General features: G+C 45.1%; 1 protein-coding gene across 2 annotated transcripts; it reads right to left on the bottom strand.

The window, feature by feature from the left end:
* Positions 1-51,327: 51,327 nt before the first annotated feature.
* On the bottom strand, positions 51,328-140,664 carry MRPL1 (mitochondrial ribosomal protein L1). 2 transcript variants are annotated; one of them, XM_073542096.1, is made up of 9 exons: positions 140,519-140,664; positions 125,032-125,152; positions 123,433-123,712; positions 118,749-118,832; positions 104,118-104,189; positions 92,782-92,893; positions 77,744-77,844; positions 57,119-57,200; positions 51,328-52,374 (listed from the first exon to the last, which is right to left on the bottom strand). In XM_073542096.1, the coding sequence occupies exons 1-9, from the start codon at positions 140,547-140,549 to the stop codon at positions 52,268-52,270; spliced, it is 990 nt and encodes a 329-aa protein (XP_073398197.1). In that variant the 5' UTR covers positions 140,550-140,664; the 3' UTR covers positions 51,328-52,267. The 2 variants fall into 2 exon arrangements, with proteins under 2 accessions (XP_073398197.1, XP_073398202.1); XM_073542101.1 differs by lacking the exon at positions 140,519-140,664 and adding an exon at positions 140,394-140,518.
* Between the last annotated feature and the right edge of the window lie 3,515 nt (positions 140,665-144,179).

Below are 144,179 nucleotides of genomic sequence, written 5' to 3'. Positions count from 1 at the left end.
CCAATCTCCCAAACAGGCTGAGAACATGCTAAACGATTGGAAGATTTCCTTTGCTCCCCGCCAGAACCCAATGGGAAAGAAGATTGTTCAGGACTGGATTCAAACTTGAAGAGGAGGATGAGATGCTGTCCGGATGCAGGACTCTGCTGTGAGGGTGCTATGGATTTTGTAACCAATTTCCCTTTTTACATCTTTTTACTTTTTGCTTCAGCACCCTGTCAATATAACTCTCGGTTATTTTCCATTTTTTTGGGAGTGAACCTTGGAACTTTCCCGAGCTGGCATTTACCTGCGGTCTAGGACTGACCACTCAGGCGTTTCACTGCCTCACTAGCCTGGCCTTTGGCCTAGTGGCTGCATGACTTTGTGTTTAGAATTTTTTTCAGTGTTCTCTGTGTTGTGTTTCCCTTGTCTCCTGTTTTTTTGGTATACCTTCGAGATGGGTCTTTTTAAAGTGGTTACTGTGGTTCTCTATGTTGCCAACACACGAGCCCTGATGCAGGTGATATGGGTTCATGAAGATGCTTGTGTGATAGCAAGTTTTATAATGTATAATTATGAATGTTACCATTATGTCTCTAAATGTTAAGGGGTTGAAATCCCCCTGTAAGAGGTCCATCCTATGGAAGGAGGTGAAAAAATCAGGTGCAGAGATTATCTGCCTGCAGGAGACGCATCTGATAGATGCTGATAATTTTAGGCTGCGTCACCACAATTCTCTAATATTTACTTCGCTAATAATAACACTAAAAAAGCTTTGGTGTGCATCATTTTTAAAAATACATTAGCCTTCAAATGTATCTGGAGGGGAGCGGATCCTGCGGGCAGATTTCTGATCCTCATTGTCATGATCACGTGTGTCTGGTCGCAGATGATGCCGCAAGGCGAACCTATAACACACGTGACCCTGGATACACCGCCTCCAGTGGGGTGAATTTAAATAATAGAACGTGCAGGTGGATACGCCGCCTCCACCTGGCGAATTTAGGTATTACACGTTATGCATATATATATCTGGAAACAACGCCTCCAGTAAGGCGCATTTAAATAATAAGGGGGGAACCTGGGAAACTTTAACAATGGTGGGCCCTGCGATAGGGAATGGGGACATGGAGACCTCCTAAGTTCCCCTGAGCCAGTGTCCCTGCACTCCTAACATTCCCTATACAGGCTCCGCACCTGTCGCCGCACGCGAACCTTAACCCCTTGCTCGCCCTGACCCTAAACCCTCACTAGGGAATGGGTCGGTGCGGAGACTAATCCCACCACTGCACTAACAACACACATGAGGAAAGAGACAATACAGGGGAAACACCACTTATCTTTGCTCTGTTGCGTACGCTCCTAGCAACAGAGCCCACCACCTGTGTGCATCTTCTCCTCCACCCTGATCCATCACCATAACTGGATCCATCACCATCGTGCAGCCTGGGAGCAGAGTCCATCACCTCTTGCAGCAGTCCAGTACACAGAGTCCCAAGATGAGTCCAGCCTCTGCCAAGAATCCAAGCATGCTCGAGTCCAGTTCTCAGCTACCAAGTCGAGCAAGCTGAGTGCAACTCTCTTCCTAGTCGCCACTCCTCTAAGCCATGCCCGCACTTCCCGCCGACACCATAAACTGCGACTCCACCAGGCCATGCCAGTCCTTCCTGCAGACACCATTAGCTGGCACTCGTTCTCTCTGGCTGACTGCGCAGGACTCCTATCCAGCTCCATCCTTCCACCAGGCTCTCCAACAACTCAGCAAGAAATATCACCAGCAGTGAGTGAACACCCTGAGACCCAATTATAGAACCCCACACCTGAACCATAATTAAGTGCAACCTAACCTAAGGTGCAATACCACTAACCACCACCGGGGACAGTCAAAACACCTTTGAACTTAACCAAAGTAAAAAAAGTTCACTTTGTGCTTTTAATACCGCCAGATCCAACACTGGATCATGACAGTACCCCCTCCTTAATGAGGGGCCTCCGGACCCTCAAGACCACCCCTCATTAGGGAAACACCTACAGCGGGGACGCCCAGACCCTGGGTTCACCCTACCACTACCTGACACTTCAGGTTTATGACAAACACCGCTGATATTGGCAATAAAGTTCCTTTTGGAGGCACCACTCATCTCCAGAGCGCCGACCTGGGGAACGAGTTAATGTATGTGTATGTTTGCTCAGAGCTGATCAGACTCCACAACACATTTCCACAAGATGTTTTTTGGTGGGACCCATACATGCTCGTTCACACACAGGTCCGGACCTGAAAGTTTATTGCACACATACATTTGTCATTTTTTGGTGAACTCACTCTGGACTTGACAACAGAGGCGTCCCCCTGTGTCACCACACTCACACCCCCGCTATTCACCAAGGGACACCACCCTCCAACCCTTTCACCATGAGGACTGCCTCTCCTAGGGTTGGTTAATGGCGAGGGTAGAGATTTGTCCCTACTCCCCCACAGCACACCTGCTGCACACACCAGGAGGAGAAGGGGACCGGGAAATGGAGGAAATATACTCTCGCTGGTAGCCTCCACACGACCAGGAGGGTGGCTTCTTCGATGGTATGAAGATTTGTCGTAAAACCCCGCGGACTATCACACCAGTCAGCTCACCACAGGGGCGTACCCCTTCACCTCGGGGAATACCAGGCAGCTCCGTGGGGCACCATTCCTCCCACCTGCCTGGGTGCGCCCGCCTGCATGAACCAGTCCTGCTCCCCAGCAGCGACTCTAGGGGGTTTTTAGTACCATAGCCGCAGAAATATGGAGGAAAATATATATACTCGCTGGTCGCCTCCACACGACCAGGAGGGGCGGCATCGAAGATTTGGCATGAGCCCCGCGGACTATTCACCAATCTGCTCACTACAGGGACATACCCCTTCACCTCGGGGAATACCAGGCAGCTCCGTGGGGCACCATTCCTCCCACCTGCCTGGGTGCGTCCCCTGTAAGAGCAAGTCCCGCTCCCCAGCAGCGACTCTAGGGGCTTTTGCCAGACCGCAGCCGCCATTTTTGTTTCTCTGGTTATCTGAGCAGAGGCCCCAGACCCTGATAACTGCTGCTGCAGTGGCTTAAACACACCTTGCCGCTCCCCACTGCACCTCAGTGAGGCCCAGCAGCAATTATCACAGGTCTCCACATGGCCAAAGCTCACCAGAAAAAAAAAGTAAGGGCTGGTGATAATGTCATGGTCACGTGTGTCTGGTCGCAGATGATGTCGCAAGGCGAACCCATAACACACGTGACCCTGGATACACCGCCTCCAGTGGGGCGAATTTAAATAATAGAACGTGCAGGTGGATACGCCGCCACCACCTGGCGAATTTAGGAATTACACGTTAACATATACATTTCTGGAAACACCGCCTCCAGTACGGCGAATTTAAATAATAAGGGGGAACCTGGGAAACTTTAACAATGGTGGGCCCTGCGATAGGGAATGGGGACATGGAGACCTCCTAAGCTCCCCTGAGCCAGTGTCCCTGCACTCCTAGCATTCCCTATACAGGCTCCGCACCTGTCGCCGCACGCGAACCTTAACCCCTTGCTCGCCCTGACCCTAAACCCTCACTAGGGAATGGGTCGGTGCAGAGACTAATCCCACCACTGCACTAAAAACACACATGAGGAAAGAGACAATACAGGGGAAACACCACTTAGCTTTGCTCTGTTGCGTGCGCTCCTAGCAACAGAGCCCACCACCTGCGTGCATCTTCCCCTCCACCTGGATCCATCACCATAACTGGATCCGTCACCATCGTGCAGCCTGGGAGCAGAGTCCATCACCACTTGCAGCAGTCCAGTACACAGAGTCCCAAGATGAGTCCAGCCTCTGCCAAGAATCCAAGCATGCTCGAGTCCAGTTCTCAGCTACCAAGTCGAGCAAGCTGAGTGCAACTCTCTTCCTAGTCGCCACTCCTCTAAGCCATGCCCGCACTTCCCGCCGACACCATAAACTGCGACTCCACCAGGCCATGCCAGTCCTTCCTGCAGACACCATTAGCTGGCACTCGTTCTCTCTGGCTGACTGCGCAGGACTCCTATCCAGCTCCATCCTTCCACCAGGCTCTCCACTCACTGCTGGTGATATTTCTTGCTGAGTTGTTGAACACCCTGAGACCCAATTATAGAGCCCCACACCTGAACCATAATTAAGTGCAACCTAACCTAAGGTGCAATACCACTAACCACCACCGGGGACAGTCAAAACACCTTTGAACTTAACCAAAGTAAAAAAAGTTCACTTTGTGCTTTTAATACCGCCAGATCCAACACTGGATCATGACACTCATATGCACATTGAATGGCGAGTTCCACACTATCACAGGCCTCTACGCCCCCGATCATTCGCAACAGACATTTATCCGCAAAGTACTACATAAAGTGGATGGTCTGGCACAGGGTGAAAAGATATACTCTGGAAACTTTAATCTCTCCATGGACAGGGATCTAGACTGCTCAACGAGGTGGCATTCGGCCTAGGGGGGAGATGAAAGGCATAGCCAAAGAATATCACCTACACGATTTCTGGAGGTACTCCCACGCGAGTGAAAAAGATTATACCTTCTATTCCTTCCGACACCGTAGATACACTCGGATAGACCATATTCTGGTGGATACTACGGTTCTTCCTAGATGCGTCTGACTAATTACCTGGTCTGACCATGCACCCATTGTGTTACACTTAGCGTTAAAACATCATGCGAACCCTGCCTTTCGGTGGCGTCTGAACCCTTCTCTTTTACTAAATGAGAAGGTGATGTGTGGTATCTCTACTGAGTTGACTCACTACTTCCATGTTAACGATAATGGGGAAGTTTCAGATGAAACGCTATGGGCTGCGCATAAAGTGGTTATACGGGGATATCTCATACAACAAGCCTCCATACTGAAGCGCAATAGAGGGTGTGAGAATCATGTGGGAATAGTGGATGAGGGCAGGTATATCTCACCCAGATTCCTTTCCTATGTGGCCTAGTCTGGTCAGTATCGCACCTGCTTACTAATGGATAATGGGAGGTGGATATAAAAGGATGCACGGTGGTTGTGTGAGTGTCTCAGCCTGGGAACACAGAGAGCCTGTCTGTGTGAGAGACACACGTGAGTGGAAGCAGTGCCCACTGCAACTGTGGTTTGGCTGGACGGGAGATGCCCGCCAGTTGGTAGTTAGGTTGTCCATTGTTTAGTTAGTGTCGGACAGGCAAGGATTTGTTTTATGTTTTATTTCCTTTTGCATTGCTTTCACCGTTAATAAACCTGACCCAGGGTCAGTTACACCCGAATCCCAGCTCTGCGCCTGAGTTTCATGCTGAATGCACGTGACCTTTGACCCCAGCAAAGGCGATCCCGGAGTGTTTTATCACATTGTGGTGGAGAACGTGGGCATCACATTGCAAACATGAGCATGGAGGACGTGGTGAAAGCGCTGGTACAGTCCCCCGCCGTCCAGCAAGAAGCTAATCGGGTGATGATGGCCCAGCTGAAGGAGTTGGTGGACATGACAGTTGCCGATCGTTCGCTTCTCCAGCAGGTGGTGCAGCGCTTGGCAAGCTTACCTGAGCTTAACCTGGAAGCCGAGTCGAGAGTGATTCACGTGAGTCGGTACTGGCAGAAAATGACGACCGAAGATGACGTCGAGGCATACCTGACCACGTTTGAACGGACGGCCGTGCGAGAAAAATGGCCGAAGGCACGATGGGCCGGCCTGATTGCCCCGTTTCTTTCCGGTGAGGCCCAAAAGGCTTATTATGACTTAGAGCCTGAAGCCGCGCAGGACTTTGACAAATTGAAAGCCGAGATCTTGGCCCGGCTGGGAGTGACGACCGCTGTCCGTGCACAGAGAGTGCATCAATGGACTTATCAGCCGGATAAACCACCGCGGTCCCAGATGTTCGACCTGATCCACGTGACGAAGAAGTGGCTACAACCCGAGGTGTTGACAGCGCCAGAGATAATCCAGAGAGTCGTCATGGACAAGTACCTGAGAGCTCTACCGCCAGCCCTGAGGAAGTGGGTAAGCCATGGAAATCCTACGACGGCAGATCAACTGGTGGATCTGGTTGAACGTTACTCCGTGGCGGAAGGACTCCGAGACGACGCTACCCCACCTCGTTCTTCATCATCTCCACGTGGAACCGGTAAGACTGTTCCAGGGAGTAGGGGAGACGGAAAAATCCCTAAGACAGTGGGGGAGGAAAACGGGACTGCCCGCACTGCGAGGCCGAGAGTAACGAACTATGGTCTAAGCAAGGGGCCCGTTAGGTGCTTCCGCTGCCAAGAGATGGGACATATTGCTGCGAACTGTCCGGTCACTACTGACCCCATGCAGTGCTACGTCACAGACTCTAAAAACCGCATGTCTATGGTTGCACGGGTAGTGAGTGTGAATGCCGGTCAAAAGGATGTGGAAAAACACTTGTGTGATTTAACTGTTGATGGCAAAAATGTGGTGGCATTGTTAGACTCGGGAAGTGTGGTGACTCTGGTGAAGGCCAGTCTGGTGTCAGCCCCGACTGGACCATCAGACAAATTTTCTGTAACGTGTGTGCATGGAGACACCTGTTCGTACCTCACCACGGTCATATGCATTACAACTTCCTATGGGTCTGTGCAACATAAAGTGGGACTCGTCCCAGCGTTATTGCATGATATTATCCTGGGCCTGGATTTTCCCCACTTCTGGCAATTGTGGGAGAATCAGTTGATACCCCAGGGTAATAGTGTACATGATTCTTCTCCCAGGGCGCGTGTGGGTCCCGAACCCCTGGAAGAGGTCTCCCCGGAAGACTCTGGGGAGGAGTCTGCGGGAGGTGGCCTGCAGTTCCCGTTTTCAGTCATGGCGGGTGATACGGAGGAGACCGGGGAAGAGGAGGAGGCCGACAGCCGTCCACCCCCCGTTTGCCGGATTTAGAAGTTCAGAAAGATGACTTCCAAAGTGAGCAAATAAAGGATCCTACCCTTTCTCAGGCTAGGACAAATGTAAAAGTGATAAATGGGGTACCCGTAGAACCTGGCTCTAGGCTGGCATATCCTTACATGGTTCTGGAGAATGATTTACTCAGATAGAGAAAAAGGGGGAAGATACGGTGCAACTATTAGTCGTGCCAAAACCCTACCGGCGGCAGGTGCTGGACCTGGCCCACAGACATGTGATGGGAGGTCACCTGGGAGTCCAGAAAACCACCGAAAGGATATTACACTGTTTTGTTTGGCCAGGCATGCATCACGATATTCGTGTATATTGTGAGTCTTGTCCTGACTGCCAAACCTCTGCACCTAAGCCCCGTTTCTGTAGCCCTTTGGTACCCCTACCTATTATTGAAGTCCCGTTTGAGAGGATTGGGATGGATTTAGTTGGGCCCCTTCCACGGTCTGCACGTGGATACCAACATATCCTGGTCATCTTGGATTATGCCACTCGTTACCCGGAGGCCATCCCTTTGCGTAACACGGCCACCTAGACGATTGCCAAGGAAACTGGTGCATGTGTTTAGTCGGGTCGGTATACCAAAACAGATACTCACCGACCAGGGGACCCCCCTTTATGTCCAGGATAATGAAGGAGCTCTGCCGATTGTTACAAATCGAACCGTTACGCACATCCGTGTATCACCCTCAAACAGACGGGTTGGTTGAACGGTTCAATAAAACTCTGAAGCAGATGCTGAGAAAGGTGATAGACAAGGATGGGAAGAACTGGGACTATTTACTTCCGTATTTGCTTTTTGCCATCAGGGAAGTACCCCAGTCTTCCACGGGATTCTCGCCTTTCGAGTTGTTGTACGCCCGACGTCCAAGCGGACTGTTAGACGTTGCAAAAGAAACCTGGGAGGGTCAGGTCACTCCATTTAAAACAGTGATAGATCACATCACACAAATGCAGGACCGTATTGCGGCTGTTATGCCTATCGTCAAAGAACACATGATACAGGCTCAAGGAGCCCAAAAAAGAATCTATGATAGGGGCGCCAAGATCCGTACGTTTGCACCCGGAGATAGGGTGTTGATCCTGGTCCCCACGGTGGACAGTAAGTTCCTGGCAAAGTGGCAGGGCCCCTTTGAGATCAAGGAAAGAGTTGGTGAAGTAAACTACAAAGTATACCAGGCAGGTAAACGGAAACCTGAACAGATTTATCATGTAAATCTGATAAAGCCCTGGAAGGATCGGTCTGCCTTGTCAGCGGAGCTGGCCCGTCCTGTCTGCTCGCATACCGTACCGGAGGTACGGGTTGCAGAGACTCTCTCGGAGCGGCAAAAGACTGAGGTCAGGCAGTTTTTACTTCACAACCAAAAGTTTTTCTCAGAAAAACCCAGGCAGACTATGCTAATGAAACATGACATCGTAACGGAACTTGGTGTCACAGTTCACGTAAAGCCCTACCGAATCCCGGAAGCGCGCCGTGAAGCCGTTTCCCGAGAAGTGAAGGCAATGTTAGAGTTAGGAGTCATTGAGGAATCGCACAGTGCGTGGTCCAGCCCGATTGTGCTAATTCCTAAACCGGACGGCACCATCCGGTTCTGCAATGACTTCAGGAAACTGAATGCGGTCTCAAAATTTGATGCCTATCCTATGCCCCGGGTCGACGAGTTAATAGATCGGTTAGGAAAAGCCCGGTATATTACGACCCTAGATCTAACAAAGGGGTATTGACAGATCCCTCTGGCTGAGGCTGCCAGAGAAAAGACGGCATTTGCTACGCCGGAAGGTTTATTTCAGTATGTGTATATGCCGTTTGGACTGCACGGGGCACCGGCGACCTTCCAGAGACTGATGGATCGAGTCTTGAGGCCACATAGGCGGTACGCTTCGGCCTATTTGGATGACATTGTCATTTACAGCTTGGACTGGGAGACTCATCTCCAGAAAGTACAAGCTGTGATTGACGACCTGTGGGAGGCAGGTCTAACCGCGAACCCCAAGAAATGTCACATCGGGCTAGAAGAAGCCCGGTATTTAATTGGGAGGGGTGTTGTTAAACCCCAGGTTGATAAGATTCAGGCGGTTCAGGACTGACCACAACCTGTCAACAAGAAGCAGGTGCAAGCCTTCCTGGGGATCGCCGGTTATTATCGCCGGTTCATACCCAATTTTGCAGCCATCGCTACCCCCCTGACGGATCTTACAAAAGGGAAAGACTCCGTCATGATTAAATGGAGTTTAGCGGCTGAAGAAGCCTTCCATAGCCTAAAACGGGCACTTTGCTCTCAGCCCGTACTGCTGACTCCGGACTTCCGCAGTGAGTTTGTGGTACAAACGGATGCCTCTGATACCGGTATCGGGGCCGTACTCTCACAAGTGAGGGACGGAGTGGAACACCCAGTCCTCTATCTCAGCAGGAAGCTGAATAAACACGAGCAAAGGTATGCAGTCGTAGAAAAAGAGTGCCTCGCCATTAAGTGGGCTCTAGAGGCCCTCAAATATTACCTGGTGGGCCGAAAGTTCAGGCTGATCACTGACCATGCCCCTCTCAAGTGGATGCACTTGAACAAGGAACGGAATAGCCGGGTGACCCGGTGGTTCCTTGCCCTGCAGGCCTACACTTTTACGGTGGAGCACCGCCCAGGGGTACAGATGGGGAATGCAGATGCCCTGTCCCGAGTGCACTGTTTGGCGGGTGTCATTGCTCGACCAGAGTGGTCTGAGCAGAGGGGGGGATATGTGAGAATCATGTGGGAATAGTGGATGAGGGCAGGTATATCTCGCCCAGATTCCTTTCCTATGTGGCCTAGTCTGGTCAGTATCGCACCTGCTTACTAATGGATAATGGGAGGTGGATATAAAAGGATGCAAGGTGGTTGTGTGAGTGTCTCAGCCTGGGAACACAGAGAGCATGTCTGTGTGAGAGACACACGTGAGTGGAAGCAGTGCCCACTGCAACTGTGGTTTGGCTGGACGGGAGAAGCCCGCCAGTTGGTAGTTAGGTTGTCCATTGTTTAGTTAGTGCCGGACAGGCAAGGATTTGTTTTATGTTTTATTTCCTTTTGCATTGCTTTCACCGTTAATAAACCTGACCCAGGGTCAGTTACACCCGAATCCCAGCTCTGCGCCTGAGTTTCATGCTGAATGCACGTGACCTTTGACCCCAGCAAAGGCGATCCCAGAGTGTTTTATCACAAGGGATACGGGATGACCTCTTAGCTAGACTTGACCAGTTGGAATCACTGAATAAAACCTCACCCTCTCAGGCGGTGTCGGATGAGATATACGGGGTTCGCTTTCAGTTGCGGGAGATTTTGCTTTCTGCTTATGCCCGTAATTTACGTAAGCTTAAAACTCACTTTTACGCCACTGTAGATAGGGCGGGAGCAATACTGGCCCGTAGGGTATGTAAACGAGAGGATAAATCCAGAATAGATGGTTTACAAGATCAGAATGGGTGTCTGGTTAGGAATCCGATTGACATCGCGGAGACATTTGCAAAGTACTACTCCCATTTATATAACTTACATTCTGACCCTCAGACTCATCAACCCACTCAGGTAGCAATCGATTCATATCTGCAATCAGATTTACCGTGTGTATCCCAAGAACAATTATTATTGTTAAATGCCCCATTTACAGAGGAGGAGATCAAAAAAACTATTAAAAGCAGTATGCTACACACCGCGCCTAGTCCGGATGGACTATCAAATGAATATTATCGCACTTTTCAGGAACTTCTGGCCCCATATTTATTGAGGTCTTTTTCAAGTTGGCGGGATTCAGGCAAAGTTGCTGCCCCTAATTTGGAAGCTACTAATACCACTCTCCCTAAGCCAGGTAAGACCCCTGATAGTCCTGGGAATTTTAGACCCATTGCTTTATTGTATTGTGATTTAAAGATATATACCAAATTGCTAGCCTCCCGCCTTCATGTGATAATCCCCTCTTGTCTCTCTTGACCAGGTCGGTTTTGTGGCCGGCCGTGAAACCAAGGATGGAACCCACCGAATGTTGAATCTTATTAGGGAAGTGTTCTTCGGAAGATTGGTTTGGAGGGCCCCATCCTTTCGGCGATTTTAGCCATATATTCCAACCCATCTGCCAGAGTCCTAGCCTCTGGGTTTGTATATTCCCCCTTTTTGATCGCCAACGGGACGCGGCAGGGATTCCCACTATCCCCTATTATATTTGCATTATGCATGGAGCCCCTGGCGGAGAAAATCCATCTTAACGCTGATATCTCAGGTCTGATGGTGGGTCCGGCTGCTCACAAGATAGGCCTTTACGCGGATGACGTTATCATAGCCTGTGTGGACCTGGAGCGGTCGTTCGCTGCCGTCATGGCTGAACTAGAGGAGTTTGCGTCAGTATCCTATTACAAACTGAATGCATCCAAATCATTGGTATTCCCTGTCGCAGTCCCTTTGGTCACCAAAGCTGAATTGGAGAATAAGTTTCCCTTTCGTTGGACTGATCAAGGTATCCCTTACCTTGGTATAAAGCTCACACACTCTCACCATACTATAGAGGCGAACTATACTGCTCTATTCAGACAGATAAAGACTGAGCTGGACACCTTACATCAGTTTATGACCTCCTGGGTGGCTAGAATTAATATTTTCAAGATGAAAATTCTCCCCAAGATATTATATTATTTTAGATGTCTCCCTTTGAGGGTCCCAAGCAAAATCATAACAAACATTCAGCGCTTAACAAACAAATACATATGGGCCCACAAAACTCCTTGAGTGGCCAAGTCCCTTTTGTATTACCCTTATGATCTGGGGGGAATGGGATTGCCAAATTTGATGCCGTACTATAAGGCCTCAGTGGTAGCGGGGCTGCGGGATTGGTGGCAGCTGGACAAGGATCATAGATGGTTGCAAATCGAAAATTTCTATGCGACTAGAGGCTCCACCCGATTCATGATAGAGGTTGAAGCCTTTGGGCCGCGGCATTGTAACCTCCCTCTACCGACCATGTCTACTGCACTTCATTTTTGGAGACAGACGGTCCCAACCCTTATTAAAATTCCGCAAACTGAAGTGTCACTGAAGGCGCTAGAATTACATATCCCGTATTTAGATTTACAGCCATGGGTACTGGCTGGTGTAAAATCACTTCATCAGCTGTTTGACGGCACAGCGATTAAGCCGTTTGACTGCCTAGTTGCAAATCACCCAGATATTCGACATAGATTTTATCAGTTTTTTCAACTAAGACATGTTATGATTGGGTCACCGAGAAGGAAAACAAAACCAAGCTAAGTCACAGAAGACCAGAGAGGTTGGTAACTATGCAGATTGCAGACCCCGATCCTAACCACACAACTAACAGCAGCCGTGGAGCGTACCTACGATGATTCTAGATGCCTCATCACAGCCGGAGGACTAAATAAGCCTAAAGCAAGAAAAGGGGAAATCTAAACTGCCCCAGAGCAGACCCCAAAGGAATAGACATGTATTGATGGTGAAACAAGATGAAAGCACAAACACAGGTAGGAAAATAGGCTGAGTAAACGATGGGGCCCACAATAACTAGAAAGGTCAGGAAAGGAAAGATACTGTCTGCAATCATGCCAAAAAACCCTGCAAAAATGTCCAACACTTCTGATAGCAAAAAACCCTGAAGTCACTAGACTTCACCCACTATATCAGCACACTGGCATATTCTGAGAACAGAGCAAAAAGAGGCCAATCTAATAAGGGACAAAAAGCAAACTGGCACATACAGTAACATAAGAGTGGAAATTCAGCACAGCCCCAGCCGGGGCTGGCTGACCACACAAAAAACTGAATAGACCAAATCAAATCAAATGTGAACATTAGCAGAGACAACTTAGCTTGAGATGGCAGGAACTGAGCTGGAAGCTATGACCTCAGGAGGCAGGAAAAATTCACCAGCATGGGAATAGGGAGTTGGCTGTTTTAAATCCAGTCTGAGACTGCAGATGTCCAATCCTCATCCTCATTATTAGGTGGCAGGTCTCTGTTAATTAGATCAGTTTCATTACCTCCTGCCACCACCAGAGGGAGCCCGGAAAGAGAACTCACAACTCCTCTGTCAGCACAAACAGTTCCCTCACCAGAAACCAGAGGCAGACCAGAAAATGAGTTCACAACAGTACCCCCCCTTGAGGAGGGGTCACCGAACCCTCATCCATGCCACCAGGCCGATCAGGATGGGCCCGGTGAAAAGCACTAACCAATCTATTGGCATGAATGTCAGAGGCAGAGACCCCAGAATTATCCTCCTGGCCATAACCCTTCCATTTGACCAAATACTGGAGTCTACGTCTAGCCAAACGAGAATCCAATATTTTCTCTACTTCATATTCCACATTGCCTTTAACCAATACAGGGTCAGGAGGTGCCGCCATAGGAACTACTGGCTCAACAAACCTCTTCAACAGCAATTTATGAAATACGTTATGGATCTTAAACATAACTGGAAGAGCCAATCGAAAAGAAACAGGATTAAGAATCTCCAAAAGCTTATAAGGTCCAATAAATCTTGGCTTGAACTTTGGAGACGCAACCTTCATAGAGATATTCTTGGACGACAACCAAACCATATCACCCACTTTAAACCGGGGACCAATGGTCCTATGCCGGTTGGAAAACTGCTGGGCCTTTTCCTGAGAGAGTGACAACTTATCCACCACTTGGTCCCAAATCTGCTACATTCTCTCTACCACAGTGTCCACACCTGGGCAGGCTGAAGATTCCACCTGCCCTGAAGAAAATCGAGGATGAAACCCAAAGTTACAGAAAAAGGGCGACATCAAAGTGGCAGAACTAGCTCTATTGTTTAGCGCGAATTTGGCCAAGGGCAAAAATGAGACCCAGTCATCCTGATCAGCAAATATAAAACATCTTAAATAGGACTCCAAAGTCTGGTTTGTTTTCTCAGTCTGCCCATTGGTCTGAGGATGAAACGCAGAGGAGAAAGATAACTGAATTCCCAGATTGGAACAAAAGGCTTTCCAAAATCTGGAAGCAAACTGGACTCCTCTGTCCGACACAATTTTCTCAGGAATCCCATGCAACCGAACCACTTGTTGTAAAAACAAGGGCACCAACTCTGAGGAAGATGGCAACTTTGGGAGTGGTACAAGATGGACCATCTTACAAAATCTATTGCAAATCACCCAGATAACAGTCATTCTCTGAGAGACAGGAAGATCAGAAATAAAATCCATTGAGATATGGGTCCATGGCCTCTTGGGCACCGGTTGGGGCATCAACAACCCACTAGAACGAGAAGAGGGTTTAGACCGAGAACAAGTCCCACAGGACTGCACAAAATTCCTGACATCACGAGATAAGGCAGGCCAACAAAAAGACTGACACACCAAATCTCTAGTACCAAAAATACCTGGATGCCCAGCCAATGCAGAGCAATGAACTTCAGACATCACTCTCTTCCTCCACTGGTCAGGAACATACAATTTTCCCATAGGACAATGCTCTGGTTTATCCTCCTGAAATTCTTTCAGGACGTGTCTCAAATCGGGCGAAATGGCAGAAAGAACTACCCCCTCACCTAGGAAGGTAGTAGGCTCGGTCACAATAAGAGAATCAGCAAAGAAACTCCTAGAAAGGGCATCTGCGTTAACATTCTTAGTGCCCGGAAGAAAAGAGACCACAAAATTAAAACACGTGAAAAACAAGGCCCACCTAGCCTGTCTAGAATTCAAGCGTTTGGCCGAATCCAGATAAATCAAATCAAATTCTTGCGGTCGGTGAGGACCACAACTTGATGTCTAGCTCCCTCTAACCAATGTCTCCACTCTTCATATTCCCATTTCATGGCCAACAATTCCCGATTCCCCACGTCATAGTTGCTTTCAGATGGGGAGAACTTTCGAGAAAAGAAGGCACAGAGATTCATTTTAGAAGTCACAGGATCTTTATGGGACAAAACAGCTCCTGCGCCAATTTCAGAAGCATCTACCTCCACCTGAAATGGAAGTGAGACATCAGGTTGCCGTAAACCGGAGCAGAAGTGAATCTCCGCTTAAGCTCCTGAAATGCTGAGACAGCCTCTGGAGACCAATTCAGCACATCAGTGCCCTTCTTGGTCAGATCAGTCAGTGGTTTGACAATACCAGAAAAATTACCTAAAAATTTACTATAGAAATGAGCAAAACCCCAAAACTTCTGGAGAGCCTTCAAAGAAGTGGGCTGAACCCAATCATAAATGGCCTGTACCTTGGCCGGGTCCATTTCAATAGTCGACGGAGACAAAATAAATCCTAAAAATGAAATCCTCTGTGTCATGATCCAGGACGGGGTTTCGCTTTGGCCCGTCCTGGTCAGACAGGGGGTTAATTGTTTCTGCATCTCTCTGGCAGAGGGCGGCTATTTAATGCTCACTGGACCTGGGTCCGGTGTCAGTTATACTCCTGCCCTCGGCTGAGTTAAGTGACCTCTTGTATACGTGTGCCTTGTGCCTGATAACTTGCTTGCTTGTTTGGTTGTGATCCGATTCTGTCCCTGTTACGAGTTCTGCCTGACCCTCTTGTACTGCGCTACCTCTCGTGTATGACCCTCTGCTCGTGACTTGACTGCTCTCTGCTCGTCCCTTTGGTACCGCACCGCCCTCTTGTGTATGACCTTTGGCTTCGTCTGACCTCCCATCTGCTTGGCCCTCCTGTACCTCGTTCGCCCGTATTATGTATGATCTCTGGTTTGCCCGACTCTGAGTGTTCTTCCATCTGAGCAAGCAGGACGCTAAGCCCCGCCTCCTTATGATCACATGACCATAGGTCCCATGACTGCTTGCTAATACTTCAGCATACAGGTCCTGTGAGTCTGTACTTTCCAGCTGTTACTGTCCCCGGGACCCCTACAGCACTGGTGAGTCCCTGCTCAGCGGAGGCTGCATGCCGGCGCTGTCAGGATCCTGACATTCTGTACACCAAAGAGGCATTTCGATCCCTTAACAAACAGGGAATTCTCCCTCAAAATCCGGAACACAGTCCGGACATGTTCCACATGAAAATCCCAATCACTGGAAAAGATCAAAATATCATCCAGATAGATGATCAAAAACTTATCCACAAAGTCCTGGAAAATATCATTCATAAAGGATTGGAAGACAGAAGGGGCATTAGTGAGCCCAAAAGGCATCACCAGGTACTCAAAATGTCCCTCCGGAGTATTAATCGCCGTCTTCCATTCATCCCGGTGCTTGATGCGAATAAGATCATACGCCCCCCCTGAGGTCAAGCTTAGTAAACCAGCAGGCACTTTTAACTCTGGAGAATAAATCAGACATCAGGGGTAACGGGTACTGATATTTAACCATCATCTTGTTAAGGGAACGATAATCAATACAAGGTCTTAATGAACCATCTTTCTTGGCCACAAAAAAAAACAGCACCTAAGGGTGAAGAGGATGATCTAATATGACCCTTCTCCAACGACTCCTTAATATAGGATCGCATAGCATCATGTTAGGGTACTGATAAGTTGAAAAGCCGACCCTTGGGAAATTTACACCCAGGCATCAACTCAATTGCACAGTCATAACTCCTATGAGGAGGAAAAGAGGCAGACTTACTCTCACTAAATACATCAGAAAAATCGGCCAAATAATCAGGAATATCATGAGACTGAGGAGAGGTGGAGAAAACAGGAGTGTCCCTAAGAACACACTGACAACCCCAACTCACCACAGACACAGATTTCCAATTCAAAACTGGATTATGAGTTTGCAACCAGGGAAAACCCAGAACAATAGTATCATGCAAATTGTGCAGCACCAAAAATTTACATTTTTCTTAGTGGTCTGGGGCAACTCGCATTATCACCTGGGTCCAAAACTGAGGTTTATTCTCCGCCAAAGGAGTAGCATCAATATCCCTCAAAGGAATAGGCGTCCGCAGAGGTATCATGGGAAAATCACATTTAGCAAAGTCCAAATCCATCAGATTCAAAGCTGCTCCTGAATCTACAAAAGCCTTAGCAGAAAATGTGGATAAGGAGCAAATCAGAGTAATTGCCAAAAGAAACTTAGGTTGTACACTGCCCACAGCAAATGTGTGTGCAAAACATTTCTCTCGTTTAGGGCAGACAGAAATAGTATGAGAGGCATCTCCACAGAAAAAACACAGCTTATTACGCCTTCTAAACTCCTGACTTTGCGCCCTAGACAAAACCCTATCACATTGCATAGGTTCAGACGTTTGTTCAAAAGGTGGCAACGCCTCTCGTGTAGTTTTACATTCACGTAAACGCCGATCAACTTGAATGGCTAATAACATAGAATCATCAAGACCAGAGGGAACAGGAAATCCTACCATAGCATCTTTTACGGTCTCTGATAAACCCTTCCGAAAGAGAGCTGCCAATGCACCATCATTCCATGTAGTAAGGACCGCCCAGTTTCGGAATTTTTGACAGTATAACTCTGCAGAATCCTGACCCTGGTTCAATCCCAACAGGGTTTTCTCAGCTTGATCAACAGCATTCGGTTCATCATACAACAACCCCAAGGCTTGAAAAAAATGCATCCACATTAGTCAGAATAGGATTTTCAGGTGTCAGAGAAAAAGCCCAATCCCGGGGATCGCTGCACAGCAAGGAGATGACAATTTTAACCTGCTGCACAGAGCTCCCCGATGAGTTAGGCTTTTTAAGGCAAGAAATAATTTACAATTATTCTTAAAATTCAAAAATTTAGACCGATCCCCAGAAAACACATCAGGAGTAGGGATCTTTGGTTCAGCAGCATGTGACTGAGTGAGATAGGCGGAAATTTCCCACACTTCAGCAGCGAGCTGCTCCACACGATTAGACAATTGCTTAATCTCCATTAGAGAAAAATCCTCTTACGACCCCAGAGAAAAAGAGGAAAAAATACATATAAAAAAAAATTCTGACACTTTTTTTTTTAACAATTCTTTCCTGCTTTTGAGTACCCTAGAATCTGCGGTAAGGCTGGTGATTCTGTTATGATTGGGTCACCGAGGAGGAAAACAAAACCAAGCTAAGTCACAGATGGTGAAACAAGATGAAAGCACAAAAACAGGTAGGAAAATAGGCTGAGCAAGCGATGGGCCCACACTAACTAGAAAGGACAGGAAATGAAAGATACTGTCTGCAATCACGCCAAAAAACCCTGCAAAAATGTCCAACACTTCTGATAGCAAAAAACCCTGAAGTCACTAGGCTTCACCCACTATATCAGCACACTGGCATATTCTGAGAACAGAGCAAAAAGAGGCCAAACTAATAAGGGACAAAAAGCAAACTGGTACATACAGTAACATAAGAGTGGAAATTCAGCACAGCCCCAGCCGGGGCTGGCTGACCACACAAAAAACTGAATAGACTATACCAAATCAAATGTGAACATTAGCAGAGGCAACTTAGCTTGAGATGGCAGGAACTGAGCTGGAAACTAAGACCTCAGGAGGCAGGAAAAAATCACCAGCATGGGAATAGGGAGTCGGCTGTCTTAAATCCAGTCTGAGACTCCAGATGTCCAATCCTCATTATCAGGTGGCAGGTCTCTGTTAATTAGATCAGCTTCATTACTTCCTGCCACCACCAGAGGGAGCCCAGAAAGAGGACTCACAACTCCTCTGTCAGCACAAACAGTTCCCTCACCAGAAACCAGAGGCAGACCAGAAAATGAGTTCACAGCAAGACATCTTATACATACTACACAACCATCATACTTCTTTAATACCTACCTAGACCGTACAGTAAATGGCCTCTTCCTGGTGCCCGGATCTAGTACTCACAATGTATCTATTTTGTATAGAGCATTGAATGATCCTGACCCAGAGGTTAAACTGCAATTCATGAGACAATGGGAGGATGACCTGCAGGTCACCCTAGCACCTGATGGGTGGCGGGAGGCGGTGTTAGAGTTTCGGAGAGTTTCCTCATGTTTAAACCATCTGGAACAATTGAAAAAAGTCCACTTGCGCTGTTATTATTACCCAGTTAAAGTTGCTCACTTTGGCCCTCAGTGCTCTCCATTGTGCTGGAGAGGCTGCGGTATGTTGGGCACACTTAGCCACATGTGGTGGTTGTGCCCAAAATTACTACATTTTTGGGCTAGCCTAGAGGACGTGATAGCTGAGGTAACTGGGATTCGGATGGCCCTACAACCCAGTATGGTTCTATTGCATATCGGTTTAGATGTGATCCCGCATGTGTTGAGAGGAGTGTTCTCACATTTGTTTATAGCCGCCAGACTGGCAGTGGCATCCAAATGGAGAGTGACCAGTGCACCGACCATAGAATTTGTGACTGACAGGATGAACCTTCATTGCCAATACGAAAGAGCTCTGGTATTATCTGCGTCATCTAAAAAGAAAAAGTCCCAGATTTGGGAACCATGGCTTGGTAGCCGGCTCTCCTTCAACCCACTGTGAGGAGGCTTGTGCTACTTCAACTCAGGGCCTGATATTCCCTGCCCGTGATGAACCCTGCTATGTGTCTATCTTATTTGCCACTTTGATATTCAGGAACCTGCACTATAGCAGGTCATTTTCTGTTAAGACCTTTGATCTAAGTAATTTACAGTTGTATACCTAGGTGTACCTATTCCCCCCCTCATTATTTTTTCCGGTTGATAGCTACCGCGCTTGTTGATGTAGGAGCATGGTAGCCCTTCCCTTCCCCCCCCCTATTAATCTACTCTGCACTGTTTGCGGAATTGATTTGTTTACCTGTTTAACCATGTAAAATTTTAATAAATATGATTTTGGAAAATTGAATTATAAGTCAGAACACTTAGGGTATGTGCACAAGTTGCATTTTTGTCTCATTGTTTTACCTTGCAGATTTGTCACAAAAAAAGCAGAAGAATTTCTTAATCCCAGCAAAGAAATAAGATTCCTGAATTCTCATGCACATGTTGCTTAATTTTTCCTTGCAGGTTTGCAACAGATTTAAGTCTGCAGCATGTCAATTATTGCATCGTTTTTGCAGCATATTTTACAACGCATCAGTCAGGGTTTCATCCATAAACATACACATTATCGTCAAAAGTAGCAACCAAAAGTTTTGCTTTTTTTTTAAAGTGTGATTACTTCTGTCTGGTTGTTGTGATGCCATATCCCTGGTCATTTTAGTTAACCGGAAGCATATGGTTCTTAGCTAAAAAGATAAAAATTGTGTTTGACATTGTTTTCTCCATTTATGTGATAGTTTTCAACATTTTCTGGGCCCAACGTTTTGCATATTTTGTCATTGGTAGTCAAATTTTGCCTAATTTTTTTTTGTTTGTGTGTTTTTTGGGGAAAACATGGAAAAGACAAAGACAAATTTATCACCACATGTCAGTAAGCTTATTATTCTGAGAGTGAAATCAAGCAAAAGCCAAAAAGAGGTAGCTATGGAATTCAACTGTTCTCAGTCAAGTGTCACGTATAATAAAGAAAGAAAAAAAAGGTTATGGAAGCGCTCACAAACCTAGAAATGGACGACCATCGAAAACATCTTCCAAAGTTGATCATATTATTAAGAAAAAGTCAACATTGAACGAAGAATATGGGGTCAAAGTGAGTTGCCAAACTGTGGTACGATGGCTAAGAGCAGTAGGGTTGAATGCACGAGTTCCAGTCAAGAAGCCTTTCATTTCAGCAAAGAACTGGAAGGCCTGGCTTGAGTTTGACAAAGAACACAACCAATGGAAAGAGACAGATTGGTCCTAAGATGTTGTGGTCGGATGAATCCACGTTCAGGCTGTTTGGTAGTGATGGCAAGCACTATATATACCTCCCAATTGAAAAACATGATGATGTATGGTATCAAACACGTACAGTGAAACATGGTGGGGGCAATGTCATGATTTAGAGCTGCTTTTCTGCATCTGCCATTGGCCTCTGCATAGAATTGCTGGAAATATGAACGCTACCATGTACAAGGATATACTGGAGAAAGTAATGCTGCTACATGGTAAAACCAAAGTAGACAGGCACTGGAAATTCCAGCAAGACAATGATCTTAGGCACACATCCAATTTAGTAAAAAATTGGTTAGCAAAGAAAAATGTTAGCCTGTTGCAATGGCCAAGCCAATCACCCGATTTAAACCTTATAGAGCACCTTTGGGATGACTTAGGGCGATGAGTTGGGTTGGAGCCCATATCCATAGCAATAAACATGAATTGTTTGCAGATTTGCAAATGGAATGGAGCAAGATCTCTCAGGATGTCTTGAATACCCAAGTGGCTTCAATGCCCCATCAATGCGGTGCAGTAATTAAAGCAAGAGGTTATGCTACAAAATACTAAGTTATGTCATTGTACACAATGAATTATTTTCAATGTTGTGATCAATAAATAGTATATGGAAAAAATTTGGCCGTCAGTTTTCTTTAATTAAATGCCATACCTATATTATAAAGCATTTTGGTTAAAATTAACGCCTCTTATGATGACAACTTCATGCACATCCAATTCCTCACCAGGAAAATGGCATCACACCAACCAGACAGAAGTAATCACACTTTTAAAAAGAATGTTAAACTTTTGGTCGCCACTGCATAGTGTTGTTCATATGTCAATCTTTTGGTTTTTTTACCACATGTCCAGAAAAAAAATAATAATGATGTCCTTTTTTATCATGAATCATATATATAAAAATCAGTCATACAAATCTATGGGTCTGTGAATAACTTGGACGGCACACAGATGCCATCTGTATGCAATCCATTTGTCAAGTTATTAACATTGCAATTGATAGAAGTGATTTTTTTTTTTGCATACAAGAAAATCACTGATTAAAACTGATGGTAAAAACTGACTCAGTGACCAAACATTGATCAAAATCTGTTTTGAATGAAGCCTTAAGCGTCATGTATATGGTACATAGCAAACCAATGTGATCAGCGCCGTAGAGTTATGGCGCCTCTATCACAAGTCTTTGAGCCCTTCATGTCATATTCATGAATATTTTTCTGCCCTTGAGTACAATTCGCGGGATATTTATTTGTGTGTCTGGAACCTGATTTATAGGGCTTGAAGATGAGTAAGATATACAAGCACATAAATATTGTGGAAATCAATGAAGAACATTAATACACCATAAACAAGACATCTATCTTCATATCCTTTGATGTTTGGTTCATCTATGTCCACAGTAGGACAGTCCATGTGGCAGATGTGCTCATTTGTCTATGTAGATAATTTTCTAGAAATGCCACTACTTACAGAAAACTCAAGCTTACTATGATAAACTAAGTGACCCCAAGGTTCAGATAAAAATATGATTTAGTATACGGTACATGGCATTACAGCTTGTTTGAGCTTTGGCTGTATTCACGCTGGAGTTATGATTTCCTTTAATTGTAGGCACAATAAACCTAAAAGTTAATTATAAAAGTGAGCACGTGCCACCCCTACTTGTTAGCATATACCATTTTCTGGTTGAAATCCTTCAGACAATGCACTAATGCTGAGCGAGATGTCAGTCACCGCACTCTATACATTGAACGATGAAACCCTGCGGCGCCACCCCTGTGACTGACATAGCAAAGATGCTGAGGGGAATAAAGATGGTTTCTTCCCGGCAGTGGGCACTCAGTGCAATGCAGTATCAGAACGCTATTAACCTGTAGATGAATCCCATATCTGCAGGTTAATAGCATTATTTTACATAATAGTTTCCCTTAAAGGCTCCTACAGACCATAAACTAATGTCCCCTGTACCCACCCATATGGGCAGGATTGGCCAACAGCCTAATATGTATGGGGCCTCCAAACTCTCCCCCGACAGAAGATCTATGGGGAGATAGAGGAAGAGCAGTTTGAGTTTTCTCAGCTAAGGCCGGAGTCACACTAAGGCCATGTGCACACATTGAGTATTTGGTGAATTTTTTACCCCAGTATTTGTAAGCCAAAACCAGGAGTGGAACGGTCAGAGGAAAAGCATAATAGAAACATTTGCCCCACTTCTGTATTTTTCACCCACTCCTGGTTTTGGCTTACAAATACTGGGGTAAAAAACTCACCAAATACTCAATGTGTGCATAAACCCTAAACGTATGAAAAATTGTTACAATTTCACTGCTGAGTGTCGCACTAGTGTAAGGCGGGTGTCATGCGAGTACAATCCGATTTTTCATAACTAGCATCCGATTTACATCCATATGCAGTGCGATTTCTATCCGATTGCAATGCAATTTTTAACATGAGCTTTTACATAGAGCAATTCTCTATGTTGTTTACACATCGTTTTCAAAGAAATTATTCTTCACAACACACACATGTATATATATATTAGATACATAGCAAGATAGAATAAAAGCCGATAGATAGATAGATAGATAGATATACAGTGGGTATGGAAAGTATTCAGACCCCTTTAAATTTTTTACTGTGTTTCATTGCAGCCATTTGGTCAATTCAAAAAAATTAATTTTTTTCTCATTAATGTACACTCCACCCCATCTTGACTGAAAAAAACAGAAATGTAGAAATGTTTGCAAACTTTTTAAAAAAGAAAAACTGAAATATCACATGGTCATAAGTATTCAGACCCTTTGCTCAGTATTGAGTAAGATGCACCCTTTTGAGCTAGTACAGCCATGAGTCTTCTTTGGAAAGATGCGACAAGTTTTTCACCTGGATTTGGGGATCATCTGCCATTCTTCCTTGCAAATCCTCTCCATTTCCATCAGGTTGGATGGTGAACGTTGGTGGACAGCCATTTTCAGGTCTCTCCAGAGATGCTCAGTTGGGTTTAGGTCAGGGCTCTGGCTGGGCCATTAACCGGAACAGTCAAGGACATAGCACCTGTGTCAAATGCTGGCGTACATTCCACGCATGTCCGCAGTGAGAATATGCATCCCACTAGCAAAAAGCGTCACCGCGCCTGCGCAATAGGTTATCATGCATTCCATACAGGCCGGCTGTGGGTGTATGCGTTCCACCGCCCGGAAGTTATCACTGCATCTGTGAAATATGCAAGCCTGCATTCCACACCTGCCTGAGATGGATAAATGTGTTCTACATCTCAAAATAATCGGTACGCTCTAATGCAACAGAAACTATCAATAAGAGAGCAAATTGTACACAGTGACAAGAGAAATTATATGTCAATGCATGACAAATGAGACATAAGTATATTGTGAGGGAAAAGAGAAGATTGTTAATGATAAATATCCATATTGCAGACCAAATATACAAATTTAGGATAATATGGCAAAGATCATTAAATATATCAGAATACTCATATAAAATAAAAATATGATACACTATGCCCCCAAAAATTGAAAAATTCTCATATTGGTGCAAACTGGTAATGTATAAAAATAACCAGCCCGTGGACTGGAAAAACTGCAAAATCCCATAAATAGTGGTCCTGATTGAGGAAATGCGGCATCCATGACAGACGCAAGCAAAACCCCAATCAGGTTTCCAAATATGTCATGCAAAATATTAAGAAATCGTTAATTTTTTGTTGTTGGCAAAAACATTATGTCATAAGGAACCCTGTGAACAATAATTCTTCGTTCAGGCCCCCCAGGGTCACCGAGTTGAGCTTGTAAATCCATCTGGATTCCCACCTCAATAGTTCACCCTGGCGGTCAGAAGTGGAATGCAGGCTTGCATATTGCGCAGTTGTGATGACGACTTCCGGGCGGTGGAATGCATACGCCCACTGTTGGCCTGTATGGAACGCATGATAACCTATTACGCAGGCACGGTGACGGTTTCCGGCTGGTGGGACGCATAAATTCATTTCCGACATGCGTGGAACGTACATCAGCATTTGACACAGGTGCTTTGTCCTTGACTGTTCTGGTTAATGTTCTGTGAGCGCTGCCGACATGTGTTGGCGATCATGAGAGCATTAGTAAGTGCACTTACTGGTATATAAACTTGACATGACGAACCATATCTTGATTTCCCCTGACGAAACTACATGGGTTAGCGATACGTGTTGGGTTCAGCAGGCTTGCTTTAAACTCCACGTTGTGGCAAGTATGTGTGATGGATAGGTTGTTACTTAATTGTCTTCCCCTCTATACTTCTTTGAATATGGGCAACTATATGAGAATTGATTGCACTTTGCACCTTAGGCTGCTTTTACGCATACCGTGATTTTGCTGGCCGTTTTTGCGGCCCCAATAGATTTCTATGGGGCCGCAAAATTGGCCAGCAAAAATTCCACGGTGTGCCGTATGGCCGTGAGGGCCGTATTAGCGGACGTGAAAAAAGATCGAGCCTGCTCGATCTTTTTCACGGTGTACGAACACAGCCCCCATTGAAAATCAAAGGGGGTGCAAAAACAAACGGAAGTTTGTTTTTGCGGTGCACCGTCACATCGGGTTTGAAGAACGCCGTTTTTTTTTCCAATACTTCTCCCATAGTATTGGAAAACTGAAAAACAGCAAACCACAGGTTTTTTGTGGTGCGTTATTGCGGCAGATCGCTTTTTTTGCGGCGATACGGCCTGCAAAAAAGGCCCGCAATAAAGGGCCGCAAAAAACTCGGTAAGTTTAAAAGTAGCCTAAGGCTAGTTTCACACTAGCGTTTTGGTGCGCCGACGCAACCAAACTGCAGCAGGTTGCGTTTGGCGCAGGTCGGCGCACCGTCAAAAGGACGCATGCGCCGCCAAACGCATACTGCGCACGGCCTGCGCCCCCTGTGATAAAGATAGGGGACGCAGGGCGCATGCAGCGTCATGCGCCGGTGGGCGGAGCTACCGGTGGGGCGCGGCAGGGGCGGGGCTTAGCGGCGGCCGTGCGCAGGCCGTCGCTGCGCTCCAAAACGCTAGTGTGAAACTAGCCTTATTCTGTATTTGCTATAGTTAATGTTTTATTATACTGCCTATGTTGTACATATCATTCCAACACAACATACCGTATGTTTTTCTGATCTTACCCCTTGATCCATGAAACCTGGTTGATAAACATCTTATTAATGTGTATACATGTTTATATTTGGGGGTTGCTGATATCACATTGAAACTCTTCATATGATACTTAATATTTATATTGATTTGGAGTTGTATTTGGTCATCCAGGGGTTATTGGCCCCTTTTAGCCTGTCTGCATGTGCTCACATCATGAATGCTCTCATGTTTATAGGTTTTAAATGTTTTTAATGTTTTTTTTGCACTCTTTGTTCTCAATAAAGCTTTTTTGTTTACTTGTTATCCTATGGTGTGCGCACTGTTTACTTGTGCTGCTTTCTTTCCTTGGCTTGCATTCTCTTGAGTGCATTTGGTTACACCCCTGTCTATTCACCTTTTAGGCTGGGTTCACACGTAGCTTTTTTTTTGCATTTTCGCGGCAATTTTAAACGCGCGATTTTCCCGCGGAAACGCAAAAAAACAGCATCCCATGCAATCCTATGGGATTCCGCAATGGTGTGCTAATGCTGCGGATTTTCCTGCGGCGGAATCGCACCGCGGGAAAATACGCAGCATGTTCATTAATTTTGCGGAATTGCAGTGATTCCGCCCACATAGGAATGCACTGTTCTACTTACTTTCCACATGTGGCTGTACCCACGGTCCGGAGGAGAGGAGACTGTCCTCTGGGCTGTGGGTACCATATCCCTGTAAAAAATAGAATTAAAATAAAAAATATTGTTATTCTCACCTTCCGACGGCTGGCGATCTTCTTCCCGCCTCTCTCCACGCTCCCGGCATCTTCCGGTCCCAGTAACCCTTTGCGAGAATGACCGCGATGACGTTGTGGTCTCGCGGGAGCGCAATGTCTCGCAGTTATTCACGATGGCGTCGTGGGAGCGCGACGTCTCGCGGTCATTCGAGCAAAGATTACTGGGACCGGAAGATGCCGGGAGCGTGGAGAGAGGCGGGAAGGCTGCACGGGACACTGGAAGGTGAGAATAACAATATTTTTTATTTTTTTTATTTTTTACATCCTATCTTTTACTACTGATGCTGCATAGGCAGCATCAGTAGTAAAAAGTTGGTCACACTTGTCAAACACTATGTTTGACAAGTGTGACCCACCTGTCAATCAGTTCTCCAAGCGATGTTCCAGATCGCTTGGAAAACCCTAGCATTGTGCAAGCTAATTTACGCTTGAAAATCGCTAGCTTCTCCACGGGAAAATCGCGGGAATTTAAAATGCGATTTTCCTGTGAAATGGAATTCCGGAATTCTCGCGGTAACTTCCGTGGGAATTCCACTACGTGTGAACTTAGCCTTACCTTGAGTGGTGCCCGCTTATTTTCTAAATTCAACACGAAGATCTGCACGCGGTGCACACCTTTGCGCTGGGAGCTTTTCTCGGCGCTCCACAGCCGTCTAACCTGCCCTCTGGGCTTCTGGTCAGGTCACGGCACGTATACGGTGATGTCATCGCATATGCAATGTCTTATATGAGGACACCAGAAGCAGAGCTGCGCCTGCAGGCGATCATCAGCAAGGTAAGTATGAAAACTTTTTTTTTCTTTTCTTTATAAAATTAATTAAATGGGTGAGGAAGGAGATGGAGGGAGACTGCAAGTGATGGACGGGTCTGCAAATAATAAAGCGAGGGAGGGGACAGGGGACTGCAAATGATGAAGTTGGAGAGAGGGACTGCACATGAAAAAGTTGGGGGGGATTTGGACTGCACATGATGAAGTTGTGGGGAGGGGGATTGGAAATGATGAAGTGGGATGGAGGGGGATGCAAATGATGAAGTGAGTGGGGGAGGGGGACTGCACATAATGACATGAGTGGGGAGGAAGGGGGCTGCAAATGATGAAGTGAGGTAGGAGGGGGACTGCAATTGAAGTGAGGGAGGGGAGGAGCACTGCACATGATGAAGTGAGTGGGGGGAGGGGGACTGCACTTGATGACATGAGTGGAGGAGGGGGACTGCACATGATGTTGTGGGGAGGGGAACTGCAAATGATGAAGTGAGTGGGGGGACTGCAAATGAAGTGAGTGGGGAATAAGGGGCCTGCAAATGATGAAGTGAGGGGGGAGGGAACTTCAAATGATGAAGTGAGGGAGGGGGACTGCACATGATGACGTAAATGGGAAGAGGGTTACTGCACATGATGACGTGAGTGGGAGAGAGGGACTGCACATGTTATGGGGAGGGGGACTGAAAATGAACTGAGGGAGGAAGGGGAGTGCAAATGATGAAGAAAGTGGGTGTTCTGCCTTCAGGCACGCTGACACGTTGTGCAGTCCAGCATACAGCATAAACCACAGCTCTGTCTTCCAAAATAAGCTGACTGATCTCTGTAGTCTAACTTGTTTATTTGGTGAAGAGTATAGAACATGCGGTAAAACTGTAAAGAATACAAATGACATGCATAAGTATTGGGCAGATGATTACAGCTAACACAAATACAGAAGCATTCAGTGTGATGCAACCTACATAGAAAACACACCGGTGTCTAATTACATCTCTGATAAACTCTCTGCACACACTGTACTGTAAGAAAGATTAAGCTTACCAAATATGCTTTACCCGGATAACGAACTCGAGTTGAGAGTTAACATGGAGGACAGGTAAACGCATGCATCCTATGATATACACAGAAGCAAAATGGCCCTTCTTTGTCCCAGAATACATTGCTTCCTTCCCACAAAGCATTGCTTCAATCCCATAGTGCATTGCTTCTGTTAAAGTTACAGACTGAAAATGTTATCAAAGACACTGCTATAAATTCAGCCACCACTAGATGGTGCAATAACTAACCCAGCACATAATACAAACATTCTTTGCCCTATTCAGAGGGCAGAACAGTGGGGGAGGGGACTGCAAATGATGAAGCTAGGGGGAAGGGGACTGCACATGATGAAGTGAGCGGAGAAGGGGACTGCACATGATTAAGTGAGAGGTAGCACTGCAAATGATGAAGTGAGGGGAGGAGATGGGGCAACCTTCACTGCAATGGAGGAGCCGATGTAGCATGATTAGTACACAAGCATCGACCCTACTAATGAATAAAGGCCCCGTTACATTTAGCGATGCACCAGAGATCCCGACCACGATACGACCTGGTCAGGATCAACTGTCACACCGCGCTCACCTGGGGGCGGGATCTCGGTCCCGACATCATCTCTTCCAGAGCCGCGGTCACAACGGGGGTCCCGCCGGGTATGCACGCGCACCTCTCGTACCTAGGTCCCTGTCTCCTCCATGTTATGTCTGCGCTTGCGTGCTTTTCTCGGTTCGGTCTCCAGGTCAGTCCTCTCTATGGTACTGGAGGACTTGACCCAGGAAGCTCTCGTGATCATGTGCTATATCAGGCTACCTCTTCCTAGGGGAGGTGCCTGATTATTGTTGTGCTTCCTGGCTTGGTCTGCCGTGTCCCTGCCTGGCTGTGCGCTGTATTCAAGTCCCCTGCCTTGTACTCTGTTTTGCTTCTCGGCACACGCTCTGCACCTGCACTCTGCCTGGTTCTTGGTTGTGCCTCTCGGCACACGCTCTGAACCTGCACTCTGCCTTGTACTTGGTTGTGCCTCCTGGCACACGCTCTGACCCTGTACTCTGTCTCATACTCAGTTGTGCCTCCTAGCACATGCTCTGACCCATACTCAGTTGGGCCTCCTGGCACACACTCTGATTCCGTGCTCTGTCTTATACTCAGTTGTGCCTCCTGGCACACACTCTGATTCCGTGCTCTGTCTTATACTCAGTTGTGCCTCCTGGCACACACTCGGACCCTGTGCTTTGTCTCATACTCAGTTGTGCCTCCTGGCACATGCTCTGATCCTGTACTCAGTCTCTTACTCTGTTGTGCCTCCTGGCACACGTACCAATCCTGCGCTCTGTCTTATGCTCAGTTGTGCCCTCTGGCACACACCCTGCTCCTGTACTCTGTTACACCTCCTGGCACACCTGCTGCCTGACTCAGTGCTCCGACGTGCTCCTTGCACGCATCCTGCTTCACTCACACCCGGACGAACGAAGCCTCTGTATACCACGTGTTCCCGTGCCCACGCTTTACATGTTCCTGCAGACACACTCACCCACTCGTGTCTCCTGTGAGCCGGCCGCCTGGTGCCAGCAGTCGTGGTGCCTCACCCCCTGGGGCTTGCCCCTGACACTCCCTGTATAGGGGGTGGTCTTCACTAGGTCAGCTCGCCCTGGGAGGGTTGGTGTCACGACCCAGAGGGTCCACTCCAGGAGTCGTCACAGTATAATCATGCCATGGACCCCGCTGGTACTACCACCTCCATCCAAAAGGAACTGGTGTCCCTACGGGAGAGTCAGACCAGGATTATGGCCTTTTTGAAGTCCCGTTTGTCGGCCATGCAGTCCTCTGACCCTGGGAATACTTCCCAGCTGGCCAGCCTCCAGCAAGAACTCACACAGCAACGCGACACCCAGGCCCATATCCTCAACTATATGGCGTCGGTAGACAGTCAGCTTCTTTCCATACAATCCGTTTCTGCCCAGTCCTCGGCCCCGCACCCAATGCTACGCCTCGGCAAGCCACCCCGAAATAGCGGGGACCCTAAGTTTTGTCGAGGATTTCTGAACCAATGCCGGTTACATTTTGAGATTTTGCCGCAGCACTATCCCACTGAGCGCGCCCAAATTGCCTTTATTGTTTCACACTTAGAGGGGGAGGCGTTAGCATGGGTGAACCCCCTCTGGGAGCGCAATGACCCACTCGTCTCTCAGCTTTCCACCTTTTTGGACACCTTCCGCAAGGTGTTCGACGAGCCGGGTCGGCTGGCCTCTATCACCGAGTCCCTCTTTAACCTCCATCAGGGTACGCTACCGGTGGGACAGTATGCCATCCGTTTTTGTACCTTGTCCTCCGAACTCGGTTGGAACAACGAGGCTCTCGTAGGGATCTTTTGGCATGGCCTGTCCGGTCGGATCAAAGACAAACTGGCAGGTCGGGATACTCCCATGTTATGAATGAGTCACCGAAGGAGGAAAAAACAAAAATACAAGCTAAGTCCAGAAAACCGGCGAGGTTGGTAGCTATCGGATTGCAGACCCCTGATCCTATCCACAACAACTAACAGTAGCCGTGGGGGGTTCCTACGATGCTCTAGACCCCTCGATCATAGCCAGAGAACTAAATAGGCCTAAAGAAAGAAAGGGGAAATCTAAACTGCCCCAGAGCAGACCCCAAAGCAATAGGCAGCCCCCAACATATAATGACGGTGAAGCAAGATGAAAACACAAACACAGATAGAAAGATAGGTTGAGCAAACGATGGGGCCCAAGCTAACTAAAAAGGACAGGATAGAAAAGCTGCTGTCTGCAATCCGTAAAAAACCCTACCAAAAAATGTCCCAACCGTCTGGTAGGAAAAACAGGCCCTGAAGTCGCCAGGACTTCAAAAAGACTATATCAGCACTCAGGTAAATTCTGAAGACAGAGCAAAGAGACAAACTGATCAGAGACAAAAATGGAACTCGGCACACCCCCGATCGGGGATGGCTGAACTCCAAAAAAAAGGTAAACAAAACAAAACTAATAAGTTCAATAGCAGAGCAAAAACTTATCTTTGGGAAGCAGGAATCAGACTGGTCTCCAAGAATCCAGCAGAGAAATCACCAGCGACTCAGAAGGGCGTCGGCTGCCTTATATCCAGTCAGAATTTCCTGTTACCCAGTCATCATCTACCAGATCAGGTGTTTGGTAATCAGCCTCACTACCTTCCTTCACCAGAAGAGGGAGTTCATCAGACATCGACGGTGAAGGGGAAAATGAACTCACAACACTCCCACCTCTTTAGAGGATCTGATCTCACTGGCGACACGCATTGACCTGCGGTTTCAGGAACGTGCCCGTGAATTAGCGAGAGAGAAGAGCTCCTCTCACCTCCTCCGTTCCTGCTCCAAGAAGCCGGGAAACTTCTCCGCCTAGGGTTGATAGGAGAGGCCTCCCTAGGTGTACGTGATTCCTCTCCTCCCCTGCTCGTGTCCGTATTATTGAATCTTGGTGCCAAGCGTTATTCTGAGGAGGCTTTTCTGGATTCTGGCGTGGAGAGGAATTTTATCACACTCGAGGCGGTTAAAAAATACCGGATTCCTGTCAGATCCCTGGAGACTCCTCGGTCGATTGTTTCGGTCAATGGTACGTCCGTGCAGGAGACCGTTACCCAGGCCACCGAAGAGATCGAGCTGCAGATCGGAGCCCTGCACCTGGAGAAGATCTCCTTCCTCGTCTTGTCTAACATGTCTTACACACTTCTTCTAGGCCTCCCTTGGCTACGGACTCATGAGCCAACCCTGGACTGGCGGTCGGGTGAGATACTCCGGTGGGGACCATTCTGTCAGGAGAAGTGCCTGTTGCCCGTCCGTCCAATGAACTCTGCCGGTCCATCCCCGGCACCTACAGGTCTGCCGTCGGCTTACTGGTCCTTTGCAGATGTCTTCGACAAGAAGGAGGCCGAGACTCTGCCCCTCCATCGGCCATATGACTGTCCGATTGACCTCATTCCTGGTTCTATGCCACCCAGGGGTAGGATATACCCGCTATCCCCTGCTGAGACCCAAGCTATGACTGAGTATATCCAGGAGAACCTTGCGAGAGGTTTTATCCGTAAGTCCTCCTCGCCCGCGGGAGCAGGATTTTTCTTTGTAAAAAGAAGGACGGCTCCCTCCGTCCTTGCATAGACTACCGAGGCCTGAACAATATCACGGTCAAGAACAAGTACCCATTGCCATTGATCCCGGAGCTCTTTGACCGACTTAGAGGAGCTCGAATTTTCACCAAACTGGATCTTCGTGGGGCCTACGACTTGATCCGCATTCGTTCCGGAGATGAGTGGAAGACCGCCTTTAACACCAGAGAAGGTCACTACGAGTACTTGGTCATGCCCTTCGGCCTCTGCAATGCCCCAGCGGTGTTCCAGGAGTTCGTGAATGACGTCTTCCGGGATATGCTGTACTCCTGCGTGGTAGTCTATCTGGATGACATCTTCATTTTTTCTCCAGACCTCTCCGCCCACAGAAAGAACGTGCGTCAAGTCCTCCAGCGCCTGAGGGAGAACCGCCTTTATGCCAAGCTCGAGAAATGTGCCTTCGAGCAAACGTCCCTGCCATTCTTGGGGTACATTATCTCAGAATCAGGTCTACGCATGGATCCGGCAAAGGTGTCCGCCGTCCTCGATTGGCCACAGCCCCATGGGGTGAAGGCAATCCAACGCTTCCTTGGTTTTGCGAACTACTACCGACAGTTCGTTCCTCATTTCTCCTCGTTGGTTCGCCCCATCTCGTCCCTTATCTGCAAGGGAGCTAACCCAAAGGCTTGGCCCTCTGAGGCTGAAGAGGCCTTAAGTCGTTGAATCAAGCCTTCGCCGCTGCTCCGGCGCTTCACCGACCTGAGGTTAGTAGACCTTTCACTCTCGAGGTGGACGCATCCTCTACCGGGGCTGGCGCAGTCCTTCTGCAGAAATCCTCTTCTGGACGTTTTGTCACCTGTGGCTTCTTTTCTAAAGTATTTTCCTCCACTGAACAGAACTACTCCATTGGCTATTGGCCATTAAATTGGCCTTGGAGGAGTGGAGGTACTTACTGGAAGGTGCCATACATCCATTCAAGATCTTCACGGACCATAAGAACCTGGCGTACATCCAGTCCGCACAGAGGCTCAATCCTCGGCAAGCCAGGTGGTCCCTATTCTTCGCCCGCTTTGACTTTGAGCTACATTTTCGGCCCGGTGATAAAAACGTTAGAGCGGATGCATTGTCAAGATCATTCCTGTCGTCTGATGCAGAGGAAGAACCCTCTCATATCATTGATATATCCAAAGTAATTACTGTGGCTCCTGTCAAGTTAACCACGTTACCTCCGGGAAGAACCTTTGTGGCTGAGAATAACCAAAAACGAGTGCTAAATTGGGGACATTCGTCCAAGATTGCCGGCCACGTTGGTGTCAAAAAGACTTTGGACTTAATCTCCCGCCATTATTGGTGGCCTTCACTCTCCCAGGATGTTAAAGACTTTGTAGCATCTTGCCCGTCCTGTGCCCAGAACAAGATACCCAGACAACCACCCTCCGGTCTTCTGTTCCCGCTTCCCGTTCCGTCGGCTCTTCGGCAGCACATAGCCATGGATTTCATTACTGATCTGCCTTGTTCTTCCGGTTGTACTGTGGTCTTGGTGGTTGTAGACCGATTTTCAAAGATGGCCCACTTCATTCCTCTTCCCGGACTACCCTCTGCTCCTGACTTGGCAAAGATCTTCATTTCCCATATCTTCAGGATTCACTGCTTCCCCCAGCACATCGTGTCAGACAGAGGGGTCCAATTCACCTCCCGGTTCTGGAGAGCTCTATGCGGACTCATGAAAGTGTCATTGGATTTCTCTTCCGCCTATCACCCCTAAACCAATGGGCAGGTGGAACGTACCAACCAGATCCTTACATCCTACCTCTGGCATTTTTCTAATGCTCATCAGAATGACTGGGTCGGTCTACTTCCTTGGGCTGAGTTCGCCTACAATAATCACTCCAGTGAATCGTCTACCAAGTCTCCTTTCTTCATTGTCTTTGGACAGCATCCCAATGTGCCTCTACCGGTACTTCCTGTCTCGGGGGTACCTGCTGCCGATTCTCTGTCTGTGGAGTTCTCCAGGGTATGGCAGGAGACCAAAACCGCTCTCGAGAAAGCACGGGACAGAATGAAATTACATGCTGACAAGAGGCGCCTGGACGTTCCTACATTTCTCCCTGGTGACAAGGTGTGGCTCTCCACCAAATACGTCCGCCTTAATGTACCATCTTACAAACTGGGTCCCCGTTACATTGGTCCTTTTGAGGTCCTCAGGCGGATTAATGATGTTGCTTACAAATTGAAGCTGCCTCCTTCACTCCGTATTCCCAATTCCTTCCATGTGTCTCTCCTTAAACCTCTGGTTCTTAACCGATTTCATCCTTCTCCAGGCCACACACCCCAACCTGTTGGCTTGGGGGATGAGTTTGAGGTGAATGACATTTTGGCCATGAGGAAGGTAAGAGGGAGAACCATGTTCTTGGTCGATTGGAAGGGTTTTGGCCCTGAGGAGAGGTCATGGGAACCCAGGGAGAATATCCACGCACCCCAGATTTTGTCTAAGTTCCTCTCCAGTTTTAGAAAGAGGGGACGTAAAGGGGGGGTACTGTCACGCCGCGCTCACCTGGGGCGGGACCTCGGTCCCAACGTCATCTCTTCCGGAGCCGCGGTCACTCCAGGGGTCCCGCCGGGTGTGCACACGCACCTCTCGTACCTAGGTCCCTGTCTCCTCCATGTTATGTCTGCGCTTGCGCGCTTTTCTCAGTTCGGTCTCCAGGTCAGTCCTCTCTATGGTACTGGAGGACTTGACCCAGGAAGCTCTCGTGATCATGTGCTATATCAGGCTACCTCTTCCTAGGGGAGGTGCCTGATTATTGTTGTGCTTCCTGGCTTGGTCTGCCGTGTCCCTGCCTGGCTGTGCGCTGTATTCAAGTCCCCTGCCTTGTACTCTGTTTTGCTTCTCGGCACACGCTCTGCACCTGCACTCTGCCTGGTTCTTGGTTGTGCCTCTTGGCACACGCTCTGACCCTGTACTCTGTCTCATACTCGGTTGTGCCTCCTGGCACATGCTCTGATCCTGTACTCTGTCACATATTCAGTTGGGCCTCCTGGCACACACTCTGATTCCGTGCTCTGTCTTATACTCAGTTGTGCCTCCTGGCACATACTCGGACCCTGTGCTTTGCCTCATACTCAGTTGTGCCTCCTGGCACATGCTCTGATCCTGTACTCAGTCTCTTACTCTGTTGTGCCTCCTGGCACACGTACCAATCCTGCGCTCTGTCTTATGCTCAGTTGTGCCCTCTGGCTCACACCCTGCTCCTGTACTCTGTTACACCTCCTGGCACACCTGCTGCCTGACTCAGTGCTCTGACGTGCTCCTTGCACGCATCCTGCTTCACTCACACCCGGACGATCGAAGCCTCTGTATATCACCTGTTCCCGTGTCCACGCTTTACACGTTCCTGCAGACACACTCACCCACTCGTGTCTCCTGTGAGCCGGCCGCCTGGTGCCAGCAGTCATGGTGCCTCACCCCCTGGGGCTTGCCCCTGACACTCCCTGTATAGGGGGTGGTCTTCACTAGGTCAGCTCGCCCTGGGAGGGTTGGTGTCACGACCCAGAGGGTCCACTCCAGGAGTCGTCACATCAACGATAGCCAGCAGGGGGGCCGGTCGGAGGTGAGTGTCACATGTAGCGAGATCGCTAGCGATATCGCTGCTGCATCACAAAATCGGTGACGCTTTAGCAATATCACTATGTGTAACAGGCCCTTAAGGGTCATGGATATCAGTGTCTCTTGCTGCATAATGCATCTAGACAAAGGAAAACTGTCTCTTTTGACACCCCTGTACTCTCGAAATATTGGCTTGACCGAGCATTCTTGCAAATGATGAATTGAGGGCGAGGGACTGCAAATGATGAATTGAGGGTGGAGGAAGGTGGACTGCAAATGATGAATTGAGGGTGAGGGACGGGGACTGCAAATGATGAATTGAGGGTGGGGGATGGGGAGAGCAAGTGATGAATTCTAGTTGGGGGGTGGAGAGAGCAAATGATGACTTGAGGGAGAGCAAATAATGATGAATTTTGAGGGTGTGGGGCATAAATGATGATGTATTGAGACTGGTGGATTGGGACAGTAAATGATGAATTGAGGATGGAGGACAACAAATGATGATGAATTGAGGTGGGTCAACAAATAATAATAAATTGAGGGTGGGAAAGAGTAATTTAGGTATTGAATGTGGGGGAGACAAGATGATAATGAATTAGAAGGTGGGTGTCAGTGTGAGACAAGACATGACAACGAATTGGGGCAGAAGGGGCATGTAAATATAGTGAATCGTGGAGCGTGGCTATTTATAGTTGGTGGGTGCACAGTGGTGGAATATAATTTATATTTGGAATGGTGGGTTGCATAATAACTAATTTTGTATTAACTGTGGTGTGTACATCTGTATTCAGCTGTGTAGTGTAGAAGTAAGTAAAAAAGTGAGGAATGTGCTCTGGAAGTGGTGCTCTAGATCAGGGTTCCCCAACTCCAGTCCTCAAGGCCCACCAACAGATCATGTTTTCAGGATTTCCTTAGTATTGCTTAGGTGATAATTGCTTCACCTGTGCAATACAAAGGAAAGCCCAAAAACATGATCTGTTGGTGGGCCTTGAGAACTGGAGTTGGGGAACCCTGCTCTAGATAACTGTTATTTTATGCAGAGACGAGTCCTGGCTGAAAGAAGTGATGGCTGTCTGCGCTGGATTAAAAAGAAACGCAAAGATGGACTTCTGCTAGAGACATCACTGGTGAGTCAGTGTGTTACCTGTACACTGACACTATAGACTGTATACTGATGTCATGTGTATAATGTCACTGGTGATCACTTTACTACTTGTACACTATACACTATATGCAGAGCTCCTGTGTATAATGTCATCGGTGATCACAGCCCAACACCGTGCGACCCTCCAAAGAAATGCCACCCCACACCATTACTGACACACTGCCAAACCAGTCATGCTGAAGGATGTTGCAGGCAGCAGATCACTCTCCACGGCTTCTCCAGACTCTGTCACATGTGCTCAGTGTGAACCTGCTATCATCTGTGAAGAGCACAAGGCGCCAGTGGCGAATTTGCCAATCCTGGTGTTCTGTGGCAAATGCCAAGCGTCCTGCATGGTGTTGGGCTGTGAGCACAACCCCCATCTGTGAACGCCGGGCACTCAGACCATCCTCATGGAGTCGGTTTCCAATTGTTTGTGCAGACAAATGCACATTTGTGGCCTGCTGGAGGTAATTTTGCAGGGCTCTGGCAGTGCTCCTCCTGTTCCTCCTTGCACAAAGCGGAGGTAGCGGTCCTGCTGCTGGGTTGTTGCCCTCCTATGGCCCCCACCACATCTCCTAGTGAACTGGCCTGTCCCCTGGTAGCGCCTCAAGCCTCTGGACACTACGCTGACAGACACAGCAAACCTTCTTGCCACAGCTCGCATTTAGGGATGAGCGAGTAGTGAAGTATTCAGACTCGCTGTACTCATTACGAGTACCTCCTAATACTCGGGTACTCGTAACGAGTAGCGAGTCCAATGTAAGTCTATGGGAAATGCGATTAATGGGCTGTGTGTGTGCTGGGCTGGGCGGGAACTGTGCGAACACTATGCCGGGCTGCAAAATAGAAAAAACACGGCACTCAGTGTGGAGAGAGGTGCACAAGTCAGGTATCCAGCCAACTAACAATGTAGTACAAAAACTTGGCACTCAAAAGAAAAATTGATTTGACAGTTCCTTTATTGTAAAAGGCATCCAGTTAAATATACTTCTTTTACTTCTTTAAACGTTTTCGGTCATACAATTGACCTTCATCAGAAACAGAATTTTTTCACAGTTGGTTTTAACTGGGTATATTCATTAATAATGTAGAGAAACAGACGTCTGGGAAGCAGCAGCTACTGAGGATGAAAGGACACCATTCATGTAGGAAATCACCAGACCCACGGGTTTGACACCTTGGGTTATACAGGGACCGGTAGATCCAATAATTGGTGTGGGTGTCCAGAAATTTGTACTGTAATATATTCAGGAAACTATCCTGTATTGTTTGTGACAGGCATGAATGTCCACAACTGGGTGCTGTGATTTTCCAAATGGTCTGTCCTGCCCAGGGAGACGCGTCTCTCATACCAGCAGCACATGCGTCCAGCCACAGACTAGCATTTTCTCATTTTTTGCAGCGCTATCCCTCTGCACCCTCAGTGCTTCTCCTGAACAGCGCGTTCACTCTCCCTGTGACACACTTGCCTCCCTGGGCAGGACAGACCATTTGAAAAATCACAGCACCCAGTTGTGGACATTCATGCCTGTCACAAACAATACAGGATAGTTCCCTGAATATATTACAGTACAAATTTCTGGATACCCACACCAATTATTGGATCTACCGGTCCCTGTATAACCCAAGGTGTCAAACCCGCGGGTCTGGTGATTTCCTACATGAATGGTGTCCTTTCATCCTCAGTAGCTGCTGCTTCCCAGACGTCTGTTTCTCTACATTATTAATGAATATACCCAGTTAAAACCAACTGTGAAAAAATTCTGTTTCTGATGAAGGTCAATTGTATGACCGAAAACGTTTAAAGAAGTAAAAGAAGTATATTTAACTGGATGCCTTTTACAATAAAGGAAATGTCAAATCAATTTTTCTTTTGAGTGCCAAGTTTTTGTACTACATACTATGCCGGGCTGTGCGGAACTGTGCCGGGCTGTGCTGGCCTGTGCGAAGACTGTGCCAGGCTGTGCGGGACTGTGCTGGGCTTTGCAGCGACTATGCCAGGCTGTGTAGGACTGTGCTGGCCTGTGCAGGGTTGTACAGGACTGTGCTGGGCTTTGTAGGTACTGTGCGGCACTGTGCTGGGCTTTGCAGGTACTGTGCAGGGATTATGCTGGGCTGTGTGGGACTGTGCTGCCCTGTGCGGGACTGTGCTGGGCAGGTACTGTGCGGGGACTATGCCGGGCTGTGTGGGACTGTGCTGGGCTTTGCAGGTGCTGTGCGGGGACTATGCTGGGCTGTGTGGGACTGTGCTGGGCTGTGCAGGTACTGTTCGGGACTGTGCTGGGCTTTGCAGGTACTTTGCGGGGACTATGCCAGGCTGTGTGGGACTGTGCTGGGCTTTGCAGGTACTGTGCGGGGACTATGCCGGGCTGTGTGGGACTGTGACGGGCTTTGCAGGTACTGTGAGGGGACTATGCTGGGCTGTGTGGGACTGTGCTGGGCTGTGCAGGTACTGTGCGGGGACTGTGCCGGGGTGTGCGGGACTGTGCTGGGCTGTGCAGGTACTGTGCGGGGACTTTGCCTGGCTGTGCGGGACTGTGCTGGGACTGTGCAGGCTGTGCCGAAAATTGCGAGGCAAGTAGTGAAATACTCGCCAGGATTCGAGTACCGTGAATACCGCATTACTCGCCGAGTACTGAATCCTAACGAGTATACTCACTCATCCCTACTCGCATTGATGCACCATCCTGGATGAGCTACACTACCTGAGCCACTTGTGTGGGTTGTAGAGTCTGTCTCATGCTACCAAGAGTGTGAAAGCACAACCAACATTCAAAAGTGACCAAAACATCAGCCAGAAAGCACTAGTACTGAGATGTGGTCTGTGGTCCCCACCTGCAGAACCACTCCTTTATTGAGGGTGTCTTGATACTTGCCAATAATTTCCATCTGTTGTCTATTCCACTTGCACAACAGCATGTGAAATTGATTGTCAGTCAGTGTTGCTTCCTAAGTGGACAGTTTGATTTCACAGAAGTTTGATTTACTTGGAGTTATATTCTGTTGTTTAAGTGTTCCCTATATTTTTTGAGCGTTTGTGTATATATACATACTGCAATGTTTTATAACATTACACAGTATATAGATTTTTCTGGTTTTATTATCATAATTTGATTTTGACATAGCACTGCAGATGGGACAATATATTGATATAATGTATTTTTCTTATTTATATTCGTTGGCCTTGCACTTATGAGGCTAAAAATCTATAGCCCAAGCCACTGAGCAATTAGTAAAGCAAAGAACTAATATGAAGGATATTCTAAAACTCTGTCTATATTAAAACAAGCTGAAAGGTTTTCTGTAAAGCCTGCTGTAAACACTTGAGCTTACACTTCAGATGAAAAGCCGCATGCATATTTTATGCATATTTTTGGTAGCAATTTGTTTAGGAAATGAATGCAAGGTATTGACAATAACAAGGAGAATAATAAGACTCTTGAGAGCACAGGCGGATGGAAAATTTTAATAGTGAAAATGCAAATCAGCATAGAGTAGAATGATCTTCCTGCAATGAAACAGAACATAGAGTCACCAACAACCACGCCATAAGCTATATATAACTTTGTGCCCTATTATTACAAATGTTTCTCTGGCTATTAAAAGGGATGCTCCTAAAGTTCACCGTTTATGAAAAGTGTTGAATTAATGCACCCTATTATTAAAGGAGGACTGATATTATTTTCACATATTTACCCTAATTGAATTCAATGTGAGTGACTTCAAAATATTTTCTCAAGTCAGCATAATTGTGACACAGTGGACCAGCACAGGACTAAAGGGTCTTTCACACATAGCGAGATCACTAGCGATAACATTAAAGCGTCACCGATTTTGTAACGCAACAGCGATATCGCTAGCGATCTCGCTTTGTGTGACACGTACCTGCGACTGGCCCCCCCGCTGGATATCGCTGATCATGCTCGAATGTCCTGGGCCATTTGTTCATCATTGGCGTCCCGCTGGCACCGACTAACAACGCATGGACGCAAGCGCAAGACGTCATCATCACTGCAGTGTGAAAAGTAACAGCGACCGCCGACGGATCGCATATCACTGCTGCGTCGCTGGTGAGATCTGCCTGTTTGGCAGCTCACTGGCGACCATTTAGCGATGCACCAGCGATCCTGACTAGGTGATATCGTTGTTGGGATCGCTGGTGCATCGCTAAATGTAACGGGACCCTAAGTCGACTCAAAACATACCACGCCTAGTTTTTACACTTGAAGGGGTTGTCCACTAGTAGGACAACCCCTGCTCAGTCACGATATTCCCCGACGGAAAATAAAAACAGACGATACTCACCAACGTCAGCACCAGTTCAACGACGTCGGGTCTTTCAGGGCTTGCGTGACGTTATGTCACGTTAGCCCTGCAGTCAATCAGCAGCCGCTAATAGGCTGCTTTACTCTCACATTGTTTGGACAAAACTGACATCTGGAGGAAGTCAGAAAGCAGCGGTAGTTCTCACTTCCTGGAATGTCCATTTTGTCCAAAGGAAGTGAGAATGAAGTGTCCCATTAGTGTCTACTGATTAGCTAGAGGGCTCAAGTGACATAATAGGAGACTCAGCCCCAATGTTGCTGGAACTGCGCCAGCAATAGAGATGAGTACAAGCTGTTATTTTACATGGGGGATATAGTGATGGAGAAGTGATTGTCCGAATAATGGACAACTCCTTTAAAAGGTTTCCATACAAATCCCTATCATGATAAATTTAAATAAGCAACATTGGAATGGGCTCAGGTATGGGCTTTAATGTCTGAGGGTACTTTTCCACGGTCAGTAATTGGCAGCGCTCTGAATGCAGCACATGTCCGTTCCTTCCAAAGAGCTGCCGACTTTTGAACCCAGGTGATTCTGCATGTGTTCATTGAACCGGGCGGAATCACCACGTCTAATACATTGTATGGGCGAAATTCAAAATTGACATGCTGCAGTCTGGAAAGACGGGCCGCATGTCCGTCTCCGTGGTTGAGCCATGGGCTTCGATGCCCGCATAGTGGACATGGGATTTCTTGAAATCCCATCCACTATGCTGTAACATCTGGCCGCTGCAGATGTATGCAGCGTCCAACCCGCAGCGTTTACTGACCGTGGGAACGTACTCTTAAAGACGCAGCCAATTTTCATTTTTTGTTTTTCATTGTTACAATCTACAACAAGGAGAACACCTATTGTATATATTTTTTATTCAATACTTTATATCTTTCTTTCAAGTTTTGACATTAAGTTAAAAAAATGAAACCTATTATATATGCACCTCGAACAGGCATTTATAACCGAGTCTTTCAAGAACATTCTAAACTACGTAGCAGTGCTCTGTGAGTACTGTGAGGGGTCTCAATATTTATTGTAAATTAGAAAAAGAGAAGTTCTACTGGACCATGGATTGTTGGTGAATTGTGAGCTGTTACACTCACCTGTTTGGGTTGTGCAAGCCAGGCACAACGCCGATGATTGCGTGGAGTCTCTGTTAGGATTGATCGAATAGCTTTGGATAAGAGGTTATCCGAATAGCTATAGCACTTACCGAATAGCTGCCTTGGTAACCTGGATCACTCCTGATAATCAGCTGTTCATCCCTGCAGCTCCATGTGTCGCGGCTGTGTGACAGTCACAACAAACAGGCTCTCCATGCATATGTTGTGAGCATCACACAGCCCTGACACCTGCAGCTGAGGCGCCGAACAGCTGATTATCGGGAGCGATCCAGGTTCCCGAGGCAGCTATTCGGTAAGCGCTATAGCTATTCGATCAACCCTAGTCTCTGAATGTCAGCTGCAGCTGCATCAGCTGATTGCCAGTTAGGGCCTATGAGCACTGCCAGGGAGACAAGGATCCAAGGGGGTGAGCCGATCAAGCTGATTCATCAGGCGTATGATATTAAGGGGCCTGAAACACGTATTGCGTTAAATAAATCATTAAACTCACCCCTTGGATCCTCGGCTCCCTGGCAGTGCTCACCAGCCTGCGGTATTTTTGATTGACATCTTCAATATTTATTGAACTTTCATTTTTTTCTTCTAGTATATGTGTATTACCTTGTTTTTATGCATGGATGTACTGAAGAAGGAGTAGGTGTGACCCTAAAATGCGTTGACAATATACCTACATTTCACTTTTATTATTGGATTGTCATGACTCCAGAAAGCGCAATTATTTCCAGTTTCCCGGCTATTCGTTTTTTTCAAAGGGTCGTAATTTTTCTCCAACATATCCATATGAGAGCTTGTTTTATTTTTGCAAAACACCATACATTTTACCATATAGTAAATGGGGAAAAAATACCAAGTGCAAAAAAAGCAATTCCTCCATTTTTTTTTTGTTTAATATCTACAGCTTTAATTGTGCAGTAAAAAAGACCCGGCAATATCATTTTTCACGTATTACCAAACATCCATAGATATATATATATATTAATTGCTTAAAAATTTTCTGAACTAACCAATCAAATGTATATTTTTATAGCAATTTTCTCATATCGAACTCGAACATACTTTATTTTTCCATCAATGAGCTTGTTTTTTTGCATGGTGAGCTGACATTTTTATTGATATCATTGTGGAGTACTTAGTATGACTTTATTGCATTTTTTGTGGAAGATTAAAAAAAAAAGTGAATTTCGGCATTTCATTTTTTTACAACATTTACCATACAGGTTAAACAATTTTAAACTTCGAAAGAGCAAAATTTTACAGACACAATATATCTACAGTATATACACTGCTCAAAAGAATAAAGAGAACACTTAAACCATACAATGTCACTTCAAGTCAATCACACTTCTGTTAAATCAACGTGTTCAGTTATGCCGCAACACTGATTGTGAATCAATTTCTCCTGCTGTTGTACAAATGGACCAGAGAACAATTAGAAATTGCAGGCAATTAGCAAGACAACCCCTATAAAGGAGTAGTTCTGCAGGCAGTGACCACAGATCATTTCCCTGTTCTCATCCTTTTTGGCTGCTGTTTTGGTCATAGAATCATAGAGTTGGAAGGGACCTCCTGAGTCATCTAGTCCATCCCCCTGCTCAAAGCAGGATTCGCTAAATCATCCTAGACAGATGTCTGACCAGCCGGTTTGAAGACTTCTATTGAAGGAGAACTCACCACCTCTCGTGGAAGCCTGTTCCACTCATTGATCACGCTGTCAAAAAGTTTTTTTTTAATTTCTAATCTGTGTCTCCTCCCATTCAGTTTCATCCCATTGCTTGCAGTCTTTCTTTGTGCAAATGAGAATAAAGATGATCCTTCTATAATGTGACAGCCCTTGAGATATTTGTAGACAGCTATTAAGTCTCCTCTCAGTCTTCTCTTTGCAAGCTAAACATTCCCAAATCCTGGAACCTTTCCTCATAAGACAGGGTTTGCAGACCGATCACCATTCTGGTCGCTTTTCAGAAATTGCTCCAGTTTGTTGATGTCTTTTTTAAAATGTGGCGCCCAAAACTGGACACAGTATTCCAGATGAGGTCTGACCAAAGAGGAGTAGAGGGCGATAATGACTTCACGTAATCTAGACTGTATGCTTCTGTTAATACATCCTAGAATTGCATTTGCCTTTTTTGCTGCTGCATCACACTGTTGACTCATATTCAGTCTGTGATCTATTAGTATACCCAATTCTTTTTCACAGGAGCTGCTGCTTAGCCCTATTCCTATTTTATTGCCCAGATGTAGTAATTTGCATTTTTCCCTGTTAAAAACCATTCTGTTAGTTGCTGCCCACTGCTCCAGTTTATTTATCTTTTTGAATCCTCTCTCTTCTCTAGTATTAGCGATCCCTCCTAGCTTTATGTCATCAGCAAATTTAATCAGTTTGCCCTCAATTCCTTCATGTAAATTGTTGATAAAAATGTTGAACAATACAGGGCCCAGGACAGAGCCCTGTGGTACCCCACTTGAGACATTCTTCCAACTGGATGTGCAGCCATTTATGACCACTCTTTGGGTCCGATCACTAAGCCAGTTATGAATCCACCTAACAGTTGTCTTGTCCATTCCATACTTAGTCTTTTTTTCAATAAGGATTGTGTTAGATACTTTGTCAAATGCTTTGCTGAAGTCAATATATACTATATCTACAGCATTTCCCTGATCCACCCAGTGATTCTGTCATAGAAGGAAATTAAATTAGTCTGACATGACTTATTAGTTACAAACCCATGCTGTTTAATCACTTCATTCTTATCTAGGTACTTACATACATGTTGTTTAATAATTTGTTCAAAGATCTTTCCTGGTATAGAAGTTAGACTCACCGGCCTATAGTTGCCTGGGTCCACATTCTTCCCCTTTTTGAAGATAGGAACAACATTTGCTCTTCTCCAGTCTTCTGGGACTTCTCCTGTTCTCCAAGAATTTTCAAAGATTATTGAGAGGGGTTCAAAAATTTCTTCTGCTATCTCCTTCAGTACTCTGGGCTGTAATTCATCTGGACCTGAAGACTTGAATTTATTTAGCTTGCCTAAGTGTTTCCTCACTATCATTCTGTGTATAGATATCCTGGATTCTTCTATTCCCTTAATAGAATAGGTCACTTTTGAATTTTGTCATTGCTCTCAACCCTAGAGGTACAGAAGTTGCTCAGGTAGTGCAGCTCATTTAGGATGGCACATCAAAGCGAGCTGTGGCAAGAAAGGTAGCTGTGTCTGTCAGCACAGTGCCCAGAGCATGGAGCAGGATACCAGGATACAGGCTAGTACACCAGAAGATATACACTCACTGGCCACTTTATTAGGTACACCATGCTAGTAACGGGTTGGACCCCCTTTTGCCTTCAGAACTGCCTCAATTCTTCGTGGCAGAGATTCAACAAGGTGCTGGAAGAATTCCTCAGAGATTTTGGACCATATTGACATGATGGCATCACACAGTTGGCGCAGATTTGTCGGCTGCACATCCCTGATGCGAATCTCCCGTTCCACCACATCCCAAAGATGCTCTATTGGATTGAGATCTGGTGACTGAGGAGGCCATTTGAGTACAGTGAACTCATTGTCATGTTCAAGAAACCAATCTGAGATGATTCGAGCTTTATGACATGGCGCATTATCCTGCTGAAAGTAGCCATCAGATGCCTGTTCTTAGCTGAGAGGAGTGGTACCCAGTGTGGTCTTCTGCTGCTGTAGCCCATCTGCCTCAAAGTTCGACGCACTGTGCGTTCAGAGATGCTCTTCTGCCTACCTTGGTTGTAACGGGTGGCAATTTGAGTCACTGTTGCCTTTCTATCAGCTCGAACCAGTATGCCCATTCTCCTCTGACCTCTGGCATCAACAAGGCATTTCCGGCCACAGAACTGCCGCTCACTGGTTTTTTTTTCTTTTTCGGACCATTCTCTGTAAACCCTAGAGATGGTTGTGCGTGAAAATCCCAGTAGATCAGCAGTTTCTGAAATACTCAGACCAGCCCTTCTGGCACCAACAATCTTGCCACGTTCAAAGGCACTCAAATCACCTTTCTTCCCCATACTGATGCTCGGTTTGAACTGCAGGAGATTGTCTTGACCATGTCTACATGCCTAAATGCACTGAGTTGCCGCCATGTGATTGGCTGATTAGAAATTAAGTCTTAACACACAGTTGGACAGGTGTACCTAATAAAGTGGCCAGTGAGTGTAGATGGTTCCTTAGGAGGGCAACAACCCAGCAGCACGACCACTACCACCTCCTTTGTGCGAGCAGTGCCAGAGCCCTGCAAAATGACCTCCAGCAGGCCATTAACCTCTATGTGTCTGCTCAAACTGTCAGAAACAGACTCCATGAGGGTGGCCTGATGGCCCAACGTCCACAAGTGGGTGTTATACTTACACCCCAACATCATGGAGGGCGATTGGCATTTGCCAGAGAACACCAAGACTGACAGATTCAACAATGGCTCCCTGTGCTCATCATAGATGACAGCAGGTTCACACTGAGCACGCGAGTCTGAACACACGGCGGAGAACGTTCTGTTGCCTGGAACATCCTTAAGTATGACCAGTGAGTCAGTAATGGTGTGGAGGCATTTATTTAGAGAGCCACGCAACCCTGAAAGGGGGAACAGAGGTACCTTGACAGCCATTAGTACCAGGATGAGATCCTCAGACCCATTGTGAGACCATATGCAGGAGCAATCGGCCCTGGGTTCCTTCTGATGCATGACACTGCTAGGCTGAAACGTGTCAGCATTTCCTGCATGATGAAGACATTGATGCTATGGACTGTCCTGCCCATTCCCCATACTTGAATCCTATCGAGCACATCTGGGACATCATGTCTCGTTCCATCCACCAATGCCACGTTGCTCCACACTGTCCAGGAGTTGATGTATGCTTTAATCCAGGTATGGGAGATCCCTCAGAACATCCGCCACCACATCAGGATCATGCCCAGGCATTGTAGGGAGGTCATACAGGCATGTGGAGGCCACACACACTACTGAGCATCATTTCCTTGTCTTGAGACATTTCTACTGAATTTGGATCAGCCTGTAAATTGGTTTTCCACTTCGATTTTGAGTATCATTCCTAAACCAGACCTGCATGGGATATTCATTTTGATTTACAATGATTATTTTTATGTTTTATTGTTGTCAACGCACTCCACTATATAATGAATAAATATTTGCAGTTGGAATATTTCATTCAGTGGTATCTAGAATGTGGTATTTTAGTGTTCCCTTTATTTTTTTGAGCAGTGTATTTTTAGCTGGGGAAAAGAAGCACCCTTGATTCAAATTTTATATTATTTTAATAACTTATAAAATAAATAAAAGTGTCAATGACTTCCTCCTTACAATAAAATATGTTATCTCAGAAACAGAGAGCACTATAGAAACATACTTCAAAATTAACAGATTCTGCCTCCTCTAATGCATTTGCCTATGAGGGGAAGAGTCACACAGCTGTATAACTCATATTACAACACCACATTGTTCATAGGGGTTAAGCATGTACAGACTCGAGTTATGCAGGGAAAATACGCTGTAGAAAAGGATTAAAGTACATGAAGGGGAGGAAATAAGTGCAGGATAGAAATTGTGCTGCTACATAAGATAATGAAGAAAGCAGCAATCTGGACATTCCCAAATCTCACATATAGTCTATACTAGCTGAAGAGCCCGGCGTTGCCTGGGCATAATAACCAACTGTGGTTAGTTATAAAAAAATTATAATGATTATATTGCACATAAAAACGGTGCATCTAATCCTATCCTGTGTGATACTGACTGCTGAGCCGTGTATCTAATCCTATTCTGTGTGATACTGTCTGCTGAGCCGTGTATCTAATACTATTCTGTGTGATACTGTGTGCTGAGCTGCGTATCTAATCCTATCCTGTGTGATACTGTCTGCTGAGCCGTGTATCTAATCCTATCCTGTGTGAAACTGACTGCTGAGCCGTGTATCTAATCCTATCCTGTGCGATACTGTCTGCTGAGCTGTGTATCTAATACTATCCTGTGTGATACTGACTGCTGAGCCGTGTATCTAATCCTATCCTGTGTGACACTGTGTGCTGAGCTGCTTATCTAATCCTATCCTGTGTGATACTGACTGCTGAACTGTGTATCTATTCCTATCCCGTGTGATACTGACTGCTGAGCTGTGTATCTAATCCTATCCTGTGTGATACTGGGCTCCCCCTGCAGTCTGTGTCAGAGGGTGGTCTGTGTTAGCACGGTAATAAATTGTGTTATTTCCAGCTTTACAGAAGGACGATAACACCATAGAAATGATAAGAATAATAGGCCTCAGTTACAACTGTCTACATAGAAAACTGTTGCTGATAGCAACCAATCACAGCTCATTTTTCATCTTTTAAACAGCTCTGGGACAGCGTGGCGAGTTTTGAGTGGCAACTTTTGTGTTTTGGCTTTTATGTGGCGAGGTTGGTGTATGTGTGGTGAAATGTGTGCTGAGGGTGGTATATGTGCTGAAGCACGTGGTAGTGTGTGGTGCATTTTGTGTGTGTGTTCCTATCCCCGTGTGTGGTGAGTATCCCATGTCAGGGCCCCACCTTAGCAACTGTACGGTATATACTCTTTGACGCCATCGCTCTCAGTCTTTAAGTCCCCTTGTTCACATCTGGCAGCTGTCAATTTGCCTCCAACACTTTTCCTTTCACTTTTTCCCCATTATGTAGATAGGGGCAAAATTGTTTGAATTGGAACACGCAGGGTTAAAATTTCACCTCATAACATAGCCTATGACGCTCTCGGGGTCCAGACGTGTGACTGTGCCAAATTTTGTGGCTGGTGCTGCAACGGTGCAAATGCCAATCCCGGACATACATACACACATTGAGCTTTATATATTAGATTACTGGGAGAAAGTTAAAAATATGAAGCCTGGTTCATGCGATCTGAAAATAAATGCAGGAATGAATATTGACTGAAAATTAATGCAATTCTGTTAACTAGAGGTACCCATTAACTTGTGTAAAAATAATTTTTGTCCATGTCAAAGATGTCCACAATCTTTAAGGATGCAGTGATTTTTTTTTTTCTCCATAATCTCAATTCAAAAGCCAAAATACAAAGAAGTCAATATGCAGAGGTTGCCGTTTTTCCTTATGTGCAAATCAATAAAGCAGCAATTGCTCACATTGGAGGTGACTTAGACTTCTTTGCACTTGGGTTCTTGGGAGGATTAAGGTAGAGCCCACAGCAAAAGACTGCACACGATCTTTGTACCTCGTTCACACCAAACCCACTTTGATACATTTTAAGCCTCACATAACATTTTTATTTTTTGCTGTTGACAGACATAGGCACTTTTTTTTTTTTACACCTACTAAACTTATCACGTTTTGTTGGTGGACTGGACTACTAGAAGGTGGGCCAAGTGCAGTCAATGGCTGTAGTGGGTAACCGCTGCGACTAGTAGCAGTCACGTATCCATGTCATCACTAGAGCATCCGCATTGAGGAACTGGGAAGAGTCAGAAGAGGAGCCATCAAGGATTGGTTACTTGATTTTGGCTTCTTTTGTTATTTTATACTTTTCTAAGCAGTTTCCCAAATCATTTTACCGGGCTGGACTGGACAACCCCTTTATAAGAGGAAAAAAAAAACCTGCTTATTTGCACAGTTTGATTGACAGCAAGGCTAAGTATATTTGTCCTTACAAATTCAGATGCTCTTGAAAGAATGGCATGAGGTCACTAGGGGAAGAAAACAAGCTGGTGAAAAGTATTCCTATTTCCATGGTAAGAAGAGCACTCATGTCAGAATAGAGGAGCGTCCCTACAGACTTAACTGGCTGCCACGCTGCTCAACAATGGTTCTACTGTACGGACACAAAGTAACATTTATTAGGTCAAACCTTAATAGGCTAAAACCAGGTAATTTAACAGAATGGAAACCAAATCACGGAGGCAATCACCTTAGCTAACTCTTTCAGTGTCTGACTTTCTACTCTTCAAAATAAGCCATTGCTTCAGTCAGGTTTTTGAGCTACATGCAGTTTTTACAAATTTTTGACAATTTGTTTTTCATATCACGATCTTTATCAGAAGATGAAATTATTACGCTGGCCAAGTGGGCTTTTTTTTTTTTTTAGACTCATACTTGCAGTTTGGAGAAATTCGCACGAACATTAGCAGAAATGAACAGACGCTGACCCTACCTTTTGTATCGAAGCACCGGATGAGCGTGCAAAAGTCACTGTAACATCACCTACTGTGAACAGTGAATTCTGTGTTATCAGCGGGGTACAGAAGGGCTATCTCTTATTGTAATCCTGTCGTCACGCCAACAGAGAGAATGCCCAGCGTGTGACGCAACATGAGAGGAACATGAGGGAAGATGTTCTAGGAAGGCCCCGGCGAGAGATAAGAGGGGTCACCATAGAACATACACCTGAGTCAGATCCCTGCACCCCCTATCGTTCCTAGATGAGCTCAATCAAATGCCTTGACTAATGAATAGGTCAGCGAGACACTAGTCCCACTATTACAATACAACAATAAGACAAACAGGTGGGAAAAGACAACAAATAACACTCCTGAGCTTCTCTAATGGGAAACTTTGCTGCGGCAGTCGCCATGTACAACCTATCTGGCAGAGTATTGTGGCTACCACTACAAACAGAAGTCACAATGCAAGTTTTTGTAGAAAACTGAAATCAAGAAAAAATAAACAAAACAATACATATTATAGTGATGTACATAAAAGTGGAGACGTTTCTGAAAATCTGTATTTACTCCAGCTGTCAAGTGATGTATCTGTAGAGCAAGTAGCGGGGAAAGTTGTTAAAGATTTTATACGATTAGACAATGAATATAAGTAAGTTTACCTAACGTCATTTTGAGAGCTAGAGATCACCCACAAAAGGCATAAATTTAAGATCGAACAAGGTCACTAACTGCAGCCTCCACTAGAGGGAGAAAGGGAGCTAATGTTATCAATTGCAGACAAAGCACAGTGTGCAGAAAGATTCCCTGCTCCCTCTAGTGGTAGCTGAAGGAAAACCACTGAGGGACTGACTGTAAAAACAACAAAAATGTTTTGTGGATATTCAGGCTACACCCGAATCATCTTCATATCCAATTGTGGTGGAAACTGCCATCGCAACTATTCAATTCTGGCTCAAAGCATTATGTTGGAAGGGCTCCAAAAGTGACAACATCTGAAACATCTCATTGATTATGCAGTGTAAATATGTGTGGGTGAACGGATACTTTTATTCTAGGCAACGTGTGTTGGCATGTAGAAAATACAGTTAAAATAATTTACACCTATGAATCATTTAGTGCAGTGTGAAAATTTAGGTCATCAGCCAAACAGGTTTGGCTAGTGGTATAATTGACGGTCTATAATTAGGTTGTTTTGTATGATGCTCATTAGCATCATTACAATTAGGAGAGGTGTCATATGTTGTTTTATACAGCAGGCATCTTAAAAAGTTAATTAGGAAATAGGTTTATTAAAAAAAAAAAAAGGTTCCTCTCCCATCTCCACACAGACGATGTTTCCTTGTATTTTCAAGCCTCTTGTTGTGAGAGCTCATTTAGGTCCAGGTGTGGTCGTTGCACAGAAATGCCACCGGCTTCTACACGCTCCACGTGAGTCCACCGTCCGGGTCAGTGCCGGACAAGTCATCCCATTAATTTCTGTCTTTATTCCTCATCCATATTTTCTATCTCTTTTGGGAAGAATTTGTGGCAATCGATAAAAAGGGCTTCACTTGTAGCACTGGTGATAATGGACCTTTCCACAAAGGGACCTAAGAAAACAAAACAATTTTAGCAATGAGAATCAGTAGGTCCATCATTGGAGACGTTTATACTAAAGATCATTATATCTGGTACTTGCAGAATATGGAACATCCTAGTTTTAATAAGGGCCTCCTAAAACTACATATAAATGAGTGAAAACTGGCATACTGTATGAGTAATATACTGCATGGAAAAAAAGTGACCACCGTGCCGCAATCTTCTGGTGGGACTGATACCATGCAGGTAGGTACCATCATTCAGAATCTGAGCTCCACATGTCCTAGCAGCGCAGTTTGGGAGCAGGCTGTAGTGTGCTGTGTGTACAGAATATCTGGATTATCTGCTCGCTGAGTAGTTGCGCTCAGAAGATCACACAGATTTGCAGATAGCATAGCAAGGTCCCCCACAAACAGACTTAAGTTTGCTCAACCTACTGATATCCATAGGTTCATATGACAGTCTAATGTTTATGGGGGTGATGGCTGACTGATGGTCGGAGTGTTGTCAGTCATGCATGTCCAATTTCTGACTGTCAGTCGGTAGCCTTCTCATAGAGACCACGAATCAGAACGCCTGTATTTGCAAGTGTCAGCTGTGATGGCTGTCAGCCATGTGATCGGTCAATGGCCATCTAGGGTGCAAGCCAGCTTAAATTTGTATTGATACTGCTCTTCAAGGACCTGTGTCCAGAAACGTTTTTGGGAACTATAGACTGTATACTCACATGAATATTACCCATAGGATATGTACAGTAACTTGCGTTTTCAGATTTTTACACTTTCTTATCATGGATGTGTTTTATGATCCAGGGGGATAAGTCAATAGTTCAGAAATGATGGCCAATTGATGGCCAAACTGTTGTAGCTCGTCTAACATGAGTGCACTAAGAAAGTCTCTGAACATTAGTTGTCTTAGCCTTTACAGTATGAATACTTCATAGTGGGGAAGGGGAAAGTGGTGACTAACTTTAGGGTATGATAGATCAACCTGGTGATGTGGTCACCTAGTGTGCTGGAGGGATATGGATTAGAATGAATAAGTGGATCATGAAAGACATGCTGCCCCAGCACTTACTGAGGAGTTTTAACCAGGTTGCACTACAACGGAATCCAATAAAACATTGGTTCAGGAGTCACTAATCATTCCATTAAAATGTAGCAGACTACGTTTATGTGCCTGTCTGAAGTGACAGATACACTTATAAAAAAAAAAGCAAATATGGCTCCGTCAGGGATTCATCTGAAGAATACCCTAAATCAGGGGTGGGCAATTAATTTTCCAAATGGGCCACATGAGAAACTGGCACTGCTGTGGAGGGCCAAACCAATCGGCTGAACTTAAAAGGGGCGGTCTGAAACCAAAGGTGAATTTCATATTATACGTATATCTATTCAGTGTAATCTAATCTTGTTTTCTAATATACTTCAATGAAAAATTCCCTAACGTACATTCTGACTTCCTGTCTTTTTTTTTTTTTTTTAAACGTCCCATGACATTTTGTTTCGAGATTCACCAGTGCATGTTGGGATACTCGAATGAGCTGTCATCTGGGGGCAGACGCTACGGACACTGCCACAGCCTCTGCGCCCTCCCTGAAATTAGGCGCCATCAGTGATGTCTGTTTTGGAGGCTTGGCTAGTCCTGCTCACCTGATAATACATTGGTTGTAAATTTTGATGCATACTCAGTATGAGCTCCCCTGTGCTATATTCCTTTGAATGCACAGTGACAGTGCACTCCCTTGCTGGCTCTACGGAGAAGTGATGACCCGGCAGGGACCAGTCCAGTCTCTGAAACAGATGATGCTTTATTTCATGGTAGGGAAAGCAGCTGTGGCAGTGACCGCATCCTCTGCCCCCTGATGATGTCCCGTGTGAGTACCCCAAAATGCACTGGGATTCTCAAACAAATGTCATTGGAAGTAAAAAACAAAAACAAAACAAGCAGACAGGAAGTTAGAGTAGAGAGGGAAACGTAGAAGTTTTTTAATAGAAATATATCAGAAAAGTGATTAGATTATTGAATTAAATTTAGTATGAAAGTCACCTTTGGTTTCGGACCCTTTAATTCTGCATATTAATTTTGTCACTTTATTAAAAGCAGTTGCTTATGTGATGGTTAACATGAGCGTATAAAAAAAATTATTATTTTCATCCAGAAAAAGACGATTTTCCATCTGTATTGTCATCCGTATGGCATCCATTTTTATACATTGTAAGTGAATAAAATTTAAAAGAAATACAGTGTCCTGTGTTAGTAATGGAAATATATTTGTAAAAATCGGATGCTATATGGATGATTCATATGGCATCCAATTTTTTTTATTTTTGCACACACAGACTTCAATTGGTTGAGTCTGAGGCTACTTTCACACTAGCGTCGGCCAACGTACGTCGCAATGCGTCGTTTTGGAGAAAAAATGCATCCTGCAAAGTTGCCCGCAGGATGCGTTTTTTCTCCATAGACTTGTGTTAGCGCCGCATTGTGACGTATGGGCACACGTCGCATCCATCGTGCGACGGATGCGTCGGGTTTTGGCGGCCGCGACGCACACAAAAACGTTACATGTAACTTTTTTGTGCATCGTCTCCGCCATTTTCGACCACGCATGCGCGGCCGAAACTCCGCCCCCTCCTCCCCAGACATTACAATGGGGCAGCGGATGCGTTGTAAAACTGCATCTGCTGCCCCTGTTGTGCACAACTTTCACAGCGTGCGACGGTACGTCGCCCCGACGCAGGGCGACGGCCGTCGCACGACGCTAGTGTGAAAGTAGCCCGATCTGAAATATACAAGAGACCGGTGGGTGCTGTGACATTTCTAACACAGACATTTTCAAGCTGTAATCTAAATAGCTCAATTCCATATCATTGCTCCTAGTGCTCTGTCTGAGGTCGGGTTTATTTATTTTTTTTCATAGACAGCACATGGACAAATATTACAGTTGTGTGAACATAGCCTGACAATACTTGTTGCAATGAAGCTTATCGTAACATGTAATAGCAGTTGATCAAGCAATAAATTGGAAATATTGGAAAAAAGTTATTCTCCCTCCTCTATTCCACATGCAGAGATCCACATCACATATAGGGCAGGAGCTGACGGGAGGGGGTGGGAATCCTTACTGCAGTCTAAGGGTACCGTTACACATAGCGATGCACCAGCGATCCCGACAACGATATGGATCGCTGGTGCATCGCTAAGTGGTCGCTAGTGAGCTGCCACACAGGCAGATCTCACCAGCGACATAGCAGGGGTCGGGGGTCGCTACTTACCTGTCAGACGAGGCGATCCTGACGTCCTCCCGCCCGCGTCCACACGTCGCTCGTCGGCGCCACAGGAAGCGCCCGACGAGAAATGGTCCAGGACGCTCTCGCGCAACCAGCGATATCCAGCGGGGGAGCCGGTCGGAGGTAAGTATCACATGTAGCGATATTGCTAGTAATATCGCTGCTACGTCACAAAATCGGTGACTTTACAGCGATATTGCTAGCGATATCGCAGTGTGTAACGGGGGCTTTAGGAGTGGATGTGATAAGCCACAGATCACAGGGGGAGCACTATGGGGGACTTAACCCTTACCTCTCCTGCACACCACATACAACAGTACAAGCTGGTAGCGAAGAGGGAGGTAAGGGTTAACTCTCACATACAAAGATGAGGACTCCAGCCCTCTGGCCACACAGGAACACTCGGGGGGACGGGACGGGACGCTGTATAAAAGTACACGTGTTTTGCTTCATTTTTATGAGTTTTTTACTTATGTTTTTCCCTATGCATTGGAAAAGTGAAAAATGTAAAAAAAAAAAAAAAAAAAATTTTTTACATGCTGCAGATTTGAAACTCAATTCACTTTGCTGGAATCAGGAAATGCATCAGTTTCTGTGACAACTGCATGGAGAAAAAGTGACAAAAATGCAGCAAATACTTAATGTGTGCACATTTCCCTGTATAGAAGGATGATGCATTTTTGTTCCTATCCATAACCGGAAGGAGTTATAATACCTAAAAATTTGAATGCTTTCTCCCACCCAACTTGTATTTCCAATACTAAAAGATTGGTGGGGGGATGGCAGAAAAAGTGGTCAGTGCCACTATCAATGTTTTCAAGGGTGTCTTTTCGAAAAACTTCTCACCAGTATACTCTCATTTTACAATTTATTAACACTGACAATAACAATACTATCTCACCCGTGGAGACGACCATGTGGTGCGTCTCTCCAGACTGCAGCATGTCTATTTCTCTTGCGGAAACGCTAGTCTCCACAAGAGAAATTTCTCCCGTACAATGTATTGGACGCGGTGAATCTGCACGGTTCAGTGACCACATGCGGATTCACCTGCATTCAATAGACGGCAGCACTTTGGACACAGCGAACATACACTGCGTCGTAAGCGCTGCCAATTTCTGATTGTGTGCACATACCCCAAGTTGTTCCTTACAGTTTGTTGTCCGCCTCAGGCAGCACCTACTAATAGACTAGGAGTGAAAAGTAGACCTTTCTACTTTGATTGTCTTCCTCTGTTTGTTGGGATGACTCTTGAGAACGCTTGTTGATGACAGGCTAGAGGAGCACCACCTAGAAGTCGTAGGAGGCTTTGTCATTATTATTTTGGATAGAACTTGTTTTCCACTTAGGCCTCTAATTTCAATTCAGAGAATTTTGAAGTGTTTTGCATTGATATCTACAGTTTGGGTATTAAAGTATTTTTCTCGTATCAAGTAAAATATAAGTTAACACAAATACTCACCAAAGCTTAATGGTTTGTGTTTGCAAACATCCTTTACAAGGGCATCAAGATTGGCAACTATGTGCTCAACGGGCATGTCCAGCTGGAAAGAAAGAAGATATCAATATGCTGATGGCAAGACTAAGCAAGAACACAAGCATGCTTTTCAACTGTACAGACCAAAGGTAAACACTCATTTTACTTGGCGGTACAGAGCTCTCATTTTTGCTGCATTTCTCATTTCTCCTTGAAATTATCAAACTACATTTAACCTGAGATACCTGGCTGAAACTCATTTGAAGTTTTTCCACTGCCAAGCCTTATTAGGGTGAAGTCTGAAAGAAGGCTAGTATAATCAGACTGTCGACGACTGCCAGCTGGCATCTGGGTCATGATGGGGAAAAGAAAGCTCAGTAGGTCAGTTTATTAGAAACCGGAAAAAATATAAAAGTACATGGATACAACTTTTTTGGCACGGTCACATGAAGTTTGGCGAATCATTAAAGAATGCAATAGGTAGGGGTTCTGCACACAACCTGCGGCTTACCAGCTGCTACTCCTCCCTGTCTGTGTACTTATTGCGTGGCCACATTTCTTGTGAAGACACAGTTTTAACACCATGCTATAGCTTATATATCAATATAATCTACATAGGGTTTATCAAATTTCAATGCTCGTTATAACTTATACCCCATTTTTCCCAAAGCTAGATTCACAAGTCTGCTGTATTCAGAGAAAAAAAATCTACTGCGTTATTGTACGTTTACTAGTGGTCTGCATTCTGGGAGTTGTTGGGGCCAGTCTTGATCCCAAGTGCAATAAAACGAACATGACAAGTTTGAAAACGCTATAAACCTGCAGGTACAGGGTCTATGTGCAGTTAATAGTGTTACAGACAGTGCAACTCCTGGGAGAATATGAACTTCCTTTCACGGGAGCTGCAGGCTTTTAGTCATGCCCAGAACCAAGTTCATTTTTTCCTCGGGTGCCGCACTCTCAGTACTGAGGCTGAGCACCTTCATAACGCTATCAACCTGCAGACGTGACCAGTTCCCTTTAAATAGCCATGTGCCTCATCTTTTAGCTGTCGCCCACAAGCAAGAGAAATAGTCACTCACTTTTACCGTGTAAATTTGTTGAATTTATTTTGCAGGAGCGTAAAATGGTCTAAAATAAAAAAAAAAAAAAAAAGAAAAAGTTTTTTACTTTATCTACTGATCCCCTGGTTTTCATTGTTCCTTCGCCTGTCTTAAAGCCCCGTTACACGCAACTATATTGTGAACGATAACGTTGCAATGCCACCAGTTTGGCTGATCGTTAATCGTTGCCTAATGGTCTGGGCCATAAATCTATCTTTGGTCTCCTGCTGGGCAGCACACATCGCTGCGTGTGACAGTGAGAGATCAGCGAGCTCCCAGCGCCATATAGCAGACGCTGGGAGCTGGTATCCAGGGTAAACAGCAGGTAACTAAGAGCCGCGCGGCGCTTACATACCCGCTGTTTACCCTCGATACCAGCGTGCTCGCTGGTCCTGATCGCTGGTGAGTCTGCCTATGTGACAGCTCACCAGCGATCAGCTAACTATGTCCCAGCGATCCCATCCACGACGATCGTTGGTGGGATCGCTGGGACATTAAAGCGTGTAACGGGGCCCTTAGTTTACTGGCTAACAGCAAATACGCATATTGTAGACACTGCTGCAGCTAATCACAGACTTCACAGGGGTCACACACATTGGCAAATCATCCCGGGGTCCATGAGCACATGGACTGACCGGAGGACCTGCGAAATATCAGCATAAGAGTAAATATACTATAAAAATAAAAATATATATAACCAGCTTAAGAGCCCGGTGTAGCCCGGGCATAGTAACTAACTACTGTTAGTTATAACAAATTATAATGATTGAGAGATATATATAGTTAGCCCCGCCCACTCCGAATAGCCACATTCACTTTAATATCCCACATCATCCCGTCAGCCAGAGCTACCGGACTACTACCCCTAATATCCCACATCGTCCCGTCAGCCAGAGCTACCGGACTACTACCCCTAATATCCCACATTGTCCCGTCTGCCAGAGCCACCGGACTGCTACCCCTAATATCCAACATCATCCTGTCAGCCAGAGCCACCGGACTACTACCACTAATATCCGAAATCATCCCGTCAGCCAGAGCCACCGGACTACTACCCCTAATATCCCACATCATCCCGTCAGCCAGAGCTACCGGACTACTACCCCTAATATCCCACGTCATCCCGTCAGCCAGAGCCACCGGACTACTACCCCTAATATCCGAAATCATCCCGTCAGCCTGGGGTCACAACCAGAGCGCTGAGTGGAACGGTCCTAACTTCCATACCGGGGATTCCCTTAAGAGAGGCCTGGCGTCAGAACCAGAGCGCTGAGTGGATTTGCCCTGACTTCTATATAAATGATCCCTTTAATAAAAGCCTGTAGTGAGAATCAGAGCGCTGAGGGATTTACCCTAACTTCCATACCGGAGATCCCTTTAAGATAGACCTGGGTCAGTACCAAAGCGCAGAGTGGATTTCCCTCACTTCCATACTGGGGATCCCTTTATGAGAGAGACTGGGGTCAGAACCAGAGCGCTGGGTGGATTTGACCTGACTTGCATACCAATGATCCCTTTAATACAACCCTAGGGTCAGAATCAGAGCACTGAGGGATTTGCCCTAACTTCCATACAGGAGATCCCTTTAAGAGAGCCTGGGGTCAGTACCAGAGCATTTGAAGGCAATTGCCCTGAATTCCATACCAGGGATCCCTTTAAGAGAGCCTGGCGTCAGAACCAGAGCGCTGAGGGATTTGCCCTAGCTTCCATACCGGAGATCCCTTTAAGAGGGAAGATATGCATTTGGGATGGAGGATGTGTGATGGGTATATAGGCACAGGCTCTCTGCTCCTTTCTGGGGGGCAGACAATGGCTGAGAGCTTATGTTTCCGGGGATGCTAGATTTCTCTCACCTGGTCAGTGTCTGCTGAGGTGTTGTGTTGTGGGAAAACTGTTGCTCATAGCAACCAATCACAGCTCAGCTTCTTTTAAACAGCTATGGTGAAATGAAAGATGCTTCGTGATTGGTTAGTGATATACACATACAATCAATTATATATATATATATATATATATATATATATATATATATATATATATATATATATAAAAAAAGAGTAAAGGAAGTAAATATACAGATTGCTTTTTCAGATCGGCTGTTGGAAGCGCGACAAACTATGCGCCAAAATCAGTATAATTTGGGCTATTTTTCAGCTGAAATCTGTTTCTGAGTAGAATTTCAAATGGAATTTGCTTATGTACGTACTATATTGTTTTCTGTTAAATGTTAATCCACTTTGTCTTAAGGTCCATTCACGCTGGCCGATAATCTGTTATAGTCTAAGATTAAGTGCGTACATATAACCTTATAAATGAAATTTACTATTGTATAATTAAAAAACACCTAAAAGGAAATACCCTTAGTGCACAACAGTATTACATAAATACAAACAAGGTCTAAAATAAAGACCAATAGATCAAGAATATGAATAGTTCACATCTATACAGTCAGAAAACCCAAGAGAATGCCACTTCCTGTGTCTCCTCCTTGAAATGATCTATGAAATCTAAAATTATATTCGATAAGTCACAATATAAGGAAGGACAAGTGGACTAATTAGTTCTATGGAGGAGGTCCCAGGTACTACCACACATGGCCTAAGAAGCCCTAAGGTGTCCGCTAAATCATCCCTGCCTACCAGCGGAAGTTGGCACCCTAGATACGATGTTTGGCACCCCTGCTCCACAGTAGCTCCCCTTCACTTGCCCTATATGCCCTAGAATAGCAGATAATAATAGGGAACCTAGGCTAGACAGTCATCAACTATACTAAAGGAGGGGTAAGAATAGCAGGACACAACTTGATATATACACTGCGTGCCAAATTATTAGGCAAGTTGTATTTAAGAGGATTCTTTTTATTATTGAACAACAACTATGTTCTCAATCAACCCAAAAGACTCAAATATCAAAGCTTAATATTTTTGGAAGTTGGAGTGGTTTTTTTTTTATTTTTGGCTATCTTAGGAGGATATCTGTTTTTTCAGGTAACTATTACTGTGCAGAATTATTAGGCAACTTAATAAAAACCAAATATATACCCCTCTCACTCGTTTATTTTCACCAGGTAAACCAATATAACACAAAATTTAGAAATAAACATTTCTGACATTCAAAAAAGAGAAAAAAAAAAATCAGAGACCAATATAGCCACCTTTCTTTACGATGACACTCAAAAGCCTTCCATTCATAGATTCTGTCAGTTGCTTGATCTGCTTACGATCAACATTGCGTGCAGCAGCCACCACAGCCTCCCAGACACTGTTCCGAGAGGTGTACTGTTTTCCCTCCCTGTAGATCTCACATTTTATGAGGGACCACGGGTTCTCTATGGGGTTCAGATCAGGTGAACAAGGGGGCTATGTCATTATTTTTTCTTCTTTTAGACCTTTACTGGCCAGCCACGCTGTGGAGTATTTGGATGCATGTGATGGAGCATTGTCCTGCATGAAAATCATGTTTTTCTTGAACGATACCGACTTCTTCCTGTACCACTGCTTGAAGAAGGTGTCTTCCAGAAACTGGCAGTAGGTCTGGGCGTTGAGCTTCACTCCATCCTCAACCCAAAAAGGTCCCACAAGTTCATCTTTGATGATACCAGCCCATACCAGTACCCCACCTCCACCTTGCTGGCATCTGAGTCGGAGTGGAGCTCTCTGCCCTTCACTGATCCAGCCTCGGGCCCATCCATCTGGCCCATCAAGAGTCACACTCATTTCATCAGTCTTAAGATATTTCTTGGCCCAGTCTTGACGTTTTATCTTATGTTTCTTGTTCAAAGGTGGTCATTTTTCAGCCTTCCTTACCTTGGCCATGTCCCTGGGTGTTGCACACCTTGTGCTTTTGATACTCCAGTAACGTGCAGCTCTGAAATATGGCAAAACTGGTGGCAAATGGCATCTTGACGCTTGATTTTCCTCAATTCATGAGCAGCTATTTTGCGCTTTTTTTATCAACATGCTTCTTGCGACCCTGTTGGCTATTTGCCATGAAACGCTTGATTGTTCGGTGATCACGCTTCAAAACTTTGGCAATTTCAAGACTGCTGCATCCCTCTGCAAGACATCTCACAATTTCTGACTTTTCAGAGTCTATCAAATCTTTCTTCTGGCCCATTTTGCCAAAGGAAAGGAAGTTGCCTAATAATTAAGCACACCTTATATAGGGTGTTGATGTCCTTAGACCACACCCCTCCTCATTACAGAGATGCAAATCACCTGATTTACATAATTGGCAGTTGGCTTTCAAGCCTATACAGCTTGCAGTAGGACAACATGTGTAAAAAGGATGATGTGATCAAAATACTCATTTGCCTAATAATTCCGCACACAGTGTAATATGGCAAAGATTACTTATCATTATGATGCATGTCAATAGACACTGCTTCTATGCCTCTGCCGTGTTTCTTTTTAGGCTTGTTTTACACTTGCCGTGTTTTTGCTGGCCGTTTTTGCGGCCCCAAAGCATTTCCTATGGGGCCGCAAAAATTAGTAGGAGGGCCGTGCTCCGAATGGCCATGAAGGCCGTATTTGCGGTTGTGAAAAAATATCAAGCCTTCTCGATATTTTTCATGGTTTACAGACACGGCCACAATGCATTTCAATGATACCGCAAAAACGTTAGCTTATTTTTGCAGTACAACGTATTAGCGGATCACCGTTTTTTCCCCTGCTATTTGTTATAACAGGGAAAAACGACGATCCGAGAAGGTTTTTTGCGACCACGTTTTTGCGGGAGACTGTAAAAATCATGGCAATACATCAAAAACAGGCTGCAAAAAACCCGGCATGTGCAAAATTAGATGCTTCCTCTCTCCCTGGCTCTTGGTATTCACTTGATTACGGGAGGGAGTAAGAGTAAAAGGGCCTGATGCTATATGACACCGGGCCCCTCTCACTCCCACCTGCAATCGTAACTGAGTGGTCCTATATTCACATGTAAAGCGCCATGGAATAAATGGTGCTATTATAATTAATAATAATAATATAGTGGCTGCATAGTCTGCTACTATGGGCAGTACGCCCTTAACTGCAAGAGCTCCCTCCACCTCCAGGCCCCGATGCAGATGCACTAGCAGTATTGTCCACCCCTGATCTGGATGTTATACAAAAGTCCTTATCGAATTATTGGTATAAGATACCCTTTACTATGCTGTATCTAGGCATACCATTACATTTATAGAGGAGCCTTTGGGTACTCATTTATTTTTAATACCTGCAGGTAATCAACGCCCTCTTATCTGCTCTATACCATCTTTGGGCAGTTTTTCCATCACTCTCCCTGTGTATTTTGACAGGGTTAATGTGTTTTGGTCATAATGGAGCAATTCTTTCCCCTGTTTTTAATTGTTTTATCATGTGTTTTTGGTATCAATAAAAAGATTTTTTTTGACTGATTATACATTCTTGTATTCATTATATTATAAGGGATATTTTAGATCCTTCTATGCACCACCTCCCTTTTGTTCTCATTGGTACCTTTTTATTGACATACTTCTTTAAATGCGGACGTGCGAATGACAACTAATCATGTAATGTTAATGGGTTGAGCGCCTGAATGATGTGCCCAATAATGCTTGTTCATTGTGCAGGAAATGGTTTTCACCCGAGTAAACGTTCTCGTTCAACTTTCAAAAATTCTGTAATATAAACGGGAGATTATGCCCTCGATTAGACCAGAATAAAGGAGGAGTGGAAATTCAAGTGCTAAATATGGTTATCGCTCTGCGGGAGCTTAATATCCAGTGTTACGATCATTATTCCACCATTTCATTCACAATTCTCATCCTCTATACACACTAGACTGACACTGCTTTCCATGAGTTACGATCACATTGTTCATCGTAATAATGATGACCGGTTTGTGTAAACGAACCCGTATGGTCCAGGATTACAAACAAAGGCACGCATTCAGATTTACAGCTGCATTGCTTTTTCCATCTTGACAACCAAAAGAAAATTGATTGCAGAGTTATTGCGAACATATCTAATTCATAAATGTGACCAGATGTCGAGCACATGCTAATCAATAGTCCAGATTAACAGCAGCTATAAATACGACAGTTATTACTATAGCTGTCCGAGTATAAATAAATCACCAATGTAAGACATGTTAGCACCCAGCGTATAAGAACCATTAACAATCATTTTTTTTGTTTTAAATGAAGATCTCAATATAGCAGTGCGCTTTCTTATTTGTTCAATGGTGGAGGTTTAATCAGAGTATAAAGGATGCACGCAACGCATTAACAAGTCAGCAAAAGTGCAGCAGATTTATCAAAATGGCACAAAATAATCAGAATTACAGCTAATTTGCTGGGATAGGGGACAATAGAATATATATTATATCGCTAACAACCCTAGCAATTTCCTATCTTCAAATCCCAACTCTGCCTTAAAGGGTTAATACACCTCTGGATCCCACAGATTATTGATATGAGGAACTGATCTACACGACCACATGTATCTGGTTTTACAGACAGGACTCTTCCAATATTCCGAGCTTGCAGCGCTCTTGCTCTGGAGATTAAACAGCTGCACAGTGTCAGGTGTAAAGATGTCACTTCCCAGTCACAGCTGTAGGGAAAATCCAACAGGACCACCGCTTTTTAGCAGCTTTATCAAGTCAAGAGAAAAGCCTTCAGGTGTTATTGCTTTAAAGCTTTTGCAAACTAGCGGGAACAGGACTAGATGCAGTTTATAACCAATTTTGTGGTCTCTTCTACAGCCTAATAGCTCTGGTGGAGGACTACGCAGCCAATAAAATCAGACATGACAATCACAATATTGCCGGATGCCCCTCAGGCATGGCTGCCGATTCTAGGCAGTCCCCGATTAACTCTGCTAGAGAGTCATGTCATGAAAGGGGGTTGTAATGTCCTATAAATGGAGCATCTATGGATAACAATGAAAAATAGCAAACTTAAAAAAAAAATGCTAATAACGGACTTTTATGACTTTAGTGTACCATAATATCATAAAAAGGTATAATCATTAGCACAAAAAAATTAACAAAGCACATAAAAAAAAATAAAAACAAAAAAACGTCATCATAGTCACTCTGTTCGGACTATGCATATTGCACAACTAGAAAAGCAGCGACAGAGTTGTTCTTCTGCTTCAGGCGTTCTAATAATTTTTAAACACCTGATTATTTCTGGTGCACATATATAAATACATACAAGTATCAATTTCACTAACATGCAAGAAGCAAACATTATGTGGCTTTATCATTCCTTCCTTGAACTAAAGAATCTTACAAAACCGTAGTTTGCGCTTTGAAAGCATACAAAGAATACAGCCGATATAAAAACACACATTAATACGGATAGTGTAACAAATAGCAAAACACTCATCCAAAGCTTTTCACTCGTGTCTCCTACAGCCTGTGCCACATCCATGGCTAGGATCATTACAATGCCTACCCTGCATATTTGAAGCTTCTCTTCATTTTTGCTTTCCTACAAGAAGAATTCTCTGAACCCAAATTCCATATATGAATTCTGCTCTATAAAGATTTCATAAAATAGAAATGCAACAAAACTATCATCCAAAAAAGGAAGAAGCTCATTTTCCATTTTGAAACTATGAAAATAAAAATGTAATGCACCGACAGTTTTTAAAACGCGCCTTCATTGGACACAAGTACTTACTTGGGTCCCTAATCAGTTATTAGCAGTCCATTGGAAACTCCTAGTTGGAGGTGCCTGACCAGTCCAGCTCTGTGTCAATGACCACACTATCCGAGAGCTGGGAGGAGTGCAGAACCTCGCTTTCGGAACTTCTCGCTTTGCAGCAAAGAGAGTAGAGAAGAGCCAGGCAAGTAATGAAGTACAGTCCGACAATAAACCACACTAAAGCTCCTAAAACAGCGATGCAGATGGATCCCCCTTCCATGCTGTCAGAAGCAGGTTCATCTCATCTTCCTGGCTCAGCAGGGAAGACAAGTAAAGGAAACAGAGCAGCAGGTGACGTTAAGATGTGAGGTAGCCAAAACAAACAAACTGTGTTCGCAAACATACAGTATATCATAATTTGAAGTAGAATTAGATACTTCCGAAGTGGATGAAAATATTAAAGGGAGAAAGAAAAAATATATAGACATTGCAAAAGATCGAGCAGAACAAAGTACTGTAAAAAATTATTGCCATGGACAATATGGCTGAACCTTGGGATACACATTCTACAGCCTTTCCGCCACGCATGGTCTTCAATGGCATTCTGTGTGGCCAACATTCAGGTGGACGCACAAATGCTTGTGTCTGTCGACATGTTGATTACTTTAATATGTCAAATACAGATAGATATATTACCGTGTTTTGCGAAAATAAGACCTACCCCGCAATTAAGCACTAGCATGATTTTTTACAGGTTTTTTGGAGAATGCTTGAAATTTAAGGCCTACTCCAAAAATAAGCCATAATTACAGTCAGGGCTGTCACTTGGGGGATTCAAACTCGGCAATCACCCAGGACCCCCAGTCGCTTAGAAGGCCCCCAGCATTTCTATTCCAAGGTTAAGATGAACACCAAGCCTGTTTATATGCCGAGCTAGCCAGGGGTACTAATCAAAGCCTGCAGATCTAGGATTTAACCCTAGCCTACCTGGCATTGCTACAATATGTCAATGTATGTGCAGTGTGTGTGTATATACACATGTGTATGTACAGGGTGGGCCATTTATAAACTTGCATCCAAAATGGCCACCATGGTCACCACCCATCTTGAAAAGTTTCCCCCTCTCATATACTAATGTGCCACAAACAGGAAGTTGATATCGCCAACCATTTGAATTTTATTTCAGTGTATCCATATAAATGGCTCACCCTGTACAGTTCTGCCAGAGACACATGGTACTTATAAAATTCCTAATTTATTAAGTGCTGTGCGCTTTTTAATGAATTAGGAGGTGCATCTTACTTCAGCGGCCTGGCTCATTAACACTGGCAAGCACTATTGTTCTCATTAGCACATCGCCTAGTATAAACAGGAGATGTGCTGCCGATAAGATGTGTATGGGGCAGAATAGTCTATTACCATTCTAACCCCATCTCTTTTCATCAGCATGTGTAAAGAGTAGATTGTTGTGCATTGAAAAAGGAAATAGGATCTCAAGAAATTCATGATGAAATTCAGGGTTTGAATGTTGATGTTCCAAAATGTGAGGACATGATTATATTTGAATAAATGTTGATTTTTTTGTTCAAAAATAAATGTGGATGGTTAGTCATGGAAAAAGAAAATAAGACATCCCCTGAAAATAAGCCTTACCACTTCTTTCGGAGGAAAAAAATAATACAAGACCATCTTATTTTCGGAGAAACAGGGTAGAAACTGCACCTCTTAAAACGATTCATCAATGACTCCAACAACATGCCCCCTCATCAACACCGGACTGTCTTGATGAATCGGGGGCTTAACCCCTTAGTGAACAAGTCAGTTTTGACCTTAATGACCAGGCCAATTTTTTTTTTTAAATCTGACCAGTGTCACTTTAAGAGGAACTCTTCAAAGGATCCCACTGATTCTGTGATTGTTTCTTCATGACATATTTACTTCAGGATAGTGGTAAAATTTAACCCCTTAGTGACCGGGTCAAATTTTTGATATCTGACCAGTATCACTTTATAAGCACACTACCCAAACCCATTTCCCTTATCAAGGGATTGGCCACACTTTGGATATCAATGAAACATACTGATCATAGTAGACAATATGCTACATCCTGATCAAAAAAGTGTGATAGAAATACTCATTAAAAAAATACCAATCTTTATTTCAACATATACATATAAAATAAAGTGCCTCATACCATAGAAAGATCTAAATTTAGCGTATACATAAGTTTCAGGGACATAAAAGAGACATATATTCCCAAATGCATATAAGAATAGTGCACAAATATTTACTATAATATCTACAAACATATAAGACCAAAATGTCACTAAGATCTCATATTATTAAAAGTATACCATTTAATTTATTATACAAAATTAAATTGCCCCATGCAGCTTATTTTTCCATAGCAAATATTTATTTTATCATTGTAATAACTACATGGCCTAATAAATTATAATCCTCATAATATTTTAAATTAACATTATAATATTCACACATGAGTTTAGCAAACTCCAAGCCGCACTATTAAATGAGTGTGTCCTGCATTGAAAACACAGGAATCTCATTAAGGCAGTTCCCAATGCTGCCATGTACTTTTGGCTCAATTTTGTTATTTTCACAAGGGTAACATGAGAAAATGGACCCCAAATTTTGTGGTGCAATTTCTCCAGAGTCTGCCAATGTCCCATATGTGGGAGAATACTACTGTTGGACACACAGCAGGACTGGGAAAGGAAGGAGTGAATTTTGGAAGGCAGACTTTGATGGAATGGTCTGCAGGAACCATGTCACGTTCGGAGAGCCCCTGATGTGCCCTAACAGTGGAAATCCCTCACAAGTAACCCCATCTTGTAAACTACATCTCCCAAGTATTTTATCCAGGGGAATAGTGGGCATTTTGAACCCACATGTAGTACACAAAGTTTGATAACATTAGCTCGTCATATTGGAAATCTTAATTTTTTTCACGAAAAGGTTTTCGCCCCAAATTTGTAGTTTTCTATATAATATATATAAAATTTCTCCCAAACGTGATGATACCCAAATATGTGGTGAAAAACTTCTGTTTGGGCACAAGGCAGGGCTAGAAAAGGAAAGAGCGCCAATTGTCAAAAATAAATTGTGAAGGCCATGTCGCATTTGGAGAGTCCCGATGAGCGAAAACAGAAGAAACACCCCCCACAAGTAACCCAAGCATTTTTAACCTACAGGTGATTCACAAAACTTTTTAACATTTAGATGTGAGAACATTTTTTTTTCATTAAAATACTGGTTTTAGCACCAAATTTATAATTTACACGAGCATTAATGGGAGAAATTGGACCCCACAATTGGTTATGCAATTTCTCCCAAATGTGGCAGTATATGTGGTTGTACACTACTGTTTGAGGACACGGCAGGGATCGGATATGAAGGAGCTCTACTTGGCTTTTAGAATCCAGATTTTATTTGAATAGATTGTGTCAGAACAGGAGAAATCCCCCAGATAACCCCATATTTGAAACGTCAATGCCCAAGGAATTCATCTAGTGCAGTGAGTATTTTGAACCCATAGGTGCATCACAGAAATATGGCATTATAGTAGTAAAAATGTAATTTTTGTATTTGCTCTAAATTTGTTAGGCATGCAAGGGTTAATAGGTGAAACTGGACCCCATAATTTATTGAACAATTTTTCATGCAGTGATGCCCCCTACGTAATCAGAAATTACTGTTAGGCCACACGTCAGGGCTGAGAAGAAAGGAGAGTTATTTGGCTTTTGGAACACAGATTTTGCTAGAATAGTCTACGGCGACATTTGCGGAGTCCCTAAGGTGCCAGAACAGCAGAAAACCCCCCAAAATGACCCCACTGTAGAAATTGCACTTCTCAATGAATTCATCTACGGCTGCAGTGACTATTTTGCAATAGGCTGCAGTGACTATTTTGTAATATCCACGCCAAGTTTTTAATCTGGAGAATTACAAATATGCCAGTTCAGTGCACATATATTGTGCCCCAATACTGTGTAGAGCACCAATAGATTGTGCACAGCTTATGCTTCTAGCAAATTAAGTGCTCTCTCCCCACTACAATAATACCAAACATGTGGCCGCTTACTGTGGTTTAGGCACAGTGGGGCTCAGAAGGAGGGGGCATTTGGATCTAGGAGAGCAGAATTCAATGGATTTTATTTCAGGAGGCGGAAGCCATGTAACTTTTCCAGATTCTTTGTTCTACCAGTAATATGGAAACCCACTATAGCACCAGTGACAAATGACGGACCTGAGTGAAGTCTGCTTTTGTGTGGGATAAATTAGAGTTTTATTGGAAACATTTTGGGGTACATTATATTTTTTGATCGCTTCCAGTATAAGGCTGATCACATTCTTGTGTTCTACGATGAGCACTTACCTTGGGGTTGTCTGTGTAAAATCCACAAAAATGCAATTGAGACAAAACCACTCACCATACTGAAGCAGATGGAGACACTTTGGGCTCCGTTTGGCATCTGTTCCACTGATATCCATCTTTTTAGGTGTGCACAGAATGGTGATAGCCCATACTTGTGAGCTAAAAGGACTCCGCCAAATCCAAAGTGACTCCATCGGTCTCATTATCATGAGTGGTTCTGCCAGTGGTTCTGCCAGAGGTTTTGTCTGAATTGCGGTTTTTGGGGAATTTATCTGGAAACCCTGATGTAAGCACTCAGCAGGATAAATGTGAGCTGAGCCTTATTCTAATTTTTGGGAGCTAGAATGAACAAATTGAAAGCAGTACAAAAACAGTTCTTATTTTTACATTTGCGCTCTTCACTGTGCGATATAAATAAGGCAAATTTATCCTTCGGGTCTGTGCGATTACAGCAATACTAGATTTATATCTTTTTTTTAGGGTTGGCAGCTATCAAAGTAAAAAATGCTTTTTATTAAAAGTAGTTTGTTTGTTGCTATATTCTTTTATTTGTTGGCGAACACAGGTGTATGAGGTCTTATTTTTAAGTACCATTTTGGGATACATAATGTTTTTTGATCGCTTTTTATTCAGAATGAACAAAAACCAGCAATTCAGTTAATGAATTTATTTTTTACGCTGTTCAAAGTGATAAGACCGATTTGTTTTTCGGGTCGGTATGATTACAGCGACACCAGATTTATATAGGTTTTGTATGCTTTGCTATTTTAACAGACTAAAAACAATATTTTACAAAAATAAAATTTGTTTTTGTTGTCATATTCTGAGAGCTGTAACTTATTTTTTTTTTGCTGAATAAGCCATATTAGGGCTTGTTTTTTTGCAGGATGTTTTGGATTTATTTATACCATTTTTTTCAAACTTCCCTAGTTCGTTAGGCCAGATTTCCATCTCCTCCAGACTTTAAGAAATTGAGGGTGTGTGAAGGATTCCAAGCCAGCGAGTCCCTCAAGGCGTTGAATCATATTAACTTTTTCCTCCATTCTGAATGGGTTGAAGCAGCTTTCTGTTTCCAGTGAAGGGGGATTAAATGTTTGGCAGCTCCTAATAATATTGTAATATAATAATATTCAATTTTATTGGATAGCACACTGATTGCACACGGATGACAAGTGAGAAAAAAATCGTCCCACTTTCCTGGATGCGAATGGGACCAATTTTTGATACCGTTCGGTCTTAGGCTGCTAGATCAGCAGCAAGCTGTGATTGACACAAGAGCACAGATTTCACATACAGTGCTCAAAAAGAAATAAGTGTGAATACCTCTGCAATGGAGTATTTCTACAGAAAATGTATAAAAAAAAAAAAAAATAAATAAATAAATACAGAATCAGGGGAGCTTATGGATTTTTAAAGTGCATTTTTCTGACCAAGAGATTGGTCTTTGTATAATAATCTAAAAACCATAAACCCCAGCCACCAGATTAAGTAATAAAACATTCAAATATTCATACTGATCCAGAAGGCAACTAGTGAGTGCCAAGTGAGGCATGTATCTGCGATGGATGGCAGCGGCAACAAATAGTGGTACAAAAAGGGAGAGTCTGAGGGCAGACAGAGGCACAGCGCATTAAACATAAGGTGCGCTTGTGTAGCAGGAGATCTAGTGTGCATGACCTATCAGGTTGTGCCGCGCGGGAGCTGGAGAGCATGCACACCCCCGTATGTGGCCCAGATTTGGGGCCCCAGCAGCGTTGCTAGAACCTATAAAGACGTGTTTGCACCCACATGTGAAAAATTACTAATAAAATATTTAAATCTGTCAGTAAATGCAGCAATAAGTACGGTAATACTGTTTTCCAAGACCATTTTCTAAGCCCTTAAATCCACTACACGAACACCAGTATATACCAATATTGCCAATATACAAAAGCAAAATAATACTGCGACACCAAGGCCATACATTACACCAGAGTGTCTGAATGTAACAAGCATCCTGTCATTATACCAAATCCAGTAATGCCACATACAAGAAGAAAATACTTTCCAGCTATGACCAGATAGTACTGCAGTGACTGACTAATACAACCAATGTGATCATTAACTCTGTACTAAGACAAATATTATAACCAGTGATCGTTATACACAGGAGCTCTGTAAAAAGCCTAAGTGTATACAGTACAGGTAAATCCACCGACTCCTATTTAAGTCACTCATTTCTGGCTTTTTGTTCATCCGAAGCAGACCGCTATGACTTCCAGCCACGACTCATCTGTACACACAGTCAGCCACGTCTGATCGTCTTTAGGGCTACCTCCCCGCTTTTCCTCCCACCATGATACTGCACTGGATTAAGAAAAAAGTGCCACAGTGTTACCCAGTACAGTAAGAGAACATCCCTTTTGTGCTCCCTACATAGAGTATCCTCAAAAATAAGATATTTACAGTGTTGACCTTTTTGTGACCACCCCTTTACAGTAGAAATGTCCCACAGTGTGGCCACCATACAGTAATAATATACCCCATTGTTAACCCCATACACCAATGTCCTCCATTCTGGCCAACATACAATGATCATGACCCTCATACAATGAAAATGTCCTCCATTGTGTGTATACTCCTTAAGGTGCACTGAACTGATGTGCAAGGCTTTCCATTACGCGACAGCAATCGTTGCATCCCTGTTTGAGACAATGGCCGGCACAGCAGTATTTGTGCCCCCCCCCCAACAACAGACAATTCAGAGCGCCGCCTGAGGAGAGATTCTCATTTCGTCTCATGGCAGCAGTGGTCCTTGTTTTAGAGCCTTATGTACACAATCTTTGTGTAGCCTTTCTCTTCAAAGTGTCGTGCTGCAGACCTTGCTGGTTTCCTATTTACTAACAGGTAGTAGATATATAAGATACTAATACAGGGAAGTTGCCCCCCCATCCCACCAGTCATAATCATTTTGTCCCAAATCTGTTAGCTTACATTACACTCCTCCACTTCTATCCCCTGGCAGAAGAAACATAGAAACTATATTGAATCAATGCCACTGTTGCTGTAGTCACAGAACTTCATTAGGCTACGTTCACATTGCGTTAGTGCAATCCGTTTAACGGATCTGTTAACCATGAGGCCCAAATTGTCTTTATTTTGGCGAAAGCGTTAACACATGTTTGCATTGCATCGCCATGCGTTAGCCATAGAGTTCTAAGCAGAGTGAATGGAAGCATTCACTCTCCGTTTGCCGTAACGGACCCGAAAACGTGGTAGACCGCGTTCTCGGGTGCGTCACAAAATAACGGACCATCGCTAACGCATGCCGATTTTGACATACGTTAGGATGCGTTTGTTAATGGGTGCATTAACGGATCCGTTACTATGCGGTAGTGCCGTTAAACTGATTGCACTAACGCGATGTGAACCCAGCCTAAAAGAAGCACTTTTTTGCTTCCTAATTTCCTATCACACTTTGCACTTCATTTATATATAGCGTAGTACTATGAACTTAAAGAAGCACTCCTCCCATCAAAGTTTTTAGCTTTTTATATATTGCAATAATTATATGGCACTTTGTACTTACAATTGCTTGTTTTGCCTTTTTTCAGCTAATTCTTCTTTTTTCTATTAGGTCTACGACATCACGTGATTAATAACTGACTAGCTGAATCCTTAATAAGCTCTAAAAAGAAACAGGAGGTCAATTTTCTCTGCATGAGTCATAAGACGCTGCAAAGTCCTCGGCAGGTGGGAGGCAGCAGCTGGGTCAGGAGTTGAAGAGGGGAATTATTTTTGCGGGGACAAGAGACTTCCTGTTACTTTCATAAAGCAGAGAAAAGAGAATAAATAACTGAGTAGAAAAGCAAAATGAGCAATTGTGAGTACACAGTGCTATATTGTATGATGGCTGCAATATATTAAGAGGATAAACACTTTGATGGGAGGAGTGCGTCTTTAAAAAAAAACTAAAAAAAACAAAAACCAGGTTTCGTCTTTTCAGACTGCATCATGATTTCAGATTTCTGTCTGCTTCTCCCCGCGTCTGCTCTGCTATCAATGTAATGATGTATCAACACATCACGACATAGGCAACTAGGTCCAGCATCGGTTCTGAAAACGTTGTTAATATCCTTTCTGCTATAGTCCCCTAAATTAACTAATAGATGAGTGTACAGTCAGGAAAGCTCCTGCATTATAACTGTGTGACACTAGCTGTGCGATCATCTACAACTGATATTTGCCCCTTCCCCTCATCCCCAACCACCCATTCCCATGGAGAAAGAGTGTAAAACATTCAATGCAATAATATCGTACAGGTAGATGAGAGGATGAAAGACAGAGATCATCGGAGCAATACAAACTTTAATTTACACATTACGATAGTGAAGGCCTAAACCCTCTCTGAGGACACAAACTGAATTTGCACAGTTGCAAGGGTTAATCTATTAAATGTAATTTGTGAAGCATAAAGAATAAAGAATTTGTGAAGAATAAAATATGCTGATATTTCTACGGCATACGACAAACAAAATCAGGGGAAAAAATGTTTGTCTAAACACTAAGGGCTCACTCACATGCCCGTACAAGTCGGAATAGTGCAAGCCAATGTTTTGTCGGACAGCACTCGGATCAATGTTATTCTATGGGACAGCGCTTATCAGCGTTTTTTCCTACACACTGAACTGATTTATGGGAAAAAAAAAAAAAATAGGATCATGCACTCACATTCAAGTCTATGGGTGCGTGTAAAAGATCAGACAGCACGCGGATGTCATCTGAGTGTAGTCCAATGTATGTGGACACAAATAATGGAGAAGACGGAGAAATTAAGTTCTCCCTACCTGTGATACAATTCAGCTGAGAGCTGGATCACAGTAAATTGACACTCAGATCATACTCGGATTGGAGTATCATTACCATATTCGAGACGATTCACTCAGAAGTGACCATGGCCTAACATTCACAAAGAAGATATGACATCTGCTGAATGTTCTGATAGTGCTTGATAAAACAAGCAACTTTAATTTTTATTTAAATGTGCCCTGTTCCATGGATAATCGTATTTTTTTTTTCCTTTTTTCTACAGCTCGTTGCCAAGTGGACCAGCCACTGCTGCCATCTACCAGTGATGGCTGAATATGCACAGTGCTTACAAGCTCTTGCATACTGAGCTGGTAAGCACTGCTTTGAGGCTGCCTGGGATCTTTGAGGTGTGTTGATCTCCTAATTTTGGCCACATTTCTCATGCCCTACTGTGGCTATAATGCAGAATCCAAGCAGCTCGTTGCCAAGTGGACCAGCCACTGCTGCCATCTACCAGTGATGGCTGAATATGCACAGTGCTTACAAGCTCTTGCATACTGAGCTGGTAAGCACTGCTTTGAGGCTGCCTGGGATCTTTGGGGTGTGTTGATCTCCTAATTTTGGCCACATTTCTCATGCCCTACTGTGGCTGTAATGCAGAATCCAAGCAGCTCGTTGCCAAGTGGACCAGCCACTGCTGCCATCTACCAGTGATGGCTGAATATGCACAGTGCTTACAAGCTCTTGCATACTGAGCTGGTAAGCACTGCTTTGAGGCTGCCTGGGATCTTTGAGGTGTGTTGATCTCCTAATTTTGGCCACATTTCTCATGCCCTACTGTGGCTGTAATGCAGAATCCAAGCAGCATTGTATCGTGGCATAAAAGTGCACAAAGTTCAGGCCAGCAGCGCAATGATACTAGCCTGAATTGTCAATCAAGCAAGAGTGCCCACCACCTCCCAGTAATCAGGTAGTCTGGAGGGAGCGGAGCTGCGAGCTGTAGAAGAATGAGGACGAGAACCACCCTTTAATTTAAAAATGTAACAAACACTATAATTACTTGTATTATAAAGGCACGACACACTGACAAAGCCTCAGGTTCCCATATAAAAGTGTTTGCATCATGCTTACTTTTAATTATATTGTTTTCCCAAAATACAGCTGTATTATTTACTGTAGCTTTCAGGCCGCATATTACATAGAAGTCAAAGTTATTCTTAAGACTATTAACCACTACAACATAAATGGAATCATCTCTCTTGTGCGAGTATAGAATTGGTGGAGGTCTCAGGTCGTCCTGTTATATGAAGCATCATACAAGTATGTTCAATGAAATGTCAGCCAACGACAATGTAACCAACTCCTGCACATGTGAATGCCATTTCACCACAGAGGGCTACTTTGTCATAAAATGACCAAACCCTTCAAAAACAAAATCTGACCGATTTGTTGAGATGCTACTTGTTTGAGTGTTGTTTGTACTATACAATTGCTGCTGCCAAAGTTGCTTATGATAGTGAATACTGTAAAACGCTTTCAAGCCACACCACCTCTATGGGCCAAAACCCTGATCATGGACTCATAGCCAAAGAAAGACAGTCCTACTTTGGCTAAAGGTACTGTCACACTTAGCGATATCACTAGCAATATCGCTATAACTTGTGACGTTATAGCGATATTGCTAGCGACATCGCTGTGTGTGACACTTACCTACGACCGGCTCCCCCGCTGGTTATCGCTGATCGCGCGAGAACGTCCTGGACCGTTTCTCGTCGTCAGCTTCCTGCGTCGCTTCCTGTGGAGAGACGAGCGACTAGCGTGAAGCCGGGCAGGAGGACGTCAGGATCGCCTAGTGTGACAGGTATGTAGCGACCCCCGACCCCTGCGATGTCGCTGGTGAGATCTGCCTGTGTGGCAGCTTACTATCGACCACTTAGCGATGCACCAGCGATCCTGACCGCGTCATATCGCTGGTCGGGATCGCTGGTGCATCGCTAAGTGTGACAGTACCTTAAGAGCATACCTTTCACATGGGGGAATTGGCTTCCGACACCTTTTAAACAGAACAGAGGGAATTTGAACAGCATACTCCATTGTGTGTGTGGCCACCTCAAACATTCCATTCATTCAAATTAATGATTAATCATGCAATCAAAGGGATGAGTACACTAGACGGGAAGTCGCATTTGTAAAGAAGATTTTAGTTCTGCCTTCTAAAGGAGGTAGGGGGCTGTGATATCAATTCACACAAGTAGGTCTTATAGACAGAAAATGCCATGGTAAGCTAGTTGCCTTAGAATACGGTACACACAGGGGATTTTACTGCCCTCTCTACATACAAGTCTGCAGCAAAATGCACACACGTAACGTCTTCATTTTACACAGTTTGGATCCCTCATCCCTGAAATAAGTGAGAGCAACCATGACAATTTGCAACACAAATTGATAAGGGTCCAGACTTTGAAAATCCACACTGTGGAATTGATGTGTGCAAATTCACACAGAAAATCTGTAGCATGTATCTGTTGCAAAACAAAATTTTCATGAGCGTGGTCAGTCTAATCCTGCACATATCACCACAAGTCTTTGGCAAGGCAGTTGGGATCATAAAAGTTTGCGCAAGAAACAGCTGCCGTTATCCCATGTGGAGATCTTTTCTTTCAGGAAATGGGTATATGACGGGAGAAGCGGAGCCCTATTGTACTTACCGTAGCTATTTTAGTCTGTACTAAGCATTCATTTTCTACGATGTACTCGTAGCTGGTTTCAAATACCTTGATCATGTTGGCAACATCATTTCCGACAGAACCTAGAACAAAAGAATACCTATGAAAGGTGATAAAATGCAGATGTTCAAATCTAAAAAAAAACCACAAACTAAATTTGGGTTTTCAGCAATAATGGTCAAAATGTAGGCTCAACTAATGATTTAGGGGAAAAATAAGAAGCTTTGACTTATGCAGTTTATTAGCTACAGCATATTCCCTAATACGGCACCCTAGACATTGTATACAGAAATGTGTACTACTGAAGTTTACCAGTATCTGTAGATATATCCAGTTGTGACTGTTCTTTATTCATATGAATAGCAGTATATACCAAAATGAGCTCTAATGACGATAATGGTTAAGTCAGGGCATTTACAGTTCAGTATGGTCAGGCAGATTTAGGAAAAAAAAATAGGATCCAGTTCATTGCTGCTGCTGGTGACTCAGTCAGGTGGGTCCTTATGGATCTAAACTGTCAGTAATATGTGAGAAATAGAATAAGGAAAAATATCACTACAAAGTCCCAAAATGGACATTCAATTGAAAGTGTGGCTACAAAATGGAGTCTAAAGCACGGCCCATACATTTCTCCTGAAGGTAGTGCCTTGCTATGCTCCAATATTAACCCTTATCTGCCCCCCCCACCCAGGGAGGTGGAACGCCGAAGTGTATAGGATAACACTAACCAGACAAGCAATGGAAGACCGACAGGGATAAATGAAATTAGCAATCATACAAACTACACTCACTAAACAACAGAGTGGAACACAAGGGAGTAAAAGGAAAGAGAAACCAAATAGAGGATGAGGATCTACAATCTCCTGAACAAATCTCCAAACGCCAACTCCAACCACGAACTACACCTCCAAATTCAAACCACAATTATCTCCACCACCATGAAAACAACGAGATAAGGCATTCGCCTTATTGTTTTTATCCTCCGGCCTACACATCACAAAAAAGTTGAATCTGGTGAAGAACAAAGGCTATCTTGCCTGTCTAGGTGTCAGACGCTTTTCCAACTCCAAATATAAGATTTTTATGATCGGTGATTACCATGACCAGATGTACTGCCCCCCCCCCCCCCCAAAAAAAAAAAAAATGTTGCCACTCTTCAAAAGCCCCTTTATTACCAAGAGCCCAATTACCAATGTAAGTTTTTCTCAGTGGACAACAGTTTTCTTTGAAAAGTATGCACATAAAGACTATCTATTTGGAGAAGCGCCCTGTGACAATACAGCTTTAACCTCCACTTCAGACGTGTTAAATGCCTCACTGCCCGGACTGGACCATTTGGAATAGTCCATCCCTTTCTTGGTCATATCCTTCAGAGGTTTGGCCACTACAGAATAGTTCTTGATGAACTTACGGTAGTAATTGCCAAAATCTAAAAGCCTTTGTAAAGCTTTTCAAGTTTTCAGGACGATTCCAAACCAGTACCGCCCAGACTTTCGCTGGATCCATGCGAAAACCATTGGACAATATATAACCCAGAAAAGGGATCTCATGAGCAGAGAACATACATTTCTCTGGTTTGACAAATAATTTATTTTCTCTGAGTATCTCTAAGACCTGCCTGACATGTACCTGATGTGACTTGAGGTCAAGTGAATAAATCAATCTACCAAGATGTCATTTACAAAGTGATGAAAGACGGCGTGAGCATTAGTCAACCTAAATGGCATAATAAGGTTCTCATGGTGTCCCTCAGGCGTATTAAAGGCAGTCTTCCACTCATCCCTCTCCTTAATTTGAATGAGATTATATGCTCCCTTGACGTCCAGTTTAGAAAACCATTTTGCCTCGACAATCTGGTTTAAGAGGTCCAGAATAAGAAGATAAGGATTCTGAACCATGATCCAATTAAGTTAACGGAAATCTAGACAGGAGAGTGTAACCCCCATCTTTTTTCTTAAAGAGAAAACCAACTGCAACAGGAGATGAAGGTCTCATCGCGCCTTTTTCCCCAGCGGATTACCCGCATTACTGTTTGGTGCAGACAGCACAAGTACACCGGTTTTCATAGGCATGTGTGCTGAGACAGGCGGTCTCATTTATTCTTTGTACAAGGGGACACACGGGGCAGCTTCAAAGGTTTATATGGTCTGAAGAAGGTCCAGATTGTGGCCGAAACGTTACATTTGATATAAACTTTGTGGAATTTCTTCATTGTGAATAAAGAATTCTTTTTTTCCTGCAAAGGAAGTGCCGGATTTTTTCTAGGTATTCCGTCAGTGACCGGGGGTCCACCCTGGCTAACCGGGTGCCCAAGCAGAGTCTTTGACAGTACTGGCTCCAACTTACCACCTTCTGAGTCTGCCAGTCCACTACAGCATTGTGTGGTGTAATCCAAGGCAGTCCAAGTACCACAGGAGAGGGCAAGCCCTCTAACACATAGTCAATTAATTCTGAGTACTTGGTCCCTACCTGCAGATGTATCACTCGAACAACGCGAGTAAAATACCCCTGGCTCAAGGGTATAGGTCTAGACAGTTTATGTGGCTTCAGACCCTGGTCCTGGACGAAGCTGCGTCAATTAGGTTAAACCCCGCCCCACTTTCCAGCAGGGCTGTGGAGTCGGAGTCGTGGAGTCGGAGTCGGTGCTCATTTTGGTGGAGTCGGAGTCGGAGTTGGAGTCGGTATAAAATGGACCGACTCCGACTCCTAAAATATATAATAAATTGGGTACAGTAATTCAATGCAGGATGTGCTGAATATTTTTTCATAGGCGTTTGGGAAAGTTATGAAATGTCCTATAAATGGCTGTTATATTCCTGATCTAAGGCTACATTCACACACAGCGTTTTTCCTGTGTTTTTTGAGGATACGTTTTTCAGCTGCAAAAGCTGATCATCTTTTTAAAAAACTGCATCACCTGAAAGGTTTTTGAGCTCATAGATAATGTATTCAATAGCAAAAGCAGATTAGAAATCTGCTCTATCTATCCATTTATCCATATCTGTCTATCCATATCGTATCTGTACCAAAAAGAATGAAAACCGGGTAGTACACCAATATATATTCTGTTCTATCTAAATATCTTGATTATTGGATCATAAAAATGATTAAATGTCTGAGGTTCACATTGTACTACAATAAATTTTTCACTTAAATATAAGCAATATATGTGTGAGTCGGAGTCGGAGTCGTGGAGTCGGAGTCGGTGTAAGGGAAATTGAGGAGTCGGAGTCGCAGGTTTGGCTTACCGACTCCACAGCCCTGCTTTCCAGAAAGACTGAAATAACGACCTTACTTTTGCCAAAGTGAATCTCGGACAGTAAAAAAATATTGTGACCGAGGACAACATCTGCAAAGAGTTTGTATGTTCTCCCCGTGTTTGCGTGGGTTTCCTCCCACATTCCAAAGACATACTGATAGGGAATTTAGATTGTGAGCCCCATCAGGGACAGTGATAATAATGTGTGCAAACTGTAAAGCGCTGCGGAATATTTTAGCGCTATATAAAAATAAAAGATTATTATTACTGAGGTGTCTCTTTAGGTCTCTGACAAAGACTGCGATCAACACGGATAGCCAGAGACATGGCAGCCTCGAGGGAAACTGGGATCTCAAACAGGGCAAATGCATTCTGCACCTTCACAAAAAAACTGACAGAACTGACTAAGGGCCCCGTCACACATAGCGACTCACCAGCGATCCCGACAACTATATCAACTTGTCAGGATCGCTGGTGAGTCGCTACATGATTGCTGGTGAGCTGTCAAACAGACAGCTTCACAGTGATCAGCACCAGCGACGCCGAGCGAGCAGCGTCGCTGTGTACGTTAGTTACCAGCGCGCTGATGCAGGGAGCTGGTAACTAAGGTACACATAGGGTTTCTAAGGGGCGTGCGTCACTTAGAAACCCGATGTCTACCTTGGTTACCAGCTCCCTGCATCAGCGCTCTGGTAACTAAGGTACACATCGGGTTTATAAGCACCTCCTGGTGCTTAGAAACCCTGCGTTTACCTTAGCTACCAGCGCGCTGATCGCTGGTCTCCTGCCTGTCACACACAGCGATGCATGCTGGCCAGCGGGAGACCAGCGATCAAAAAAATGTCCTGGCTATTCCAGGACGATCAGCAATAACCGGCAAGGTCAGTGTCACACACAGCGATCTCGCTGTTGCGTCACAAAACTTGTGACTCAGCAGCAATCTCGCTAGCGAGATCGCTGTGTGTGGCGGGGGCTTAAGGAGTGCAGGGTCATTCCACTAAGTATCCGTGGACCACCTATGGAACTCTGAGCAATACTAATCCGCTGGCCAGTCTCGCTGCTGAAGGTGACAGTTTGGATTCGGCCAGATAGACATGGTCGTCGTATACATGACCCAGAGCCTGAAATGATTCCTAAACCGTCCGACAGTCCTGACAGTCATTCGTGAAAGAAAATGCCCAGGCTTGAGGCGGCGGGGTGTCACCCTGGAGTAGAGAAATAAACACTTGAAATACATCACTCTGTTTATAATGATTCTATGTATTATATGAGTTTCACTTTTCCCTTCACCCATAATAGCACACCTGAGAGAGGGATCCGCCCTGCCAGGACAGGAACCCACTGAGATAAGGGGCGGCACCTCTCCCCCTCTTCAGTTGGGTTCCTGTCCTGAAAGGAATCCCACTGTTGGACGGTGCCTGTCATGGGCGAAGAAGAAAGGAAAAAAAAAAAAAGGACCCAGCCCCGTCCCGGCGCGGGAAGAACAGGTATCTTACCTGTAGCTCCGGCCGTTGGGTGCTGGAGGCACAGTCCCCGGGCCCTCCGGGTTCGTGTGGGCGCAGGTGGGATCCCTGGTAGATCCTGGAAGCCCCCACCGCGCCGCCCTCCCCTTGCGCACGCCCGCATCTCAATCCCCGAAGCGTCTGGCAGGGGAGAGACGCGGGCGCCTTCCGGCCTCTGATGTCGGCGGCGCAAAGGATTGTGGGCGCGCCGGCTGACGTCAGCACTAGGCGACGGTAACAAAGTCGGCCGGCTTTCTGAAGCAGTCGGAGGCCGGCGGTCGCAGGGGGGAGGGGAGCCAGCTGAACGAAGGCACTCACCGGGAAAGAGGCATATTTAAATGAGGAGCAGCGGCAGGGCAGACGGCGCAAGTATGGAGTCAGAGCAGGAGAGGTCCTTGTCTCTGCCACCTTCACAGCCCTCCGGCCGCAAACATGGAAGCTACTCAGGCAGCAGCCGCCCCAACCGCAGGTCGGGAGAATCCTCAAGATCAAGAGAGCACAGCTCGCGTGCTCCGACGCAGCCTCCTAGTCCGGTACCCTTGATTACGGGTGGCGAGTGATCTTCGTGAAAGCTAGCATTTATGTTAATAGGGTTTCTCTGTGTATGTTTGACCCCATAGGGAAGGCCCAAAAAAGCAGGCAGCAAGAAGAATAATAGGGACTGTGCTATATGTAAAACAGCCCTAGCGAGAGACTGGCAGAAACACCTCTGCACCAGTTGTATTCAGCGAACTATGGCGGAAGAAGTGCCTAGTTTTGCGGCTAATCTGATATCGGCCCATAGATCGGAAATGGAGGTTTCAATTATGACCCTATTGAAAAAAGGGAGGAAGGGTAGGAAAAATCCCCCTAGCTCTCCCTCAGATTCCTCTTCGGCCTCGTCTCAATCAGAACAGTCGCCCTCCTCAGACTGTGACACAGGGGGTAAGCCGTGTTTTCCGGTGGAAGACACAGATGCTCTCCTAAAGGCCATTAGAACAACGATGGGCCTACAGGAAGAGAAAACGGCAAAAACCCTAGAAGACGTTATGTTTGGGGGGCTCCAAGAGAAAAAAAACGGACCTTTCCAGTGAACGAGAAGATCCAGGCGCTTATTGAGAGAGAGTGGAGGAAACCCGAAAAATCAGGGGCTCTTCCCTCCACCTCTAAGAGGCGATACCCCTTTGAGCACAAAGATGCGGAAGTATGGGACAAGGTCCCAAAAATAGACACAGCGGTATCCAGGTCTTCTAAGAAATCGGCCCTGCCCCTGGGAGATTCAGGCGTTCTTAGGGACCCGCTAGACAAGAAAGCAGACTCATAGCTGAGGCATGCATGGGAAGCAACAGCGGGAGGTTTAAAACTGGCAATAGCAGGCACCTGCACGGCACACTCCCTGATGATCTGGCTGCAGCAGTTGGAGGAAAAGCTAGCATCAAGGGTTCCAAGAGACAAGGAGGATATGTTTCTCTAGCATGGAGCAGCAGCTTTTTTTAGCAGACACCTCGGCGGATTCCATGAGGTTGTCGGCTAGGGCGACTGGATTATCAAATGCTGCTAGACGAGCACTTTGGCTTAAAGGCTGTCCGGGAGACCTGCAGTCTAAAGCTAAACTGTGCTCCCTCCCCTGTGATGGTCTGTTCTTATTCGGGAAGAACCTAGATGATATTCTGGAAAAGGCAAGCGACAGGAAAAAAGGCTTCCCTAGGTTCCTGACAGAGCAGAGAAGACAGCCCTTTTGGAGGGGAAGATTCAATAGGGGGCGTCCTCCGGCCGACAGAAGGAGATGGGAGGACAAAAGAAAAAAAGAGTCGGGATTTATGTTTGGTGGGGGTACCTCCATCTCAAAAAAATCACCACAATGACGCCTGGGAAAAGATCTCCTCCAATACCTAGATCCTAAGCGTCTTAAGAGAAGGCCTGAAAATCCCCTTTGTTCACCAACCGAAAGCCATGTTCGTGGTTACCCCTATCAGAAAAGCGGCCGAAGAACAGTTGGCCTTGGAAGCGGAGATTCTGAACCTAATAGACAAACATGTCCTTTACAAAGTCCCAGACATACAGAAAGGGAAAGGCTTCTATTCACCACTTTTTTTGATAAAGAAACCGGACCAATCGTTCAGGACAATTATAAACCTCAGAGGACTCAATTGGTGGATAGGGAATCAGACCTTCAAAATGGAGTCAGTGACTACGGCCATAAAGCTACTACATCAAGATTGCTTTATGGCTGTAGTCGATCTGAAAGATGCATATTATCCTATCCCTATCCATCCAGATTTCCAAAAATACTTGAGGGTAGCACTTTATATCCAAGACGTACTGAGACATTTCCAATTCAGGGCCCTTCCGTTTGGCATATCCATAGCCCCGAGAATTTTCACCAAGGTCATAGCGGATGTAACAGCCTTCCTCCGGAATCACGATACAATCATAATACCCTACCTGGACAATTTTCTCATAGTGGGCGACTCAGAGAACCAATGTACTACGCAGTTAAGCCAGGTGACCGACTCATTACAAGAATTAGGGTGGATAATAAATTTCAAAAAAATCAAAATTACAACCCCTAAAGCAACAGACCTTCCTAGGATTTATCCTGGACTCAGAACAGCAGGCGTGTCTGCTTCCAGAGGCCAAGATAGAGATGGTACGGAACATGGCCTTGTCTGCCCGAAACCAACCTCAGATGACATTGAGGAAAGCGATGTCTCTACTGTGCACCCTGACGTCCTGTATTCCGGCGGTCAGATGGGCCCAATTTCACACCCGTCAACTCCAGTGGGAGATACTATCAGCACAAAGATCGCTAAAAGGGCGTTTTGGAAGGAGGTCTGGAGCTTTCATTAGAGACCAGAGACTCTCTCAACTGGTGGCTGGACAGTACAAACCTGACCACAGGAATACCTTGGGACAAATCAGGTGAAAGACGTGATTCTAACCGATGCAAGCTCCTTGGGGTGGGGGGCACAACTAAGGTGTCGTGTAGGCCAGGGGTCCTGGACACCTCAAGAAAGGAGGGCATCCTCCAATCTGAGAGAATTGTGGGCAGTGAACAAAGCCCTATCCCACTTTTTTCCCCTACTCAGGGGCCGCAATGTCCGCATCATGTCGGACAACAAAGTGACTGTGGCATACATCAACCACCAAGGGGGGACAAGATCACACTTTCTAATGAAAGCAGCAGACGACATCTTGGGCAAGGCGGAGCAACACTTACACTCCTTAACAGCTTTACACATAAAAGGGGCAGAAAACAGAGGCCGATTTCCTGAGCCACAATACTCTGAGGCAAGGAGAATGGGTTCTGAATCGGTCCGTTTTTCAAAAAATAACGCAGCTTCGGGGGGAACCAGTAATAGACCTCTTTGCCAACAAGCACAACAGGCAAACACAAAAGTTTTGCTCTCTAAACCCGAGGGAAAATCCATGGGCAGTGGACTCTTTGCACATTCAGTGGGACTTCAAGCTGGCCTATGCGTTCCCCCCAGTCGCTCTGATCCTAACAGTGGTCAAAAAGATCAGGAGCGATCGAGCCAGAGTAATTCTGATAGCCCCATTTTGGCCAAAAAGGCCCTGGTTTGCTCTACTGCGAAAGATGTCCCTTTCAGATCCATGGGTTCTGCCAGAAATCCCAGACCTTCTAGATCAGGGGCCGATATTCCACGCACAAGTCAAAGGATTCCATCTGACGGCGTGGAATTTGGAAGGTCGCTTTTAAGGGGTAGAGGGTTCTCTCCCGGGTTGGTGGCCACCCTGCTAAAGAGTAGGAAACCTGTGACAACCAATATCTACGGCAGAACATGGAATAAATTCCTGCAGTTCTTAGGTAAGCCGTTAGAACAAGAACCCCCGATTAGTGCCATCTTGGAGTTTTTACAAGCAGGATTACAGCTGGGGTTAGCGGTGAATACGCTTAAGGTTCAGGTATCTGCGTTAGGGGCTCTCTATAACTGCAACCTCGCAGCAAATAGATGGATAGCCAGATTCATCAAATCCTGTCATAGGGCTAAGCCTACTCCAATACCCAGGATAGCCCCCTGGGATTTAAACCTAGTACTAGAGGCCCTTACAAAGGAACCATATGAGCCATTACATCAGCTCCCCATAAAATTTGTGACCCTAAAAACAATCATTTTAGTGGCCGTTACATCAGCCCGTAGAATAAGCGACCTGCAGGCTCTCTCAGTGAATCCACCCTACACACAAGTTTTTCAGGACAGGGTGGTGCTAAGAACTGACCCCGCTTATCTGCCTAAGGTAGCGTCAGATTTCCATCGGGGTCAAGAGATTATCCTCCCATCCTTCTGCGATAACCCAAAGAATCCAGGGGAAGAAAAGTTCCATAGTTTGGATGTTAAGAGAGCCCTGCTAGAATACATATCTGTCACTAGCCAAAGGAGGAGGTCTCAGTCCCCCCTCTTCGTAGCTTTTCAGGGTGCCAGGAAAGGCTACGGAGTTTCAAAAGGGACTATTGCTAGATGGATTAGGGAGGCCATTAGTGTAGCCTACTCAGCTAGTGGTATCCCGATTCCTGACGGCATCAAGGCTCAGTCCACCAGAGCCGTGGCAACCTCCTGGGCTGAAAAGGCAGAGGTATCGATAGAACAGATTTGTAAGGCCGCTACCTGGGCCTCACCTTCCACCTTGTTTAAGCACTATAGATTAAATCTATCCTCCTCTGCTGACTTAACCTTTGGTAGAAGGGTGCTGCAAGTGGTGGTCCCTCCCTAAGGTATTTCGAAGTCTCCAAAAGTCTCTCAGGTGTGCTGGCATGGGTGAAGGGAAAACCACCATGGTTACTTACCGGTAGCCGTTTTTTCCGGAACCCATGACAGCACCCGTATATTCCCCCCCTTTTCACCGTATGGGTGTGCATGATTAGTAGGGTGCATTTGTGTGATGTAGTGTTGGATTAACATGTAACTAACTGGGAAGTCCTCTCAATGCTCTGTAACCAACTGAAGAGGGGGAGAGGTGCCGTCCCTTATATCTCAGTAGGTTCCTGTCCTGGCGGGGCGGACCCCTCTCTCAGGTGTGCTGTCATGGGTTCCGGAAAAACCGGCTACCGGTAAGTAACCATGGTGGTTTTTGTATTGAAGAACTGACAAATGTTAACCTTTTTGATGATATTCTAATTTTGTGAGATGCACCTGTATAGCAGAGTGGAGTGGCAAACGAACAGCTTAGACAATCCAGGTAGGAAAACTCCAGGAGCTTCGACTGAACAGATACACCATTGCACTGCCAGCAAAGGAAAAACCTGTTCTGTTTAATAAGATGGTGAAGTACTTCTAACCAGTGCAGGAGTTCGTGAAACCGGACGCCACAATCTTCTGGTCACTCTCTGTCACGGTATCCCTGTGACACTGTTTTCTATAAGAAAGATCAGATATGCCAGATCTTTAACTCCCTCAACAATCAATTACCGGAGGCTCCCATACACATTAAGGCCCCATTACACTAAACGATGCACCAGCGATCCCGACAACGGTACAACCTTGTCAGGATCGCTGGTGCATCGCTACATGATCGCTGCGATCAGCACCAGCGAGGACGCTGGTTTCTAAGGTACACATCGGTTAACTAAGTGACGTGTGCCGCTTAGTAACCTGATATTTACCTTAGAAACCAGCGTCCTCGCAGCTCCAGGCGCCAGCACGCAGGTTTCCAAGGTACCCATCGGGTAACTAAGTGACGCGCATCACTTAGTAACCCGATATTTACCTTAGAAACCAGCTCCCAGTGCATGCTTAGAGCGTCGCTGATCGTTGGCTCCCGCTGCCACACGCAGCAATGCGTGCTGGGCAGTGGGAGAGCAATGATCAAAAAACGGCCGTGCACGATAGCGCACGATCCGTGATACCCGGCGGGGGGCCGGTCGCTGATCCCCGTCACACACAGCGATCTCGCTGGTGAGATCGCTGTGGCGTCACAAAATCAGCGATCTCGCTAGCGAGACTGCTGTGTGTGACGGGGCCTTTAGACTCTCTGCTGAACCCATCGTTATCAGTGTGTTTGGCTGATATTAGTCTATATGGGGCTTTAAAGGCCAGACATTCTTTGCCTACATACTCCGGACATGTAAATTTCATTTCACTAGGGGTGATTATGCAATAATCAGAAATGTACATTACACAGTTGACAGAGCTGTGCTTTTTCAGCACATAAACTGGTAACATCCAGCCTTGGACAGCAGTGAACAGCTAATCAATGTGGGTGCTGGGTTTTGGACCCCCACTAATCTGATATTGATGACCTATCAATAGCATACGTCATCAATATAAAACGTAGTGGAATGGCCCTTTAAACATCATTTTCTGCAGAGCAGAGGCAGTGATTAGAACACTAAATGTGTTTTTTAATAGGGTCTATAGCCCCTATAAAACTATGCACTTAGTTTACATTGACTTTCATACTCCATTTAATCACTTAATGCCTCATGATTGATAATTCAGTCATAGAGCAGATCGAGGCGTGTAGAGCGGCCTCAGAAGCTAAGCCTGTTTCACACGTGGCAGTTGCTGGCTAAATTGAGGAGCCAGCATCTGTGGCTAACAGTCGAAGAGGTGTTAACCACTGCAATGACACGACCAGTCTCTGATGGCAGCATATGAACGGAACAAGCACTGAAGATGAGATTGAGGGGAACCGATGGCTTACCATGGCAGCCAGGGACCTTGAAGGCCACCCTTCCCCCGTCTGTCTCTGCCATGTTGCTCAATAACAAAATTTATTGAAGTTTGTTATTGCCATAATCATACAGACCTGGAGAATCACATTTCCCAGTTAATTTAATTGAACAATGAAGGCCACTTAAAATTTTGCATACATTCTTCAGTATATTGCATGGTAAAATGAATGTTGTGATTCAAAACTACTACTTGATCTACAAAAAAAAAAAATATGCCTCTTGTAACAAGAGTAGGAAAAAAGAAAACATGCAAACATGTAAAATTCTTTTTTCTACAGAATTATACCTGTGTTACCAAACAGACCGCCACCTTGTTCTTTAACAGCTTCACTGTACAAATCCAGGAATATTTACAGCCCACACGTTATGCAAGCCATCAATCCAGCTAGAAACCTGTTTAGTTCAGTCCTGTTGCCATTGTTACCATTATTTGCAATTTAAACCTTGAATAAGTAACAGGATGAGATTAATCAGAGCAGGAAGCTTTGCATTATTCGTGCTCTCCTGATATTACTAAGACTGCTCTTTATTTTATTTATTAAAGTTTATTTCTTTAGGATGATAGCAAACGCCAAGTCTTGCTGCATGCGTCTGAAACGCAGCCCCCGGCTACATGATTTTGAAACCAAATCAAGCGGCCACTGAGCATCACAGCGAGTGGTGTTTCAGATGCAGCAGGACTCATTGTGTGCCACCAACCTTACAATGGATTTCCTTTACCAAGCAATTAAAGGAGTTGTCCAGGTCTTTTATATTGATGGCCTAGTCTTAGGATTGGTCGTAAATATGTGATGGGTGGGATTTGATGCTCAGCACCCCCGTCGATCAGCTGTTCCTCCGGCCTATGACAACCGGATATGTTCAGTTACGGAACGGAGCAGAACTATAGAGCTGTCAACTGTAACTGCAACCATGTACTGCACCTCCGCCACCTACTGACTCGAATAAGGGGCAGATATGCAGTAACCTGCTGTGGTCACTATACAGTTGCCAGTGCAGTTTAGTTCGGCTCTGCAACTGAGCATATATCCGGCTGCCGCAGACACCAGTGATAGCTGATCAACGATCGCCTGGTGTTACCACCCCACAATCCAATACCGATTACTTAACCTACGGATAGGCCATCAATATAAAATTCCTGGACAATCTCTCTACTATTCTTCCATTTGCATGTATAGCCACAGTGAGTTTTTGGAGAAAAACTGAAACACTAACAGAGGAACACTTTCAAAGTAAGTAGCTACTCTTGGTGTAATGATGTATATGTTGCAGTAGTAATACAATGACAAGCTGTAGTTCAAGCAATAATTAAGTGAAAAGCAATATACAACCAATATGATGCCCATAAAAGTTTTATTTCTCAAAATTCAAGATTCTACCCCAAAATGTAGTTGATGTAATAATAATAATATTAGCAAACATCTCCAAATAGAAATGTAGTAGGGTTCTTCTGATTCGCTATGTCGCTTTCTCCATGTGCAGGGAATTGCAGTAGCTTAGATAACCATGGTTATGACTGAGGAGAACCAAGTGCTGCTGGGAATCTTAGTTTAATTTAATGGGGTATTCCCATCTCCAAGATCCTATCCCAATATGTAGTAGGTGTAATAATAATATTAGCAAATACCGCCAATTAGAAATGTAGTATACTTCTTCTGATAAGCTATGTCGCTTACCCCATGTGCAGGACAGTAGCCTAGATATCTATGGTTAATCCCACCCTTTATTGACAGTTAGTGGTTGTAACAATGGATACCTAATCTACTGCAATGTTTCCCCATGGTTGTAATTATTTGAAAAATGTTTAATAAAAAGAATCAGATAAAAAAAGAAGCCACTGCAATGTCTGCACATGGGGAAAGCGACATAACTTATCAGAAGAATTATGCTACAATTCTAGTTTGAGATATTTGTATTGTTACTACATATTGGAATAGGATCTTACAGATGGAAATATCTATTTAACTGGTTTGCACTCCTCCACAATGGCAGTGAGGAGTTGTGTGTTTCGTATCACTGAATTCTGCAGTAGGTAACAAATGAAAAATGTTGCTCTGCTGAGGAATATAGCAGAAAATAATCCTCTGCCATATACATCAACAGCGTGGCATTTGCAGTTTCACATCACTGAATTCAGCAGTAGGGAACCAAGTCTGCTCAACTACTCTCAGCTTTTGTAGCCAAAGGCCCATTCTGCAATATATCTCTTCTTTGTCCCCTCTATATACAGCCCATCCTGCAGTATATCTCTCCTTTGTCCCCTCTATATTCAGCCTATCCTGCAATACATATCTCCTTTTCGCCCCCCCCCTATATACAGCCTATCTTGCAGTGTATATCTCCTCTCAGCCTCTCAATACAGGACCACAAACTGTAGTATATCTCTCCTTTCAGCCCCCTGCATACTGCCCCATTCTGAAGTACATCACTCCTCTTAGTTACCAGCACACAAAACTCTATTGCTTCCTTTCAAAAGGCAAAATCCCTCACAGCACACCTATGCTGGCAGGTTGATATCTGAGAAAGACTGCATTATGCAGGACCAATCTCTGCTAATAAACAGAAAAGCAGTAGCTAGTTAATACTACTTACAGCAGTGTGACAGGAGCTTGTGCTAAAGCGAACCTGACAGCTGATCATGGATAGGGCACCATGTACTGGACTGAGTCTGCACAATTTCAGCCATATTTATTTAACTATGAAATGCTGTGGCATTTTCAGAGGAAAGAAAAAAATAATAAAGAGAGAAAAACCATTTAATAGCCAGTTTTCCTTGATCACTAGCAGGTCTCTCCGTGCATGCATGTATTATTGGAGACCTATCACTCCAGGCCAGCGGGTGGAGAGAAGCCGCCAAGGACCTGCTTATTCGACTTGTCTCCCGTGCGGCTCTCGGTCCCCGGCAGTTATTAAACTGTGTTTCTCTCTGAAAAGTCTCAGCTTTTCATATGTATATATTTATTGCTGAAATCACGCAGTCAGTGTCTGATACATGCGAGTGGATTGAGCAGAACGTATCCGCTGTCAGGTTCTCTTTAACCTGTAATATGGAAAAGGGTTTATTGGTTACTGAACAGCAGGGCTGATATTAGCTCAGTAAAAGCGCTCTAGAAGATCAGAAATGTTATCCATAATGTCTTATCTCTTTGGTAAGGTGGTCAGGGTGATCAAGGAGCTACTGCTTGCTTTCTGTACACATAACAGCTTCAGATGCAGCATTTCAGGTTTAATTCTTTGCTTTGCCTCCTTGTTAACCCCTCACACCCAAAGAATCTGCCATCTACTTTGCTCCCCAGAGAGCCTGTGGCAGGTTGTGCTCACCTTCCTCACACAGCATCACTTAGCATGGGTCTACCTCTCCTCTCTCAGGACTCCTGCCTCAAGGGAAGCCACTGAATCTCTTACACAGAACCCCGGAGGAGCAGGAATATTTTTCGTGACATAGTTCCACACCTATTTTGCGAATGCTCCATACTAGTTTAACTGTCAAGACAAGTGGCAAATGACTGCCAAGTAGACATGTTTCAAGCGCAAGGATGGCAAAGTAAAAGTAAGAACATTAAGGAAACAATGCAATGTATATTACCTCTTTTCGTTTTCGGGAATTTTTTCCTTAGCTTATTTTTTAGAATATTTAGTTTGGCAATAATATCAGGTGTTGCGATGTAGAAATCTGCTTGTACTTCATCATTTACAATCTGCAATGTCAACATTTTTTTACATTAGTTAATATGGGTCTACAGCATAAAAGTTAAGGCCAATCACTGCGAAAAAGAATCAGGAATCAAAGCCAACTGTAAACTTATAACGGCATACTCACAATGAGATTTTGTTGAGGATTTTTGAGAGCATTCTGCTTTCAATATTTTCCTATAGATTTGGGAAATGCACACAAAAAAAATGCATAAAAAACCCCATCATGTATACTTTAGAAACAATTGTTTATTGAAATCTACACAAAGTTTCTTGAAGCAATTTTGTGTGGATTTTGTAGTAGAAACTGCTTCAAAATCCTTGTAAAAATCTGTGAGAACATATCCCAAGAGCAAATACATACAGTGGCTTACGAAAGTATTCAGCCCCTTGGCTTTTTAGCTATTTTGTTACACTACAATCTGTTTTTAAATATTTTTGTAATTTGATTTGTGTGTGATACATCAGCACTGAATAGTCTATGCAGGTGAAGTAAGAAAATATAGGCATAAACTAAATTCATAGGATCAAAAAACTAAAAATTAGTATGTGCATATGTATTCACCCCTTTTGCTATGAAGCCCCTAAAAATTTCTTACCATCATAAGTCACATACTTAGTGAAAGGCAAGCTCACCTGTGTGCAATCTAAGGTGTCACATGGTGTCAGTACATACACACCTTTTCTGAAAGGCCACAGAGGCTGCAACACCATTACACAAGAGGCACCACGAACCATACACCATGAAGACCAAAGAGATCTCCAAACAAGTCAGGGATAAAACTGTTGAAAAGTACAAGTCAGGGTTGGGTTATAAAAAAAACATCTCAATGTCTGAAAATCCTCTGGAGCACCATCAATTGGAAAGAACATGGTCCCAGAACAGACCTGCCAACAGAGAGCCGCTCACCAAAACTCTCAGCCCAGGCAAGGAAGGCATTAAATTGGAGAATAACATAGGTAGGACACATGCAGGATTCAGTGCAGTAGCTTGAAATAGGAAAATACCTTTATATATGCTGATAAGATGAATAACATAAGATGTACACTCCATAGAGGTGGCCTTTATGGAAGAGTGGGCATAAAAAAAGTCTTTTCTTACGCACAAAAATTGTAAGACTTGATTTGAGTTTGCCAAAAGACAAGTGGGCGACTCCCAAAATCTATGTAGGAAGGTGCTGTGGTCAGATGAGAACAAAATTAAATGTTTTGACCACCAAGGTAAACTCTAGGTTGGGCACTAAACCAACACAGCTCATCACCCCAAGAACACCATCCCCACAGTGAAACATGGTGGTAGCAGCATCATGCTGTGGGGATGTTTTTAGGTAGTAGGTGCTAGGAAAATGGTCAGAGTTGAGGGGAAGATGGATGATGTGAAATACAAGAATATTATTTAGCAAAACCAATTTCATACTGTCAGTGATTTGAGACTGGGACAGAGGTTCACTTTCCAAGACAATGACCCAAAGCATACTGCTAAAACAAAAGGAGGCGCTACAAAGTACTGGCTTTAGGTGGGTGAATAGTTAGCCACACTGAAGTTTTCAGTTATTTTGTCCCATTTGCTGTTTGCTTCACACAATAAAAAGAAAACCAAATGTTCACAGTTATAGGCATGCTCTTTACATGAACTGATTCAAACCCTAAAAATAAATAGTGTTGTGAAACTCCATGTTGTGAGGTAGTTTAACAAGAAAAATGCCAAGGGGTTGAGTACTTTCGCAAGCCACAGTAATCATATAGATCATTAACCCCTTAACCCCCAAGGGTGGTTTGCACGTTCATGACTGGGCCAATTTTTACAATTCTGACCACTGTCCCTTTATGAGGTAATAACTCTGGAACGCTTCCATGGATCCTGGTGATTCTGACATTGTTTTCTCGTGACATATTGTACTTCATGCTAGTGATAAAATTTCATTCATACAACATGTCTGCATTGTGATTGCTATAAGTGTGTGCTAGAAGTGTGAAGATTAATTTAAGAATTAAAACCAGAAGGATGTATACAGACTGTGCCCTGCTACCTGCCACCATCGCACTCTAACAAGCATCTCTATTCTTCCGACAGGTATGTCCATCCACCCAGCTCTCCTGCTCTCCTGCTGTCTGTCTATGAAGGACACACAGTGCGTCACCCAGCTTTGCACATAGACTTGCCTCTGCACCTAGCATTCACATGGTATGTCCATCCACCCAGCTCTCCTGCTCTCCTGCTGTCTGTCTATGAAGGACACACAGTGCGTCACCCAGCTTTGCACATAGACTTGCCTCTGCACCTAGCATTCACATGGTATGTCCATCCACCCAGCTCTCCTGCTCTCCTGCTGTCTGTCTATGAAGGACACACAGTGCGTCACCCAGCTTTGCACATAGACTTGCCTCTGCACCTAGCATTCACATGGTATGTCCATCCACCCAGCTCTCCTGCTCTCCTGCTGTCTGTCTATGAAGGACACACAGTGCGTCACCCAGCTTTGCACATAGACTTGCCTCTGCACCTAGCATTCACATGGTATGCCTTTCAGCTAACCCCAGCTTACCCCAGTGTTATTTATGACCTTGTTTACTCTGGCTTGATCATATACATCTGGTCCACTCTTAATTGTCTGGCCAAGATGAGCAGAGACCACTCCTCTCTGCTTCACACCTGACTGCACTTAGTTGTACATATATTGCAGAGTACAAGTCTGCATAGACTTCAGTCTGCATTGTGATTGCTATAAGTGTGTGCTAGAAGTGTGAAGATTAATTTAAGAATTAAAACCAGAATTGGAACTGAAGGTAACTGGACACAGTCACTGTAAACAATGTTTCTGTTTGTTTTCACTTTCACCCCAATAATCCTTCACTTTCTGCTAATTCCCCTAATCCCTACTCCTAGTAAGGAACTGTTCATCTCTTCTTCCATCCTCCCCATCCACCTCGCCTCCGCCTCAAAACTGTTCCTTAACATACAATCCTCTGTCTCCAAACACAGACAGCCCCCTCATGCCCTCTCCTGCTCCCACCTGGTAACACTTTCTCTGCTCCTTCTCACTGCTGGTGATATCTCTCCAAATCCTGGTCCTCCTCACCACATTCCCACAGTCATTTCTACCTCCCATCCACGCTCTATCACAACCTTCCGTAACCTCTCCAACCTTATACCCATTCACCCAGCCCCCGCTTCCCCAGTCCCACTAACAGGAGCTCTGTGGAACGCTCGCTCTGTCTGCAACAAGCTTTCCTACATCCATGATCTTTTTGTTACTACCAAACTCTCCTTCCTCGCCATCACCGAAACCTGGCTCACCCCTTCTGACACAGCCTCTCCTGCTGCACTTTCGTATGGCGGCTTCCACCTTTCTCACACCCCCCGCCCCAGCAGCAAACATGGTGGAGGAGTTGGTTTTCTCCTGTCAGATACCTGCTCCTTCACCCCAATCCCACTGCCACCCTCTGTTACCCTCCCTTCCTTTGAGGTGCACTCTGTGCGCATCTACTCCCCCTCCAACCTCCAACTGGCTGTCATCTACCGCCCCCAGGGCCAGCCACCACCTTCTTTGACCACTTCACCACCTGGTTACTTCATTTCCTTTCCGCGGACATCCCTACTATCATCATGGGCGACTTCAACATCCCCATTGACACTTCCCTCTCAGCTGCCACTAAACTTCTATCTCTCACTTCCTCCTTCGGCCTCACTCAATGGTCTTCTACAGCCACCCACAAAGATGGCCACACACTGGACCTCATCTTCACCCGCCTCTGCTCCCTATCTAACCTCTCTAACTCACCTCTTCCTCTCTCTGACCACAACCTGCTCACATTCTCCTCCCTCTTCACTCCATGTCTACAATCCCCACCCCACAAACTTTCACACCCTCGCAGGAATCTTAAACACCTTGACCTACACTCATTCTCCGAATCCCTCCTCCCTCTTACAGATATAAGTTCCTTACACAATGCGGATGACGCTGCCGCTCTATATAACACCACAATAGCTGTAGCTTTGGAATCCGCTGCCCCACTTACACATACCAAAACTCGCAAAATCAACAGACAGCCCTGGCACACCAGCCTGACCAAAGAGCTGAGGCGAGCTTCCAGGGCTGCTGAGCGCAGATGGAAAAGATCCCACTCCAACGAGCATTTCATCGCATTCAAACAGTCCCTCACTACTTTCAAGACCACACTCGCCACAGCTAAACAAACCTACTTCTCATCTCTCATATCCTCCCTGTCTCACAACCCGAAACAGTTATTCAACACCTTCAATTCTCTCCTCCGCCCCCCAGCACCTCCTCCCTCCCCACTCATCTCAGCTGAAGACTTTGCCTCATTTTTCAAGCAGAAAATTGATAACATCAGGGACAGTTTTGGACAACAACCCCCAGAGCCCTTCCTCCCGACTTCCCAGCCCTCCACCTTCAAAACCAACTTCTCCACCATTACAGAAGATCGACTCTCCACTCTACTCTCAAGATCACATCTCACCACCTGTGCACTCGACCCGATCCCATCCCACTTCATCCCAAACCTCACCACAGTCTTCATCCCAACCCTAACCCATCTCTTCAACCTATCACTAACAACTGGTGTTTTCCCCTCAAGCTTTAAACATGCCTCCATCACACCTATCCTCAAAAAGCCCTCTCTTGACCCATCCTCTGTATCTAGCTATCGCCCTATATCACTTCTCCCATACGCCTCCAAGCTACTGGAACAACACGTCTACCTTGAACTGTCCTCCCATCTCTCTTCTTGCTCCCTCTTCGACCGCTTACAATCTGGCTTCCGGTCACACCACTCCACTGAAACTGCCCTTACTAAGGTCACCAATGACCTCTTAACTGCCAAGAGCAAGCGACACTACTCTGTCCTCCTCCTCCTGGACCTGTCGGCTGCCTTTGACACAGTGGACCATTCCCTATTATTACAGACCCTCTCATCCCTCGGCATCACAGACTTGGCCCTCTCCTGGATCTCATCATACCTAACAGACCGGACATTCAGCGTCTCCCACTCACACACCACCTCCTCACCTCGCCCCCTATCTGTCGGAGTCCCACAAGGTTCAGTCCTAGGGCCCCTGCTGTTCTCTATTTACACCTTTGGCCTGGGACAGCTCATAGAATCTCATGGCTTTCAGTATCATCTTTATGCTGATGACACACAGATCTACATCTCTGGACCAGATATCACCTCCCTACTAACCAGAATCCCTCAATGTCTGTCCACTATTTCATCCTTCTTCTCCACTAGATATCTGAAACTCAACATGGACAAAACAGAATTCATCATCTTTCCCCCATCTCACGTGACCCCCCCTACGAACCTATCAATTACAGTAAATGACTGCCCACTCTCCCCAGTCCCACAAGCTCGCTGCCTCGGAGTAATCCTTGATGCTGATCTCTCCTTCAAACCACATATCCAAACCCTTTCCACTTCCTGCCGACTTCAACTCAAAAATATTTCACGCATCCGTTCATTCCTCACCCAAGAATCTGCAAAAACCCTAGTCCATGCCCTCATCATCTCTCGCCTTGACTACTGCAACCTCATGCTCTGCGGCTTCCCCTCAAACACTCTCGCACCCCTCCAATCTATTCTAAACTCTGCTGCCCGACTAATCCACCTGTCCCCCCGCTATTCCCCAGCTTCTCCCCTCTGTCAATCCCTTCACTGGCTCCCAATTGCCCAGAGACTCCATTACAAAACCCTAACCATGACATACAAAGCCATCCACAACTTGTCTCCTCCATACATCTGTGACCTCGTCTCCCGGTACTTTCCTGCACGCAACCTCCGATCCTCACAAGATCTCCTTCTCTACTCCCCTCTTATCTCCTCTTCCCACAATCGCATACAAGATTTCTCTCGCGCATCACCCCTACTCTGGAACTCTCTACCACAACATATCAGACTCTCACCTACCATCGAAACCTTCAAAAAGAGCCTGAAGACCCACCTCTTCCGACAAGCCTATAACCTGCAGTAACCACCGATCGACCAAACCGCTGCACGACCAGCTCTACCCTCGCCTACTGTATTATCACCCATCCCTTGAAGATTGTGAGCCCTCGCGGGCAGGGTCCTCTCTCCTCCTGTACCAGTTATGACTTGTATTGTTTAAGATTATTGTACTTGTTTTTATGTATACCCCCCTCACATGTAAAGCGCCATGGAATAAATGGCGCTATAACAATAAATAATAATAATAATAATAATAATACAACTTGCGTTTATTTGTGAAAAAAACGGAAATTTGGCGAAAATTTTGAAAATTTCGCAATTTTCCAACTTTGAATATTTATGCCCTTAAATCACAGAGATACGGCACACAAAAAACTTGTAAAGTAAACATGTGGGAAATGTTACTTATCATCAGCACTATTTTGGAACCCAAATTTTGTTTTCTTAGGAAGTTATAAGGGTTAAAAGTTGACCAGCGATTTCTCATTTTTGCAACACCATTTTATTTTTATGGTTTATTAACCCTTCAGGTGCTTCACAGGAATTTTTTGAATATTTAAAAAAAAAAAATAATGAACATTTAACTTTTTTCACAAAAAAAATACTTCAGGTTCAATTTTTTTTTATTTTACCAAGGGTAACAGGAGAAGTTGGACTGCAAAAGTTTTTGTGCAGTTTGTCCTGAGTACGCTGATACCTGATATGTGGGGGGGAACCACTGTTTCGGCGCATGGCAGAGCTCAGAAGGGAAGGAGCGCCGTTTGACTTTTTCAATGCAAAACTGGCTAGAATTCAGATCGGACGCCATGTCACGTTTGGAGAGCCCCTGATGTACCTAAACAGTGGAACTCCCCACAAGTGACCCCATTTTGGAAACTAGACCCCTCCAAGGAACTTATCAAGATATGTGGTGAGAACTCTGAACCAAAAAGGGCTTCACAGAAGTTTATAACGTACAGCGGTACAATTAAAAAATCATATTTTTCCACAAAAATGATATTTTTATTTTCCCAAGGGTAACAGGACCCTAAAAGTTATTGTGCAATTTGCCCTGAGTACGCTGATACCCCACATGTGGGGGTAAACCACTATTTGGGCGCTTGGCAGAGCTTGGAAGGGAAGCAGCGCCATTTGACGTTTTTGGCTGGAATTGAGATCGGACACCATGTCGAGTTTGGAAAGCCCCTGATGTACCTAAACAGTGAAACCCCCCCACAAATGACACCATTTTGGAAACTAGACCCCCTAAGGATGTGTGGTGAGCAATTTGAACCCCCCAGTGCTTCACAGAAGTTTATAATGCCCGGGCATGAAAATAAAAAAATCGTATTTTTTCCACAAACATGATCAATTAGTCCCCAATTTTTTTATTTTCCCAAGGGTAACAGGAGAAATTGGACCCCAAAAGTTGTTGTCCAATTTGTCCTGAGTATGCTGATACCTCATATGTGGGAGAAAACTACTGTATGGGCACACGTCGGGGCTCGGAAAGGAAGTAGTGACGTTTTGGAATGCAGACTTTGATGGAATGGTCTGCGGGTGTCATGTGCGTTTGGAGAGCCCCTGATGTACCTAAACTATTGAAACTCCCCACAAGTGACCCCATTTTGGAAACTAGACCTCCCCACGAAACTTATCTAGATGTGTGGTGAGCACTTTGAACCCCCCAGTGCTTCACAGAAGTTTATAACGCTCGGGCGTGAAAATAAAAAAATCATTTTTTTTTCCACAAAAATGATATTTTTGCCCCCAATTTTTTATTTTCCCAAGGGTAACAGGAGAAATTGGACCCCAAAAGTTGTTTTGCAATTTGTCCTGAGTAGGCTTATACCCCATATGTGGGGGTAAACCACTGTTTGGGCGCATGGCAGAGCTTAGAAGGGAAGGAGCACCATTTGACTTTTTCAACGCAGAATTGGCTGGAATGGAGATCAGACGCCATGTTGCATTTGGAGAGCACCTGATGTGCCCAAACAGTGGAAACCCCCCAATTCTAACTCCAACCATAACCCCAACACACACCCCTAACCCTAATCTCAGCCCTAACCCTAGCCCTAATGGGAAAATGGAAATAAATACATTTTTTTTTATTATTTTTCCCTAACTAAGGGGTGATAACGGGGAGTTTGATTTACTATTTATGGCGGTTTTTATATTTGGAAGCTGTCACACGCTAAAAGACGCTTTTTATTGTAAAAATAGTTTTTGCATCACCACATATTGAGAGCTATAATTTTTCCATATTTTGACCCACTGAGTCATGTCAGGTCTTATTTTTTGCAGGACGAGTGGGCGCTTTTATTGGTATCATGTTCAGGCACGTGACATCTTTTGATTGCTTTTTATTCCGATTTTTGGGACGCAGAATGAACAAAAACCAGCGTTTCATGAATTTCTTTTGGGGGGTGCGTTTACACCGTTCCGCGTGCGGTAAAATTGATAAAGCGCTTTTATTCTTCGGGTCTGTACGGTTACAGCGATACCTCATTTAGGTTTTTTTTGTGTTTTGGCACTATTATGCAATGAAAACAATTTTATATAAAAAATAATTTTTTTTGCATCGCTTTATTCTGCGAGCTATAACTTTTTTATTTTTTCACTGATGATGCTGTGTGGCGGCTCGTTTTTTGCGGGACAAGATGATGTTTTCAGCGGTACCATGCATATTTATATGTGTCTTTTTGATCGTGCGTTATTGCACTTTTTGTTCGGCGGTATGATAAATCATTTTTTGCTTGGATTTTTATTTTTATTTTTTAAGGGGTTCGCTAAAGGGGTTAACTAATGGGACAGTTTTATAAGGCGGGTTGTTACGGACGCGGCAATACCAAATATGTGTACTTTTTTTTTTTTTTTTATTTCCAAAAAACGAATTAGGGAATTTTTTTTTTTTTTTTTTTTAACTTTATTACATTGTCCCAGGAGGGACATCACTGTCCTGTGACAGATCACTGATCTGTCACATCACAGATCACTGTGACAGATCAGCAATCTATCACAGGCAGTGCACAAGGCTACCTCCTTGCCTGCGCTTTGCAGGCATGAGGAAGCCAGCTCCCTGCAGGCCCTCGAAAGTCCCCGTCGCCATCTTGGATTCAGGGACCTGAAGGGATGGAGCCCCCCGCAGCAGCGCTGCACATTGCGCTGCTGTGGGGGCTCAGGGAAGCACGGAGGGAGCCCCCTCCCAGCCGATGCTTCCCTTTAACCCCCAGTACACCGCGATCGTGTTTGATCGCGGTGTGCAAGGGGTTAACGTGTCGGGGGCGGTCCGTGACCGCCCCTGACACATTGTGCCGGGTGTCAGCTGTGATAATCAGCTGACACCCGGCCGCGATTAGCGGCGCTCACCACGTGGGCGCCGCTGATCGCTGTGACGTAATATCCCGTCCCTGGGAATTAAGTCCCAGGACACATGGACGGGATAGTACGTCACATGACAGAAAGGGGTTAATAATTAATTGCAAAATTAAAAATCAATATTGAAGTCAATCACAGGATTTGTATAATGCACACATTCAGACTTCAGTCAGTACAAGTTCCCACAAAGTTAATTTTAAGGTTGATTTTCAACAATACATCTTGGAATAATAATTTCCACAATTGGATGTGTTTAAATAAAATGGTCCGGTGCCGAGATAATCTTATAAATGTGCCCCTTCTTTGTACTGTGTTATGGGCATCTCTGATCATACAGGGACATACAGGGTCTGATGGGCAGGGGAGGAAGCAAAAGAGAGTATACAGATAGCACAGGATAGGATCACAACTGACTCTTATGTGAGATAAAGCTTTATCCCCGGTTTTTAAAAAAAACAAACATTTTACCTCCAATTAAGAATTATTTGCGTTCCTTAGCTGTTCTGTCTCTATACTTTTTTGCTTCCTCCCCTGCCTAGATGTGGTAGGTTCAGACCATGTTCTGTGCATGGTCAGACACAGCCATTACACAGTACACAGCAGGGACACATTTATAAGATTATCTCAGCACAAGAACATTTTCTTAAACACATCCAATTGTGGAAATTATTATTATTCCTAGACCTATTCATTAAAATGAACTTTGTTCATGGGACAGCCCCATTAAATCAGCCTCCAAAAACGTTAGTAGGTGAAAGACAAAATTGAAATATCTGTGCACCATGGTACGATAAGAATGGCAATGCATGGACTGGCTGTGGGTCTCCTGAGCCGAACTTGGCAGTCTCATATAAGCTTATGAGGCTGTGAAGTTAAGATGAGGAGACCAGCTGTTGGACCATGATACACAGATATCAGAATTCGGCCAAACAGTTTAGTAGAACAGCAGTCCATAAGCAGGTATTCCTTCAGAAAGATTAATTTTTCCTTTACTGATCCAAGCAACACAAAGCATTTGAAACAAAATATTACATATGCAATGTTTCAAGTCAAAGACCTGTCATCAGGTATGGTAACAGGTCAGCACACTGCAGTTGCTGTCACTTGCTTAACATCTAGGTTCGAGACGCAGGAAAAACTACCCTGTCCTTTCGTACCAGTGTATACCCTTGAAACTTCTAATATATGTTACCATACACGAATGGTCTTTGATCCAAACCGTTGCATACAAGACTATTCGTTTCAAAGGCAGTATTTTGCTTGAATCTGGGTAATATATGTAACTTTCTTAAGCCATTCCTACGTATGGATTACAGATCTAACTACTGTTACACATACTAGCAGTAACAGAAAGGTTGAATCGTCATTCCATTGCTATCAGAATGTCTACTTAATTCTGCATGTTGTTCCTGGGTAGCGAGAGGTTTCCTGATACATTGTTACTGATTTGATCATCTGTTAAGATGTGGAAACTAACTAGAAACCAACAAAGTCTACAATGAGTCAAACACTTTCTTTGTAGGCACTAGAAAAAAAATCTACCAAACCATTGATTCCACCACCTGACAAGAATTCTCAAAGCTTTGGTAGAATGCACTCTTGAAACATAATGAGCCAACTACCAAGTTGTACATCAGTCCTCTTCTTTGAAGTAGTGCAAGGCTGTTTTTCACACAAGACAAGCTTTTTAGATCAGAAGCCTAAAGTGGAATGCGAGATAGTGGCATGTTCATTCCTCAGATAATGACAAAGCAGCAGATCTGGTTTGCAAGACCTAAAAGTAACATCTAGCAATCCGACATTATACGGTTCAGTCATTTACCATTTGTTCAGTGTACATAGCATGAAAGCCACGGTGCAGCATGTTATCCATGGCAGCAATGAATTTACAGGCATGAAATATGATACCTGCGGGATGAGCTCAAGCCCTCCAACAAATGCAGCTCCATTCTTTTTTGCAATCTCAGCTTCTTCTACTTTCTGCAGAGGGAAGGAATAAAAAACAAACACAAAATCAGGTCAGTGTGAAACATAAAGGGACTGAAGAAAGTAAAACCGTCCTATATGCAATTCATTAATTGTATATGTTCTTTGCTGCATCCGATTGAATAGGGAGAGGTTTACTGATAAATGTACTAAAGTTCTGGTACTATTAGTGGCAAGTAACTTTTAAGACACTTTTTGCACCTGGTTCCACAAAGTGGCATGGCATTGCATAATGGGAGAAGGCATACAGTGTCTTTAAAAAGAATTTATACCCGTGAACTATTCCACATTTTTTCACGTTACAGGGACAACCTATATATATTTTAATGTGATTTTATGCGAGATGCCAATACAAAGTAGCAAGGATTTGTGAAGTATAAAAGGACACGATACATGGTTTTCTAATCATTTTTAAAATATGAATCTGAAAATTGTGAAGTGCATTTGTATTCAGCCCCCTGTAGTCTGATACTTATAAATATCCGGATTGACCATTTGCCTCCATAAGTCATATAATTAGAAAATTGAGTCCACCTGTGTGTAATTTTCAGTGTAGCTACAACTTTTCTGTGCAGGCCACAGAGGTTTGTTTCAGAAAGAACAGCATCATGAAAACCAAGGAACACATCAGACATGTTAGAGATAAAGTTGTGGATAATAGTAATGCAGGGTTTGGGTAAAAAAAAACCCATGCTCTGAACACTTCAGAGAGCATTGTTCAATCCATAATCCAAAAATAGAATTACACTTACCGGTAATTCGGTTTCCAAGACCCCCCCCCCCACGAAAGCACCACAGGAGGCTGCCTCTGTATCCTATCTATGGAAAGGAAACACAGAGGTTAAATACGGTAGCCCCTCCCCATCCTCTATCTGTAGTATTTTTCTAAAAGGACCACATCGGAATACTTGCTTGAAATATTTATTAACAACAAGGAATATCATATAGAGCAAAAGACTGGCAGAAAATTACCAGTGCTGTATTGGAGGGTCTTAGGTGTAATTTTATTTTCTCCAATCCCCTCCAGGACAGCACCACAGGAGCAATACCAAAGAATAATGCTAATGAGAGACAATTGTTTGAAGGACTTCACTTTCAAAGGCGTATGGACCAAGGTCCTGGTAGCAGCTCTGCAGATCTGCTTGACGGAGGCACTAGCCCTAACGGCCCAGGAGACAGACATGGCTCTGGTGGAATGAGTTTTCAGCAATTCTGGGGGAGATAAATTCTGGCTCTTGTATGATTCACAAATCACCTTCTTAATCCAGTTTTCTAACACATTTTTTTTTTTTTTTTTTTTTTAGATATTCCTCCCTTTGTTGAGGCCACAGTAATGTACAAAGAGATTCTGATCAATTCTCCAGGTTTCAGCCTGTTGTAAATAGTAGATAATATTCCTCCTGACATCCATAGCGTGGAATAATTCTTCTCCGCTTGTTGAATTCTGACAAAAGCAAGGGATGACTATCTCCTGAGACATATGAAAGTCTGTCGTGACTTTAGGCAAGAATGAAGGGTCTAACTGGAGAACCATTCTATCCTCAAGGATCATTAGATAGGGTTCAATGGTAGAGAGGGCCTGGATTTCACTCACTCTTCTAGCTGTTATGGCAACTAGAAATGCAGCTTTCCATGACAGTTTATCTATATGCATCAAGGACATTGGTTCGAAAAAGGAAGCATGGTTAGATTAGATCCTTAAGTACAATATTCAAATCCTATGATTGGATTCCATTGGATTTTTTTTTAGATGCATTCATGAGCCGGCTGTCAAATCTCTAACCATCAGTGATCCACCAGATTTCTAAAACAGGAACATAAGGCTGGCACCAGAACCTTGAGGGTACCAGGTATTAACCCTTTTGACACGTCTTCCTGCAAGAAATCCAATATTTTTTTCTACATTTTTGGTCGACTCGTGGTTCTGTGTGCACTGAATCCTTGTAAACTTTAATGGTAAGCTGGCATTACTTTTCTTTTTTGGCTGTTTACTATCCTGAACCATCCTCTTTTTGGCTATATCGGTGCTATGAGGATGGCCTTGACACCATCTGCTCTGATTTTCGGCAGTGTTCTTGGCAGCAATGGGATTGGAGTAAATGCATATTGGAGCCTGACCTAAGGGAAAGCAAATGCACCTACCCATTGTAGGGAATCTACTCGCTTAGGTGCGACGGGAGACAACCAGGAGGCACATTCCTTTTAAAAGTTCACAGGGTTTATTGCTTCATAACCCATAAAGCAGCACATAACACAAGGAATATCCTTTAGCTCAGGCGAAAGCAAGAATAAGTGTCCATGATTTCAGGCTCAGTCCTGGAGCCTCAGAAAACACAGGAGGCTTATCCGTCCTCACATATAGCCAATATCCACAGTCGTCACCGGGTCAGCAGCCTCAGCACGTGGTCTTCAGGAAGGTAGGACACCTTCCTCCACATAGGCCTGCCGAGACCTTCCACATGGCCCAATCAGATTCATGCGCTCTCTCTCATGTGACCGGACCTCAGGTACTTTATATGGTCCATAACCACACCCACAGGTGATCACATGGCTATGACCTTACTAAAGGTCCTATTACACACAGCCACACATATACTTTATTATGACACTCTTAAACACACCCCTGGGTGGGTTTGTAGGTAACTGGCCAGCCCATCTCCCTAGTTACCTGGAGACTTCTCCCTGACACATTAAAGCAACACCTCAGCAATATCATTGCTGAACAACACATAACTCTCCATCCCAAAGCCACCCACTTTGGGATACATAACGGCCACTCCGTATTCTGCCATTCACCCTTTCTCCTGGGACATCCACACAGCGCCCCCTAGCGGACTCAGTGGTTACTACACCACATACCTCCCCTCTCTGTTCAAACTTGTGGGGTTGAACACATAACATCACATCAGGGCACTCACTACACCTTGCCCCACAGGTCGAGAGAACCGTCTCCATCTGTCATACGGCCTCGTTCCTACGTTAGACCTCCCCCCGCCTCCAGCGGTCAGAATATCGGTCATTGGCTTTGACCCTCCAGTCACGGTCTGTCTGCGTCGTCAGAGACTGGTTAGTCACTATCCTTTCTCTATCTAAGCGTCTTGTAACAAATGGTACCCCACCACATCTAAGTTTACTTTTCAGTGCATTAAACTCACAGTTCTTTACATCTGCTGCCTCTATAGCAACCTCCAGTTCATACTGTAATCTACGGTGCAACGTATTGGCACGTGGAGCCTTTTTCTCTGCTTCTTCCACCTGGCGTTTCAACTGTTTCAGATGCACATAATTTCCCTCTGCCAGGCCTTTGTACTGTTCAGAATTACGCCTTTCATCATCCATTTGCCTTAATACAACCTTCAGTTTTTTCTCCGTACAACGTACTTGTTTGCTAGCAGATAGTCACACTTTAATTTCTGTATCAAGCTGTTCCTTCAGTAGTGCAATCTTTGCTTCTAAGTGCTTATTCTAGCGAACTAATTGCTGACAGGCATTCTCATACTTCTGAGCATTACTACGTTCTGTCTTCAGATCAGCATCCATCTGGTCAACCTGAAGTGTGGCCTTTCTCAGCTTGTCATTGGCTAATTCAACGTTGCCGTGTTCTTCCTCTACTTCTTCTTCAAGCTGAACAATGCGAGACTCTAACCACCTCTTTTCTTCCAAAGCCCGAGCACTTTCACCTCTGTTGTTGGCAATCACATCAGCCAGTTCATCTTTTTCCTGCTGTGCTTGTCTTTTAGCGCACACTGCAGCAGCAAGCTCCATCTGTAAACGAATCACCTCTGCTTCCATACTTTTCAGTTTCTTTTTGTCTTCACACTGTTTCTTACTCAGGCCTGGCCGCTGTAAGTCTTCGTCCCACTTCTCCCGCAGAAGACCTCTTACAGTTTCTATTAGTACTCCTACCTCTTCTCTGAGGGACTTATTCAGACCTTGCCACGATGCCAGGTGACCTTTGAGCTCTAAGACTTCTTTCTCTAGGTCATCTAGTCTGTGCTCCCTTTCTCTCTCAGAGCCACAGTCACCCCTAGAGTGAGTCACGCCGATCATCCGAGTCAACCCTCCAGTTATCCTCTGACCGTGTGTCCACTCCAGTCACCTCATCTCCCAGCCCACCATCTGTCTTGTCACGAGACGTCAGATCCGTTAGTTGGGCAGATGTACTTCTTTTCCCGGTCAGTTCTACTACTGACCTGTCCACTTTAGGAGGCGTCACCGTCTCAACGTCCGCTGGCCCCACAGTCGAAACAGACTTCAACGTGCTTCCGCGAGATCGCTTCTTTCTATTGCAGCCACCATAAGATGCTGCCATGGCTCTAGGCTTTTTTTGCGGCAATCGACTCTCTCCTCAACGCAGGAGTAAGTGTCCCCGTTCCCGAGCAGGAACGTTTTACCGGCTTTTACTCAAACCTGTTTATGATACAAAAAAAGGATGGCTCAGTTCGTCCCATACTAGACCTCAAAAGGCTAAACAGATGGGTCCGCTTACGCCATTTCAGGATGGAATCGATTTAGTCAGTAATTACGTCTAAGGAGGATCAGGAATTCCTATGTTCCATAGATATCTGGGACGCCTACCTACACATCCCCATTTTTCAGGGACATCAGAGGTTTCTGCGTTTTGCTGTCCAAAAGCAGCATTTCCAGTTTGTGGCCCTACCATATGGGCTGGCAACAGCCCCCAGAATTTTTACAAAGATTATGGCAGCGATGGTAGCTATATCAAGGGTCAGAGGCATAAAATTGGTACCATATCTCAACTATATTCTCGTCAAGGCGCCCTCCTTCGCTCAGGCCCAGGAAAATCTAGCGGTAGTTTTAAACACGCCCGGTTTGGTTGGATCATAAACAGGGAGAAATCCCACCTAACGCCAACACAACGCCTAGAATTCTTAGGAATGGTAATCGACACCCGCCGCTCAAGGGTCTTTCTCCTAGAAAGAAAGTGGATTACCCTCTAGCAGGGAATTCACTGTTGAAATTCCGGCTTCTATCCTTGCGCGCTGCCATGAGAGTCCTGGGAAGAATGGTGGCAGCTTCAGAGGCAATACCCTTTGCCCTGTTCCGTTCCAGGACACTGCAGAGGAACATCCTCCTTCAGTGGGACAGGTCCATCTCTTCGCTGGATCGCCTCTTCCTCCCTTCCATTCAGACCAGGGCGTCCCTCAAGTGGTGGCTGACCTCCCCCTTGTTCATCTGGGACGGCCTTTTCCCCCTGTCCACTGGCAGGTAGTAACTACAGATGCCAGTCTCCTGGGCTGGGGTGCGGTATTCCGCCACCTGACTGTCCAGGGACGATGGTCGAGACAAGAATCCTCACTATCAATCAACATTCTAGAACTGAGGGCGGTCTTTCTAGCACTTCTACATTGGGAAAGATACCTTAACAACCAGCCAGTCCGGATTCAAACGGTCAACGCCACAGCGGTGGCATACAACAATCACCAAGGGGGAACCAGAAGTCCCCGGGCACTGGCCGAGGTATCCAGAATCTTCAACTGGGCAGAAACCGCAATTCCAGCAGTTTACATTCCCGGCACAGACAACACGGCCGCCGACTTCCTAAGTCGGGAGGGGCTCGCGGCAGGGGAATGGTCCTTACACCAGGAAGTGTTCCGTCAGATATGCCAGCTATGGGGACTCCAGATTTGGACCTCCTGGCATCACGACAGAACAAAAGGGTCCAACAGTTTGTCTCAAGATACCGCAATCCTCTAGCAATAGAGGTCAACTCGCTGGTCATTCCCTGGACACAGTTCAGACTCCCTTACCTGTTCCCTCCCCTTCCTCTCCTGCCCGGAATGCTAAAGAAGATCAAGGCGGAAGGGGTGCCGGTCATATTGATCGCCCCATACTGGCCCAGGAGGGCCTGGTTTGCAGAAATTATCAATCTTCTCACAGGCACCCCCTGGAAACTCCCCGACAGACCAGATCTCCTGGCTGAAGGGCCGTTTTACCACCCGAATTCTCGGTTGCTCAATTTGACAGCATGGCCGTTGAAACCACAATACTGAGAGAAGTGGGTTTTTCGGACCGAGTCATTAATACATTGATCCAGGCTAGGAAGCCTTCCTCTTCCAGGGTCTATTATCGAGCCTGGAAGGCCTATTTTGGCTGGTGTGAGTCTAATCACGTCACACCTATGCCCTGTTCCCTGCCCTCTGTCCCAGCTTTTCTCCAGGCAGGGTTAGATGGCGGTCTGGCCCTAAGTTCCTTGAAAGGCTAGGTATCTGCTCTCTCTATTTTTCAAAAAAGTTTGGCCTCCCGCTTACAGGTTAAGACCTTTCTGCAAGGAGTGGCACATGCGGCCCCTCCTTACAGATCCCCTGTGGCTCCATGGGATCTTAACTTGGTCTTGGAAGCCTTGGCAGGTTCACCCTTTGAACCCCTACAGGAAGCTCCAATGTCTTTGTTGTCCTGGAAGGTGGTATTTCTCGTAGCCTATTAGGCGGGTTTCAGAATTAGCGGCATTGTCCTGTCGCCCTCCATTCCTAATTATGCACCAGGACAAGGTGTTTTGCGGCCTCCTCCTAACTTTCTTCCCAAGGTGGTATCGGCCTTCCACCTGAACATCATACCAACCGTCAAACACGGTGGTAGCAGTAACATTCTGTGGGGATGCTTTTCTTCAGCAGAGCAAGGGAAGCTGGTAAGAGTTGATGGTAAGATGGAAGTTAAAGGCTGCAAAAAACTTCAGACTGGGGCATAGGTTCATCTTCCAACAAAACAACCTTAAACATACTGACAGTTATAATGGAATAGTTTAGATGAAAGCATATTCATGTGTTTGAATGGCTCAGCCACAGTCCAGACCTAAATCTCATTGAGAATATGCGACAAGACTTAAAAATAGCTGTTCACAGACGCTCTACATCCAATCTCATTGAGCTAGAGTTGGTTTGCAAAAGAGAATGGGCAAAAATTTCAGCCTCTAGATGTGAAAAGCTGTAGAGACATACCCAAAAAGACTTGCAGTAATTGCACCGAAAGTTAGTCCTACAAAGTATTGACTCAGGTCGGCTTAATACTAATGCATGTCTCAATTTTTAGATTGATATTTTTTAAAAATTAGAAAACCACACATTTCCTATATACAGTTAAATACTTGCTACTTTGTGTTGGTATATAACATAAAATCCCAATAAAATAAATTTAACCCCTTCACTACCAAGGGTGGTTTGCACGTTAACTACCGGGCCAATTTTTACAATTCTGACCACTGTCCCTTTATGAGGTCATAACTCTGGAACGCTTCCATGGATCCCGGTGATTCTGACATTGTTTTCTCGTGACATATTGTACTTCATGTTAGTGGTAAAATTGCATTCAAATAACTTGCGTTTATTTGTGAAAAAAACGGAAATTTGGCAAAAATTTTGAAAATTTCGCAATTTTCCAACTTTGAATTTTTATGCCCTTAAATCACAGCGATACGGCACACAAAAAACTTAATACATAACATTTCACACATGTTTACTTTACATGAGCACAATTTTGGAACCCAAAATTTTTTTTTTGTTAGGAAGTTATAAGGGTTAAAAATTGACCAGCGATTTCTCATTTTTGCAACACCATTTTATTTTTAGGGACCACTTCACATTTGAAGCCACTTTGAGGGGTCTATATGATAGAAAATATCCAAAAGTGACACCATTCTAAAAAATGCACCCCTTAAGGTGCTTAAAACCACATTCAAGAAGTTTATTAACCCTTTAGGTGCGTCACAGGAATTTTTTGAATATTAAAAAAAAAATGAACATTTAACTTTTTTTCACAAAAAAAATACTTCAGGTTCAATTTTCTTTATTTTACCAAGGGTAACAGGAGAAATTGGACTGCAAAAGTTATTGTGCAATTTGTCCTGAGTACGCTGATACCTGATATGTGGGGGGGAACCACTGTTTCGGCGCATGGCAGACCTCAGTAGGGAAGGAGCGCCGTTTGACTTTTTCAATGCAAAATTGGCTGGAATTCAGATCGGACGCCATGCCGCGTTTGGAGAGCCCCTGATGTACCTAAACAGTGGAAACCCCCCAAGTGACCCCATTTTGGAAACTAGACCCCCCAAGGAACTTATCTAGATATGTGGTGAGAACTTTGAACCCACAAGGGCTTCACAGAAGTTTATAACGTACAGCGGTACAATTAAAAAATCATATTTTTTCCACAAAAATGATCTTTTCACCCTCAATTCTTATTTTTCCAAAAGTAACAGGACCCTAAAAGATATTGTGCAATTTATCCTGAGTACGCTGATACCCCACATGTGGGTGTAAACCACTATTTGGGCGCATGGCAGAGCTCGGAAGGGAAGCAGCGCCATTTGACGTTTTTGGCTGGAATTGAGATCGGACACCATGTCGCGTTAGGAAAGCCCCTGATGTACCAAAACAGTAGAAAAACCCCCCACAAATGACACCATTTTGGAAACTAGACCCCCTGAGGAACTTATCTAGATGTGTGGTGAGCACTTTGAACCCCCAAGGGCTTCACAGAAGTTTATAATGCCCAGGCATGAAAATAAAAAAATCGTATTTTTTCCACAAACATGATCAATTAGTCCCCAATTTTTTTATTTTCCCAAGGGTAACAGGAGAAATTGGACCCCAAAAGTTGTTGTCCAATTTGTCCTGAGTACGCTGATACCTCATATGTGGGAGAAAACTACTATATGGGCACACATCAGGGCTCGGAAGGGAAGTAGTGACATTTTGGAATGCAGACTTTGATGGCATGGTCTGCGGGTGTCATGTTGCTTTTGGAGAGCCCCTGATGTACCTAAACAGTGGAAACTCCCAACAAGTGACCCCATTTTGGAAACTAGACCCCCTAATGAACTTATCTAGATGTGTGGTGAGCACTTTGAACCCCCCAGTGCTTCACAGAAGTTTATAACGACCGGGCGTGAAAATAAAAATATCGTATTTTTTCAACAAACATCATATTTTAGTCCCCAATTTTTTTATTTTCCCAAGGGTAACAGGAGAAATTGGACCCCAAAAGTTGTTGTCCAATTTGTCCTGAGTACGCTGATACCTCATATGTGGGAGAAAACTACTGTATGGGCACACGTCGGGGCTCGGAAGGGAAGTAGTGACGTTTTGGAATGCAGACTTTGATGGATTGGTCTGCGGGTGTCATGTGCGTTTGGAGAGCCCCTGATGTACCTAAACTATTGAAACTCCCCACAAGTGACCCCATTTTGGAAACTAGACCCCCCCACGGAGCTTATCTAGATGTGTGGAGAGCACTTTGAACCCCCAAGTGCTTCACAGAAGTTTATAACGCCTGGGCGTGAAAATAAAAAAAACATTTTTTTCCGCAAAATTATATTTTTGCCCCCAATTTTTTATTTTCCTAAGGGTAACAGGAGAAATTGGACCCCAAAAGTTGTTTTGTAATTTGTCCTGAGTAGGCTGATACCCTACATGTGGGGGTAAAACACTGTTTGGGCGCATGGCAGAGCTTGGAAGGGAAGGAGCACCATTTGACTTTTTCAACGCAGAATTGGCTGGAATTGAGATAAGACGCCATGTTGCCTTTGGAGAGCACCTGATGTGCCCAAACAGTGGAAACCCCCCAATTATAACTCCAACCCTAACCTCAACACACCCCTAACCCTAATCTGAGCCCTAGCCCTAACCCTAGCCCTAACCCTAGCCCTAACCCTACCCCTAACCCTGGCGGGAAAATGGAAATACAGTAAATACATTTTCTTTTAGTTTTATTATTTTTCCCTAACTAAGGGGGTGATAACGGGGGGTTTGATTTACTATTTATGGTGGTTTTTATGTTTGGCGGCTGTCACACGCTAAAAGACGCTTTTTATTGTAAAAGTAGTTTTTGCATCACCACATATTGAGAGCTATAATTTTTCCGTATTTTGACCCACCGAGTTATGTGAGGTCTTATTCTTTGCGGGACGAGTTGACGTTTTTATTGGTACTATTTTCGGGCACGTGACATTTTTGATCGCTTTTTATTCCGATTTTTGGGACGCAGAATGAACAAAAACCAGCATTTCATGAATTTCTTTTGGGGGGGTGCGTTTACACCGTTCCGCGCGCGGTAAAATTGATAAAGCGGTTTTATTCTTCGGGTCAGTACGGTTACAGCGATACCTCATTTAGGTCGTTTTTTTATGTTTTGTCGGTTTTTTGCAATGAAAACTATTTTATATAAAAAATAATTATTTTTGTATCGCTTTATTCTGCGAGCTATAACTTTTTTATTTTTTTGCGGACGACGCTGTATGGCGGCTCGTTTTTTGCGGGACAAGATGACGTTTTCAGCGTTACCATGGATATTTATATGTGTCTTTTTGATTGCGCGTTATTGCACTTTTTGTTCGGTGGTATGATAATAAATCATTATTTTTTGCTTCGTTTTTTATTTTTATTTTTTAAGGGGTTCGCTAAAGGGGTTAACTAATGGGACAGTTTTATAGGGCAGGTCATTACGGACGCGGCGATACCAAATGTGTACTTTTATTGTTTTTGTTTTTTTTTATTTTGAAAAAATGGATTTATTGGCGAATATTTTTTTTTTTTTTACTAATTTATTTAGCGATTTTTTTTTTTTTAATTATTTTTAACACTTTTTTTTTTTTTTTACTTTATTACCTTGTCCCAGGTGGGACATCACTGTCCTGTGACAGATCGCTGATCTGTCACATCACAGATCACTGTGACAGATCAGCGATCTGTCACAGGCACTGCTGCAGACTTCCTCATGGCCCCCGAAGGCCCCCGTCGCCATCTTGGATTCGGGGGCCTGGAGGAAAGGAGCCCCCCGCAGCAGCGCTGCACATTGCGCTGCCGTGGGGGGCTCAGGGAAGCACGGAGGGAGCCCCCTCCCTGCCGATGCTTCCCTTTAACCCCCGGTACACCGCGATCGCGTTTGATCGCGGTGTGCAAGGGGTTAAAGTGTCGGGGGCGGTCCGTGACCGCCCCTGACACATTGTGCCGGGTGTCAGCTATGATAATTAGCTGACACCCGGCCGCGATCAGCGGCGCTCACCACGTGGGCGCCGCTGATCATGGTGACGTAATATTCCGTCCATGGTAATTAGGTCCATGGTCACATGGACGGAATATTACGTCAATTGTAGGTAAGGGGTTAAAGTTTTGGGTGTAACATGACAAAAATGTGGAAAAGTTCATGGGGTATGAATACTTTTTCAAGCACTGTAGGTTTAGCTGCTACAGCCTACACTGAAATAGTTTCAAAAGCATTTCCAACATGTTTTAAATTACCACTCCTGCATTTCTTTTTTTATATTACAGTGCTGGAGTGCTGCTATTACCCCAAGTTCCTTGACCCTAGTAACAATACTTACCAGTCGCTGTCTTCTTCAGTTACAGTGGGGGAAATAAGTATTGGATCCTTTGCCGATTTTGTAAGTTTGCCCACTGACAAAGACATGAATAGTCTATAATTTTAAGGGTAGGTTATTTTTAACATTGAGAGATAGAATATCAAAAATCAAATCCAGAAAATCATATTGTATAATTAATACAGGGTGGGCCATTTATATGGATACACCTGGGTGGGTCATTTATATGGATTAATCTAAATAGAATGGGAATGGTTGGTGATATCAACTTCCTGTTTTGGCACATTAGTGTATGGGAGGGGGGAAAACTTTTCAAGATGGGTGGTGACCATGGCTGCCATTTTGAAGTCAGCCATTTAGGATCCAACTTTATAAATGGCCCACCCAGGTGTATCCATATAAATGGCCCACTCTGTATAAATTTATTTGCATTTTGCAGTGAGAAATAATTATTTGATCCCTCTGGCAAACAAGACTTAATACTTGGAGGCAAAATCCTTGTTGGCAAGCACAGCAGTTTTTTTAGTTGATAATGAGGTTTGCGCACATGTCAGGAGGAATTTTGGTCCACTCCTCTTTGCAGATCATCTCTAAATCATTAACATTTTGAGGCTGTCACTTGGCAACTTGGAGCTTCAACTTCCTCCATAAGTTTTCTATGAGATTAAGGTGTGGACACTGGCTAGGCCACTCCATGACCATAATGTGCTTCTATATGAGCCACTCCTTTGTTGCCTTGGCTGTATATTTTGGGTCATTGTCTTGCTTTAAGACCCAGCCACAACCCATTTTAACCCCTTTCCGACATCGGGCATACATTAACGCCGATGTCGGACTCCCTCCCTTTGATGTGGGCTCCGGTGGTGAGCCCACATCTTTCCCAAGACTTGTCAGCTGTTTTGAACAGCTGACATATGCCTGCAATAGCCGGGGGTGGAATCGCGATCCACTCGCGGCTATTAACTAGTTAAATGCCGCTGTCAAACGCTGACAGCAGCATTTAAATGGTGCTACCGGCAATAGCGCTGGAAATACGCACACTGGTGACCTGCGTCACGTGATTGCGGGTCACTGGTGTGTCGGCATGACAACCCAAGGTCTTACTGGAGACCTCTATGGTTGTCATTGCTGGCTTGCTGTGAGTGCCACCCATTGGTCAGCGCTCATAGCAAGTCAGTAATTCAGCTACATAGAGGCGAACTGATCATCACCTCTATGTAGCAGAGCCGATCGGGTAATGGCAGCTTCTAGTCTCCCATGGAGTCTATTGAAGCATGACAAAAGTAAAAAGAAAATGTTTTTAAAAATATGAAAAAAATAAACATATAAAAGTTCAAATTACCCCCCTTTGGCCCCATTCAAGCTAAAATAAAAAAAAATAAAAATCAAACACATATATTTGATATCGCTGAGTTCAGAATCGCCCGATCTATCAAGAAAAAAAAAGAATTAACCTGATCGCTAAACGGTGTAACGAGAAAAAAAAAATCAAAATGCCAGAATTGCGTTGAACATACTGTAGCAAAAAAGCCAAACAAAAAACAAGTGTGGGATTGCACTTTCTTTGCAATTTCACTGCACTTGGAATTTTTTTCCCGTTTTCTTGTACACGACATGGTAAAACCAATGGTGTCTTTCAAAAGAACAACTCGTCCCACAAAAAACAAGCCCTCACATGGCCATATTGACGGAAAAATAAAAAAAGTTCTAGCTCTGGGAAGAAGGGGAAAAACAAAAATGCAAAACCTAAAAAAGCTAAAAAGTTAAGGGGTTAATGTCCTCGTGGAGGGAAGGAGGTTGTCACTCAGAATTTTACGGTACATGGTTAAATCCATTATCCCACTGATGCGGTGAAGTAGTCCTGTGCCCTTCAGCATAGGAACCCCCCAAAACATAATGTTTCCACCTCCATGCTTGACAGTGTTCTTTGGGCCATAGGCAGCATTTCTCTATCTCCAAACACGGTGAGTTGAGTTAATGCCAAAGAGCTCAATTTTTGTCTCATCTGAACACAACACTATCTCCCAATAACTCACAGAATCATCCAGGTGTTCATTGGCAAACTTCAGACGGGCCTGCACATGTGCCTTCTTGAGCAGGGGGACCTTGCGGGCACTGCAGGATTGTAAACCTTTACAGCGTAATGTGTTACCAATGATATTCTAGATGACTGTGGTCCCAGCTGCCTCGAGATCATTAACAAGATTCCCTTCCCCCCCCGTGTAGTTTTAGGCTGATTTCTCACCTTCCTCATGATCAAGGAAACCCCACAAGGTGAAATGTTGCATGGTGCCCCAGATCGATGTCGTCTTACAGTCATGTTGTTTGTCTTCTTTTTTCTTTATATTGCACCAGCTGTCTCCTCATCCAGCATCTTACATATGGTTTTGTAGCCCATTCCAGCTTTGTGCAGGCCTGTGATCTTGTCCCTGACATTCTTATAAAAGCTCTTTGGTCTTGTCCAGGCTGTAGAGGTTAGAGTCTGACTGATTAATTGAGTCTGTAGACAGGAGTCTTTTATAAAAGGTGACTATGTAAGACAGCTGTCTTTAATGCAGGCAACGAGTTGATTATGAGCATCGAACTGGTCTGTAGGAGCCAGAACTCTTGATTGGTAAAGGATCAAATACTTATGTCTCAATGCCAAATGCAAACAAATTTATAAAATTTATACAATGTGATTTTCTGTATTTTAATTTTGATACTCTCTCTCTCAATATTAAAATTAACCTACCCTTAAAATTATAGACTGTTCATGTCTTTGTCAGTGGGCAAACTTACAAGATCAGCAAGGGATCAAATACTTATTTCCCCCACAGTATCAGCAACGCTCCAGTCTCCAGCAGTTTGTGACCTACTGGATTGCTCCATTGTTTGATGGGCAATACGAAAGTCACTACTAAATCTAAGTCTATGAGAGCCAGAACAAGGTCAAAATGAGGCTCTCAGATTTACAATGAAAACTTGTGACCATTCCCTTGGACTTCCGGTCAGTTAGAAGTTGTGGTCATTAGATGTCGGCGCAGGACTGGAGTGGAGTAGTGTGGAGCTGAATATGGCAACTGGTTTAATACTAGGGTCAGGGAACTTAGATTAGTAGCACCACTCCAGCACTGAAATGAAGTATATAGTGGAGTGGTGCTTTAAGCCAACTAACAGGTGCAACGTCTCACGTTAGTCATAAATTCCAATGAACTTATATAATTATTTGAACTCACCTCTGTAAATACTAAGATCTTATTAGGCTCCTTGACAAAAGGAAATGGCAAATGAAGATAGCCAACAAATGGATCCACTTTTTTCTGAAATGTATAAGACAGAAGAGCAACAATAAATATTCTTGCTAACCTTTTAATGAAAGGGAACCTGTCTGGTCTAATAACGCTATTAACATGCAAATGTGATTAATCTGTAGGTTAATAGTTATATGAAGGTGCCCAGCCGCAGTACTGAAAGTGCAACACCAAGGAGAAAATTAACTTTATGTCTGCCGGGAGCCACCGGCTTTCAGTCTTGTAGGAGTGCTTGGATCACTTAGGCTGGTTTCACATTTGCGTATGGAGGAGCTGCGGACTTCCTCCGTGAAGCTCCGCCCACTGTCGCACCTCCTCCGGTCAGCTCCGCCTCCGTCGGCATGTGGCCTGCGTACCCTTTCTTTAGCATTGGGTACGCAGGCCGTGCAGATGCCTCCACATGCGTCGTTTTGACGGTGCGGTGCCCGCACCAAAATGCAACATGTTGCGTTCGGCACAGGTCGCCGCACGGTCAAAACAACGAATGCGGAGGCATCCGCATACATCCGCACGGCCTGCGTACCCAATGTTAAAGATAGGGTATGCAGGCCACATGCCAGCGGAGCTGACCGAAGGCGGTGCGGCAGTGGGTGGAGCTTCACGGAGGAATTCCGCATCCCTCCACAGCTCCTCCATACGCAAATGTGAAACTAGCCTTACCGTCAAAACAGGGAAGTGGGGGCTGTGGGCACGTCCTGGAACCTTTACTGAATGCAGGTTCTGCAGCGCATACAAAGGTGTCAGTCAAAGTGCCAAAAACTCACTTACAGCCACTGCTCAGAGAGCTGCGAGAGGCGAGTGTAGAGGTGGCATGCCTGCATGACAAACTGGTCAGACCCCGGAGAAAAAAAAAAAAAAGTTCATGTTCTGGCGAGGTACAGCGGCTGGATACCTCCATAACACACTACCTGCAGGTTAACAGCATTTTTGCACATGACAGGTTCTCTTGAAGCATTAAATGGAAACCAGTAGGCCCACCAAGCCTCCCAAACTGTCACTAGTATGCTCCAGAGCCCTTTTCTGTTTTCTCATAATGTTCTTGATGTCCCAAAACAATCTATTTATATAATTGCCTTGTAATGTTTTCATTTCCTGTTCTGTCCAGATGTCACCGTATCCCAGAATTCCAAGTGGAGGAAGTTCACCGACCACCATATTGGGACACCCAAGTGATGGGTGTTTCAATACGGAAACTGCTGCTGGTACCAAGCTATTGCGCAGTACCACCAGTGGAACACCGACGCACCGCACACACACAGCCTCTTGCGCGGTACCACCAGAGGAACACCGTTGCACTGCGCCTGTGCAAATTCCGTGCAAGCACAATGAATCACTCGGCTGATCCCGGCGGCAGATGCGTGACGTGTCTACAGGCAGAGGAAGCCGGTCACATTAAAGGGGTTTTCCCACGAACAAAAAGTTCATTTTAAAAATGGTCTGTGTCTGACCATGTGCGGAGCATACCACATCTCCTGGGCAGGGGAGAAAGCAAAAGACAATACTGACATTACAGCAGGGTGTCAGAGGATTCATTTTGAGGTAAGATATTTCACTGACTGTTTTTAAACAATATTTTACCTCACAAAATGTATCCTCTGCGATCTCCTGCTGTTATGTCAGCATTGTCTTTTGCTTTCTCCCCTGCCCAGAAGCTGTGGTATGTTCTGTACATGGTCAGACACAGGGGTGAGAGAGAAAGAGGATGGGGGGGGGGGGGGGGGGGAGACAGAACAAACGGGACAGCACATGAGGGGAGAGCACAGGAAGGAGTGAGACAGCAGACAAGGGGGATAGTACATGCGGTAGACAGGTCAAAGAAGAGAGCACAGACGGGAGAATTCAGCACATGGGGAAAGAGAGAGTGGATAGATGGGTGAGCATATGGGGGGGGGGGGGGAGATGCTCAACGCTGCAAACCCTGCCCCCATCGTGACATTACCGCATCGGGCCTCCATCTAGTCTTAATATAGGAGGCAAGATAACTTATTGCACTTTCTGTCAAATGCTAATTAGCAAGGTTTTTTTTGGGTTGTGGGTATTGGCATCACTTTCAGACTAATCCAGCCTCTGTAAATCTCATTTCTCCTCCTTCAGCGGGCACAGTGAAAAAAGCTGTACTCGTCATGGCTTTATCGGCGCATTGCACATGCCCAAGAAGTGAGCAGAAATAAACAGGAGAGCTCCATTGTGCTGCTAACTGAGCAGGATTTCCTGGACACTGCACATGCCTGGGAAGGTATAGTGATGCCAATTTCTGCACACTCATTCTGGGAATATTGTGAACACAGAAGAACAGTGCTGCTAGCTCAAGTGGATGGGGCATGTGCAGTGGACCAATGAAGCAGTGCCTAGAAAGTCTTAGTCATGTTGAGTCCAGCTCAGCATGTAAAGGGTAGATATATACAATGGACACTAGGGAGGGCATTAATCATGTGACTATAGTATCGGACTATGGGTGTGACTATAGCACCCGAGGATGGACTGGCCTAGAAAAATTGACGCCCTTGGATTAGTCCTATCTGATTAACATATAATGAGAGGGAAATAAAAGTTAGTTTACCACTCATATAAAGATTGTTTTGGGACGTCAGGGACATTATTGGAATATAGGAATAAGTCTCTGGAACATAACTGACAAATTAGAAAGGTTGGAGGACCTTTAATGATATAATCTAATATATAAAGCTCAATGTGGGTGGGTGTGTGTGTGTGTGTGTGTGTGTGTATGTATGTCCGGGATTGGCATCCGCACCGTCGCAGCTACAGCCACAAAATTTTACACAGTCACACGTCTGGACCCCGAGAGCGTCATAGGCTATGTTGTGAGGCAAACTTTTAACCCCGCGCGTTCCAATTCAGCATACAATTTTGCCCCTATCTACATAATGGGGAAAAAGTGTATGTATTGACATCTGCACCCTCGTAGCTACAGCCACAAAATTTTGCACAGTCACATGTCTGGACCCCAAGAGCGTCATAGGCTGTTGTGAGGCAAAATTTTAACCCGCACGTTCCAATTCAACAAACAATTTTGCCCCTATCTACATAATGGGGAAAAAGTGTATGTATTGGCACCTGCACCGTCGTAGCTACAGCCACAAAATTTTGCACAGTCACGTCTGGACCCCAAGAGCGTCATAGGCTATGTTGTGAGGCGAAATTTTATCCTCGCTCATTCCAATTCACAAAACAATTTTGCCCCTATCTACATAATGGGGAAAAAGTGAAAGGAAAAGTGTTGGAGGCAAATTGACAGCTGCCAGATGTGAACAAGGGGGACTTAAAGAATGAGAGCGATGGTGCCAAAGAGTATATACCGTACAGTTGCTAAGGTGGGGTCCTGACATGGGATACTCACCACACACGGGGATATGAACACACACAAAATGCGCCACACACTACCACGTGGTTCAACACATATACCACCCTCAGCACACATTTCACCACACATACACCAACCTCGCCACATAAAAGCCAAAACACAAAAGTCGCTACTCAAAACTCGCCACGCTGTCCCAGAGCGGTTTAAAAGATGAAAAATGAGCTGTGATTGGTTGCTATCAGCAACGGTTTTCTTTGTAGACAGTTGTGGTAACTGAGGCTTATTATTCTTATCATTTCTATGGTGTTATCGTCTATTAGATACACGGCTCAGCAGACAGTATCACACAGGATAGGATTAGATACACGGATCAGCAGTCAGTATCACACAGGAGAGGATTAGATACAGAGCTGAGCAGTCAGTATCACACAGGATAGAATTAGATACACAGCTCAGCAATCAGTATCACACAGGATAGGATTAGATACACGTCTTAGCAGTCAGTATCACAGGATAGGATTAGATACACGGCTCAGCAGTCAGTATCACAGGATAGGATTAGATACACGGCTCAGCAGTCAGTATCACACAGGATAGGATTAGATACACGGATCAGCAGTCAGTAACACACGATAGGATTAGATACACAGCTCAGCAGAAAGTATCACACGGAGAGGATACTTGGGTAATCGTTTAGTTAATTTGTGTTGCAAATCTGTAGTGTTGAATATATGATGTGAAATGGTTTTATGTGCAATATAATCATTATAATTTGTTATAACTAACCACAGTTGGTTACTATGCCGGGCAACGCCGGACTCTTCAGCTAGTAGTATATAAAATAGTTTCTGCACTAGGTGACATGTGACATAACTAGGGTTCAGTATAAATCTGAGCATTGATATTTCCAACCATCACATGAACAGTGGGGACGCCGCACTAGATGGGGCACACTTTCAGGTTCTACTAAAAATGGCCTCTTTTTGGTGCCATATACAGTACTGTAGCTCAGATACTGTATGGTTGTGAATCATTGCACTGCCTACTAATAATATTCTGTCGCTTTTCAAAGAGTTTATAAAATACAGAAAAGACGGATGCTATCTCGTGTGTATACTTACAGATATTTACATTCGCTTATGCAGAAACAAGCTGCCACAATGACAAAATTACTATTATTATAACATTAAATATCTATGTCGCTTCTAAGGGTACAAATGCTTTGAAATCCAAAAATAAAGAGTACAAGTACAACTAGCTAGATAAAGCACACGCTACATACCGTACCTTTTTCTCCAGCTTCATATCTAGTTTGAGCTGCACAAACACCCACTGTTGTGGGTTGGTAAAATCCAACTTCTGGAAAGTTTTAAGCATTTGTATTGCAGTTTCCGGTTCCAGTGTTGGTTTCGGGTAGTAGCGTTGCACATACACATCATCACTGGGCTTCCAGGCTGTTAAGCCAAAGGGTTTAGGACGAGAGGTGTCCTCTCTTTTTTCTAGTATTTGCTCCTTGGTTAATCTTCTAGAAACTGGTTCTTTACTGGCTTTCTTTTCTTTGATAAATCTGAAAACAGTGAGAAGAGGTGATGTTCCTATAATCCTAAAGGACTAACAAATGGTTATCACCAAACTCAGAGATTCCAACCAATAATAGCTTGGTATAGTATTCAGAGAATACAAACAAGAAACAGGATGTAGCACAGATATTTAAAAAGCGCAGTCCTTCCAATCTAATTTTTGGACGATACTCTCAAGGGAAGTGGTCAGCACCTTCATGTACCTAACCAGTATGGGATGGATATACTGTTGGCATAAGAAGCTTTGCTGGGTAGACATCACTCAAGTGACATTACCTGTAGTGGAAATGTCACTGAGAGACATATCTGCACAAGAGTCAATGAATAAAGGTTTGTTTTTTTGCATGATCATACATGGTTAAATTTGCAAAGTGCAAATTTGTAATTTACCAGTTCTGAAAAATCAGAAGGATTTTAAATTCTATAATATACTGCTCACAGCCTAGGTTACTGACCACCTCTACAGTCTATCAGCTGTAGCTGGACTTCTAGGCAAGGAGCGCTGCTTTGAAAGCTCTTTGCTACAGAGCTAAAAGCGCTGCTCTGAAACGGGCCAGATGACTGGATCTGGCCAGCCTCAGTTCAGTGTCCCGCTCCTTCCATGCTGCAGAAGCTTAGATGCCTCTACTTCTAGCACCAGAAAGCACCTAGTTCAGGCCAGCGGCTCAGCCATGCAGCTAGACCCAAATGCCAATCAGCAGGAGCACATCGCCCTCCAGCAACAAGGAAACCAGGAGGAAGTGGAGCAGTACGTTCTTGAAAATCCTTTATAGTTTACCTGTGGAATGTTTGCGTACTTAGGTTTATTATACTGTATAGATATTTCATCACATTGAACTATATACAGCTGACAATTGCAATGCAACTGAAAGAAAAGACAAAAAGCAGTCTACTAGCAAAGACCCACACACTCCTCAGATGCTTCAGCTAGCAGCCATCTCAGACATATCTCCCATTCACAGCAGTGCTTGCTCAGCTGAGCACTCCTGTGTTCTCTGAGAGAGCCGCTGACAGACATCTCTGATGGCTTCTTAATCCAGAGAGAGCCAAATGAGTGGTGGTCCGAAATCAGACATGCAGGTTTCTTAACTCCCATGAAATAATTTGTCCAGGGTCCACATACATATTGGGACTGTCAGTTAAACCTACTGATAGCAATGGGTTTGGCCAGCATTAGTTTATTGTGTATGGGGGCAACAGAGGGTAGTTGTTTCATGGTAACTTTCTTCTTTGCTTACTACATATTTCACCCTTATATCAAGTTTATAGTGAACATTCACTCTAAGAATCATTGAGAGATACCTACTTTTTAACCACTGCAGATTCAGCAGCGTAGAATCTTACATCAACCCAGCTTCTGTTTGCGATGATGGAAGGACAAATAAAACCCGCCTGCTGGAGCACATGACTGTGACAGCCATGGATAGCTGAAAAACAACATCGGGATAAAAAATACTCACTAAATTAAATTCTTATTAGAGATTATTGCATATTTTAGTCTATGTATTATTCAGGTCCAAATTTAATACTAGATTTCTAAAAAAAACAAAAAACAAAACAAAATAGTTTTCCTACAAACTCACCGCAGAATATGTGTGCAATCTGTGTGTTAGAAACATATTGTTTGTATAGCATTAATGGGAATCTGTCAGTAGGATCAACGCTCCTAAGCCATCTATAGCTCTGGCAAAGAATTAAGAGACCACTGCAAAATGTTCAGTTTGTCTGATTTTTCTCTTTAGGCCAGAGTCACACTAGCGATAAAATCGGACGAATGCAATGTGAAAAAAAAAAAAGAAAAAAAAAAAGATCGCATTGCATTCGTCCCAATGTTATTCTGTGGTGCTGCTCCCATCATGCGTTTTTTTATCGTGTCTGCTCCTCGGACCGAGACAATCGCAGCATGCTGCGATTGTCACCGATTTTCGGATCGGATTCGACAATGCAAGTCTATGAATGCGATTAAAAATCGCATTGAAAACGCACACGTGTGACTTGCGATTAAATCGCAAGACTTCTCCAGGTCAACAGGAAAGAGCATCAGGCATTGGATGTCAATTTGATGCTTAGATGCGAATAAAATCTGTTCATCGCCGGAAAATGGGATGACAGACGGATCCCTGGACAAGAATTCTTTGTGCGATTTCGTACCGTTAAAATTGGACCGATTTTTTAATGGTTGTGTGTAACTCCAGCCTTATAGGTATATTTTTGAGTAAAAGGTAAATTGCTCTTTTATTCTATAAACTACAGACATGTCTTCGAATTTCCAAGCACTAAATTTTGTATTTATTTGCAGAAAATGAGAAATGGTCAAAATAACAAAAAAATGCAGTGCTTGCAGGCCTCAAATAATGCTAAGAAAACAAGTTCATAATCATTTAGAAACAACAATACTAATGTTTTAACTCAGGAAGAGTTCAGAAATCAATATTTTGTGGAATAACCATAATTTTTAATCACAGCTTTCATGCATCTTGGCATGATTTCCACCAGTCTTTCACACTGCTTTTGGGTGACCTTATGCCACTCATGGTACAAAAATTTAAGCAGTTCTTCTTTGTTTGATGGCTTGTGACTATCCATCTTCCTCTTAATTACATTCCAGAGGTTTACAATGTAGTTTATGTCTGGATATTGGGCTGCCTATGACAGGGATTCGATGTGGTGGTCCTTCATCCACACATTGATTGACCTAGCTGTGTGGTATGGCGCATTGTCCTGCTGAAAAAAAAAAAGTCCTCAGAGTTGGGGAACATTGCCTGAGCAGAAGGAATCAACTGTTTTTCCAGGATAACCTTGTATGTGGCTTGATTCATACGACCTTCACAAAGATTAAACTGCCCAATTCCAGACTTGCTGAAGCATTCCCAGCATCCTCCACCAAATTTCACAGTGGGTGCAAGAAAGACACTGTGGCTTGTACGCCTCTCCAGGTCTCTGTCTAACCATTAAATGACTATGTGTTGGGCAAAGCTGAAAATTAGACTCAGAGAAGATTACCTTACTCCAGTCCTCTATGGTCCAATTCTTATGGTCTTTGGCAAACAACAGCCTGGCTCTCCTTTGCTTCTCATTGATAAAAGGCTTTTTTTCTAGCTTTACATGACTTGAGCTCTTCCTCTAGGAGCCTGTTACGAACTGTTCTTGCCGTGCACTTAAAACACAGCTGCCATTTACCATTCCTTTTGTAGGCCACTTGATATCATCCTACGATTGCCGAGTGACATTTGAATAAGATGACGGTCATCCCGGTCAGTGGAGAGTCGTTTTCGCCCTCTGCTGGTTAGTAGCTTTGTTGTCCCCAATGTCTGCTGCTTGACCTTGTTGTAATAGACTGCCGTATTAGAAATTTTAAGGATGGAGGCAACATGACGCTCACTGTATCCCTCTGCTAGTAAAGCCAAAATTGAGCCCTTCTTTTCCTCACTCAAGACTTTTCTTTTTGACTCCTTTGACATGGTTAAAAGTTATTTTTTCATTCCTATTACTTTTGGGATATTACTAGCACTTGTTTTGCCATCCAGCTTGTCCTATTGCAAGAGGATTGTGAACACCACAGCAGGGTTTTTTACAGAGCTGTGGAGTCAGTGTCGGTATAAAATGGACCGACTCCTACTTCTAAAATATATAATAAATTGAGTACAGTAGTTCAATGCAGAATGTGCTGAATATTTTTTCATAGAAATTTGGGAAAGTTATGAAATGTCCTATAAATGGCTGTTCTATTCCTGATCTAAGGCTACATTCACACACAGCGTTTTTGCTGTGTTTTTTGAGGATACGGTTTTCAGCTGCAAAAGCAGACAAGCTTTTTAAAAAAAACGCATCACCTGAAAGGTTTTTGAGCTCATAGATAATGTTTTCAATAGCAAAAGCAGAATAGAAATATGCTCTATCCATTCGTGTTTCTCTGGAAAGAGAAAGTATTAGAAAATTAGTGATTGAAGAAGCCCTTAAACAAAAGGAAGATTTTAAAAAGACGCTTCATGTTTCTTAAAATGGATGCCTGCACACGTCACAGAGTGAACTATTTTGCCATCAATGTTCGATATGTTTGTGACAACAAAGAAATTGCTACCAAGACATTGGCAGTAAAAGATACTAAAGCTCATCACAGCAGCCAGTTTCTCCATGCCTTAGTGGAAAAAGTTCTGCAAGATTATGAACTCAAAAAAGAACAGGTTCTTGCTATTGTAACGGACAATGCTTCAAACAGTACAATTAAAATGATGAATGAGAGTAATGAACAACAGCTAGAAGAAAATTTGGGATTCAGTATGTTTGAGATGGAAGGCCACAGTGCTGTTCATGTACCTGAGGAACAAACAGATATTACAACAGAAGATCAGCAAAATTATACTTTAGAAATAGATGATCTTGTTGAAGGTGCTTCAAAACACTTTCATATTCATCGTATGCACTGTGTTGTGCACACGTTGCAGCTGGCAATAAGAGATAGTCTGCAAGAGGGACATGCTGGAAATCTGACTGGAAAAGTGAGGAAATTGGTTATTGCCGCCAGAACCCCTAAAATTGATTCCATCTTGAACAGACGTGCTGGGAAAGGGGCAATTGTTGATCAAGCCACTCGGTGGGGCAGCACTTATTTAATGATTGAGTGATTGCTTGAACTAAAACCGTTTCCTATAGATATGGCGAACCCTCAGGTAACCCTAAATGAAGGTCAATGGACACAGGTGGCTGAATTGAAGGAATTGCTTAATCACCCATTTACCGGTGACTAAAAAATTACAAGCTGAGGATTTAACTCCTGGTATTTTCATAAGGGAGTGGAAGAACTTGCTATTTTGCCTGTCCTAAAGAGGAGGTTTAATCACAGATGGTATTTCTGCTTCAATAAAACGGAGAGAGACACAGCTATTGGAAAATAAAATTTTTCTGGCAGCTGTTTAGGTGGACCCATGTCATCGTATACTGCTTGATGATCAACAGCCTACTAAAGGAAAAGAAGCTCTGACTGAGGTAGCAGTTAGGATGAGTGGCCTACAGGAGGAGGATTTGGGTCCTGACAGTGCTACTGCCATATCTTCATCCTCATCAGATGAGGAGTTTGACTTTGACAAGTATTTGGATGACATGGAGCAGGCAAAGCGTTGCCGCAAGGAAAAAGATTTCATTCCGTCACCTATAGCAAACAGATTGACCATATTTCAGCAAAATGTTTCACTTGCTCTCAAAGAAATAGAAAAATTCAACCGCTCATCAAAACTGACTGTGCATGCTGCGTTTTTTTACCGCGATGCGTTTTTTTCGCGGAAAAAACGCATCAATATGCACAAAAAGTGCAGAATTCATTAAAATGAATGGGATGCTACTTTTAAGCAGTTTTTAAGTGTTTTATTTGGTAAAAGCGCTTTAAAAAAACGCTTACGTGTGCACATACCCTTAGGCCTCTTTCAAACGTCGGTGTGTCCAGTATGTGTGGTGACAGTTTTCACACGTACTGGAGACACATTCAAGTGAATGTGTCTGGCACATGTCAGTATGTTTACATGGACAAAAAGGCGCTGACAAGTCTATTTTTTACATGCAGCACAGGCCACGCAATGTCCCACACCACGTGCACACTGATGACGAAGTCTGGAATACAGCAGTACAGTTAACGCTGTTCCCCGGCCCAGGTGCTGAAGACCTCTCATCATTCTCCCCTACTCAGCCGGCGATCAGCGCTAGCAGGGGAGAATGTTGAGAGTTATACTGAAGTGATAACAGCTTGAACAGATGGCGGCTGACGGAACTACTACTCCCATCAGCCTACACTTGCTGCCATTTATAACAGTGAGAGCAGGCGGCGGTTCATGGGAGTATTCATCAGCCACCTGAGCTATAAACAAAAAAAAATGGTGTGGGAGAAATTCTCACGGTGAACTCAGTGAATTTTTCTCATGGTGCTGAGGTCCCCACAGTTCAGCCTGGCTGGGAATGCAGCCTCAGTGACCAGTGGTAACCTCGATGACATCACCGCTAGTCACTGAGCTGCATTCGCAGCAGCTCATTCACCAGTGGTTCTCAGCCTGGACAGTGGCATCTTGGCACCATCCAGGTTGAAAAATAGAATTGGTCTTACCGGTAATTCTGTTTCTAGGAACCTTCCACGACAGCCATATCGGAGGATGTCTCACCGCCCTAATGGGGGACAGGAAATGCACAAGAGGTTAAATATCCATCCCCTTCCTGCTACCTCCAGTGTTTTTTCTGTACACACTAGCATATATAGTTACCACCAAAGAGCAGGAATCATCCAGTAAGCATCAGATAGGGAAGGAAATTAGTGCTGTCGTGGAAGGTTCCTAGAAACCGAATTACCGGTAAGACTAATTCTATTTTCTCTAGTCACCTTCCACGACAGCCATATCGGAGGAATACCAACAACTAATTTCTTAGGGAGGGACAACAGCCTGCAGAACACGTCTGCCAAACGTTAAGTCCCTGTTGAAATTTAGTCTATAATGTCTGATGAATGTATGGACAGACGACCAGGTGGCGGCTCTGCATATCTGCTCAGAAGATGCGTTCCCTTCTTTCTGCCCACGATGTTGATACTGAACGAGTAGAATGGGCTTTTAGAGACGTAGGAGGAGGAATGTTCTGTGCCGCGTAGGTGAGGCTGATAGCTTCCTTGATCCAATTCGCGATTGTATTTTTTGCCGCCTTTTTGCCTTTATTCCGACCGGAAATTTGAATGAATAAATTCTGGTCAATCCTCCAACTCTCTGTCTGTTGGAGGTAGAAGAGAACTACTGTATGGACATCGAGGGTGTGAAAGGCTTCTCCTTTCGTGTTGGAGGGATTTGCACAGAAGGAAGGCAATACAATGTCTTGTAACCTCTGGAAGTTCGAGACTACCTTAGGCATAAAGGAGGGACCTAGCCTCAGGATGATGCTATCCTCCGTGATGGTTAAATATGGCTCCTGTATTGAAAGGGCCTGCAATACTCCTATGCGCCTTGCGGTAGTAATTGCCACCAGGAACACAGTTTTTAGTGTTAAGTTTTTCAGAGTCGTGGAAGACAGTGGTTTAAACGGCTCCCTGGTCAAGCCCCTGAGAACTAGGTTCAAGTCCCAGGGGGGGACCTGACTACGGAGTCTGGGACAGATCCTAGATGCTGAGGTTATGAATCGCTTGATCCATCCATGGTTTGCCAGATTTTGGTCGTAGAATGATCTAAGGGCTGACACCTGGACCTTTAAAGTACTAGGTGTGAGCCCCAGATCTAGGCCGTCTTGAAGAAACTCTAAGATCTGTGCGATATCAGGATGGAAGGGATCTGGAGCATTTGGGGAACACCAAGATGAGAACTTCTTCCAAACCTTCCCGTAAATGGCGTTAGTCACTGGTTTCCTACTCTTCTGTAGAGTTTGGATTACTTTTTCGGATAGCCTTTAGCCCTTAGAATTCCGGCTTCAGTAGCCAGGCCGCAAGGTTCATTTTATGCGGGTCTGGGTGCAGTAGAGGGCCCTGGTGAAGGAGATTGGCCCTCTGGGGCAGAAGTATTGGACCTTCCTGAGCCATGTTTCATAGGGCCCCGTACCAACTTCTCCCTGGCCACAAGGGAGCTACTAGGATTGTAGTGACTTGCTCTGCCCGTATCTTCTGCAGTGTTTTCGCTATCATGGGAATCGGATGGAAGGCGTATGCCAGATCGAACTGCCACGGATGGGAGAAGGCATCTACTTCCCACGCTCCATCAGTGGGACTGAGGGAAAAAAACGTTTCCACCTTTGCGTTTTGACCGCTGGCAAAAAGGTCCACATCAGGATTTCCCCACCTTGACACCAGAGACAAAAAAACTGGTCTAGGCTCCATTCCCCAGGATGAACATCTTTCCTGCTGAGGAAGTCTGCCTCCACATTGTCCAATGCCCTTAGATGTACTGCTGATATGGACAGCAGATGTTTCTCTGCCCAAGAAAAAATTCTTGCAGCCACCAATTTTAGGTTGAAGAATTTCGTGCCTCCTTGGTGACGGATGTAGGACACTGTAGTCATATTGTCTGAGTAGATACGTACATGATGGTTTTGGAAAAGGGTTGACTGTGCCTTCAACGCTTCTTCTACAGTTTTCAGTTCTCTCACATTTGAGGAGCTGGCTCTGACGTCTGGGGGCCATATCCCCTGGAAGTGTGATTTCTCCACTATAGCACCCCAGCCTCTCTGACTGGCATCTGTGGTGACGATTTTCAGGGGGAGCTGATCCCAGCTGACACCCCGCTAGAGATTCTGGTAGTTCAGCCACCATAGGAGGGACGCCTTCACATGACCTGGAAGAGGGGTTCTCTTGGTCAGTGTATTCCGACATTTCTTTGAGCATCGGCGTACATATGACTGAAGGATCCGAGTATGGGCTTGAGCCCAGGAGACTGCTTGGATGCATGCTGTAAGCGAACCTAGGATGGATATTGAGTCTCTCAGGGTTGGTGCCCTCTGGTCTCTGAACTTGAAGACTCTCTGAACGAGGTCGAGCTGTCGTTCCCTGGGTAGAAAAGATGTTCGCTTTTTTGAGTCGAGTATCCCCAAGAACTTTTTTCTTGCAGAGGGATGAAGGTCTGATTTTTCCAGGTTGGGAATCCAGCCCAAGGACTGTAAAATTTCCAGAGATTTCTCTACATCCTGGTTCAGGCGAGAAATGGATGGAGCTATTTTTAGAAGGTCGTCTAGGTATGGGACAATGCAGATCCCCTGCTGGCGAATAAAGATCATTGCTTCTGCCATCACCTTGGTAAACAATCGAGGGGCTGATGACACCCCGAACAGCAGGACATTGAACTGGTATTGGTTGACCTGGGACCCCTGGGACACCGCAAACCTGAGGAATCTCCTGTGGTCTGGATAAATCGGGACCTGATAGTAAGCGTCCTTCAGGTCTATAGTGGCCATCACTCAATTTTGTCCTATGAGGGGGATTGCTGATTTGACCTACTCCATCTTGAATCGTCTGTACTTCACCACTCGGTTCAAGGGCTTTAGGTTTATTATAACCCTGTGCTTCCCTGAGGGTTTTACAATTACGAAGAGGTGAGAGTAGCGCCCTCTGCCTATCTCCTGTTGTGGAACTGGGGAGATCGCTCTTGCTTGCAGAAGTGTTTTTATGTTTGACAGCAAGGATCTTTGGAGGTGCGCCTGTAGGGAGGTTTTTCTCAGGCATTGAAGGGGAGGACTCTCGAATTCCAATCTCAGTCCGTCGCGAATAGTGCGAAGAACCCGTTGGTTTGAGGTTATGGACTGCCATTGATCTATGAAATTCGAGAGTCGGCCCCCGACTGGAATACTGTCATTGTTTGTCAGTAGGGTTTTGTTGTTGATGGGGGGCCAGAATATTTCTGCCCTTACTTCCTTTCGGATAACTTCACCGGCCCGTTTTGCCCTTACCCTTTGAAATCTCTCTGGGAGGGCTGGTCACGAGGGGGGGTTTGGGAACGAAAAAATCGTTTCCTAGGTTTCTTTTGTTCTGGAAGCGATTTCTTCTTATCCGTGGCTTTCTGCAAGATGTCATCCAGAGCTGGGCCAAATGCATAATTCCCCTGGAAAGGAATTGCACAGAGCTTTGTTTTCGACGTAAAGATTTCAGCCACAGTCTTCTTCTGGCTGAGTTGGAGAGGACCGCAGACTTTGCTGCTACTCGTATGGACTCCGCAGAAGCATCAGCTAGGAACCCTGTTGCTTTTTGTAATAGGGGAGTCAAGGATTTCTTCCCTGTAGGTCCCTTGAGTGAGGTGGTCTTCCAGCGTATGCAGCCAGCGAAATAGGGACCTGGCTACACACGTAGAGGCTATATTAGCCTTAAGCAGGGTTGTGGAGGCATCCCAGGATTTCCTGAGCAGGCACTCCGTTTTCCGATCCATGGGATCCTTGAGCTGAGATGAATCTTCGAATGGAAGAGCCGTTCTCTTGGTCACCCTGGACACCAGCACGTCCACTTTAGGGACCTCACATAGGGAGCAATCTCCCTCTAAGGGAAACCGATTCCTCAGATCTGAGGGGACACTAAGCCCTTTCTCGGGGAGGGCCCATTCCTGCATAACCAGGTTTCGGATGTTTTCGTGAATGGGAAACCCCTTTTGATCTTTGGGTTTCAGTCCTCCAAACATTTCATCCTGAATAGAGCATTCCACTTCTGCCTCCTCCAATCCCATAGTGCCCCTTACCATACTAACTAAATCCCCCATGTCTTCAGACAAGTAGTATTTTTTGTTATCGGGTTTGGGGGCGGAAGTGGAACTCTCATTTTCCCATGCATCCTCTGAGTTAGAGGTATCAATTTTACCCGAGTCCGATTCCACAGGGGCCGCTTTCCTTTTCCTAGCAGGAGGGGGCTACGGCGTCGGGGTCTGGGCAACAGTCATCATAAAAGTTTGGACTTCTAGTTTGATGAGGGTTTTTATACTGTCCAGTAGGGAGGGCTGATCTGCACGTATTAAGTCATCCGTGCAGGGCTGACATAGCTTATTCCTATATGCCGAGGGAAGTTTGGTACCACAAACACACTTGCGGCTCGGTTTCTTTATAGGGTCAGGGGCTTTGTCTCCCTAAAACAGAGAGAGAAGGCATACTAAGTCACCTCAGGGACCACTTGGACAGAATAAAGGGGGACCCACCCCGCTACTTACAGTAGGAGGGTGAACGCTGGGCTCCGCAGAAGCAGATCATGATGGCTTATCGCCATCCATGGTCAGTCAGTCACAATCATCAGTACCTAAATGGCCTTACCTGGACGCACCCAGACCAGGGTTTTAATAGCCGAGGTCCACCAGCATGTTCCGTGCTCCTCCTCCCCTGGTCCACAGGCGGAGGACATTGTAATCACCCCTCCTCGTAGCTGATTCTGCAGCTGCAGCGGCCGTCCCGTTCCCCCACCCCGTCTGGGGTTGTTGGCTCTGCCCCCTTAACCCGGTCCAGCCTCTTGTTTAGCGGCCGGTCGGTGTGACGCTGTGGGTCAGTAGAGCCACTGACAGGGGCACGAGATGCTAACGGCGGCCCGGTAATACCAGTCGCATAAGCGTTCCATCCGGGAACGCAGGAGGGAGGCCAAACCGGAAGTTCGGCGCCTGTCCCTCCGTCACTTCTGGTGCGTGCGCCGCATGGATAGGACGACCCCGGCTGCACATCTCCGCCTCGCTTTACCCCGCAAAGGGGCGTAGGAGAGGCGGACAGGGGTCCCGAGTCTCGCCGAAGTGGAGACGGGAGCAGCCATCACACGGAGGAGAGCGGAGCCCCCTGACCATCGGCCGCCCGGCTTCAGGTAACCAACATAGTGCCTCCGGTCGCCGGCCACGGCAGCACCATCAAACCTCTTCATGCTCCATAGGGGACAGGAAAAACACTGGAGGTAGCAGGAAGGGGAGGGATATTTAACCTCTTGTGCATTTCCTGTCCTCCATTAGGGCGGGGAGACATCCTCCGATATGGCTGTTGTGGAAGGTGACTAGAGAAATTATTAATCCCCAGACATGGATTACGTGACGGACAGGTGAGGGATATATACAGGAATCAATACAATAATAAAAGTGAGGACACTACAAAAAGGTTCATATTCACATCAGGGGTACCATGCAGAAAAAGTACAAAAAGTACATGTACAAAACAATGCCAAGGGGGAAGTTCAGTGCAAATAATGCAAATAAGAGCCAGTGCTTTGCTGAATCATTATGAAAAGCACAATTGTGCAAATGCAAATGGTGAAAAATAAAGTGCAATAAAGTTAGCATGTATGGATGATAAAAATCCCCTTAGGCATTGCGCAAAGAGTAATGCGGTAAACTAATCACTTAGTATATAATAAGTATGAATGGGAGGCTGCATAGCCAATGTGCACTTAGTGTGAAGTAAGGCAGCAGCTAACCCTATAAGTACAAATACAAGTGAAGAGAAAATGAAAGCATGTTACCTCAGGATGCGGAAGGAGGGACCCTGACGCGCGTTTCGCGGCAGCTTTTTCGAGGGGCGCATAGAGGAGCTGTTTCGTGGTCTTTTTATAGGGGGTAGAAAGTAATGTGGGAGCGGGAGATCTTTCTCACCAAGCCAATAGCACATATCGAGGGGGTTCTTTTCTGGGCCCGCTATATCGATGACATTCTCATGATATGGCAGGGCTCGGAACAGGACCTCCTAGATTTTGTTGGGATCTTGAACAACAAGAAACTTAACATCAAACTTTCCTGTAAGTATAGCCAATCCACCATCGATTTCCTTGATATTAAAATCTCTAACTCTCCCAATGGATACTTGGAAACCACCATTTTCCGTAAGGAAACTGCTGTTAACTCTTTGTTACATGCAACATCCTCTCATCCCCAATCGCTCATCAAAAGTATACCCAAGGGTCAATTCCTTAGGGTGAAACGGATTTGTTCTAACGAGAAAAACTTTCATGAAGAAGCCAACGATTTATCTCACAGGTTTCAAGAAAGGGGATACTCGCGCAGATGCATTAAGAAAGGCTTGCAAGCCGCCAAAAAAACCAATCGCGATGTGCTCCTGGAATCACGACCTAAGCCTAATCAGGAATCCAAGGTAAGATTTATTACCACCTATAATACCAATTGGTATGGTATGCAGAACATTCTAAGGAAATTTTGGCCCATCTTGCAGGAGGATGTTGGTCTGGCCAAGCACTTATTTGACTACCCTTCCATCACATATAGGAAATCGCCTAGCCTTAAGGATCACATTGTCCGCAGTTATTACCCTGGACCCCAATTTGAAAGAGCCTTTGGATCCAAGGGCCCTGTCTGGGGTTTCTTCCCCTGTGGGGACTGCATTGCCTGTCCCAATATGATGCGGACCTCCACCTTCCACTCCAGTGATGGTAAGGTTTTTTTCAATCACGCAGCATATCACCTGCAATTCCATAGGAGTAGTCTATTATGCATCCTGCCCTTGCCCTAAAATCTACATAGGTCTGACATCCAGGCCGTTAAAAACCAGAATTAGGGAGCATTATCGCGATATTACTAATGCCAAAGATACTGAAGATATCACTTCTCTCAAGCCCATACCGCGTCACTTTAAGCAGATCCATAATTGTGATGCCAGCCTATTGAAGGCCTTTGGAATAGATAAAATACATATCGATACTAGAGGTGGTACTTGGAGAAAAGCTTTGGCGCAATTGGAGGCACGATGGATCTCCAAAGTAAGATCACTCCAACCCAATGGTCTCAATGAGGTTATCAGTTTTGCATCTTTCCTATAGCTCTGTTTCTCTTCTGTTTTTCTTCTTTGTTATCGCTTTTAATTCTGTTTTTATTGTATTGCTAATTTTTTCACTTTTATTTCTATAGATGGGTTCCTATTTTATTCCTTGTTTGAGGTGCCGTTTCTGTTTTCCTCCATCTCCAAGTCTGAACCAATGTTGATATTGACATCCCTGCTGCCTTTCAGAAGATCTCTTGCACGGCCATCTAATTTCTTCATGGACTCTTTCATTCATGTTTTTCACTTATTTTTATTTTTTACCTTTTATATTTATTTTTATTTTTTATTTCTTTATTTCTTATTTTTTTGTTTATTTTTCATAGTCCTGGGAAGCTCTTACATTAATAAATATAACGTGTAAGTGTATTTCCTTGATACCCTATTTTTTCACAGGTTGCACGGTATATAAAACAAAATTTATATATATATATATATATATATATATATATATATATTTCTTCTCAACATAATTTCTTTTCTGCAAAAGGTTTCTTTCACCCATATTATATCTTTATGATATATATCTCATATTTTTTTGCATACTTATTACGTACACACTTTCTTTCTGCCCACTTTTCTGCTCTCCTTTTCAATGACCTTTTTTTATTAATTCTTTATATTGTTCTGTTTCCCATGTTGCCATGATGTCGTCACGGTGATGTTCCACTCCACCTTTGGCAGCGGGTTGCGCTCCTTCGGTTCCCCGGCCATGCCGTCACCATGGCGACGCGTCTCTATGCGGCTGCTCCCCCCTCCCTGCTCTGACGCGTCGGGCAGGTGAGAGGCGCGGCTTCGCATGACGCTGACCTGTGATGGTCTTGTTCCGGGTCACCCACCGGAAGCGCTGCCTCACGCTGGTCATTTTACTTTCTACCCCCTATAAAAAGACCACGAAACAGCTCCTCTATGCGCCCCTCAAAAAAGCTGCCGCGAAACGCGCGTCGGGGTCCCTCCTTCCGCATCCTGAGGTAACATGCTTTCATTTTCTCTTCACTTGTATTTGTACTTATAGGGTTAGCTGCTGCCTTACTTCACACTAAGTGCACATTGGCTATGCAGCCTCCCATTCATACTTATTATATACTAAGTGATTAGTTTACCGCATTACTCTTTGCGCAATGCCTAAGGGGATTTTTATCATCCATACATGCTAACTTTATTGCACTTTATTTTTCACCATTTGCATTTGCACAATTGTGCTTTTCATAATGATTCAGCAAAGCACTGGCCATTATTTGCACTGAACTTCCCCCTTGGCATTGTTTTGTACATGTACTTTTTGTACTTTTTCTGCATGGTACCCCTGATGTGAATATGAACCTTTTTGTAGTGTCCTCACTTTTATTATTGTATTGATTCTTATATTTATTCTTAAATCATGTCTCAATAAAGATTATCATGTTTTAGGTATGGCTTCTTTTTCCTTTTTTGATGTCTCTATATTGAAGCTTTCTATTTTCTAGGCTATCTGCTTTTTTGAACAGGTGAGGGATATAGTTGTTTTTTAATTTTTGTTTTATTACAGGAGACGAGGGCTACAGTGGAATGGGCGTTAGGTGAGTATGATGGTGTTTGTTATTTCTACATAAAAATGGAAAAGTATTTTTTTAATTCAAGTAAAGGACTTTATTCTGGCTGTGTCTTTATTTACAATACAACCACAGGATTAGCAATGGATAGGCATTTTAAAGACACCTTTCCATTACTAAGCCATGGGCTTGATGTCACCTGGCAATACAAGGGTGACATCAACCCCACAAATATGAATCCTACTTGCCACCGCTACAAAGCAAGTGGGAAAAGCCGGGCAAAGCGCCGTCAGAACTGGCGCATCTAATAGACGTGCTATTTCTGGGCGGCTGCATGCTGTCTGCTTTAGCAAGGCTAGTTGTCAAAAATGCGGGAGACTCCATGCCTTTTTTTTTTTTTTAACTACGTGTTTAAATTAAAAAAAAAAAAAAAGTGTGGGACCCCTCTATTCTTGATAAAACGGTAGGTTGTTTTTTTTTCTATTATTTATAGCGCTAGCGGCAGCTGATAAATTCCCATCAACCACCGCCTGCTCTCACTGTTATTAGCAACAGCAGGTGTAGGCTGATGGGAGTAATAGTCCCATCAGCCACTGCTGGCTCTCGACGTTCTCAGTTCAATATAACTTATCATTCTCCCGTGCTCGCTGGCAGTGCAGGGGAGAATGATGAGAGTGGTCTTCAGCACCCAACACCAGGGATGCGTGTGATACTGATGCAGCACACCGTTGCCACAAGTATTACACACATGGACACATATCCGGTACCAGAAATATCAGGAGGTGTGAAACAGGCCTTAATGGAACAGACACACAACCATTCGAAAATTATGCTGAAGTTGATGTCTTATTTGTCCATGTTTTTTTATTTGATGCTGAAGTTGGTTTCTTTTTTGGCAATTTTATTTCTGTTTTTTACAGTTAACAAAAAAATAAAATTACAATAATAAAATATAATGCAGCGAGGTGCCCTGATGTGAATGCACCTAAAACAGCTACAAAAATGATAAAACTGGCACAAAAATGGACAAAGTGGGCTTTATTGAAAGGGTTAAATGACTTTGGGCCACTGATCTCACGCAGTTCATGATGCCCCATATCTAGATGAGGTCACTCTATCCTGGTCCAAATGTGTTGTGGGCATGAGAACTGGCACTAAAGTAGGCAAATATTCAAATATCTGAATGTTAGCCGTTTGCCCACTTTGATGCCAGTTCTCATGCCCACAACACATTTGGGCCAGGATAGTGTGACCCAAGTCTGATGCGGGCCATCACTATGTATGTAAAGCTGGGGTGAGATCAGGGGCCCAAAGTCATTTACCCCCTGAAAAAACACCAGTACTCAAAACTGTGAAAATTGGCTATTTGCCCACTTTGATGCCCAGAACCCATTTGGGCCATCACTATCTGTGTATTGGTGGTGTGAAATCAAAGCCATTTAACCCTTTCACCAACACCCTGCAGTGACAACTTTGATGCCCATTGTTGTGCCAGTTGTATCATTTTTGTAAGTGTTAAGCATATTCACAATAAGGCTCCATGCTGCAATGTATTTTACTGTATTTTTTATGGTAAAACCTGTAAAAAACAGAAAAAATAAGATAAAGTTGCCGAATAAGAAATCAACTTCAGCATCATCATTAGAAACCCAATGTAAGACTAGACCCACTAAGTTAGGAGTCCATGTGCTATTTGTAAAGCAGACGGCACACGGACGACAAGCGCCGAGGTGTGAACAGTCCCCTAACCGGATCATGTGCTGACAGCTAGCTCTGCAGCGCCCCATAGACAATCATGGCGAACACTCGGGGCAGCAGGAGCGGTCAGCTGCCACCACAAGGCGCCCGTATGACGCCGGCTGGGGCCGGTCTCTCTCTCCAGCCACATACAAGTACTTCTCTATGGGGCGCCCTCACTCACCACTGGCACACACTGCTTGTTTCATGAAACTTTATGTGAAACACAACTAACAGCGACACGACCACAGCTCTGACAGGACGAGCACTATGGGCACCGCAGCCACACCTGAGAATCGAGCCACTGACCTGTACGCAGGCGGCACAAGGGGGCAGCCATGTTCTACACAGGAGGCGTGTGAACGGGAGGAAGGGGAGGAGAGGTGGTGCTGAGGCGGAAGAGGCGGGGCTGGAGCCAACAAGACACGGCTGACGGGAGAGCGCTCTGAGTCACGTGTAGCCCCGCTCCGCTGTCAGCTGCAGGTGACATAGGACGGTGCGTACTGGCTGTACGGGCTGGTGACATACGGCGGTGCGCACTGGCTGTACGGGCAGGTGACATACGGCGGTGCGCACTGGCTGTAGGGGCAGGTGACATACGGCGGTGCGCACTGGCTGTACGGGCTGGTGACATACGGCGGTGCGCACTGGCTGTAGGGGCTGGTGACATACGGCGGTGCGCACTGGCTGTAGGGGCAGGTGACATACGGCGGTGCGCACTGGCTGTACGGGCAGGTGACATACGGCGGTGCGCACTGGCTGTAGGGGCAGGTGACATACGGCGGTGCGCACTGGCTGTACGGGCAGGTGACATACGGCGGTGCGCACTGGCTGTAGGGGCAGGTGACATACGGCGGTGCGCACTGGCTGTAGGGGCAGGTGACATACGGCGGTGCGCACTGGCTGTAGGGGCAGGTGACATACGGCGGTGCGCACTGGCTGTAGGGGCAGGTGACATACGGCGGTGCGCACTGGCTGTACGGGCATGTGACATACGGCGGTGCGCACTGGCTGTACGGGCATGTGACATACGGCGGTGCGCACTGGCTGTACGGGCATGTGACATACGGCGGTGGGCACTGGCTGTACGGGCAGGTGACATACGGCGGTGCGCACTGGCTGTACGGGCAGGTGACATACGGCGGTGGGCACTGGCTGTACGGGGAAGTGACATACGGCGGTGCGCACTGGCTGTACGGACAGGTGACATACGGCGGTGCGCACTGGCTGTAGGGGCAGGTGACATACGGCGGTGCGCACTGGCTGTACGGGCAGGTGACATACGGCGGTGCGCACTGGCTGTACGGACAGGTGACATACGGCGGTGCGCACTGGCTGTACGGACAGGTGACATACGGCGGTGCGCACTGGCTGTACGGGCAGGTGACATACGGCGGTGCGCACTGGCTGTAGGGGCAGGTGACATACGGCGGTGCGCACTGGCTGTAGGGGCAGGTGACATACGGCGGTGCGCACTGGCTGTACGGACAGGTGACATACGGCGGTGCGCACTGGCTGTACGGGCAGGTGACATACGGCGGTGCGCACTGGCTGTAGGGGCAGGTGACATACGGCGGTGCGCACTGGCTGTAGGGGCAGGTGACATACGGCGGTGCGCACTGGCTGTAGGGGCAGGTGACATACGGCGGTGCGCACTGGCTGTAGGGGCAGGTGACATACGGCGGTGCGCACTGGCTGTACGGGCATGTGACATACGGCGGTGCGCACTGGCTGTACGGGCATGTGACATACGGCGGTGGGCACTGGCTGTACGGGCAGGTGACATACGGCGGTGCGCACTGGCTGTACGGGCAGGTGACATACGGCGGTGGGCACTGGCTGTACGGGGAAGTGACATACGGCGGTGCGCACTGGCTGTACGGACAGGTGACATACGGCGGTGCGCACTGGCTGTAGGGGCAGGTGACATACGGCGGTGCGCACTGGCTGTAGGGGCAGGTGACATACGGCGGTGCGCACTGGCTGTAGGGGCAGGTGACATACGGCGGTGCGCACTGGCTGTAGGGGAAGGTGACATACGGCGGTGCGCACTGGCTGTAGGGGCAGGTGACATACGGCGGTGCGCACTGGCTGTAGGGGCAGGTGACATACGGCGGTGCGCACTGGCTGTAGGGGCAGGTGACATACGGCGGTGCGCACTGGCTGTACGGGCATGTGACATACGGCGGTGCGCACTGGCTGTACGGGCATGTGACATACGGCGGTGGGCACTGGCTGTACGGGCAGGTGACATACGGCGGTGCGCACTGGCTGTACGGGCAGGTGACATACGGCGGTGGGCACTGGCTGTACGGGGAAGTGACATACGGCGGTGCGCACTGGCTGTACGGACAGGTGACATACGGCGGTGCGCACTGGCTGTACGGGCAGGTGACATACGGCGGTGCGCACTGGCTGTAGGGGCAGGTGACATACGGCGGTGCGCACTGGCTGTAGGGGCAGGTGACATACGGCGGTGCGCACTGGCTGTAGGGGCAGGTGACATACGGCGGTGCGCACTGGCTGTAGGGGCAGGTGACATACGGCGGTGCGCACTGGCTGTAGGGGCAGGTGACATACGGCGGTGCGCACTGGCTGTAGGGGCAGGTGACATACGGCGGTGCGCACTGGCTGTAGGGGCAGGTGACATACGGCGGTGCGCACTGGCTGTAGGGGCAGGTGACATACGGCGGTGCGCACTGGCTGTAGGGGCAGGTGACATACGGCGGTGCGCACTGGCTGTAGGGGCAGGTGACATACGGCGGTGCGCACTGGCTGTAGGGGCAGGTGACATACGGCGGTGCGCACTGGCTGTAGGGGCAGGTGACATACGGCGGTGCGCACTGGCTGTAGGGGCAGGTGACATACGGCGGTGCGCACTGGCTGTAGGGGCAGGTGACATACGGCGGTGCGCACTGGCTGTAGGGGCAGGTGACATACGGCGGTGCGCACTGGCTGTAGGGGCAGGTGACATACGGCGGTGCGCACTGGCTGTAGGGGCAGGTGACATACGGCGGTGCGCACTGGCTGTAGGGGCAGGTGACATACGGCGGTGCGCACTGGCTGTAGGGGCAGGTGACATACGGCGGTGCGCACTGGCTGTAGGGGCAGGTGACATACGGCGGTGCGCACTGGCTGTAGGGGCAGGTGACATACGGCGGTGCGCACTGGCTGTAGGGGCAGGTGACATACGGCGGTGCGCACTGGCTGTACGGGCAGGTGACATACGGCGGTGCGCACTGGCTGTAGGGGCAGGTGACATACGGCGGTGCGCACTGGCTGTACGGGCAGGTGACATACGACGGTGGGCACTGGCTGTACGGGGAGGTGACATACGGCGGTGCGCACTGGCTGTACGGGGAGGTGACATACGGCGGTGCGCACTGGCTGTACGGGCAGGTGACATACGGCGGTGCGCACTGGCTGTACGGACAGGTGACATACGGCGGTGCGCACTGGCTGTACGGACAGGTGACATACGGCGGTGCGCACTGGCTGTACGGACAGGTGACATACGGCGGTGCGCACTGGCTGTACGGACAGGTGACATACGGCGGTGCGCACTGGCTGTACGGGGAAGTGACATACGGCGGTGCGCACTGGCTGTACGGGGAAGTGACATACGGCGGTGCGCACTGGCTGTACGGGCAGGTGACATACGGCGGTGTGCACTGGCTGAACGGGCAGGTGACATACGGCGGTGTGCACTGGCTGTACGGGCTGTACAGGCAGGTGACATATGGTGGTGTGCACTGGCTGTACAGGCAGGTGACATATGGTGGTGTGCACTGGCTGTACGGGGAGGTGACACGGTGGTGGGCACTGGCTGTACGGGGAGGTGACATATGGCGGTGGGCACTGGCTGTACGGGGAGGTGACATACGGCGGTGTGCACTGGCTGTACTGGTAGGTTCTGTTTGGTGGTGCGCAGTCTGTACAGGTAGGTTCTGTATGGCGGTGCTCACTGGTA

Source organism: Dendrobates tinctorius, unplaced genomic scaffold, assembly GCF_039654945.1.
Source record: "Dendrobates tinctorius isolate UK_male_01 unplaced genomic scaffold, ASM3965494v1 ptg000011l, whole genome shotgun sequence".
Taxonomy (NCBI): domain Eukaryota; kingdom Metazoa; phylum Chordata; class Amphibia; order Anura; family Dendrobatidae; genus Dendrobates; species Dendrobates tinctorius.
Note: the sequence above shows the minus strand (reverse complement) of the source record. Positions and strands in the feature narration are given on the sequence as shown.

Bases quoted from the DNA above. Each gene is read 5' to 3' on its own strand.
- MRPL1 (XM_073542096.1), bottom strand. From the start codon at position 140,549: ATGGCTGCCCCCTTGTGCCGCCTGCGTACAG. The intron at 123,713-125,031 runs GTAGGTATCTCT...CACTGTTTTCAG, and splicing joins GAATCTGCAGTGGTTAAAAA to ATTTATCAAAGAAAAGAAAG. The intron at 118,833-123,432 runs GTACGGTATGTA...TATACATTTCAG, and splicing joins ATATGAAGCTGGAGAAAAAG to AAAAAAGTGGATCCATTTGT.